The sequence below is a fragment of the Urocitellus parryii genome, chromosome 3, assembly GCF_045843805.1.
Source record: "Urocitellus parryii isolate mUroPar1 chromosome 3, mUroPar1.hap1, whole genome shotgun sequence".
Lineage (NCBI taxonomy): Eukaryota > Metazoa > Chordata > Mammalia > Rodentia > Sciuridae > Urocitellus > Urocitellus parryii.
The window spans coordinates 143420298-143542193 of record NC_135533.1 but is presented as its reverse complement, the minus strand read 5'-3'; the positions used below and the strand labels follow the sequence as shown (position 1 = coordinate 143542193).

The window sequence follows — 121896 nt, the reverse complement described above, 5'->3', positions numbered from 1 at the left end:
AGCCCTGGCTGCAAGCCCACCTTATGGTGCAGAAGATGAGACATGAGCAGCCCCAGACCCCTGGAGGTCAGGCAGTGGGGGAGCCAAATGCTACAGAGTACACTACATACTGGCCAGACACCCAGGTAGAATAAGTGGACTTGGGCAAGCAGTGTCACCAGCAGCCTAGGGAGTCCCTGGCTGCGTGGTTTTTGTTATTGTAGGATCTAGGGGTGGACAGCATGGTCTGTTGTCCAGAGGAGATGGAGCACCTGGCATCCATCACCACCCACCCTTCCCAGAGACAGCCATCGCAGAACAATTGCAGGCCTGGAAATGGAATCGCTCCCCAATAGACTGGATTTATGCAGCTGTGCGAGCTGTGTGGACTGAGGCCAGTAAGTAAGTGGCAGTCCTGTGCCGATTTGGTGCAGATTCTATAAGAGCGTGGCATGGGTCAGGTGATATTTAATCTGAATACACAGGGACCAGATGGTGAAAGGTTTACTGGTGGCATTAGAGACTGGGATTTGCAGAATGCTCCACCCTCTACTTTGATGGTTACTTTAGCCCCATATGTTGGGTGTCCCATTAATGAAGTTGGTACTATGATGGCTAGCTTGGGGGAAGCCAAGGGGGCAGAGGGCAGTAAAAAAAATGCACAGAGTAGCCTGGCATGGTGGCGCACGCCTGTAATCTCAGTGGCTCGGGAGGCTGCGGCAGGAGGATTGTGAGTTCAAAGTCAGCCCCAGCAATGGCAAGGCCCTAAGCAACTTGGTGAGACTCTGTCTCTAAATAAAATACTAAATAGGGCTGGGATGTGGCTCAGTGGTTGAGTGCCCCTGAGTTCAATTCCCAGTACCAAAAAAAAAAAAAAGGGGGGGGGTACAATGAGAGGGGTCTGGAAACAAGATAAACAAAGGAAAAAAGGGCCTGCTAGGTCACTTGTATGCATATGTGGGCAGGTCTCCTGACAGCAGGGGTAGATCACCTGAAGACAGACAATCAGCCCAATGCAGTCCTCCCTGAGCAACTGTGCCCAAAGCAGCAAAATCTGCGAACAGCAGAGGTGAATAAGCCACCTATATAACTGAAAGACTACTTGGCTGCTTCTAAGAGGGACAAAGGGACTTTGGTCCAGTACATCTAGAAATCCAGCTAAGGTGCCTGCCCTGCGGGGATAGGTGGGGGCTGATAGCCACATGTGGAGCTTGCTATCCATGGTCTCCAAACTATATGCAGAGGGAATTGGCCTTGTTGGGGGGCGGGTCCTGGAGCTGAGTGCAGCTTGGTGTTTGGCAACCTGGTTCATATGCTCATATTGATGGCTATGGGGGACAGACCATCAAGGTAAAGCCAGTGTCCTTACCATGGGGGATAGGTCATTTGCCCCTGTGAGCATATACGGTACAAGTGTCTGGTATCCCAGAGTACATCTTGGGTAGAGATGTGTTCCAAGGACCACTGCTGCAGACCCTGGTGGCAATTCTGCCTCCATGTGTGAGATGTGAAGGCGGTTATGACAGGATATGCAAAACACCTGCCCCAGGTCTTGCCACAACCCTGGAGGACTGTGACAGTGAAACAGTATTGCCTCATGGGGGACATGCAGAAATTGGAGCTACTGTGCTGGGCATGGTGGCGCATGTCTGAAATCCCAGCGATTCAGGAGACTGAGGCAGGAGGAGCACGAGTTCAAAGCCAGCCTCAGCAATGTCAAGGCACTAAGCAACTCAGTGAGATCCTGTCTCTCAATAAAATGCAATAAAAGGGCTGGGGATGTGGTTCAGTGGTGGAGTGCCCCTGAGTTAAAAAAAAAAAAAATTGGTGCTACTGTCTTGGAAGTGGAGGAAGTAGGCAAAATATGGTCCCCAGCCCACCCCTTTAACTCTCCAGTGTGACCACTGAAGAAGCCTGAGGGCACGTGGAGAATGCCTGTGGATTACCAAGAATGGAACAGAGCGGTGCCTTCCCTGTATGCAGCCATTCCCGCAGTGCATGATCTCATGGACCAGCCAACTCTGGGCCCTAATCACTCTGTGCTGGACCTGGCTAATGCTTTCTCTTCTATTGCTCTGGCCCCAGGGAGCCAGGAGCAGTTTGCTTTCACATGGAAAGGCTGAGAGGACATTTCAAGTGTTGCCACAAGGTTATTTGCATAGCCTGACCACATGCCATGGTTTGGTGGCCAGTGACCTGATCCAGTGGACTCAGCCTCCTACTGCACGTTTCATTATGCTGATGATGCTTTGTTGACTTCTGACTCTCTTATACGAATTTAGAGCTTGCATCCCCGACCTTAGTGGCCCATTTGAAGACATGTGGCTGGTAGTAAATGCTGCCAAGGTGCAGGGGCCTGGCTTCTTGTTAGGTTCTTGGGTGTTTTTTGGTTGGGTAAGATGAAAGCTGTGCCAGAAGTCAGGCACGGTGGCGCATGCCTGTAATCCCGGCAGCTCTAGAGGCTGAGGCAGGAGGATAGCGAGTTTAAAGCCAGCCTCAGCAACTGCAAGGCACTAAGCAACTCAGTGAGACCCTGTCTCTAAATAAAATAAAAATAGGGCTGGGGATGTGCCTCAGTGGTTAGCACCCATGGGTTTGATCCTCAGTACCAAAAAAAAAAAAAGAGTTGTGCCAGAAGCTTTTGAGAAAATCCAGGCATATGACCAACAACAGTTGCACAATTGCAAACCTCTGTGGGCTCATTGGGATACTGGCGGGCTTTCAGTCCCATGTAGCCCTGTTGTGTCATCCCCTGTATGCTCTAGTGAAGAAAGGGGCACTGGGGGACTGGAGTGAAGTGCTGAGTTGGCCTTTCAGGCCACGAAGAGGGCCACTCAGCAAGCTCAGGTCCTGCAGTGGTAGACCCTGCTCACCCCTTTGAGCTGGATATTCATGTAACCCGGGAGGGTTTGGGGTGGGGCCTGTGGCAGTGGCAGGAGCAGCTGTGAAGACCAGTAGGTTTCCGTCACAGTAGTGAAGAGTGCAGAGGATCTCTGCACCCTGATGAAGAAGCAGCTTGCAGCCCTGTGTGTAGCCTGGTGGCCACGGAGGCCATTACTGGTGCTGCTGAGGGTTTGGTGCCTACCACGAATCCTTTGAGAGGAGAGGTGTGGAACTGGGCAGTCACCCCAAGGACAGGCATAGTCCTGATGCCTGCTCTAGTAAAACAGGGGGCATATTTAGAACATAGGAGAGCTTTGTCCACTAGTCCTCTGTCCCATGAACTTCAACAGGTTCCAGGGCTGCTGCAGTATGCAACTGAGGAAGCACCAGACCGTGTTGATGAACTTGAGCTGATAGAGTCATGCCCTTTAAGGAAGGGCCAGCCCTGTGGGCCACAGTGCTTGGAGCACTGAGGGGTCCAGTACAGGGCCCTCTGCCCATGGGACAGCTGTTGCTTCACAGCCCTCTACTGACACCTTGTGGCATGATGCGGGAATGAACAGAGCTGCTAGAGGGCTGAGTTTTGTGGCACTGCAGGAACCAGGACCCCTGATTATCTGTCCAGTCAGCTGGTCTGTTTGAGGGGTTAACTCTGTGGGTGACTACCTGGGAAGTAGAGAATTGGATGGTAGGGCATTGGCCTTTGTGGGGTCAAGCCATGGGGCAGGACCTTGGGGCCACAGGCCATGAGAAGGAGATAACTGTAGGACATGGCCCTGGCCACACCCCCTGACTAGCCCAGGGAATGATGGAGCAGAGGCTTGGGTCAGGGTGTGGTGGCAGCTGCATCATGTCTACAGCATGCAGGTGGCTTATAGTCAAACAGCAGGCTTTGCCTCTAACATGGGATGCCCTGGTAGGGGCCTGCCAGGCACTTGTGGTTTGTGCTCAGCAATGCCCACTCCACCAATGACTTGGAGCCAGAGGTGGTCAGGTAATGTGTGGATGCATCCCTTTGACATGATGGCAGGTTGACTACATTGGCCCTTCACCTTTCTGAAGGGGCCACATTTGCCTTGACAGTAGTGGACAAGCTGCAGCCTTGTTGTTTGCCTGGCCCAGTGGTCAAGTGACCAGAGTACTACTATTTGCACCCTGGCTGGGTTGACAGTCTTGTATGGCTGGCCCATTACAATAGAGAGTGATCAAGGGACCCATTTCCCAGGTCACGATGTGCAGCAATGGGCAACTCAGTTACAGATTCAATGGAAGCTGTGAGTCCCAGGCCACCCACAATCTGCTGGACTCAGAACAGCAGTCAACCCACCTGCCAGGAACAGGTGGGCACAGCGTCTGGGCAGTTGTGAGAGCTCTGAATATGTGTCTCCAGCAAGGGGGACCAGCTCCTATGAAGGCTTTGCTGCACTGCACAGGGCCCAATACAGGTCCAGGTGACAGCAGAGGATGTGGACTTAAGCCTGGGTTTGAGAAGCAAGGGGATGTTCTCTACCTGTTCCCACTGGATTGAGCAGGGCAAACTGTGGTGTGGGAGAGACCCTCGACAATAAAGAGCCCCCCTCCTTTGATGGGTAGCCCTGTTAGCCCTAAGGGGAAGAGGCTTGGCATGTGATCTCCTTGTGACACCATAGGTGACTAGTGAATTGCTCTCCCCAACACATGACTTGGCCAGGTCCTGCAGAAGGGACATATAATAATAATAATAATAATAATAATAATAATAATAATAATAATAATAAAATAGTTATTATTTGGTACTGGGGATTGAACCCAGGAGTGCTTAACCACTGAGCCACATCCCCAGCCCTTTTCTTATATTTTATTTAGAGACCTACATAAGTCCTTGCTAAGTTGTTGAGGTTGACTTTCTTTTTTTTTTTTTTTTTTTTTTTAAAGAGAGAGTGAGAGAGGAGAGAGAGAGAGAATTTTTAATATTTATTTTTTAGTTCTCGGCGGACACAACATCTTTGTTGGTATGTGGTGCTGAGGATCGAACCCGGGCCGCATGCATGCCAGGCGAGCGCGCTACCGCTTGAGCCACATCCCCAGCCCATTGAGGCTGACTTTCAACTTGCGATCCTCCTACCTCAGGCTCCCAAGCCACTGGAATCATTACAGGCGTGTGCCACTGTGCCTGGCTGGGACACAGATTTTAGAGGGCACATTTGCTATTTCCACTTGGCCAATTATGAGTTCCCGGTAGTGGTGCACATAGAGCCTGCTGAAGTTCAGGACCAAGTTGTGTGAGTATGGGACCACTATACAGCAGGGAAGCTGCCACAAACAGCCACTGTGCTTTCCTGGGATTCAGAGCTGGCGTGCATCCTCCCTGATGGACATGACTGGCCTGTGCTAGTGCCCGGAACTGCTTTGTGTTTTTGTCTATAGGTGTGTCCTTGTTAACACCACTGTGGACTGGGCACATGCCTACACCAGAGCAGCAAACACCTTTGCCTGCTGGGTATGCACCGAAGTGCCTGGGAGTTCTGCTGCTGGACTACCTGGCAAATCCAGACTATCACTGGACAGATAGATGTGACGGGGAAAGACTTTTATTGCCACTCAATATGGGATGGCAATGGCTTTTATTAATCCTAGGTGATGGGACTTGTTTTTGTTTGTATGTTGTTACAATGTGTATTTCTGTTGTGGCCTATGGGTGCAGGGCTCTGTCCTCCTCACTAAGGGGTCATTGCAGAAGATTTCAGATACATAGATTGTTCGGTGAGGAATCTTAAAGGGGTGGTGTTGGGGCAGGACCAGAGTGGTTATAGTTAGGCTCCCTTGCCAAGGCTTCTGGAGCTATGGTATGCTATTAGTGTGTGGCCAAGGCCATGAATCAGCTATATCATGGTCAGTGTGCAGTCAGGTCAGAAATACTCTGATTCAGCCTATGTACTCAAGTTCATGAACATTCACTTGTTAGCATGCACCCACTTCTGTAACCCATTAGCTATGTGCCTTCTTTGTTTGGCCTGTGTATAAAAAAAAGGCCTATGGAAATGGCTCAGGGGCTGGGTAGAGGCTACTGCTACTTCCAAATAAAGAATGGCCAATATACCTACCATGCCTCTCATCTTCTTTGAATTGCTAGATCTCTGAACCTGGCTTCCTTGGCCTGGGTCTTGCCCTCTGCATGACAGGTGCCGTACAGCTCAGCAGTAGAGCACTTGCCTATCAGGCCCTAGGTTCCACAACACCTCAAAAGATGGGCTGAGGAGGTGGCTCAAGTGGTAACATGCTCGCCTGGCATGCGCGGGACACTGGGTTCAATCCTCAGCACCACATAAAAAATAAAATAAAGATGTTGTGACCACCAAAAACTAAAAAATAAATATTAAAAAATTCTCTCTCTCTTTAAAAAAAACAAAACAAAAACAAAAAACAAACAAGACAAAAAACAAAGCAGATTAACATTTCACCATGAGGAATGAATAAATGAATGAAGCAATAATTTCCAAGCGAATCTTTCCCATGAAAGGCTAGTTGAGACATAGGTATTTTCTCCACAGTTGGCTTAATACTTACATCCCCTTATCACACTATAGACTATGCTCAATGGCAGAGCATCAGAAAAAGGTAGGAATTAAAATGCTTAAAATATATTCCTGCTCTGAAATAATACACAATCAAGGGAAAAGCAAAAAAAAATTATAAGTTATTTCTCCTATTTTACCTGGGATATTTAGGAAAGATTTCTGGGAGAGTTGGTTTTTGTTTTGGATTTGGGAGAGTAAATGAGAAATTTGGCAGATGAAAGTGACAAGTTGGCCTGAGGTGGTGCATGCCTGTAATCCCAGCCACATGAGAGGCTGAGGCAGGAGGACTGCAAGTTGGAGGCTTGGGCAATTTAGTGAGACCATATCTCAGAATAAAAAATAAAAGAGCTGGGATATAGCTCAAGGCTACAATTCACTTTGGGTTCAAGGTGAAAAAATTATAAGAATAGAAAAATAGTACTTACCCCTTAGGGTTGGTTGTTGGGATGATGAAATAAATTAATGTATACAAAAGCACTAAGAACCATTTTTGTGTGTGTGGTGCTGGGGATCAAACCCAGGGCCTCATGCATGCTAGGCAAGCACTCACCACTGTACTACATCCACAGTCCAATAATAATAATAATAATAATAGCAACAAGTGGTACTGGGAACCGAACCCAGGGACTTTTACCAGTGAGCTACATTCCCAATCCTTTTTATTTTGAGAGAGGGTATCACTAAGTCATTGAGGGACTTGCTGAATTGCTGAGGCTGGCTTTGAACTTGCTACCCTCCTGTCTCAACCTCCCAAGTCACAAGGCTTATAGGTGTGTGCCACTGTCCCAAGTCCAAGAACCATATTTGATGCATGTAAAATAATATATAAATGTCAGACCTTTGCTGGGCATGGTGGCACATGTCTGTGATCCTAGCAATTTGACCACAAGTTCAAGGCCAGTCTCAGCAATTTAGAGAGCTTTCCTCAAAAAAATTTTTTTTTTAATATTTATTTTTTAGTTCTCGGCGGACACAACATCTTTGTTGGTATGTGGTGCTGAGGATCGAACCCGGGCCGCACGCATGCCAGGCGAGCGCGCTACCGCTTGAGCCACATCCCCAGCCCCCTTTCCTCAAAATTTTAAAAAATTTAAAAAATAAAAAAAGGACCGAGGTCAGAGTTGTGGCACACATCTGTAATTCCAGCGACTCTGGAAGCTGAGGCAAGAGGATTTCAAGAGGAGTCTCAGGTTGCCTAGCTTGGCAGCACATTTCTGCAATCTCAGAAGCTAAGGAAGTAGAATCCCAAGTTCAAAGCCAGCCTCAGCAATTTAGTGGGGGCCTAAGCAATTTACTGAGATCCTGTCTCTAAATAAAATATAAAAAATGGCTGGGGATGTGACTCAAGGATTAAGTGCCCCTCGGTTCAATCCTCATTATCAAAAACAGCCCCCAACAAACAAAAATAAAAATTTGAAACCACACACACACAAACAAAACAAAACAAAACAAAACAAAAAAACCAACCTCAGCAATTTAGTAAGGCCCTAAGCAATTTAGTGAGACCCTGTTTCAATTAATAAATAAAATTAAATAAAACAAAAATGACTGGTAAGATAGCTAGTGGTAGAGTGACCCTGGGTTCAATTCCCAGCATCCAAAATAAATAAATAAGTAAATAAATAAAAGTAGAGTTGCTCACTTGAGCACTTCAGATATTCTAACAAAAGCCAGATGTGGTGGTACACACATGTAACCCCAGCAACTAGGGAGTCTGAGACCAGTTAAGCAATTTAGAACAGCCCTAAGCAACCTAATGGAGACTTTGTCCATCTGCCCCTGCCCCTCTTTTTTAAAGTGCTGGGGATGTAACTTAGTGGTGAAATGCCCCTGAGTTCAATCCTTATTTCTGTTGTGGCCTGTGGGTGTATCCAAAAAATAAGGTAAATATTCTGACAAAATAGTTGGTGTAGCTCAGGGGTAGAGTGCTTACCTACCCAAGTATGAGGCCTGGGTTTCAATCTCAGCACTGGAAAAAGAAAAAAGAAAAAAAGAAAAAAGAAGGAGGAGGAGGAGGAGGAGGAGGAGGAGGAGGAGGAGGAGGAGGAGGAGGAGGAGGGAGAAGAGAGAAGAGAAAATTGTGGTAATCTTAGGGATTTTCACCTGGTAAGTGTCCCAGAGTATTTGTTAAATGACCTGCTACTGAGAAAAAAAAAAAAAAAAAAAAGCATAACTGAACCCCCTCTTGTGACTTGTTGTGGTATTGCAAAGCTTATGATTTATCAATGTCGGTTATAAAATAAAAATTATTATTAAGCGCCTGGTTTTGTCACATATAAAGTGTTCATAAGGGGCTGGGCATGTAGCTCAGTGGTAGAGACCTTGCTTAGCATACACAAGGCCCTAGGTTTGATCCCCAGCACTGCCAAAAGGAAGAAAAGAAAAGCTCTGAACTTCACACAGCAATTTTATCACAAAGCAGACATTTTGGCAGACACTAAATCATTTTAAATCTCAATGAGATTTTCTTGTGAGATTTTCATTTAAGATGAAAGAACTGTGTGCCACCTGGAGGCTGAGGCAGGAGGCTTGCAAGTTCAAAGCCAGACTCAGCAACTTAGTGAGGCCCCCAAAACCTCAATAAGAATCTGTCTTAAAAAACAGACAAACAAAAGGCTGTAGATGTGGCTTAGTGGCCCCTGGGTTCAATCTCTGGTGCATAAATAAATAAATAGAACTGGGGTTGTGGCTCAGTGGTTAAGCACCCCTGAGTTCAATCTCTGGTATTATAAAAAAAAAAAGAGGAAAAAAACTGAGACTTGATTGATTATAATGAATGACCTATCCAAGCTCCCACATGTACCTAAGTTGAGTCATGTATTTCATAAATTTGTGCCAAAGAAGGACAGAAAACCTGTAGGCAGTTGCACTACACAAATGGCAATGTTGGACTGGTGTTGTAGCTCAGTGGTAGAGTGCTTGCCTAGCGTGTGTGAGGCATGGGTTCAGTCCTTAGCACCACATAAATTCAAATAAGTATATTGTGTCCATCTACAACCAAAAATATTTTTTAAAAACGGCAATATCGTTGTAGTCTGTGAACTACTTGCTGTAAATAAGTCTCCATATTTCTGCTTTCTTAATTATGAAATGGGAATGGAGCTGGGTGCAATGCACCACACCTGTAATCCTAGCTATTCAAGAGACTGAGACAGGAGGATCACAAGTTCAAAGTCAGCCTGGGGAATTTAGCAAGACCTTATCTCAAAAATAAACTAGAGCTCAGTGCGGTGGTGCATACCTATAATCTCAGTGGCTCAGGAGGCTGAGGAAGGAGGATTGTGAGTTCAAAGCCAGCCTCAACAAAAGTGAGGTGCTAAGCAACTCACTGATACCCTGTCTCTAAATAAAATACCAAAAAAAAGGGGGGGGGGCTGGGGATGTGGCTCAGTGGTTAGTGCCTCTGAGTTCAATCTCTGGTACCCCCCAAATAAAACAATACAAAAAACTAAAAAAAGGGACTGGGATGTAGTTCAGTGGTACAGCACTCCTGGGTTCCATTGCCAGTACCATAAAATAAATAAATAAATAAAATGAAATAAAATGGAGATGGTATTGAGTGTTGACCGTACACAATGATTCAGCTACCCATTCAGTTTCCTCATAAGGAAGTTTGTGGAAGCACTATTTTTGGAGCAAAACCAAAATAGAAAACAAACTCCCCAACACTCAAAATCCTGGAAATTAATTCATTTTATATATATATATATATATATATATATATATATATACACACACACACACACACACACACACACATATATACCAATGTAAAGTATACACATATATACATATGATATTATGAACCCATAAATATACACATATTATGAACCCATTTAAAAATTAGAACCCCCCCCCAAAAAAAAAAATGTTTGAAGCCAGCTAGGGTGTATACCTGTAATCGAAGTGATTTGGGAGGCTGAGGCAGAAGGATCCCAAGTTGGAGGCCAGCCTGGGAAATTTAGCAAGACTGTCTCAAAATAAAATATAGAGAGGTAGGGATGTAGCTCAGTAAGAGTATTCTTGGATTCAATCCCTCCTGACTATTCAAAATTCCAATGACTCTCCATTTCACTGAGCAAAAGCCAAAACTATTTATGTAATCCTTAAAAAAATTTTTTTTAGTTGTTAATGGATCTTTATTTTATTTATTTATATGTGGTCTGAGACTGGAACCCAGAGCCTCACACATGCTAGGCAAGTGCTCTACCACTGAGCCACAACCCAGCCCTGCTATTTATGTAATCTATAATACTAACATCTCTACCCTTTTCTAATTTCAACTCACGTACTATTCTCTCTCCAACCCCCCCCAGAGACCTTTCTCTAGTTGTTCTAACACTGGAGGCAGCCCTCTGTCTCAGACCTTTTGCAAAATCTCACACTTTGCTGGAGATGCTATTCTGCTAAATTATTCCTACTCCTTCATCTGATTTTTACTCAAATGCCATCTCAGTGAAGCCTTTCCTAACTACCCTATTTAAAATGGTAATACAGCCATCCCTTCTTTTTTAGGCCTTGCTTACCCTGCTTGATCTGCAGCCTGTCAAGATTAATTGGAAAATTCCAGAAATAAACAATTGACATATATAAAAATTAATATTATATATAAAAACCAGGGATTGAACCCAGGGACTCTTTGCCATGAGCCACATACCTAACCCTTTTATTTTTAACTTTGGGACAGGATCTCATCAAATTTCTTAGGGTTTGCTAAATTGCTGGGACTGGCCTTGAACTTGCCATCCTCCGGCCTCTGCCTCCGGAGCCGCTGGGATTACAAGCGTGCGCCACCGCGCCCGGCCATTTTACATATTGAATCTTAATGACAACACTATAAAGAAAATACGCTTACTATCTTTATTTTACGAGAATGAAGAAATGGAGGTCACGGAAATTAACATTCCTCCTAAGCGGCCCTGCGATGTGGGGAATGAAATGAATGAAACTCGATGTGGCAGTGGGCGCGGGATGGTCACTGACCGCGGGGGAGGGACGCGGCGGCAGGGGGCGCGGAGGGCTGAGGGAGGAGGCCGGGGAGCTCTGGGAGCTGCGTGGCGGCGGCTCACAGAGCCTTAGAACTCGGAGCTCCGGCCGCCGCTGGGCCGGGGCGCTCGGGAACCAGGAAGTAGCGGCGGGCGTCGCGCGCGGTGACGTCACTCTGGAGCCAGCGGCGAGGGGCGGGGGCGGAGGAGGAGCGAGCCGGACTCGGGGGGCGGCTGCACAGTCTCTGGGATCCCCAGGCCTGGAGGGGGGTCTGCGCGCGGCCGGCTGGCTCTGCCCCCCGTCCGGTCCCGAGCGGGCCTCCCTCGGGCAGCCCGATGTGACCGGGCCCAGCGGAGCCTGACCAAGGAGCGGGTCCGTCGCGGAGCCGGAGGGCGGGAGGAACATGACATCGCGGAGGTGAGAAGCCCGGAGGGGCCCGGTCGGGGCCTCGGCTCGGCCCCCGCTGCCTCGGCGCAGCCCCGCCCGGGAGGGGGCGCCCCGCCGGGCGCACTCTCGGGTCCCGGGTGCGGGGCGGGCTCCCTGCAGCCCCCTCGGCCGCCCGGGCCCGGGGCCCGGCCCGCCGCGCCCCCACCCCTCGGGTCCCCATTCATTTCCTGCCTCCCCGAGTTCCGGCTCCGCAGCCCCGGGGATGCCGGTCTGTCCCGGGCAGGTAGAGCCGCCCGGGGAACCGCGGACGCCAGTGGCCCGGCTCGGCGCCGCATTCCTGACCCATTGCCTCATGAGAATTGCCTCATGGTGATTCCGAAATAGCCCCGCTCGCTCGCGGAGGCTCCTTGGCCCGGGACGGGGGGGGGGGGGACAGTTGCGCGGGGCTGCGCCCCGATACCCCAGCAGCTCTGAGGTCGCTCGGCCGCCCGAGTGCACCTGGGGACTTCACTCGGGACCCCTGAGTCTTTTGTGTGCCCCTTTGCATCTCCTTCCCCTCACCCCTCACGTGCCAGAAATGGAAAAACTGACGATGTCTACAGCCACTAAAAGTATTTCCTTCCTCCGCGATCTTCGCTTTGGGAGGTGGGAGGGAAGGGAGCTTTATCTAATTATTTAATCCTTCAGTACAACCTTAAAAGTCAGGTAACTGTAGTGGTTCCCGTTTTCCGGGTGTGGAAACTGAGGCTCAGAAGTAACCTTCGAGTGAGTGACAGGATGCGAAGGACGATTGAAAAGTCAAGGTGAAAATGGGACTCTTAGCTAACATTTACTTAGCGCTCACTGGAAGGCAAACACGTTTAATCCTCACGACCGATCCTCTGAGGCCCATACTATTATCCCGTTCTAAAGATGAGTAAACTGAGTTTCAAAAGTGAAGCAATTTACCCTGCCACTCAGCTAATAAGTGGTGGAGTCAGAATCCCCAGTTGCTGTTGTTACTTTGTAATTATTTCTACTCATTTGTAAGCAGTAATTTTGTTGTTAAACACTAGTGTGACCTCTGGTTTTCGAATAATGATACTGCTACTTTGTATCACCACTCTTCACAGATGGCTCACACATAAGACCCATTGTCTAGCCTTTGCTACGATTCTCCAGTTAATGGCCTCTACCTTAGACATATGACAAATGATTTTAAGCTGTGGGGCTATTTGAATGAGGGACTTTTCAAAATGTTAGGAATGTCTCCTCAAAACGCACCTGTGTGTTATTCATTCATGGATCTGAAATAAAAAGGAAGGGGAAAAAAAAAAAAAAGCCTGAAAACTTAGGAAGTGAGTGACTTGGACAGGTCTCTTGGCAAGTGCTTGCAGAGCTGGGTAATATATAACTGCATTTCATCAGAGCCCTGTATAGCCTCAAATGTTCTAATTCTTTAGGGAGCTTTTAAATAAAACAGTTGTCTATTCTTTAATCTGTCAAATAGTCATTGAGCCTTTTGTTCCTTGTGTCTGCTCTTCCAGACAAGTAAGGATCTGCTGCTCTAGGAGACAAAAAGACTGGGGCTGGGGGTGGGGAAAGGGGCTGGGGAGTAATAGACCCTACATTGTCCAGCTTCTTAGTTTAGAAGCAGGGACGTGTGGGCATAGTCAAAGCAGCAAGTGGTCAAGATGACAGTTAGAAATGGAGTCATTCCTTCTCCCCTGCAGCCCTCCTATTTCATACTCACCTATATTATAGGAAGAACTGTGTCCCACCTAAAAAAATCAGGTTATGAGCATAGCATACATAATTGGTGATTGCAATTTTTGTTTATTTTTTCTTCTTCTTGGTGATTCTTTTTTGACTAGCTTTATTGAAATATAAATAACATGTAACCAATTGTATATATTCAAGCATATTATTTGATAAGTTTTGACATATGTGTACCTTGGGAAACCATCACCTCAGTGAAGATAATGAACATATTCCTCACCCTCCTGACGTTTCCTTCTGCTGTTTATATTCCCTCCCTTGTTCTTAAGCAATTACTGTTCTGCTGTTAGTGTATATTAGTTTGCATTTCCTAGAATTTTATGTAGAGGGAATTAGTATTGTGTCTGGTTTTTTGTGCTCAACATAAATTAGACTGAGATTCATAAACATTGTAGTATGTATCAGATTCATGCAGTATTCCACAGTACCATACAATCCTGCAGTGTGCTTAGCCACCCACCTGTTGGTGGATAATTGATGTTTCCAGAGTTTGACTGTCACAAGTAGGTGCTGCAGATGCTTGTGTAGAAGAGTTTGTATGGGCACATAATATAATTTCTCATGCCTACAAGTGGAATGACTGGCTCATACAGAAGATGTATATATTGTCAGAAATTGCTAATCTGTCACATGCTATAATACCAGTGATGTGGGAGGCTGAGACAGGAGGATCCCAAGTTTGAGGTCAGCCTGGGCAATTTATTGAGACCCTGTCTCAAAATAAGTTAAAAGGGCTGGGTGTAGAGTTCAGTGGTAGAGCCCCCTGGGTTTACTCCAGTATCTCTCTCTCTCTCTCTCTCTCACACACATACACACACACACACACACACACACACACACACACACGCACACAAAGAAAAAGAAAAACAAAAAAAAAAAAAAAAAGGAAAAGAAATTGCTAAATTGCTAATCTGTTTTTACTGGCCAGGTAGGAATGGTGGCACATGCATGTAATCCCAGAGGCTGAGGCAGAAGGATTGGGAGTTCAAAGCCAACCTCAGTAATGGCAAGGTGCTAAGCAACTGAGTGAGACTCTGTCTCTAAATAAAATACATAAAGGGGCTGGGGATGTGGCTCAGTGGTCAGGTACCCCTGAGTTTAATCCCTGCTACCAAACACACACACACACACACACACACACACACACACACACACCCCAAAGTGATTATACTGCTTTCAACCACCACTGCCACTCTTGCACCCGCACTGGGGATTGAACACAGGGGTGCTCTACCAGTAAACTACATCCCCAGCCACCACCACCCCAAATATGTTTATTTATTTTAATATTTATTTTTTTAGTTGTAGTTGGACACAGTACCTTTATTTGATTTACTTATTTTTATGTGGTGTTGAGGATCAAATGCAGGGCCTCCACGTGCTAGGCAAGCACTCTCCTGCTGAGCTACAATGCCAGCCCCTGTCCCCAGCCCCTGTCCCCAGCCCCTTCAGACTGGCCTTGAACTCATGATCCTCCTGCCTCAGCCTCACTAGTAGCTGAGATTACAGGCCTGCGCCAGCACACAAAGTTTATAGTTTATGCTCCTACCAGCAGGCTGTGACAGTTGCATGTGACTCCTCTGCATCCCTCCCAACACTTAGTATGGTCAGTCTTTTTAATTTTAGCCATTATAATAGATGTGTCATTTCACTGTAGTTTTAGTTTGTTTTTCTCTAATGACTAATCATGTTGATTTTCTTTCTTTCTTTTTTTTTTTTTTTTTTTAGAGAGAGAGAGAGAGAGAGAATTTTTTTTTAATATTTATTATTTTTTAGTTCTCAGCAGACACAACATCTTTGTTGGTATGTGGTGCTGAGGATCGAACCTGGGCCGCACGCATGCCAGGCGAGCGCGCTACCACTTGAGCCACATCCCCAGCCCTCATGTTGATTTTCTTTTCATGTGCTTATTTTCCATCTGTATATTTTCTTTGATGATGTGTCTGTTCAATCTATTTTAGTTTGTATATGTGTGTGTGTGGTTCTGGGGTCTGAACCCAGGGGTGCTCTACCACTGGGCCACATCCCTGGCCTTTTTAAAGATTTTTTCTCTTGCAACAAAAAACAACAACAAAAAAGCTTTATTTTTATAAAATAAAGTTGCTGAAACTGGCAACTCAAACTTGTGATCCTCTTGCCTCAGCCTGGAGTAGGTGGGATTACAGGGGTGGCCATTATCCTGGAATTATTTTTTTTCTTATTAGTGAGGTTTGAGAGTTCTTTATGTAACTTGAGTACAAGCCCCTTATCAGAGTTGCAGATTTTTTTTCCTCCTAGTTTGTGACTTGTCTTCACTTTAAAAACAAAACAAACCCCCCCCCCCAAAAAAAAAAAAACAGTGTTTTGAAGAACAGAGGTTTTTAATTTTAATGAAGTCCTGTTTATCAATTTGTTTTTGTATGGATCATGCTTTTGGTATTATTTCTGAGAAATCCTAGCTTAACCCAAGGGCATTTTTTTTTTTTTTTTTGTCTTTTACAAGTTTAATGGTTTCAGGCTTATGACTCACTTTTTTAACCCCCGGTACAGAGACTTGAATGTAGGGCCTTCTGTATTCTAGGCAGTGTCCACCACTGAACTATATCACCAGCACTTTATATTTTATTTTGGTCAGTGTTTCACTGAGTTGCCAAGGCTGAAGGCTGGCCTCTAAGTGTTGCTTTTCCTGCCTCTGCCTCCTAAACTGCTGGGAATGCAGGAGTGCACCACCAGCCTAGCCCCACCTCTTTCTTGCATGTAGATATCATGTCTTTGCAGCACTATTTGTTGAAGAGACTACCTCCAGTGAGTTTGTACCTTGGTTGAAAATCAGCTGTCCCGTTGTGCACAGTGGTGCACACCCATAATCCCAGTGACTAAGAGGCAGAGGCAGGAGCATTGCCAGTTTGAAGCCAGCCTGGGTAATTTAGTGAGACTATCTCAAAATAGAGTAAAAAGGACAGGAGATAGAACTTGGTGGTAAAACAAAACAAAACAAAAAGGAAGAAAGAAAAATCAGTTGTCCTTTTATGTGTGGGTCTGTTTTTGGAATCTATTCTGTTCCATTGACCTATTTGTCTATCCTTATGCCAGAACCACATGGTCTTGATGATTATTTAGCTTATTCATTTATTTATCATTTATGGGGGTTTAACCCAGGGGCACTCTACCACTGAGTTACAACTCATGCCCTTTTCTTTTTTCTTTTCTTTTTTAAAAATATTTTTAAAGGTGTGATGGACATTCATTCATTCATTCATGTATAGTGCTGAGAATTGAACCCAGTGCCTCACACATGTTCGGCAAATGCTCTACCACTGAGCCACAACTCCAGACCCCTTTTCTTATTTTTTTTATTTTTTATTTTGAGACAGGATCGCTGTCACTATGTTGCTGAGGTTGGCCTCAGATTTGCAGTACTCCTGCCTCAGTCTCCAGAGTTGCTGGAACTACAGGCGTGCTCCATCATGTGTGGCCTTGTTGTAACTTTATAGTAAAGTTGAATTCAGATTCTGTTAGTTCTCCAACTTTGTTCTTTTTCAAATTATTTTGAATCTAGTATTAATTCATTCAACAAGCAGTTATTGAGCTACTCAGGTTTAGCAGTAAGATAGGCAAAAATTTCCCTTTTCATGACCGAGAAAGGAGAAATAATCATGAATAAATACAGTAGTTTTAGGTAGTAATAAATGCCTGGGGTAGAGGAACCCACAGAAATGTGAGGAAATGCATTTTTTTTTGATATTTTTTAGTTGTAGATGGACACAATAGCTTTATTTATTTATTTTTATGTGGTGCTGAGGATCTAACCCAGTGCCTCACCTGTGCTAGGCCAGTGCTCTACCACTGAGCCACAACCCCAGCCCCTGCATTTAGTTTTGATGGGGAATTTAGGGCAGGTTTTTCTTGGGAGTTTATCAAGTGAGCTGATACTTGAATGACAAACATTATATTTAATTTTATTTTTCTTAATTAGCAAAACATCTCCTTTTGATTAGTGTCAATAGGGTTTAGATTTTTGTATGCATTCAGTAATTAAAATACTTGCATATTCTGTTTACTGATATCTTTTAACATCATAGGTAGGGAAACTTAACACATTGAGTAATTAAATAACTCCTAGGTAATTTAGTAGTATTTTTATGAAATTTAGATTTTTTTTTTTTTTTTGTGTGTGTGTGTGTATGGTGATGTGATAGGCAAGTTTTCTACCACTGAACTCACTCCAACCTCTGAATTTAGGATTTGAGATTGCTTACATGCCTCACTCTGCACTTGTTCAGCTGCCAAAACTACCTGTAGTTTGAGTCTCCCCTTAGCATGTGTTACATCATTTACATTTGCTTTTGTTGCTCTGCGAGATATGTACTTGAACTTGAACTGAGAGGGGCAGAAAATTGAGCTTGTTCTCAGACTCCAGGCTTTTCGTTTATCTACTGCAGGTCAAGTACATTTTGTCCCAGGCTCTCCCTGGTGGTCATGTTTGTTTATCTCCTGTGGGAGTAAATAAACTTGCCTTGCTGAAAAATAAAAGTTATGTGCCTTTCCAGTTGCAACTGGGTTGTCTTTATTAATGTCATGTCCTGATATGAGACCAGGGTTTTGGCCAGAGTTGCTCAAGTGCCAAGGCTGCTGCTAGGATGACTTGCCCTTCTTGTGTGCGGTCAATGTGGAGACTGTTAGGAGTCGCACATGACCCTGGGAAGCTCAGCCAAATCATGTTTGTAACTGTTGCTAGCAGGCCTTGATGTACTTTGTTAGGCAGCTACAGAACAATAGGGACACAGCTTATTCCTCTTTCCTTTGGAAAACACAGGCAGGACTTGCCATCTAATCTTGATATTTTTAAGGAAAAGAAAGGCAAATCCTGGTGTTGGGTAGGTTCTGTGGGAGTTACGGATTGCACCAGGGTTCAAGATCCCTGAAATGTATTCAGATTCCCTAATATGCAGCCCAGTTCATTACTACGGCTTTGGAGGTTGTGTGCATTTAGCAGACATGTATGTGCTCTGGTCTTTAGCAATACTGATATATGACAGAGATTATCCAGGTTTGCAAGGAGCATTGAATTTAGAGAGGAGACAGATTTTTATGCCAGCATTAAATAAGTTTAATAAAGTTATTGTCAAATTGATATAAAAATATATCAGTATATAATATACTGTGTTGAATGTATTTATATACTTGTATATTGATAACACATACACACACTGTGTATGATTACATATACATAAATATTTATGTGCCTATAAATGCCTACTTACAAACATATGCACATACATACAAAGTCTGTTTTCTTTTTCTTTCTTCTTCTTTTTTTTGGTACCTCTGATTGAACCCAGGGGCTTCAAACTTGTGATCATCCTGTCTCAGCCTCCCTCCTGAGCTACTGAGAGAAGCCTAAGGTTCTTTTCTTTTTTGTGGTCCTGGGGATAGAACCCAGGGCCTTATATGTGCTACTGAACTATATCCCGAGCCCTATGAAGTCTATTTTTTGTTGTCGTTATTGTTTTTGGTGGTGCTGGGGATTGGACCCAGGGCGTTGTACATGCTAGACAAGCACTGTACCAACTGAGCTATATCCTCAGCCCATGAAGTCTATTTTAATGATAGTGGAATATAGATGATACAGATGTAAGTCTTTATCATCCCATTGACCACAGTAATGAAACATCTATCCATTCATTGGAGAAGTCTTTGTGGTGGGGTTACTATATGCCAAGCCCTGTATAAGGTGTTGGGTGTTCCAGGTTTTAGGAACAGCACATGTGAATGTGCTGGGTGGGAAGTTCTTGGGGTTTTGAAGAGCAGGAGGTAGCAAGTGCAGGAGCTGTGAGATTGGGGAGGGAGTCAGGGAGGGGACTAGACCATGCAGGGATTCTTATTTATTGATTTATTTTGGATGGAACCCAGGGCCTTGTGCATGCCAAGCACATGCTCTACCACTAAGCTATCCCCCAGCCCTGTGCAAGGATTCTTAAGGTCTTCAGTGTCATGTGCACCATGGACTGGAGTTCGGATTGTATTTTAAGAGCAGTGCAAAGCCATAGAAGGATGTGATCAAGGGAGCAGCATGCACTGATCTATTTAAAAATATCCTTCTGACTACTGGGAAGACAAGGTTATAGAAGGCTTTGAAGTAGGTAGAAGCAATTTGTGGAAAGACATTTTCAGAAGCAGTTTTGTTTTATTGCCTTGTCATCAGAGCATAGATGGTGACCAGTGAGCCTGCCTGAGAAGACAGTGATCTGCACAGGCACATCTGTCTGCTACCCTGGAAAGCTGCCTTTACAGCATTTTTGTAGCTTCTTACTTAAAATGCATGCCTCTATTGACTGCTTCTCTTCGTGATTTATCCTTTTCCTATAGAATTTAATTTTTTTTGTTTTTTAATTTTTTTCTTTTCCTATAGAATATTAAAAAATTAACTAAGAAAGATGTGTTCTTTCATTTATATATGTGTGTGTATATATATGTGCGTGTGTGTATGGTATATATATATATATATATATATGCACACACATATATGTGTATATTCTTTCTCATATACATAGAATATATTCATATACAAGAATGTATATGGCTGGGGCTGGGTCTCAGTGGTAGAGTGCTTGCCTAGCATGTGTGAGGCAATGAGTTCGATCCTCATCACCACATATAAAGAAAACAAAGGTAATGTGTCCATTTAGAACTAAAAAAGAAATCTTAAAAAAAAAGAATATATATGTGTGCACGTGCATACACACACACACACACACACACACACCCCACATATAGTTTGTGTATGTGTGTGTGTGAGAAAGAGAGATTGGGGATTGAACCCAGGGCCTTGAGCATGCTAGACAAGCACTCTATCACTAAGCTACATGCTCAGCCTGAAGAATATTCTTGCAATCTGTAAAGTACCAAAGTAGAATGCTCTCCTCAAGAACAAAGATAATAATTTTTCCAGAGCAAGAGGTAATAAAGATATTCCCCAAGCTGGGGCTGTAGTTCAGTGGTGGAGCACTTGCCTAGCATATGTGAGGCACTGGGTTCAATCCAAAGCACCACATAAAAATAAATAAATAAAATGAAGTGACCATTTACATCTAAAAATATTAAAAAAAAGATATATACCCAGGATCACTTTCTATATAGGCAAGAAACAGGTATTAGACTTTGGACTCCTAGCTTTTTGTTGTTGTTGTTGTCTGTTGGTTTTTGGTGCTAGGGACTGAACCCAGGGGAGATTTCCCTCTAAGCTATATCCCCAGCCCTTCTAATTTTTTTATTTTCAGCAGCTTCTTAGTATAGCAGCTTTAAGTTCCTGAAATTATTGGCCTGCTTGACGGTTTCCCCACATCACTGGGGGAGGGAGATGCATAGATAAAACAAAATATTCAGCATCATTGGATTTTCCTTTTGTTTCATCAGCATTTAAAAAATCTCACTCAGGCTGGGGTTACAGCTCAGTGGTAGAGCACTTGCATAGCGTGCGTGAGGCACTGGGTTCGATCCTCAGCACCACATTTAAAAAAATAAGATAGAGGTATTGTGTCAACCTCCAACTAAAAATAAATGTTAAAAAAAAAAAAAACCTCACATAAGTTCTTAGCCTCAAAAAGCAAAGTCTTTGCAAAATCTATGTTGGCTAATCAGGGATTTATGTATTTTTATTTATTTTATTGCTATTTTGCAGGGCCTTGGGCATCTAGGCAGATATTCTACCGCTGATTTATTTCCCCCACTCCCACCCAGGGACTTAGGTTTTTGGTGTGACTTCCTTATAGGTAGTTTGGGTTTGTAAACCCCCCTTTTTTTTTTTGGTACTGGGGATTGAATCTAGAGGTACTTTATCACTGAACTACATCCCCAGAACTATCTCTTTTTCTTTTTTCTTTTCTTTCTTTTTTTTTTCCCAGGGCTGAGGCCCAAACTCAGGCCCTTGCACGTGCTAGGCAAGTGTTCTTCCACTCAGCTAAATCCCCAACCCCTTTAGTTTTCGTTTTGCTAAGTTGCTGAGGCTAGTCTCAAGCTTGTGCTCTTCCTGCCTCAGCCTCCTGAGTTGCTGGGATTACAGGTGTGTGCCACCACACCAGCTGCAACTCATGCTTTCACTTCATCAAACCTACTCAACACAGAGGTTGTGTGTAGTAGGTCCTGAAGCCCACTTTAGACCTTGACCTGAGGCTCTTCTTCACAAGTCTTAATTTTTTGGTGACACTGAGAAATGAACCTAAGGCCTCACACATGCCAAGCACATGCTCTACCACTGAGCTACACCCGCTGCATGCCTCTGTGTCCTCAAGTTGATTCAGTCAACAGCCATTTGTTAAGTACCCACCGTGTATGTGGTGAGGACTGGAATTTGTATCTTTTCATCCTGTCTGGGCTCATTGTATTAATGGCCTTGTTGATAAATGGAGTCATTTTGATTTGTCTTTCCCCCCTCCCTGCAGGTAATACAGATACAGATGTATTACAAAATGTCACAAAACATGACAGTTTTTGCTCATTTGTTTGATTTTTAGTCTAATCCTTATTGTATCAAATTTCTTTTTATTTATTTATTTATTTATTTTAGTTTTCGGTGGACACAATTTTTATTTTATTTTTATGTGGTGCTGAGGATCAAACCTAGCGTCCCGTGCATGCCAGGCGAGCGCGCCACCGCTTGAGCCACATCCCCAGCCCTTGTATCAAATTTCTGCTAGGTGGGAGACAGAGGTGGGGATTTTTTTTTTTTTTTTCCTTTGTAGCTAATATCCTAAATGCTCATAATCCTAGAGGCCAGCCCTATAGATGCAGATTTCCAATAACTCCATGTTCTTCTCTACTTTCCCTAACTAAAATTTCAGGGTTTGAATTAATTCTGACTACTCTTTGTAGTGATAAGCCTGCTGCCAATTACAAAATTGTCAGTGGTTGAACACAAATATTAGACATTTAGTTGGGAAGAAGATTTTGGTAATTTCAAATGCCTTTTGGAAAAATAGCTGAGGAAGGAGAGTTTAAAATATGTTCAAGCTCATGGAGAGGGGTTACGGCATGGAAACTCCAATTTCTAATTATATGTCCTTTGACATAATGGAGAGAGAGAGAGCCCCAGAGCCATGAGGAAGTTAACTATGAACAGGCAGTGTAACTTAAATGACACGTACATTAAGATGGCCTGTGTGAAACCAACATAATTAGGCATGGGAACTATCCACCCCACATGACATGCACCAGCAACGATAACCATAACAACTGTGAAACTAATGCTTATTAAGCCCTCGCTGTGTCCAGCCTGTGTGCTAAATGCTAGTTACTCTCTCCCTTGAAGATATCATTCTCATCTGTTTTGCTCTTAATAACAGGATTGGTGTAATTATAAGCTGTAAATGAAATAATGCTGTTCCTTTAATAAAAGGGTAAGGAGACGACCACCCCTTATCTCCCGCTGCTGATCCTGCTGATGGGTGAGGTGGCGCCTGCCTGGCCTCACCTACAGCCCTGCAAGTTGCCTTTCAGCAGCTTCTACATTCTTGGTATCATCAGGTTACTCTAGGAGTGTTATTCTATCAAATATGCCTGAGTGAGAACCGGCTGAATTTCAAGTCCCACTTCAAAAACAAATAGCAGTGGGCTGGGGATGTGGCTCAAGTGGTAGCGCGCTCGCCTGGCATGCGTGTGGCCCGGGTTTGATCCTCAGCACCACGTACAAACAAAGATGTGGTGTCTGCCGAAAACTAAAAAATAAATATTAAAAAACTCTGAAAAAAATAAAAAAAAAAACAAATAGCAGAATTTCATGGTTAAAAGTTGGATTTCTTTATTTGATCATTATATTTTTTCCTTAGTGTTGGGACTGAACCCAGGGCCTTGTGCACTCCCTAGCAAGAGCTTCAGCACTTATTACCATCACTCTCCAGGCAAGTTCACCCTGCCTGCTGGCACCAGGCAAAACATTAATTAGATGTAGATGTGATTTTAACCAGGCATCATGTGTAATTTTTTCTTATTATCCTAGCCAGTTAATAAACACTGAAAAAAGAGTTTGGAGTAATATAAGGATAGAGAAATCTTATTTTTTATAATTATAAGGCTTTAAAATTTTATAATTTGTTATGTAATTTACAAGGTTTTAAAAAAATTTTATTTATTTTTGGTGGTATTAGGTATTGAACCCAGGGGTACTCTACCACTGAGCCAGAACCCCAACCCTTTTTTATTTTTTATTTTGAGACAGGGTCTCACTCAGTTGCATAAGGTCCTGCTAAATTGCTGAGGCAGGCCTTGAATTTTCCATCCTTCTGCCTCAGCCTTCTGAGCTGCTGAGATTATATGTCTGTGCCACTGCAGCAGGCCCAGCTCTTTTTAATTTTTATTTTGAGATAGGGTCTTGCAAAATTGCTCAGCCTGTCCTGAAACGTGCACTCCTCCTGCTTTAGCCTCCCAAGTAGGTGGGATTATGGCAAAATACCTGGTTTATTTGGAATTAATTCCAAACCTAGACAAAAGATACAAGAATAAGGACAGTATATGGAGCTAGGTGTGGTGGCACAGATTTGTAATTCCAGTGACTCAAGAAACTAAGGCAGGAGATCGCAAGTTGGAGGCCAGCTTCAGCAACTTAATGAGGGCCTAAGCAACTTAGTGAGACCCTGTCTCAAAATAAAAAATAAAAAGGGCTGGCGATGTGGCTCAGTGCTAAAGTACTCCTAGGTTCAATCCCCAGTATAAAAAAAAAAAAAAGAATAGTTTTATTTATTTTTTTTAGTTTTCAGTGGACACAACATTTTTATTCTTATGTGGTGCTGAGGATCGAACCCAGCGCCCCACGCATGTCAGGCGAGCGCGCTACCGCTTGAGCCACATCCCCAGCCCAGTTATTTTGTATTTAGAGACAGAGTCTTGCTAAGTTGCTTAAGACTTTGATAAGTTGATGAGGATGGCCTTGAACTTAAAATCCTGCTGCCTCAGCCTTCCAAGTCACTATGATTACAGGAGTGTGCCACCAAGCCAAGCCTCACCAGTGTTAACATCTTATCCCATTTGTTTTGATCATTTTTTCTTTCTTTCTTACTCTATATGTGTATACAGATATATAATATTTTTTCTGAACATATGAACATTTTCTGAACCCTTTACCCCTAAATACTTCAGTGTATATTTTCTAATAATATAGTTATTCTCTTTATTTTTTTGACTTCAGTAAATTTATTAATGATAACAATAGTTTTGTCTAATCTTGAGTATTCTATCTGTGTCAATGGACCCAAAAATATCCTTCATAGCATTTCCCCTTCTTCAGTATTAAATCCGGTTATATTTAGTTGTTGTTTTCTTTAATCTAGAATATTTCTGCAGTCTTTTATGGCAGTGATTTTAAAAATATAAACCATTTACTCTTAAAATATAGACAATCTCCCCTTTTTCTCCTGGGGTAGATCTTACTATGTTGTTCAGGTTGGCCTCAAACTTCTGCACCTACGTGATCCTCCTACCATGGCCTCCTTGCCCAGTATCTGGGACTATAATGTGTGTACCAGGCCCTGCTTGAGCTCTCGTTTTGGGTTTGTCTGATGTTTCATCATTGTTAGATTCAGCATTCTCAACCAGAGTACTGTGTAGGTGATGTGTCGTTCTCCGAGTATCAGGTCCTGATGTACATGAAGTCTGTTGATGATTTTAATTTTAATCATGTGCTTAAGAGTTTATCCATTTTTTCCATTATAGAAGTACAATGTATAATAATATTCCTTGCAGTGTTTTCCCAATGTATAATTGCATTATATAATTTTGTCTATTTTCTCCCTTGCAAGCAATGGACAGGGAGATAGTTTAAGTCTGTATAAATACTCTGGTCCTTCATTTTTTCTTTCTCCTTCAGTTCAGCTTCTATTGATGATTTTTGCCTCATCTAATCTTTATTATGTTTGCTAATTGCGTATTGGAACTTCTATAGTTTTTAAGGCTATAGCAGTAGCTATTTGTTTAATTTTTATAATTCTGGGGATTAAACCCAGGGGTGCTCTATCACATCCCCAGCACCCTCCCTCTTTTTTTTCTTTTGCACCAGGAATTGAACCCATGGGCATTTAACCACTGAACTACATCCCCAGGTCATATAATATATATGTATGTATGTGTGTATATATGTATATATATATTTTCTACATACCATGGAGTCACAAAGGGCAGGAGCAGCTTGAGAGCTGCTTTTCTACACACCACATAGTGACTCAGGATTGGAAAGCTTGAGAATTGCTGTCCTAATACCCTGGAGTCACTCACTGCAGGCATAGCCTGACAACTGCTGTGTGTATACCATGGAGTCACTCAGGACGGGACAGCCTGAGAACTGCTGTCCTTTACACCATAGAGTCCCTCATGTCAGGCACCACTTGGAAATTGCTGTTGTGTACACCATGATGTCACTAGTGCAGGCACAGCCTGAGAACTGCTGTTCTACACATCATGGACTCACTGAAGGCATGCAGAGCCTGAGAGCTGCTGTTCTACACAGAGTCACTCAGGTCAGGAGCCGCCTGAGGACAGTTGTTCTACACATCCTGGAGTCATACACATACACACACACACACACACACATATATATATATATATATGTATGTATGTATGTATGTATGTATATATATATATATTTTAGTTGTTGGTGGACCTTTATTTTAATTATTTATTTAAATGAGTGCTGAGAATCAAATCCAGTGCCTCACATATACTAGGCAGGCAAGTGCTCTACCACTGAGCCACAACCCCAGACCATCCCACCCTTTTAAATTTTTATTTTGAGACAGGGTCTCACAAAATCTGGCCTGGACCCTGCCTCAGCCTTCCAAGTAGCTGGGATTACAGGTATGTGTCATTGAGTCTGACTGGTAGTAGGTTTTTAAAAACAGATACTGGGGAGTGGTGTGCGGGAGTGGGGTGAGGGGAAGTATACTAAAGCCAGGCACATGCTTGTAATCCCAGCTACTCAGGAGGTTGAGGCAGGGTGGCAAGTTTGAGGCCAGCCTCAACAACTGAGTGAGACCTTGTTTGAAAATAAAACAAAAAGACATATAGATGTGATTCATTGGTAGAGTACTCTTGGGTTCAATCCCTCATAGCACCTGTCTCCCCTGGGGAAAAAAAATTAGGAAGGGATGGGTAACCCAATATTTTATGTTTTCCGTGCTGTGATAGCTGGATTTACTCAGTGTTTATAAAATGCAACTCATGTTATTAAATAAAAAGGCATATATTTATTTAAAATGTGCATGCTTATTGACTTTATTGAATTGAACAACCTTCAGAATGCATGTGTGATTTTTTTGTTGTAGTTGCTGTAAAGGCACTTAATAGAAATATTTTTTTCTTTGTATAAATTGAAGTTTACAACCAAACGGTTTATAGTCACCCGGTAGAATAGTTGCTGACTTATGTAGAGGTGTTTATGACTTTGGTTCTTTTCCTCTACCATTCAGCATGATAGAACTTTCCAGTTACTTCAGAATAAATATAAAATTCCATTGCTTTAAGCGGGATCTGCTATACTGTCATCTACCTCAGCCATTTGTCCTGTGAAAGAACCTCAGCCCTTGTTATTTGGTGCCTACATTGGTGACTGTGCTTGCCAACATGCACCTTTACAGCAAGGGGCCGAGGATGAAGCTGGATCAAGTGCAGCCAGGGCACCAGCCTGGTTTTGGAGGTGAAGAGAAGTGGCCAAAGAGTTCTTTCCCCCACTTGTGTTAATTTAGTTAAAACATAAAAATTTGATGTTCCCAAATGTATGGGGAGGTTTGGGGCAAGCTATTGCCTCATGCACAGGGGCCCAAGATCTTTACTTGCCAAATTCTTACAATTCCCGCAGTGGTGTACAAGTGGGGAAACGATTCCTCCTTAGCACCATAAATCCAGTAAGAAGCGACTATATAACAGTAACCATTTTATTTTGTCAAAGAACTACTGGGGACCTAGCTGAGGAGAGCCTTTGCCTGGGGTGTCGGCAGCTGGCTGCCTCTTCCTGAGCGGGTGCCTCTATGGGAGGAGGAGGCATCTTTGACAGCCCTGTTGACGCCACGGGTTGGAGATGTGAAACTGTGTGGACGTGGGAGAGCAGTGACAGCGTGCCCGCAGGCTGCTCTTCCTTCCCTTCTAGCGACAGATAATTATTAAGGAACTTACTCTGTAGCTAGGGGGGTGGGGTATACTGAGAAGAACTAGGTGTGTCCTCTGTCCTCATGGAACTGCCAGTCCAGCCTTTAACCTGGCACTTGTAGGAATCGATCACACACGGTGCTGTGGGAGCAGGGGTTCACTGAGAAGGTGGGGTAGGGAATTGAATGTGGGGCCCCCAGAGGGAAAAGCACAAGCAAAGGCCACATGTGGCATGTTTGAGGAAATCAGAGAGGTCATCAGAGCGTGAGACTCAGTAGGGACCACATGTTGGAAGGCCCAGCTAAAACCTGTGACTTTAAATATTTTCTCATGCCTGAAAACAAACTTCTTAGTTCCAAAGGTGAAATTGAAGATTTGGTTCATGCTAAGCATTTTACATATATTAATGTATTTCCCTTGCGCAACAATGCAGTGAGCTAAGTTAGTTTCTAATCATGGCAGGAAACCCAGAAGCCATCATGGAAAACTCTGATAATTTAACGATGCCAGATGAACTACTGTCGGGGAAAAAAATAGCCTAGACAGTAAGAAGGGGAAAAAGCTAAGACAAATACTTGCCACACTTATAATAAAGGGGAATTTTCTGATTCTCTCAAGAGTTCCTACAAGTCAACAAGGAAAATATTAATAGGAAATGAACAGTGATAAACTGACAAGTCAGAAAAGGAAAAATAAGTGATGTGAAAACATGAAAAAGAGTTCATTCTTAAAAAGAAATATGCAGTGAGGGCTGCATATGGTAGAGCACTTGCCTAGCAGGCACGAGGCCTTGAGTTCTGTTATCAGCATTGCCAAAACCAAAAATAAAGAAATAAAGAGGCTAAATTTAAAAAAATAATAAAATGGTATCATTTTTTCATTAATCGACACAGATAAAAATTTTTGATAATAAATAGCACTGGCAAAAGTGAGAGAAAAGGTGGTTTAACATGCAAATTCTTTCTTTCAAGGGCAGTTTGGCATTATTTGTCAAAATGGAAAATTATGCATCTAAGTAAAGCATTTCTAACACAGTAACCTATGGGGTGTATCTTGTGGTAGAGCGCTTGCCTGGCACATGTGAGGCACTGGGTCTGGTACATTACAATAAATAATCAAAATAAAGACATTGTGTCCATCTACAACTAAAATTTAATGTATGTAAATGTGTGTAAAGATGATTGTACAGGATATGTTCTGCACATGTACTGCATATTTGTACTAACAAGCATCTGGGACTCACAAGCGCTCTCTAATAGGGATGATTATGGATGGTACATTTGTACAATGGAAGGTTGTGTAGCCATTACAAAGTGGGTACTGATACAGAAAGACTGCTGGGGGCCATAGAAGAGCTGGGTGTGAACTGAGCGATGTTCGAGCCATCAGGCAGGGAAATCACTGTTTTGGGAACTCTCAGGTTGTACCCACTGGTTTGAGAATGCCCCGACTCACGTTGGCACCCTGACATAGCTCACAGGTCAAGTTCAAACACAGCCCCAGAGATGAGGGTAACTCACCAAGAACCAAACGCCAGATACCTGTTTACTGCAAGACCCCTGCCATACTGAGAAACAAACACGGAAACAAGACTCCCGTCAGACTGAAACCTTATACCTGCTGATCCCCTTTGATTTGTACCATTATAAATAAAGAAAGCAAGCGGCAGGCTTCTTCTTTGTTATAGCCAGATCCTTCTAGTCTGCCTATGCTTTAAAAAGATTCTTGCCTTTTGTCTATATTTCTTCTTCTTTGAAGTTTCTGATATGTTACTTTCACAGCTTTTATTTCGCAGCCACCCATCCCTCTGACAGGCCCATTCCTTCACCCATGCCAGATGTGAGGGAAAGAAAGACCTTCAAAGCTTTGCAAGTGAAGAAACTAGGGTGTGTATCGGGAGAATCCCATTTGTGTGCATTTTTGTGTGTGTGGTTGTGTTTCACTCAGGTGGGTGTGGAGGGAGTAGTGTATATGCACACATGCACACATACATAGGCATATGTTTATATATACATGACTTTTTTTGGGGGGGGTAGTAGGGATTGAATCAGGGGCGCTCTATTCCACTGAGCTGCACCCCCAGTCCTTTTTATTTTTTATTTTGAGACAGGGTCTTGCTAAGTTGCCCAGGCTGACCTTGCACTTGTGATTCTCCTGGCTGAGCCACCTGAGTTGCTGTGATCATAGGGGTGCCCCACTGTACCTGATAGCATAGGACATTTCTTAAAGATTAAGAGACAGCTGTGGTTGGGTGTGGTGGCACCTACCTGTAATCCAGTGGCTCAGGAGGAGTGAGAGTTCAAAGCCAGCCTCAGCAATGGTGAGATACTAAGCAACTCCACGAGACCCTGTCTCAAAACACAAAATAAGCAGGGTTGGGGTGGTGGCTCAGTGGTAGAGCGCTTGCCTAGTATGTGTCAAACCCTGAATTGGATCCTCAGCACCACACATATATAAACAAAATAAAGGTATTGTGTCCACCTACAATTAAAAAAAAAAAAAGATAGGGGCTGGGGATGTGGCTCAAGCGGTAGCGCGCTCGCCTGGCATGCGTGCGGCCCGGGTTCGATCCTCAGCACCACATACCAACAAAGATGTTGTGTCTGCCGAGAACTAAAAAATAAATATTAAAAATTCTCTCTCTCTCTCTCTCTCTCTCTCTCCTCTCACTCTCTCTTAAAAAAAAAAGATTATGTAGTTACTTCTGACAAGAAGTGCAACTGAATATCTTTTTTTTTTAAGGCATTTCATTGATTTTTTTTCATATTTATTTTTCAGTTTTTGGTGGACACAACACCTTTGTTGGTATGTGGTGCTGAGGATCGAACCCGGGCCGCACACATGCCAGGCGAGCGCTCTACCGCCCGAGCCACATCCCCAGCCCCATGCAACTGAATATCTGAAAGGAAGTTTGTTTTTTCTTGACTTTCTTACCTTTCTGAACCATTATAATAAATGAATCAAAATGATTTTAGAAAGGGCTAAATAAGGTAAAAAGGGCTCTAAAAGGGGGGGCTATTTGAGAAATGAATAAATAAATGAGGCTGGGGGCATAGCTCCATGGTAGAGCATCCCTAGATTCAGTCCCCGGTACTAGGTGGGGAGACAGCAATAGCTGGGCTTATGGTATTTCATTTGATGAAGGCTAATAATGAGGCGGGCTGGTGAGAGAGAGAGCAGCAGTAGGGAGATTTCACTTTCCCTAGAGAGGAGGAAACATTTTATCTCCTTCATTAATGGGTAGTTATAAGCTTACTTTAGGATATGTTTGCAGTGCTACAAAATATCCATCTTCATAATTTAAAAAGAATTAAAATCATGTTAGAATTAGAAACCGGGTTTCTGCCTGCAAGTCAATGAAGTAGCAAAATAGCAAAAGGCAGAATGTTGAAAGTTGAAAACAGTTGGCAGTTATGAGACCAACCTAAGCTGTCAGTGATCTCAGATTAAGTCCCCCAATTAATGGCCGAGTCAGGTGGAATTAAAAAGAAAAATCCAATTGTGTTCTGCTCAGAAAAGACAAGCAGACCCAGAATAATGACAAAGAATAAATCAAACATAGGCAAAGGAGGATTTTGGGATGGTACCAATAATATCAGGCTAAGGAAAGATTCAAGATAAAGAATATTACATAATCATCTAATAGAGTCATTTCATATTGATGAAAGTTTATTTTTGACAGGGTGTAGTATGGTGGCACAGGCTGATCTTGAACTTGGTGAACATTGTGTCTTAGCCTTTTGAGTAGCTGAGATTTATAGGTGTGCTCATATCTGCTTTTAAAATGTGTTCTTCGGAAGCATTTTCCTGATGTTTCTCTCTGTAGGTGGGTTTTTATCTTGCAGATTGAAAAATATGAGTAAGGGTTGGGGATGTAGACAGAACATGTGCTGAGTATGCTTGAGGCTCTGGTTCAAACTCCAGAACAAAACAAAACACAGAAACTCCGAGTAAATGATGGAAGAGTGAAATACTGCATCCAGATTTAATGATATGGCTGTTTTTCTGAGTCTTGGGATGTCATTATTTTTATAGATGAAGGATTTTTAGGCCGAGATGAGAACTGAACTTTGGGAGGGACAGTGGGCTGTAAATTGTCTACCTTAGAATGAAGTTGGATCTGTTTCTTGGTTCCCAGAGAATGAACACTTTTGAAAGACCCTCAAATTGGAGGTTAGAACTGACTTCAGTCCTTGAGATTTTACCATTCAGTGACTTTTTCTTCAATTGAGTTGAAGGCAATGTTAAAATTGGCATCCTAGATTTATCAATTTTTTTATTGCCCTTAAATTTTGAGTTGTAGAAAGCCTTTTCTTGCTCCAAGGTTAAGTAGCGATTCACCCCCCTCCCCTTTTTTTTTGCACTAGGTATTGAACCCAGGGATACCTAGCCACAGAGCCATTTTCCCAACCCTTTTATATATAAAGTTATAGGTAGACACAATATATTTTATTTTCACGTGGTGCTGAGGATTGAACTCGGTACCTCAAACATATTAGGCAAGCAGCAAGTGCTCTACCTCTGATCCACAACCCCAGCCCCCTCCCCAACCCCCTTTTTTTTTTTTCTCTTGAGACAGGGTCTCACTGAGTTGCTTAGGGTCTCACTAAATTGCTGAGACTGACTCTGAATTTGTAATTCTCCTGCCTCAGCCACTCAAGCTGCTGGGATACAGGCGTACACCACCACTCCCAGCCTGTGGGATAATTCTAAAATTATTTTTCTGTAGAAATTGTTCTAAGTTTTTTCTCTCTAAATGAGGTCAGTTTTGGTAATCCGCATTTACCTAGAAAAATTACTCATTTCTTGTTGGCTTTGTAATTTATTTGTAGAGCTTTTTATTCTTTCCCCCTAAAATCGTGCCCCTTCTCTAGAAACAGGGCTCTGAGCTACTAGAAGCTTTTTCAGTATTCTTGCCCTTTGGGTAGATTTTGTCCTGCTGGAGGAAATTTTGGAGCAATTTTAGGCCTCATATGAGCTCCCCGTTCTCTCCTGGGCAGTTTTTCTCAGAATGTCCTTGCTTGGTGCCAAGGATTGCAGAGGGAAGATGAAAAATCTCTCACTGAGATTTGGGATATTTTTTTATACTTAGGAATATTTTGGAAATTTGGGCATTCTCTGCATACTACTTACATTGTGGTTTTTAAATATTTTTTTAAAAAATCTGGTGCTATGTATTTAGCTCAGGGTCACTCTACCATTGAGTTATATATCCCCAGGCAGGGCCTTATTAAGTTGCTTAAGGCCTGGCTAAATTGCCGGGGCTGACTTTGAACTTTTGATTCTCCTGCCTCAGCCTCCAAACTGCTGGGATTACAGGCATACACAACTGTACCTGTCCAGCGTTTTAAAAAATGTTTATTTTGAGAGAGTCTTGCTATGTTGCCCAGGCTGGCCTCAAACTTGTGATCCTCCTATCTCAGCCTCTGAAGTCACTGGAATTATAGTCCTGTGGCCCCGCACCGAGCTAGGGCCTGGTTTTTGTGTAGTTTTATTTTTAAATTTGGGTTCTGGAGATTGAACCAGGGCTTCCCTCGTGCTAATCATGTGCTCTACCACTGCTCCCCACCCCCTACCACCCTGTGTTGTTTTTGAAGGTTATGTGGGGAGAGGGAAACTTAGGCAGTTACCATTGTCCTGTGCACTGTTCCAGTCCTTATTGCACCATAACGTATAATATGCACACACATACACACACACACACACACACACACACACACAAACAATTACACGCAGTACTAACTCATTATTTTTCTCTTTTGGTAAAATGATATAGGTACTTTTATGGTCCCCATTCTGTAGATGACTTAGTAGAGAGCTTAAATAACTAGCCTGGGGTCACACATCTGGGATTTGAACTGAAATAGCCTGGGGCCAGAGTTGTGTTCCCCTTCACCCAGTGAAGGGTTGTCTTTTTATTTATTTATTTATTTTTAAAGTCAAACTCTGTTTTCTGAAAGAGCTGGTCCTCAAACTTAGATTATACCAATATTATTTTTTCCATTTTTTTTTCTCCTAGTAGAAGGCATATATGCCACTCAGCTTCAGACTGTCACACGAGGTTAACATGGATGTTTTGAAGCCAAAAGGGAAAGAGATTTGACATTTTAATTGGTTCATGTGGGTAGACTAATTAGCTTATGTGGGTAGCCTGGAGTTCCATTATACTTTTGGGAAAATTGTAAATACCTGGAGGCCCTCGGTTGCCACTGTTTATTCCCTGGAGCTGTGAGGACATTAGCGGGGACAGCAGATGAAGAAGCCGGGGCAGGACTGGCTGAGGTGGCCACAACTTGTGCTGCATGCACAAGACCTGGGGGCTGGATTAAGAGCTGTCAGATAGATTGAGGTCACGGCTTCCCTGTGGGAAATCTGTCTGGATCTTCTGACTAGCTCTCACGGGTTGTACAAGGCAAACTAATATTTTATTCTTTTGACTTGAGCCTTGTGATCTTTCTTAAAGACAATCAGTTCATCAGAATGATGTTTGAAAACCTCCCAAAGCTCTATTAAGATGCCACAGGAAAAGTGAAAAATAAATTTTAGTTAATATAAACTTCACGGATGTCAAAATCAGACTGAGTGTGGATTCCTGCATTTTCTGATGACTTGTTGTATTTATTATGATGCACATTAACAGTGCCCAACACTTTCTGCTTATTGTGTCCTAAACTCCTGGAGGGCTCTGGGCAGCACATATTTCACACATACAGGGCCTGACATTGGGCTTTCCAGATCTCCCCGCATGGCACCTTCCACCTTGCAGTTGCCTGACCCCAAGCCTAGGAGTTCTTTGTGCCCCCGTGTTTCTTTTTCCATCCGTGTATGAAATCTGTCACCAGTCCTGTGGGTGGGGGTGGCGCAGTCCCATGTGCGCTCCTTCCCCCCCTGCTATGCGGCTCCTGGTCCTTAGCATCTCTGCCTTCCGCCTGGATTACCATGGATGGTGGCTTTCCCACTGCTCGGTGTGTTTCTCTCCTTGCTCTCACACAGGAGCCTGAAGGGTCATTTAAAAGTGAAGTCAGATCCTGGTGCTGCTCTGCCTTAGACCCTGTAGTTCTTTTCCATTTCACAAAAAATAAAGGCTGGGTTTTGGCAGTGCCCTCTCGGGCCTTTTGTAGCCTCCCTGGCTTCTCCTGTCCCTGTGCTTGTCTGCCCTGCTCCAGTGTTACTGCCTCCTGCTTGAGTGGTCAGGCCTGGTCTGCCCGTGCTCTGCTTGTGCCCTGCCTGTTCCCTGTCTTGCTTCCCCCTCTGCCTGGGTGGTCCTCTCCTAGTGTCTGCAGGAGCTGCCACTCCTTCCACATCTCTGATATATGGTGTTGCCTTCCGGGGTGGAGTGCCTGCTAGCCTGTGGGAGGCCCCCAGTGCTGGAGAAAGCTGCTGCCTTACCATACAGGCCCCCTGGCCACCTGCCTAAGGAGCTTCCACTTCCTCTCCCCACTTCTGACCCTCACCTGGTCTCATTCCTGTTAGAGCATCATCTGACATTTCATCTGCTTATCTGTCCTTTTTTAAATTTTCTCTTTCCTCCCATTATAAAGAAAGCTCCCTGAGGGCAGAGACTTTGCTAACTGGACGTCCTCAGTGCCTAGATGCCCCAGTAGTTGTTCTGTGTTTGCTTCAGGAATAAATTTAGTAGGCCCTTCTCTTCTATTATCTCAAATAATTCTTTTCTTAGATTGCATGAGTATAATTTACATACAATATAGTTCACCCATTTAAAGTTTACAGTCAGTGGTTTTTAGTATATTCACGTATCGATCACCACAATTTGAGAACATTTTTTCATTTCATGAAGAGACCTCCAATCCCTTAGCCATTACCCCTCTCATCCTCTCTCACCCCTCAGCCCTAAGCAAGCGTTGTCCTACTTCTGTCTCTGTGGCTTTGCCTATTTGGATATTTCATATCAGTGGATTTATACAATGTATGTCCTCTTGTGTCTGCCTTCTTTCACTTGACATGTTTTCAAGGTTCATCCAGATTATAACATTTATCAGTATTTCATTCCTTTTTATGACTGAGTAATAGTCCACTGTATGAATTTTTCTTATCTCATGTAGCAGTGTAAACATGCTTTTTTCCCCCATTGTGTTGGGGAATTGCATCCAGGACCTCACACATGCTAGGCATGTGCTCTATTACTGGGGTATATCTTATGCCCTGGATTCTCAGCTCACTCTTTTTTGGAGTGTGTATACTGGGCATTGAACCCAGGGGCATGTTACCACTGAGCCACATCCCCAGATCTTTTTTTTTTTTTTTTCTTTCAGAGACATGGTCTCACTAAGTTGCTGAGGCTGGCCTTGAACTTGAGTTTCTCCTGCCTCAGCTGGGATGATAGGTGTGCGTCAGTATGCCTCAGCTCTCAGCTTACTCTTTTTAAAAAAATTATATATTTTTTAGATGTTGGTGGGTCTTTGTTTTATTCATTTATTTATATGTGGTGCTGAGAATTGAACTCAGTGCCTTGCACATGCTAGGCAAATGCTCTGCTGCTGAGCTACAACCCCAGCCTTCTGCTTCCTCTTAAAAAGAACTGTCATTTTGCAGAGGAGAAATGTGAGGTAGAAAGAGCTAAAGAACTTGCCCAGGTCATGGGGTTAGTAAGCATGGAGCTTTGGTGTGTTGTTTCTAGGGAGTCCCCATGGCTCTCTGCATCCTCCCTGCAGGTTGTGGGACAGCTCTTCCCACTCGTACCCTCTCCTCCACTGTCGGGAAGCAGTCTAATTGGGCCAGTGTTTGTTGAGAGTTTCTTGAAAGTCCATTTGCTTGTGAGTGCTGGGACTCTACATTTAATATTGACTTAGGTTCCTGGGAGTATTGAGAAGCATTGAATTAGCCTGGAAAAATTTAGAATAATTTGACATTAGAAATTACTCTCTTACTCCAATTCTTGGTGACTTTTGAAATCATTGAAGGAATCTTGCTGCAAATGCCACCCAGGATAGATGTGTGTTTTTAAAAACATTGTATTTGAAATAATTTCAAAGCTACACAAAAGATGCAGAGAATTCTGTTTATTTCTCACCCAGATACACCAGTCGCCAATGTAGCATGTTGCCAAGCCTCCCACTTTCTATATATATGTGTGTGTGTGTGTGTGTGTGTGTGTGTGTGTGTGTGTACTATGTATATATTTTTTTTCCCTGAACCATTTGAGATAAGTTGCAGACATGATCTTTCATTGCCCAAATGCTTCAGTGTGTATTTCCTAAAAACTAGGATACTTGGTCGCATAATCACAGTGCATCATCAGAATTGTCATTAGAATAGTCCTGCTGTCAAATCCTTAGACCCCTTTTAGACTGTTCCAGTAATGTCCTGTATCACAAAAGACAAAACAAACAAATGTTCTTCCCTTTTACCCCTTTCTTTCTGATACATGTTATTGTCCAGGATCATGCCTGCGTTACATTTGGTATCTTGTGACTGACTTTTAATCTGGATACTTCCCCCCGTCAATCCCAGGCATTCATGGTTATGACATTTGTGAAGAGTACACACCAATAGTTTGTAGACTCACCTATTTGGGGTTTGCCTGGTGTTCCTCATCATTAGATTCAGGTAGTACAGTTCTGGCAGGAATATCACAGAGACAACACTTGTATTCTCATTGTATTGTATCAGGAGACATAATGTCATTTTAATTCATAACTTTTACTAATTCTTTAAGATAAATATCTGCGAAATTTTCCCACTGCATTTTTTTTTCCTGGTAGAGATTGAACCCAGGGGTGCTTTATCACTGAGTCATATTCGCAGCCCTTTTTTAAAATTTTGAGACAGTCTCACTAAATTGCTTAGGCTTTGCTAAGCCTGGCCTCAAACTTGGGATCCTTGTGCCTCAGCCTCCTGAGTCACTGGGATTATAGACGTGCACCACCATGCCTGGTAGTATTTTTAAAAAATAAGCATTTTGGCCAGAAGTGGTGGTGCACACCTGTAATCCCAGGGCCTCAGGAGGCTGAGGCAGGAGGATCATGAGTTCAAAGCCAGCTTCAGCAACTTAGTGAGGCCCTAAGCAGCTTAGCAAGATTCAGTCTCAAAAAAGTGCTGGGGATGTGGTTCAGTGGTTAAGTACCCCTAGGATCAACGCCTGGTATCCCTCCCTTCAAAAAAAAAAAAAAAAAAAGCATTTTGTGGGGAGGTTCTCCTAGTAAATTGCTGTCAATATCATGTTCCTCCTTTTTTAGTTTCATTTTTTTGTGTTGGCAATTGAATGTCCTGTTCTTTCTGAGATATTCACCCACTAGTTTTAGTAGTGATTCCTGAAGTATTAATATGACTTCCAGATGGTGATGTTCCAATTCTTCCACCCTTTCCACACTTATTGTTTGTGATTCTGCTGCAAAGTTTTCCCGTGTGTCATTTTTTGTTGTGGCAGAATATCCATAACCTGAAGTGGACCATTTTCGCCATTTCTGGGGATCAGCACATTCATCTGCTGTGCTCCCTCCGTGCCCCCATCCATCTCTGGACTGCATTCATCTTCTCTAACTGACACGCGAACCCCCAGGTGGTACCGGGAACTCCTGCAGCCATCATTCTGCTCCTCTCTGGTGTGACTTCTCCAGGGCACCTTTTTCTTCATGGGTTATAATTTGTTTTTACTGCCCCTACTTTGGCCAGTGGGAGGCCTTTCAAGTTGTCCGCCATACTCTTTTTCTTTTCTGGTATCAGAAATTGAACCCAGGGGCATTTTAGCATTGAGCCACCACCCACCTCAGCCCTTTTTACTTTTTATTTTGAGACAGGGTCTCTTGCCAAGTTACTTAGGCTCTCACTAAGTTGCTGAGGTTGGCCTCCAACTTGGGATCCTCCTTCCTCAGCCTCCCAGGCTGCTGAGATTACAGGCGTGCACACTGTTCCTGGCTGGAGTGCTTTTGCACTGTCACACAATAAATTTTCTATACTTATCTTCTTCCTTTCACTGCCTCAGCCCTAGAATCAGCCTTGAGCCCTTCCTTTTATGGGAGAATGGTGTGAGAAAACTCAGATGAGGGTGTTAGGTATGCTGATTGCTACTGGGGTGTTATTGCTTCCTAGGCTTTTCAGAGAGCTGGGAGAGTGTGTTGGGGGGTGTGTGTGTGTGTGTGTGTGTGTGTGTACATACCTGCATATATACACAGAAGCATATATACTTTTTCTTTCCTTTTTGTGTGCTGAGGTTGAACCCTGGGGTCTTGACTATGCTAAGCACATGCCCTGCTGCTGAGCTAGCCCCCCATTTTGTTTTTTTTACATACATTTAGAATGTACGCTGATAGCTCCAGTCGCCGTCTTGCGCTCAGTGTTTATTCTGGCTTTCTCGTAACATTTGTATTTCTTCCTCAGTGGTGAGAAACTGGCTCCCATTACCCTCAATGTGTTTACTTATTTATTAAATAATCTGTTTATTTACTAACTTGTTTGCCCAATCTCATTCTGTCTACCAATTTTCTGACCCTGTGGACTTTCTTTTGGGGCCTGGTCCCATTAGTGTGCCGTCTGAATAGCCCCAGGCCCAGTCCCACTGACCATGCCCCTTGTCCTACCTACCACTGTGCCAGAAGGATCTCTGGCTCCTGTGATTGCAAAGGTGGGCAGGGCAGCCGAGGGGCAGGGGCAGGGGGCGCCGTGCCTGTTTCTCTTGGCCACCCACGTGCAGCTCAGCTGCAATGGCGTGGAGAGCAGAGCTGATACAGGCCTTTGTTTTTTACTGTTTTTTTTTTTTTTTTCCCTTCAAGATGGTTTCACCCAAATATCACTGGTGTGGAGGCCGAAAATCTACTGTTGACAAGAGGCGTCGATGGCAGCTTTTTGGCAAGGCCCAGTAAAAGTAACCCTGGAGACTTCACACTTTCTGTTCGGTAAGTTGCAAGTCCAGGTAGGCACTGCTGAAGCCACTTGCTGTTCTCATTAGAGCTTGAAGGCCACCTTCTGCCAGCTGTGGGACCTTGTGGGACCCTGGCCTGCTCCTGGGGCTCTGCTGGAGCATCCTGGAGTGAGGTGGTGGCATTCCTCCTTCCCAGGGACCACCGAGCCTAGGTGGGGCAGACGGTGCACATCCTGCAGCCCTCCCCTGCTGGCTCCTGGCTCCTGTGTCTTGGACCTGGCCCTGCAGGTTCCCTTTCCTTACTGTTGAGTCCTTCATGAGAAAAAGACTGTGAAGTTTCTTCAGATGGCTTTCCTTCGTTAAATAAAACATTTCTGAGGAAGTTGTGGTCCCCTTTGTTCCCCTGCCCAGTCCCGTTTCCCTCCCTCTCTCTCCAGAGGAAACCACCATCCAGAGGTTGGCATAGATCCTTCCTGAAGAACATGTTTTTGTACTTGACTGTGTTTGTACCATGTATGAACCATCTGAAGTTGGCTTGTGTGTTTTCAGCGCTCATTGTAGAAATAGTTCTGTAATGTATGTACCATTTTGCAACTTTTAAGAGCGTTTTGTTTTAGTTCTATGCTGGTGCCCTTAAATCTAACTATTCACCTTAATGGCGATTTTGTACTCAAATGGTCGAGCATACCAGTTTATCCAGGCTCCTGGTGATGGACAGTAGGTTGTTTTCAGTTTTTTAAAAAATAGTTTATAAAACTATATTGAGCATCCTTTTACACATCTCCTTGAGCAGGTGTTGGGAGATATTTTTTCTAGCAGTTGACTTTCACTTATGTGCTTGTTCTCCTTACATTAGCTCCTTCTAGAAACTAGAACTGAACTGCTTTATGAATTTGATTTTGTAATCAATATTATTTAAATATATATAGTTTAATTTGTGGATGAACCTTTCTTTTTATTTATTTACTTATATGTGGTACTGAGGATTGAACCCAGTACCTCACACATGCTAGGCAAGCACTTTGCTACTGAGCTATAGCCACAGCCCTATCTATCAATATTATTTTTAAATACAGAGGAAAATAAGATCTGTTCTTGAGAATTTATTTAGGATCTCTTTGAGAGTCAGGAAGTGCCTTTTTGGCATAGATTAATTTCTTGAGGAGTCCCTGCCACTAGCTTTTACTTCCGTTTTACTATAAGGAGTGGGTAGAAGCCTTTGTGAGTTTCCTGGGCTTGTCTCAGCACAGAATTTTTTTTTTTTTTTTTTTTTTTTAATGTGCAGGGAATTGAACCCAATGCCTTCAGCATTCTAAGCACATGTCCTCCCACTGAACCCCTCCCCTGTTGGTTTCTATGCATGTGTGTGTAGAATTTAAACTATAGTTTGCTTTACTATTTAGTTATACCCCTAACCTTTAAAATTTTTTTCAAAATTCTAGTTATTTTTAAATTTCTCAATAAGTTGCCAATAAGTGGCCTTGAACCTCCTGCTTCAGCCTTCTGAGTAGCTGGGATTACAGGTGTGCACCACAGCACCTGGCCTCAGCACAGGTTTGTAACCTGACATTATGTGACATTTAAGCTGTAATGGTTTGGGTGCAATTAGAGTAACAGCAGTGATGGCAGTGAGGAGGCTCACAGCGAACAGTGTTGAGGAGTGATATACACCATATACTTGTGCCAAGTACACTACACATTTTATTTAATTTTCACAACGACCTGTGAATAAGAACCACTATTATCTTTTTTTTTTAAAAACCTTGGGCTGGGTTAGTGAGACCTCAGTAGTTACACTGAAGTGTGATGCAGCTTTATTTCACTTTTTGCAGTGCTGGAGATTGAACCCAGGGCCCAGCGTGTGTTAGGCAAGCACCCCAGCACTGAGCTAGGCCCCCATGGCCCCACTGTTATCTCCATTTTACAGGAAGCTGAGGCACAGGGGTTAAGTGAGTAAACTAGTCTCACCGCTGGTGAGCAGAGGCACACCGTGGAACCAGCTTTTGTTTGTTAGTTTTTTTCTTTCTTTCCCCTGAAATTTTATTTTGAGAAATTTTAGATCTATAGAAAAGTTCAAAGATGAATACAATAAATACCCATACTCCTTTCACCTGTTAACATTTTGCCATATTTTCTCTTTCCTTTTTTAAAATATTTATTTTTTAGTTGTAGTTGGACACAATACCTTTATTTTGTTTATTTATTTTTATGTGATGCTGAGGATCGAACCCAGGGCCTTGTACATGCTAGGTGAGTGCTCTACTGCTGAGCCACAACCCCCACCCCCAGCTCTTTCTCTTTTTAAATGTATATAATATGCATTTTTTCCCCCTGAACTTCTTTTTTTTGGGGGGTGGGGCAGAATTTGGGACTGAACCTAGGGCCTCATGCATGCTAGGCAAGGTTACCACAGAGCTAACCTTCCAGCCCTGAATTTTTGAATTTTGAATTAACATATAGTTATTGTACATACTTATGGAGAATAATAGGTTTTATTTATTTATTTGGGTACCAGGGATTGAACACCACTGAGCCACATCCCCAGCCCTATTTTGTATTTTATTTATTCTCACTGAGTTGCTTAGCGTCTCACCATTGCTGAGGCTGGCTTTGAACTCACGATCCTCCTGCCTCAGCCTCCTGAGCTGCTGGGATTACAGGTTTGTGCCACCGTACCAGTGAATAATAGGTTTTAAAACAGTTCAAAATCCTTAAAGGCCTCAGATAGCTAACTGAGAATCATTCACTCCATGTGACTGGTTTCCTTTAATCTAGAAGAACTCCCTCTCCTGGCCTTTTTAATTTAGTTTTTGACCTTTTGATTTTACAGATTGTCCCCCAGTCTGGATTTTCTGATTTTTTCCTCAGTTTTAGACTTAGATTAAACATTTTTAGTAAGCAAATAATAGGTGAAGTTGGGTCCATCCCATTATTTCACATCAGAGGGCACATAATATATGTTTGTCCTATCTTTTGGAGGAATTCAGTTTAGTCACCTAGGTAATAGTGTTGCTAGATTTTTCCATTATAAAAGTTACCTTTTTCCACTGGACACGGTGGTGCAGGCCTATTAATCTCAGCTACATGGGAGGTTGAGGCAGAAGGATCACAAGTTCAAGGCCAGCCTACACAATTTAGTGAGACCCTGTGTCAAAATAAAATAAAAAATAAAAGGGTTGAGGATGTAGCTCAGTGGTAAAGCACCCCTGGGTTTAATCCCCAGTATTGAAAAAAAAATCACCTTTTTCTATTCATAATAATTGAACCCAGGGTTCTCTTACATGTAAGTGGTCTACTACTGAGCTATACTCCTAGCCTGTTTTTAAAAAATTTGAGACAGGGTCTTGCTAAGTTGCCCAGGCTGCCCTTAAACTTGTCATTCTCCTACCTCAGCCTCTTGAGTTGCTAGGATTGCAGGTATATGTTACCAGGCCTGGCTCCTAGCACATTTTTGTGTAGTAAGTTTTATTATTGATGAATTTTATCTGTGTAAATTATATTGGCAATTGAAAATTCACTATTTTTAAATTTGTTATTTCTTCAATATTTACTCATTGGTATTCTTCTGTAAAGAGGTACTCAAGTCAGTCCCTAGGTCTCCCTAGTGTTTTCAGTGCTGAGGATCTAACCCAGGGCCTTTTGCATGCTAGGAAAGCATTCTACCACTGAGTTGCACTCCAGCTCTAGCCCCTTTTTATTTTTGAGTATAACCATAATGATACCTAAGGATGTTTTCTTTTTAGCCAATGTGTTTTAAATTCAGTGGTATCCTTCCTTCCTTCCTTCCTTCCTTCCTTCCTTCCTTCCTTCCTTCCTTCCTTCCTTCCTTCCTTCCTTTCGTACCAGGAATTGAACCCAGATGCATTTAACCACTGAGCCACATCTGCAGCCCTTTTAAATATTTTATTTAGAGACAGGCTCTCACTGGGTTGCTAGAGCTGGTCCTGAACTTAGAATCCTCCTGCCTCAGCCTCCCTAGTTGCTGGGATTGCAGGTGTGCACCAACGTGCCTGGCTCTCATTCTTTTTTTTTTTTTTTTTTTAAAGAGAGAGTGAGAGAGAGAGAAGGAGAGAGAGAATTTTTTTTTTAAGAGAGTGAGAGAGAGAGGGGGAGAGAGAGAGAGAGAGAATTTTTTTTTTAATATTTATTTTTTAGTTATCAGCGGACACAATATCTTTGTATGTAGTGCTGAGGATCGAACCTGGGCCGCACGCATGCCAGGCGAGCGTGCTACCGCTTGAGCCACATCCCCAGCCCGAGAATTTTTTTTTTTTAATGTTTATTTTTTTTAGTTTTTGGTGGACACAACACCTTTGTTTGTATGTGGTGCTGAGGATCGAACCTGGGCCGCACGCATGCCAGGCGAGCGTGCTACTGCTTGAGCCACATCCCCAGCCCTCTCATTCTTTTTAAATGTTCCAAATGCCCCAGTTTTGGCCAGTATTGCTCCTATAACTTTTGACATTTCCCCAGTAGTCTCAATTACTTCCTTGCTTTCTGGTTCTATTTGACGCTAGGATCACCTATTTTATAAACCTTGATTCTTTTAGTGGGGTATTTAGAAACTATAGTGTTAGGGGTGTCTTTATTCCTGATGTCTTACTCTAGGCTCCTACAGTGAATGGACCCAACTGGGAAGTAAGTATTTATATATTTGAAACCAGGTGTTCTTATGGTTAGTTCCAGTTCAGCCCAACTTCCTCATGTGTTCCCATTCTGCATTTGTATTTCCCTTCTGCAGCAACAACTGTAGTTTTCAATAGTATTAATATGTGTCCTCATTTGCCCAGTTCTATAATATAAAATAGTTTTCAGAATTACTATACCACTGTCATTTTTGGGGGGGGATTGAACCCAGGGGTGCTTAACCACTGAGCCACATCCCCAGTCCCTTTTATTTTTTGAGACAGGGCTCATTAAGTTGCTTAGGGCCTTGCTAAGTTGCTGAGGCTGGTCTTAAACATGTGATCCTCCAGCCCCAGCCTCCCAAGTCGCCGGGATTGTAGGTGTTCGCCACTGTGCCCAGCTCCACTGTTGTTTCTTTACAAGCCTTTTAAGTAAGCTCAAGATTACTTTGGACTCATTTTGTTCTTAGACTAAGGGTACAAGTACTGTGTTCAAAACTTACTGGAATTCATTTTCGTGGTTGTCATGAACTTACTACACAGGTTGGCTCATTTCTTTCTGTTGGTATTCAGCCTTTTGGCCCTTGTTGATTTTATTTTTTGAGTTTGTGAAATGTATAGAATTCAGAAATCAAAACTATATAGAAAGATTTATTCTGAGAAATTTCACTTTTCTCTCTGTGACCCCTTGCATACTATCTCCATGCATCCCTGTAGATAAATTTCCACTAATTGCTGGTTTATCCATTTGTGTTTATTTTCATAAAAACAAGCAAATATACTTATTATTTTCAGCTTATACCATGATCTTAATTAAATTTATTTTAAATTGATACATAAAAACATGAAAATTACATAGTAATAGGGTAACATGATGTTCATTTTTATAGTTGAAGTATAATACTAAATATATTTCCCTCGGTTTTTTATTTTCACTTATATATTCGTAATTTTTCTTGTCTTTTTAACAGCTGCACAGTACTTATTGTGTGGATATTCCTTAATTTCTTTGTATAATCTCCAACAGATGGCAATGTAGTTGTCTCCAATATTTCAGTTGTCTCTCATATTTTGAAATATGTATATAAAGCCTTGATGAAATATACATAATAACCTGGCACATATGTTGTTTTGTGCTTTTGGAAATAACACATTCAGGTGAATTCCTAGGAATGAGATGAGGAGGGTGTATGAAATAGTTTTTCCGAATTGTCCTCCATAGGGCTTGGACATTTCCACCAGCAGTGTATGAAAATGCCTGATTTTTCCACAGCTTGACCAGTTGAATGTGGCAAGTTTTTTTTTTTTTTTTTTTTTTTTTTGCCCGTCAGGTGAGAAATGGTATCTCAGTGAGTATTTATCTTCAAAATGTCAAGTTTTAGAAAAATTTGGGGATGACAAATTAGCTATCTCAGACTGGAAACTCTCTTAATTATATGGGTCTTTAATGTGGGTTTGTGTGTGTGTGTATGTATGTGGTACTGGGGGTCAGAGCCAAGGCCTCTTTCATTCTAAGCATATGCTGTATCACTGAGCTATACCCCCAGCCCTTATGTAATTAAAAAAATTTTTTTTTAGTTGTAGATGGACACAATATCTTTGTTTATTAATTGTTTTATGTTGTGCTGAGAATTGAACCCAGTGCCTCACACATGCAAGGCAAGTGCTCTACTACTGAGCTACAGCCCCAGCCCCTAAAGTAATTTTTAAAGATATAATTACATATAGTATCATAAATTTATAGTGAGTTTTGACAAGTATATTTGTTTGTGCATCCAATACTCCTCCACAATCAAATAGGAGACATTTCCAACCTAGAAAACTCCTTTGTGCCCCTTTCCAGTTGCCTTCCCGCAAGAGAAAACTACTATTCTCATTTATATCCTCATAGGCCAATTTGTTTGTGTAATTTCATAAAAATGAAACCATACAGTATATGTCTGGCTTCTCTCTCTCTCTCTTTTTGCAGTGCTGGGTATTGAAGCCAGGGCCTTGGGTGTGCTAGCAAATGCTCTGCCATTGAGCTATACTCTCAGCCTAAAATAATGTTTGTTTTATTTATTTATTCATTTTTTTTTAGTTGTGAATGAACCTTGATTTTTATTCGTTGATTTTTATGTGGTGCTGAGAATTGAACCCAGTACCTCATACATACTTGGCAAGTACTCTACCACCGAGCCACAGCCCCAGCGCCCCCCAATTTTTTTTTTTTTTAGTATTTTTTAAGTTGTCAATGGGCCTTTTATTTATTTATTTATATGCAGTTCTGAGAATCAACTTAGTGCCTCACACTTGCTAGATAAGTGTTCCACCACGGAGCTACAACCCCAGCTCCCAAAATGTTTTTGAGATTCCTTCACATTGTATGTCTTGGAAGTTCTTTCTTTCTTTCTTTTTTTTTTTTTTTTCATTGCTGTGTGCAATTCCATTGTATGAGTGAGCCACTACTTTTTTTTTATGTAATTTTGCAGTGAATATTTAAGTCTTGAAATTTTTCTATTATGAATAAGGCTGCAGTGAATATTCTTAATCAAGTCTTTTGTGCCTATTCAACTTCATTTCTTTGGGGATAAAATACTTAGGAGTGGATTTGCAGGATTATAAGGGAGGTGTGTGTTTAATTTTAACTTTAATTATATGTGTACTTGATTAATGATGATAATAATCATTGTCACTTAATATTTACAATTAAATGGGTCAAGTCATTCAAAGTAGAAGGTATACAATGTACAGAAACTAATAAACAAAGCCCTTGGGGTTGAGATGGTCAACTGAGTTTTTTCACTCCCTTTTATGGGTGGGGTTTGTTTCAATGTTTAGGTGAAATCTAATATTGAACATGAGATTCTTTTTTACTAGTACAGATCGTTATTTGTTTTTTCTTCCCCCTTTCCAATGGACTATTTTAGAAGAAATGGAGCTGTCACCCACATCAAGATTCAGAACACTGGTGACTACTATGACCTGTACGGAGGGGAGAAGTTTGCCACCCTGGCTGAACTGGTCCAGTATTACATGGAGCACCATGGGCAATTAAAAGAGAAAAACGGAGATGTTATTGAGCTCAAGTATCCACTGAACTGTGCAGACCCTACCTCTGAAAGGTCAGTGGCATCTTGGTGACCACAAAGCCTGCAGCCCTCCTGTGCCTGTGTTACACGAATATGTTGTTGGGGTCTGCGGGGTCTGTATGATACCAAAGGCTGGTTGGTACCTGTTCCTCTGGCTGTAATCCTAACATATTATTAAAGTAAGAAAAAAAGGACTAAAATTGCTGTCAGCGCCCTTTCCTTGCAAAAGCTTCCATCCTGTTCCACTCCTTCGCCAGGGTCATATGTTCCTCTGGACACTTGGGATATGCAGTAGTTTTAAGATGTATCAAACTTCAGCTGATGATCTTTGAAAGTGATTAAAGGAAAACAAACGATAGTAGGAATGTCAAAATAGTAGCATTTCTTTGTGGTGGCTCCCGACCAGTTATTCAGCAATGCCACCAACAGATGTCAGTTTAAACCCAGAAGTGGAGAAACAGAGAGCTCAGAGACTTGGCTTTTCATCCATTCTTTCCATGTTGTATCCACTAACATGTGAGCTTAGAGGGAACCAAATGCTGATGGGGGAGGGGTGGTGGCAGGGGCTTGACTTATTTGTATTGATTGTATTGTTTTTGGACACCCCAGCCTCCCAGCCTCCTCTCTGACTCAGTGCAAATTTTGGGTCTCTTAATTAGTCTTCTAGATTGTGTATCTTCAGATCTGTCTTTTCAACTTACATCTTTATGTAAATGCTACTAATGCTGATAATTTCTTTCTCCAGCTACCACTGTAGCTTCAAGCCAAAAGCTGTCAGCCAACTCTATAAGATTTATTTCTATATTTTGTTCTTTTCATTTGAAATGTGGATAAAAAAGAACTCAGCGCATTGCTTTAGTGATGAGCTGCTAACTTGACCTGCTATCATAGCACTTGCTTTCTTATTAAATAAGACCCTGAGGGGAGAGCCACATCATTAATGTGACTTTGTTAAGGTGTTCTCCATAATAACTTAGGCAGTATTGTCTCAGAGTCTGTTCTTGGATGACCTTGGATGCTCTATTTCAGGCATGCTAGTTAAAATGCAGGCTCCTGAACCCTATTCAAACTTAATGAAACATTTGTTGCTATCTCTGGTTGTAGGGCACTGGAATTCATATGTTTAGGAAATTCTTTCATCCCTACTCCAAGTCCGATATGCATTAAAATTTGACATGATAACCTAGTATCTTGACAGCAAATTTGGAAGCCGTTGAAGTATAGCTGGAAAATATGGAAAAATTTGGAATGCTTGAATTAATTGATGATGAAGAACCCTTTTTATCTAATGATCACATGTCAACACAACACAAGACCAAACACTCACAATGGTCTCCTGTGTCCATCAAAGCTTGTTACTAATGTTTTTAAATGGCTGTGATTAAACAGCTGTCAATGACAAAATGGTGAATTTTATTTTTAAAAGATAGGAGACTTTAAAAAAAAAAAAAAAAAAAAAGCAAACATTGAGGACATGTGTCTCCAAATGATTGTGGCCTGTTCAAGGCATTTGGAAGTCATTTTTTTTTTTTTTTTTTTTTTTTTTTTTTACTGGTGCTGGGGATTGAATCCAGGGCCTTGTGCATGTGAGGCAAGCACTCTACCAACTGAGCTATATCCCCAGCCCTGGAAGTCATTCTTAACACCTTTGTCCCTTTTCCTGTCTTCTTGGGTCGCAGATTCTACCCAGCAGGATCTGTCGGTTCCTGGGAGGAATGTGTCTGTTTGTCAGTTGTACTTAGAAGACCTGACTATTCACAGTAGTTTTTGTGAAAGAATATTGTGAGCCCATGGCTGACCTCAATTCTTTCATTTTCATTGTTTAAAATTTAGGTGGTTTCATGGTCACCTCTCTGGGAAAGAAGCAGAGAAATTGCTAACTGAGAAGGGGAAACATGGGAGCTTTCTTGTGCGAGAGAGCCAGAGCCACCCTGGAGATTTTGTTCTCTCCGTCCGCACTGGCGATGACAAAGGGGAGAGCAATGACGGCAAGTCTAAAGTGACCCACGTCATGATTCGCTGCCAGGTAACACTCCAGTCCTGCTCTGAGTCTGCTACGGGTCTGGGGAAATGTCATCCTTGGGTGATTTTTCTGCTGGGAGAAGACAGACGCCATTACATCCCAAATCAGATTTCCTTTGCTCACTTGGTCAAGGCCTTCCACTGTTGTGGTATACTGTTTATTAGAGTGCTCTCGTTGTTTCATAACTGTTTATTTTCGCCTGTGTCTGGGGTACATCGCCTTTTGCAGTGTCTGATCTGCTCTGTGAAGGGCAGCTGGAGTCTGTCTCCAAGGCCCAGTTTCTAAAGAGCTGGGCCCAGCTCCTGCTTAGGCTCCTCAGCCCAGCCTGACACTGACACTTGACCCTCTGTATCTGTGGGTTCTGCATCTGTGAATTCAACCAACTAGGAGTCAAAAGATAGCATCGTACTAAACACATACAGACTTTTCCTTTTATTATTTCCTAAGCGATACGGTACTACAGCTGTGTACCTAACATTTATGTGTATTAGGTATCCAAGTCACGTCGAGATGGTTTAAAGTATACAGAGGATGTGTGTAGGTTATTTACAAGTACTGTGTCGTTTTATTTGTCTTTTTGGTGCCAGGGCCTTGCGAATACTGAGCATGTGTCTTCCAGTGAGCCACACTGTGTCCCCATCCCATGTTTGCTTTGCTGAGCCTGTCCCTTCCAGTCCTCTTGTTGCTTCCTACCCTTCCTACTGCCACAGCTGTTTGACTTTCCATTTCTGGGGGAAGAGTCCATTTCTGGGCTTTGATTGATAATAACAGCTATCTTAGTTTTTTTATTTCAGGCTGATTAGTGTATCCATCACCTTACACATTGGCCTTTTGCCTTTTTTTTTTTTTTTTGTAGTGAAAACACTTGAGATCTACTCTCTAAAAAATTTCAAGTATATAAGGCATGATTATTGGGCTGGGGCTGGGGCTCAGTGGCAGGGCACTTGCCTAACACCTGTGAGGCCCTGGGTTTGATTCAAAGCACTGCATATAAATAAATGAATAAAATAAAGGTTCATCAGCAACTGAAAAAATAAAAATTGAAAAAAGACATAGTTATTAACTGTAGTCGCCATGCTGTTAGATCTCTAGGATTTATTTTCCTGGAGGTATATACCCTGATCAGTAGCCCCCTTCTTCTCCCACCCCAAGTCCTTGATAGCCACCATTCTACTGTCAGTTACTATGAGCTTGGCCTTCCACATGGGAGTGAGGACACGTAGTCTTTGTGTTTTTGTGCCTGGCTTATTTCATTTAACTGGGTCCTTCAGGTTCATCCAGGTTTCTGCAAATGATAAGATTTCATTTTTTTTTAAAAATAAAGGCTGAGTAATATTTCACTGTGATGTGAAATATATCCCCCCCCCCATATATAAAATCCTTCCTCTGTATGGACAACTTCGCTTGTTTCCATATGCCGGTTGCTGTGGATTATGTTGCAGCGATGATGAGAGTGTGAGAAAAACAGCAATTTAACATGAAGGTAGTAAGAATTGTGTTTTTACTTTGAAAGGAACTGAAATATGATGTAGGTGGAGGAGAGCGGTTTGACTCTTTGACGGATCTGGTGGAGCATTACAAGAAGAATCCTATGGTGGAAACACTGGGCACAGTGCTACAACTCAAGCAGGTGAGCATATTGGAAAACTCCTTTTCCTTAAAGAATTTGAAAAAATTCTAAATTAGAATTTCCCACACATGCAGAATGTCAGTCAGCTTTCTGTCACTGTGATAAAATACGTAAAAGAAACAATAAGAAAAGGGTTATTTGAGCTTATGGTTGCAGCCCATGGATTCTTTTTTTTTTTTTTTAATTTTTATTTATTCTTTTAGTTATACATGTCAGTAGAATGTATTTTGACATATTATACATAAATGGAGTATAACTTCCCATTCTTGTGGCTGTGCATGATGTGGAGTTACACTGTTGGTGTATTCATATCTGAACATAGGCAGGTTCTGTCCAATTCACTCTACTGTCTTTCCTATTCCCTCCCCCTCCCTTCCTCCATTCCCCTGTGTCTAATCCAATGAACGTCTACCCTACCCCCACCTCCCAGTGTGCATTAGCATCCTCATGTCAGAGAGAACATTCAGTCCACGAGCTCTTGACTCTGTTACTTTGGGTGTGACAGCATGGTACAGCATACAGGGGTGTGTGGAGGAGGAGGCCTGTTCTTAGGGGGCCTGGGAAGCAAAGAGAAGGACAGTAAGGGGCTGGGATCCCCATATGCTCTTCAGGGACACGTCCCCAGTGACCCAACTTCCTTCCACTAGGCCCCTCTCTCTAAAGGTTCTACTACCTCCTCATGTGCCATGAACTGGGGACCAGGGCTCCAAAACATGGCCCCCTGGGGGACATTAAAAATCCATAGTCTAACACAGAAGTGGACAGAGTGGTCTCAGCAGCTTCCACTTAACCTACCTCCCATCTTCAGTCTTGATCAATTCATCAGGTCTTCATTTGTTACTCATGGCTACTTTTTGTAGGATTTGGAAACAGATTCCAGATGTTATATCTTATGTTTCCATATGTATCTGTAAAGGCCTCATGAAGTTTTTTGAATTTTTTTTTTCCTCTTTTGTGCTGGGGATTGAACACAGGGCCCCAAGCATGAGCTCTACCATGAGCTCTACCACTGAGCTACACCCCAGCCGCCTTATAGTTTTATTTCTGTTTTTGCAGTTCTGGGGATTGAACCCAGGGCCTTGCACATGCTAGGCAAGCGCTCTGTTACTGAGCTACACCCCAGCCCTCTCATAGAATTTTTAAAGCAAGTTTTCCCGGGGAATCCTCCTTTGGTTATCTTTAGGTGATCACGCTTACTTTGGAGTTGTTAACATGATTTCATCTGTAAATAGTTTTCTATTCACAAAGGAAAGTAAGTTTGCAAAGAAAAATAAGTTTGCGTTTGAAGAAAGATGCACTTTCTGACAGAACAGAACCAAAAGTGAAAGCGCATTAAGAATGTTGTGTCCTGTGACCCCCCCCACCCCCCTGGGCCTTTGTGAATACCACCACAGGAGTCTTTTTATTTTGCATTATCATCTTTTTAAAATACATTTTCTTCTTTTTCCACCAACTACCAAACTTGGTCAGCCTCTCAACACCACTCGGATTAATGCCGCTGAAATAGAGAGCCGGGTTCGAGAACTAAGCAAATTAGCTGAGACTACAGATAAAGTTAAACAAGGCTTTTGGGAAGAGTTTGAGGTAAGGTATTAAGAAACTGTTTTTATGTGCATGATTCAATTCTATTTTTAATAGAAAAGAAGTTTGCCTCATGTTTGGAGTTGGATCTGAAAGACTTCAGCGTCCTTCTGTAACTCAGCCATTGATTGACGTGGAACAAGTTGCTGAGGGGGCTTCTTTGAAATAGAAGGGCATTGTGTTCTCAGAAAAGGGAGTTGGCAGCTAGTGTTATGGGGTTGAGCCAGCAGCTCCATTTGGCTCTTTTGGTGTGGATTGCTGGCCAAACCCCAGAAAAACAAAGGGATCTGATTCCTTTGGAGATTTCTAGCACTCACTGGGGTCTTTGAAAAGACTGTGTGGCCTGATGTGAATGAGTCCAAGAGAAAAAGTTCAAGTTTGCTTTAATTTGGAGTTTCAAATTGATAACTCTAGGAAGTCAAGTGGACTGATTCCTCTCCTGAAACCCACCTAGGTAGAATGTTCCCAGTGAACATGTCCTGTGGTTCCTTTTGCACTCTTACATGTCACTTGCCCATTGATACTCTGATCTCTTTCTTTTTCTCCTTGTCTATTTGACAGAAGACTTCTTCACAGCCTCGTGCAGTGGCACACACCTATTAATCCTAGAGACTGAGACCAAGGGAGGAGGTTTGCAAATTTGGGGCCAGCCTAGGCAGTTTAGTGAGACCTTGTCGCAAAATAAAAAATTAAAAGGGTGGGGATGTAGCTCAGTGATAGAGTGCCCCTGGGTTCAATCTCTATTACAAAAAAAAAAAAAAAAGAAAAAAGAAAAGAAAAACAGAAAAACAATCGCAGCCTTTTGGCTAAGATCAAGTGTAATATGTATTCTTGACAATTTAATATCTGATGCATCCTCTATCTTAAGACAATATATTAAGTGGATTTTTGGAAACAGGAGATGGAATAGGATCTGGCTCCACTCACTCCATGTAGCTACCTGGTATTACAGCACCTCCAGAACAGTGCACCAAATCAAATAAAACAAAACCAAACTACCACCAACAACAACCAAAACCAAACCAAAACAACAACAAGAACCCAAAAACAACAACCAAAGTAAACACCAAACCCAGAAAAATTCTTCCCAAAGATTTTGGTGTGTTCACTCTATTTATTTATTTATTTTTAGTTTGTGATGAACCTTTATTTTCTTCTTTTATTTATATGCAGTGCTGAGAATCAAACCCAGTGCCTCACACATGTGAGGCAAGCGCTCTACCACTGAGCCCCAGCCCTAGCCTCTTGACATGTTGTCTCTTGCAGTTATCCCCAGTATGAAGCACGGTGCCTGGCACCTAGCCGAAATGCCATAAATATTTGTTGCATGAATATTTACATTTAGCTGATGTTTACATCATTTTATTATTACGTTCTGTTTTGTAGGAGTGATTATTCCATATTTCTTATAGGTCTTTAGAATTTACGAACATTTGTGGAATGAATGAATCAATAATGAACAGGCAGATCCTGTCCTTTTAACCACAGTGGGCCAGAGCAGCTTGGTGAGCTGTTTCCATCCTACAGATCCGAAGCCTAAGGCCCAGGGAGGCTAAGTAGATTGCTCCATCTCCATAGCACAGAGATGGGTGCAGACTGGCACATGTACCCTGCTTGCTCCACAGCGCTGACCAGGGACTTGAATCTAGGTTTATTCTCACACCAGGCTTTGGGTTAAAGCCGTGAACCCTGTGGTGAACAAAACAACCTGGGGTCGGCCTTTAAAGGAGCTTCCAGTTGAGAGGAAAAACAATGAAATGCATCAAGGAGAAAGTGATGATGAGCACAAAGAGTCAAAGTTTTTAGTTTTAGAGGTTTTTTTTTTTTTTTTTTTTTTTTTTGGTGCTGGGGATTTAACCCAGGGTCTAAGTGTGGGCCCTCCCACTAACTACTCCAAGGACTTTTTTAATCCTTTAGAGATGTTTAGTCGGATAGATTACTACTCTGCCTTCCACTCATTGGTTAGTCCTCTGGGTGGTTATTTGCTAACTGGACATATGATTAGCTTATTTAATTTATGTTTGAATTTTAGAAATTTCTTTCTGTTAAGATTTATAATTTTGTAAAATACTCAGTTTGATTCTAAAATCAAATATAAAAAAACAATGTTTTAAAAGACATCTACCTTCTTTTTTTTCGTACTAGGGATTAAACCCAGGATTGCTTAACAACTGAGCCACATCATCAGCCCATTTTATTTTGAGACAGTTTTGCTAATTTGCTTAGGGCCTTCTTTAATTGTTGAGGCTCACTTTGGAACTTGCAATTCTCCTGCCTCAGCCTCCTGAGCTGCTGGGATTAAAGGAGTGTGCCACCGCTCCTGACTCAGATATCTGTCTTCTATTTTGTTCTTTCCTTCATATATTTTAGCCACAGTTTGAAAAGTTATGGTTTATCATTACACATCAAAAATGTAAGCAAATATATATATATCTCTGTGTATATATATATAAATATAAATAATGTGTGTGTGTGTGTGTGTGTGTACACATATACATATTTCTACTTTTTTGAGATATGCAACCTAACTTTATGTACTTTTTTTTTCTTTTGGTACCAAGGATTGAACCCAGGGATGCTTAAATACTGAGCCACATCCCTAACCCTTTTCCTAATATATATTTTTTAATTAGAGACAGGGTCTCACTGAGTTGCTTAGTGCCTCACTGAATTGCTGAGGCTGGCTTTGAAATCAATTCTCCTGAGTCACTGGGATTATAAGCATGTGCTACCATGCCTGGCTTACCTACTTTAAAAAAAAATTTTTTTTTAGTTATAGATGGACACAATACCATTATTTATTTTTATGCTGTGCTGAGGATTGAACCCATGTACACATGGTAGGCAAGTGCTCTGCCACTGAACCACAAACCCAGCCAACATACTTTTGTTTTTAATCTTGTTTTTACAGCATCTTGGACACCACTCCATAGTAGTATATAGAGATAGTTTCATTCATTTATGTTTTTACTGCATAGTACTCTATTGTGTGGTTGTGCTATATGGTTTATTCAGCCCATTAATGGGCATTTGTGTAATTTCCAAATGTATTACAAGGAGGGTTACAATATATAGCCTTGTACATGCATCTTTTCCTATTTTTTTGCTGATCAGTTTTTTTAAAAATTTTTTTTTAAAGAGAGAGTGAGAGAGGAGAGAGAGAATTTTTAATATTTTTTCATTTTTTAGTTCTCGGCGGTCACAACATCCTTGTTGGTATGTGGTGCTGAGGATCGAACCTGGGCCGCACGCATGCTAGGCGAGCGCGCTACCGCTTGAGCCACATCCCCAGCCCCTGCTGATCAGTTTTAATGTTAATTTTTTATGTTCTATCTTAAGAAATTGGTGGATGCTACTCATTATTAAGTTTTATTATGTATTAATATACATTTTATCATTTATGATTTTAGTCAGTATATTCATCATCTGAAAAGTATTGTTTTCAAGTAAAATTTTGGATAAAAAAAGAATTAGTGAACTCCTTTGTAACCTAGACCTATTTTAATCTCATACTTTCCTTAAAAACAATAGCTGGGCTGGGAATGTAGCTCAGAGGTAGAGCACTTAATCTAGCATGTACAAAGCCCTGGGTTCCATTCCCAGCAGAGTCCAAAAAAAAAAAAATTATATATATATATGGAAAAAAGGTATTTTAAAACCCACCTTAGCTAAGGTCTAGGGATGTGGCTCTGGGTTCAATCTCCAGCACACAAAAGTAAATACATAAATAGAAAACAGCTGAGTCAGGTGTGGTGGTGCATGTGTATAGTTCTAGCTATTCAGGAGGCTGAGGCAGGAGGATTGCAAGTTGGAGGCCAGCCTGTGCAAATATGCAAGACCCTGTCTTAAAAATAAAAAGGGCCAGAATGAGGCTTAGTGGCAAAGCGGTTGCTTAGCATGTGTAAGGCCCTGGGTTCTACCAGTACGGGGGTGGGGGTGGGGGGGTGGGGGTGGGGGGGGCAGTGTGAGCTTGAAAGGAAGTCCTCGCCTACTCTTCTAGCCGTGGAAAAAGACCTTTGATTGTAAATGCTGACCTGATGGATTCACTCTGTGACTTGTTGGGTTCTGCCCATCTTCTATATATCATTAACAACAAAAAATGGAAAAATTGAGTTGGCTTTGGGGGAAATGGAAAACAAATGAGATCGCATCTATGCTCTACAAGTTCTCTGCAGAGGTCAAACTGTGTCAGTAAAATTGTCACACATTAAATGAGGGCATTAGTGTTTCATGGCAGCTGAAACTATATCTAAACAGCTGATGACCTGCTTTCTAGATCTCATAAGTGTCTGCTTTTCAAATTCAATTTTTAAAAATTGTCCTTTAAGGCTACAGCCAGGGGAATCAGGCTGAGGACAGGACAGACCATCACAGAAAAATGTTGATACTTGGAAGTGGATACTCATCATAATTTAAATCCCTAAACAAAGCAGGACATTGTTATGTTAGTGATTGTACCTTATTGATTCTAGGAAGATGATAAATATGGGATCACGTCCTTTTTACAGTGTGCTCTGATGGTCTTTGAAATGAACCAGAGATCTAAAGTTCAATGTCATGGTAATTTAACTCAGGCAGCCATATTTTATTTGTCTCTATGCCCCAGCTTCTCGTTTTCTGCAAAATTTTACATGTCATTTTAAGTATATTTACAAAGAAGACACTTATAAATTATTTTTGCTTTGGATACATCTTAAAATTTGTAGCCCCTTGGGCTTAGTCCTAAAGCACTTGTCTAATATGTGTGAAGCTCTGGCTTCCATCTCTAATACCACAACCAAACTGAACCAATTCAAACCATACCTACCACTCCTATCATAGCTACTGTGCCTACTATACCACACTGCACCACACCATGCATACCATACCATACCATACCATCCACACTGCCCCACATCGTACCATCCCACACCATACTGTTCCTACCACACCAAACATACCATACTGTACCAAATTGTACCATACTATACCATACTTTCCCACACCATCCCATACCATACTATACCACACCGTGTGCCTCTTATGAAGCTCTTTGGTTCTCTTCTCCTTTGCTGCAAAATAAAATTCAGGCTGCTGGTCTGCTTTTAGGATACGCTGTCTGATCAGGACACTGAGCATAAGCCTTTGATCTTTCCTAGCGATCGCCCACTCCTGAGCTGTGTGAACATCCTTTGTCCCCAGCATACCTCTGCTTGGGAATATAAAGAGGTGGAAATTTTTTCTAGATTTGTTGAAATAAAGTTTGACTCAAATAAGACTGGCAGTGAATCAGTGAGAAGACAGGTTACAATTCTGTCATTTTGTGCCTGCAAGGCACAAAATGACAGAATTGTAACCTGTGTGTTGTAACCATTGTGTGTTGCTTGAAGCTTGAGTCAACCATGTGCGTCATGATGGGGTGCGTGTTATGTGACTGCGTTTGTAAGATACTCACCCTGCCTGGTGCCTTCTCCTCCCCCCTGCAACTTCCATGCTCTCATTTTTGTAAAAATTATTTTTTAGTTGTTGATGGACTTTTATTTATTTATTTATTTATTTATGCATGGTGCTGAGAATCGAACCCAGTGCCTCACACATGCTAGGCAAGCACTCTGCCCCTGGGCCCCAGCCCCAGCCCTCCCTGCACTCTTCATTCTCCTTTTCCCTCTGCAGAATTTTCTTCTTCTTCTCCTTCTCCTTCTCCTCCTCCTCCTCCTCCTCCTCCTCCTCCTCCTCCTTCTTCACAATATCTTTATTTTACATTTATGTGATGCTGAGGATCAAACCCAGTGCCTCGTGCATGCTAGGCATGCACAGAGCTCTACCACAGAGCCAAGCCCCAGCCCTCTGCTTCTTGATCTATAACCCTCACTAGAGTCCCTTTTGGATCTTCACACTAGTAACTTTCAGTCTTTGTGCCAAAGTCTCAGAGATTCTCACTGGCTCAGATGCCATCCATCTCAGTCCAAGGATACAATCATATAGAACAAATATGTCTACCTGGAGCACCCTGTTTGGGGAAGAATAGTTCTCAAGGACAAGAGTTGTAACAAGCTGGGCGGATATGCCCAAAATATCTAACAAAAACTATAGACACTGGTAGTGGCAGTGACTTATCGCTTCATTCATTCAATATTTATCTATCTATTTATTTATTTATTTATTTAAAATATTTATTTATTTATTAGTTATTGGCGGACACATCTTTGTTTGTATGTGGTGCTGGAAGATCGAACCCGGGCCGCACGCATGCCAGGCGAGCACGCTACCGCTTGAGCCACATCCCCAGCCCTCATTCAATATTTATTAAACAGACTCCACGTGTGCTCAGGTTCTGGGGATGGACATATGGCAGATAACAAATCTTTTTTTTTTTTTTAATGGAGCTTATGGTCAGTTGGGAGAGACAGTAAATTAAAGAAATGGTTAATTTTCAGGGAGATGATGGAGAAAATAGAGTAAATAAAAAAGGTGTGTTGCTGGGGATTACTGTTTTACATAGGTCTCTCTGATAAGGTGGCACTTGAACAGGGATCTGAAGGAAATAAAAGAGCAAATCAGACATATAACCCCAGGAAGAACCTTTCAGGCAAAGGGAGCAGCATGTGCAAAGGCCCTGGTGTGCAAGCATGCTTCACATGTCCCACATCAGCAGAGGCCACGGCATTTGAGTAGATGGGGAAGAGGGAAATGTAGGTGGAACAATGGCAGAGGGATCAAATCATGAAAGGCATTGTGGGTCAGGGGCAGACCTTTGAGTTTTACTTGGAGGAAGATGGAAAGTCTGTGAATTTTGACACTGGAAAATTCTGACACAGAAGTTTTGACCTTCTGGCTGCCTCTTGAAGGAAGGTTACAAGGGGACCAGGAAAGAGGCTGATTTAGTGATCTGAGCTGGGAGGTGATGGGGGTCTGGACCAGGGCCACAGCCATGGAGGTGGGTGGCTCCTGGAGCTATTCTAAGGCAGACTTGTCAATATTTGAAGGTAGCATTGATAGACTGTGATATTATGGAACCGAGGCAAGGATAAGATGAAAGTGTTTGGCTTGAGCAGTTGGTAGGATGCACTTGCCGTTTACGCAGGAGGCTGGAAGGAGCAGGTCTCAGGGAGGCCATCAGCTTTTATTTTGGACATGTTCAAGTTGGAACTGATTGTTTCACATCTCACTGGAGTAGAATCCTTCAATGCATTCTTGCCGTTACAATCAAGATTGGGCGAGGGTGTTCTTCCTAGTTTGTCTTCACCTGGCCAGCATCGCCTCACTCTTGAGGCCCCAGCCTCTGGAGCATTTTCTCAGGAAGGCCCTCCCTGTTCCCTGCTCCATTCCTGCGTAGCTCTTCCTGTTATATGAGCGCATAGCTGCAAATTCTTTCCTTTATAGTACTTATCATGCTGGAGTTCATGAATAATTTGTGTGGTTATTGATTTAATGTACTACAAATTCTTAGAAGCAGATAACATTAGTGAGTCTGCTGGAATAAAGAGACGCAGCTGACAGGGCACAAAGAGGCACATTTGATCCTGTGTGTTGGTTATCATATGCATATTATCCAGGGAAATGGCTCAGCTCCGTCAGCTCCACAAGGACAGATAATCTCTTTTACTCTTTGTAGCCCCAGAATGCAGCAGCGAGCCTGGCACACAGTAGGCCTCCCAGTAGGTATTAGTGGATGTGTTGACTATGAGCCGTTCTCAATAGCGAGAGGAAGCTGTGGTTGGGTTCAGGCTGTTTGTGTTTATTCAGTGGAGAACAGTTACGGATGCTTGAGGAGTCTGGAGGAATGTTCTGGGCTTGGCCTGAGGTGTTCTGCTTTTCTACCAGTCTGTTTCCATTTAGAGCCCCTATTCAAGCCTCAGTGGGTGCATTTTAGCCTCTGAGCCCTAGAAGCTCTACTTCAGGTTTGCAGTGCTGAATTTCAGAAAGATCTTAGTTTTTGAACTTTCTGTTTGATTAAAAACAAAACCCAAACCAAAAAACCATCAAAATAAAATAAAGGAAAAAACTTCAAATCCAGAACAAGTCCCATACACCTTATTCCCTAGGGTCTTTTTTTTCCGATGCTTCAAACTCATTTTCCTCAGTAATTTCATTTTTTAAGGCTCCTTCTGTTCTTGAGCCTCTTTTCTGAAGTGGTCTGAGCAGATTTCGGTGTGCATGAGCATCGCAGGCGTTTCACTGAGGGCCATTTGGATGTCGTGGGTTCTGCTCGCAGCTCCGCGGGCCCCCGTGGCTCCAGGAGGAAGGCGGCCTGCAGCCTGCAGTCCATTTGATTTCCTCAAAGTGATTGGTCCTGCTTAGGGGAGCTGTAAATTCTACTTCGAGATGGTTAGGTTTGTGGAAACAAGACTTGAATTGCACCCCAGAGCTGTGTCTAGAATAATCACTCTTGCTGGGGACGTCTAGCAGAAATCTTCCCCTTGGTGACTAAACCACACCGCGGTGAGCAGCAACCCTGGCCAGGGCTCCACAGTGCTCCAGGAGACAGGCCAGTGCTGTAACCAGAATTTTCCATCTAGGCCTGAGCTCCCAGTTGCTTTGTAGAGCCGCTGCCTTCCTGGGGGCAGAACATTTCAGTGGTGAGAGATTTTATCCTGAAGGTTGAAAGCTTCGTTCTGGAGAGATTTCTTTGTTTCTGGGGGTTATTTCCTTTCTCACCTGTGCATCGCCCCATCCCCAGCTGTTTTTCTCCAGGGTGGTTCTGCTGCTGGCTGCCACATCTTTTCAGTGTCAAGTGCCTTCTTGGATCCTCTCCCACCTCCACCTGGTTTCTCCCCTTGACCTCTGATGACCTTGCTGCTTTCTGTCCATGACGTCTGTCCTGCTCTTTGACTGGCCTGTGGTGCAGCCTCCATCTCCTCTCAGCTCTTTCTTCCTTACCCTATAACACGCCTCTTCCCAGACTTTGCAGCGACGCTTTGGAAGGACACAGTGGCTTTCTGATTGGAATTCCAGTAGTCGTTTCTTAGCCTGGAGGAAGTTTCTGGGAAGAACTGAGGCTGGAGCACAGGGCTCCGTGGGTCCAGGTGAGACTGGAAGGCGCCTGCCCGTGGGGAGCTGTGCCAGGACTGCCTGGCGATGGAGGTGCATTTCCTCAGCCGGCCCCTCACTCCGCTGGCCCTCTGCACCCAGCTGGCTCCTCTGGCTTTAAACTCCTGGCTCTTTGGGCAGCACGTCATCGTCCTCCCAGATGACCCTGAGTGTGTGGCACTGTGGAGCTCTGGTTTCACCCTTTGGGTTGTGTATTCCACGATTTTCCTTGTCTGTCATCTTTCTTCAAACTCAAGTATTCAAAATAGGACCTATTATTTTCTCCTTCAAACCAAATGTCCCTTTTACTTGTTTCTGTTGGTGACACATTTATTCTGGCCTGGAAGTCTGGGATCCTTGCCTCCTTCTTCTCCTCTTTCTCTTGGATCTTACCATTTGGGAGGTCCTGTTGATTTTTCTCTCCTAATGTCCTCAGGTCCTAGGTGAAGGAAGGGCGTTGCTTTGCTCTCTGTTGGGCTGCATATGGGGGGCATCCTGTTGCACCCCAAATATCATGAGGTGGGTTGTGTAACCCCAGACACTCAGAGAGATCAAGCCCTGTCCAGGACTGCCCCGATGGACCCTGGTGGCAACAGGATTGCAGCCTCCTGCCAGGGCTATGCCCTCCCACCTCCGAGATGCCACCTGCTCTTGCCCTACCTCCATTTTTCATTCTTGAAGTTCTAGTCAAGAGTCAGATCCAGTGGTTTGCAGTGAGTGTTCTGAAAGCCTGTGGGGTCTGTGGGGAGCAGGGATGCCGCAACCCCCCACCCTCCATACATAAGGATATTTCTGTGCAATGAAAACTTGACCCTTCCAAAATTGGTAAAGCCTCTGCCACTCAGAAGTGCATCGGTGGCCAGGGCAGTGGCTTTTTGATGCTTTTTAGGGTTTAAAGGTGTGGTTCAGTCTCTGGCTCGTGCTCTGCCTGGGCTTGGGTAGTCAGATGATAATAATCAACTTCTGGTCCTTTCTGAGGGTTCACCGTTTGGGTGAAAACCTTTTGGATGTCTTTCTTAGGAAAACAGGGTGCCTTGCAGCCTGGGTCCCACTTTACCTCATCTTTTTTGCTTCCTTTCTGGAATCTTACCCCAGCATCCCTGCAAGAACCAGTGGGGAGTGGGGGTGGAGAGAGTGACCTGCGGTTCGACAGGTCATCACAGCCTTCTGGGCCCCAGTGGCTGCTGGGGAGAGGGAGGTGGTGGAAGGTGAGCCCTGGCGGGATGTGTCCTTGAGGGCAGGGCTTGGGATGCCAGGGGCACTGGGCCTGTGCTTTGTGGGAGTCTCAGGGGCCCAGAGGCCTGCCTCGACTCTGTCTTTGTTCAAACCCTGCGTCTGTCTGGAAGAGGCAGTTGGGAACTTAGTGCAGGATAAGGACCACCTCTGGGGGCCCTGGTGGGTGGTCCAGCCAGAATGCCATGAGCCTCCATGAGGACTTCTCTGGCCCGGAACTCAGGATTTAGCCTGGCTAAGTGTTTCCTTATGTGCAAGATGGTGGTACCCCACATAGTAGCTAAGATCGAATTAGCACATGAGAAACATTTTCTCTCTTTAATTTTTTTCAGTCCTCTTAAGGCACCTAAAAGGTCTTAGTAAGGTACTAACGAGTCTACCTCTAACACTTGCCTGTGTCCCTTTTTGTTACCAAGCCTCAGGCGTGCCCTGGTATCTATGTAGAATTTGATTACATTTTGCTCTTATATTCCTTTTCCTGGTCACCTTCTGTGTGCAGGAGGTGATATGATTTTCCTATATGCAATTTTTATATGAAATTTCCTTTAGAAATACATTTTATGAAGGCCAATTAAAGAAAACAAGTGGCATTACAGGCAGCGTGTGGAGAAGGCAAAGCATCTCAAAGGTGCTTTTCAAATGACTTCAGACTGAGAAATGCCTCTCTGGCATTTTGCCTGTGATGATTTTCCTTTCATATTGATGTCTCAGGTCACAGCATTTGAAAGGGATTTTTTTTTTTGTGGGTACCAGGGATTGAACCCAGGGGTGCTCGGCCACTGAGCCCCAGCCCCAGCCCCAGCCCTATTTTGTATTTTATTTAGAGACAGGGTTTCACTGAGTTGCTTAGCATCTCATCATTGCCAAGGCTGGCTTTGAACTCACGATCCTCCTTCCTTAGCCTCCCAAGCTGCTGGGATCACAGGCATGTGCCACTGCACCCAGCTTCAAAAAGGACTTTAAGTGAGGGGCCTGTGGTGCCAGACCTCACCTGGCAGGTCTGTGGTGTGTCCTCTCTGCCCTCTTTCTTCCTTCCTCTGTCTCTCCTTCTGTCCCCCCTCTCCCTCCATTCATTCATTTAGCAAATACTTTCAAAATGCCTATGGGGTGCTGGGTGTGGTGCTGGTTGTTGGCAGGGCAAGGCGGTCTGTGATTCTCTCAGAGGGCAGCCAGACTTGTAAAGACAGAGCTGGGACATTCTCACTTATTTGGATGCTAAAGCTGATCTCGGAGAAGGAGAGAGTAGAATAGTGATTCCCAGAACCTGGAAGGGTGTGTGGGAGGGAGGATGGAGACAGAATGGTTGATGGGTGTACAGGGTGCAGCTAGACAGGAGGGATAACTTCTGATGTCTGTGGTACAGTTCGCACTAGGGTAGCTATGGTTCACACCAACTAATTGGACGTGTCAAAATAGCTCAGAGGATTCTGAATGTACCCAGCCCTCAGAATGTTGTGTTCGAATGATATACCAGTTGCCCAGGTCTGGTCATTATACATTGTACACACACATTCAAGTGCCACACGGTCCCCATAAATACATTTACTCTCTGTCAATTAAAAGAAAAAGCCAGACCTGGGGGTCCAGGGTGATAAGCATACTTGTGGAGGGTGGTCCTGCAGAGTGCTTGGCACCGAGGACCACGCTCCCCACTGCTAAGGGGGCCAGGGCTCTCCAGAAGAGGAAATACTTGAGGTGTCTTAAATAATAACTACCTGGGCTCTTCATGGTTGCTTAAGACAGGGAAAGGGAATCCTGGGTGGAGGGACCAGCCCGTCCAAGAGCAGGAAGGCCTGAAGGAGTCCGTGTGGCTGAGACCCTGTCCTGTCTGTTGGTATGGCTGGGAGATCAACAGTCCTTCTCAAACTTCAGTGTGCATTTCAACTGCTTGGAAATGTTGTTAAAATGTGGGTTTTCAATGAGTAAATCTGGGGTCTAGGCCAAGTCTGTGTTTCTTTTATTAATTAATTAATTAATTAATATATAAATTTTTTTGTGCCAGGGATTGAACCCAGGGGTGCTCTTAACCACTGAGCCACATCCCCAGCCCGTTTTTGAATTTTTTATTTAGAGGCAGGGTCTCACTGAGTTGCTTGGGCCTCTCTTAAGTTGCTGAGGCTGGCTGTGAGCTCACGATTCTCCTGCCTGCACCTCCCCAGTTGCTGGGATTATAGGTATGCACCACCGTGCCTGGCTCTTTTTCTTTTTTCTTAAGGCTTCCAGAATGGGCTAATTATTTGCTCCCTAAAAACTGATCAGTGGTGATTGAGAAATCAGTATGGCCTGGGATGTCTGAGCCTCTGTTAGCTCCCATGCGATGCTGATGTGGCTGCTCCACGGGCCGCGCTGAGCAGCTGGGTGTGTCGTTCCTATAGTGATAATAATTTTGTGGCAACAGCCAGACCTGCTCATGTCCTCGATTGCAGTCCAGGCTCTGCTTTGTGATTTACAAGCATCTCATTTAACCCTTCCACCAACTCTGTGGGGTGGGTAATTAGGATTATCTCCATTTTCCACTTGAGGAAACTGGGGCACGGACAGGTTCAGTAGCATGGCGGAGCAGAGGGGGTTGAGGCTAGAGGCAGAACTGTTTGGTAGAGCAATGAGAAAGCCTCTAGTGTCATTCTGGAAAACTCTGACTTGATCTTGAAGAGGAGGGAGAGGTGGAATGTGATTAGCCTGGGCGGGCTGGAGGAATCGACCTTTTATGGCAATGCCCTGACCTGTGCCTTCTGGGATTGAGTGTTGTGTGTAGTCTGGTCACGGGTGAAGGCCATGGAGGCCACAGTGCCTCCTGCCAGGCTCACTTTCAGCCAAGCTGCTAGTCCTTCCCATCCCTCACTCTGTTGCAGTTTTTTGTTGAAGTTCTTCTGCTTCGTCAACTTGATTGATTTTTAAATGACTGATTCAGTTCAGTGTTTGAACGTCTGTTTGAACCTTACCTTAATGACCTGTCTAAAAGTCAAGATTGAGCCTCCCTCCTAACGCTGCAGTGTGGGGCGGTGAGGCTGGCCCACTGCTGAAGGCTATACCAGCTCACAGAAGGCAAACGGCTTTGATTACTCAATCCGAGCTCATTTAAAGCATTTGAACGATCCTTTCACCGTCAGAGTGCTCCATACATCCTGCTTGATTTCTTTCCAGATTCCAGGCAGCTGAACTCTTTTGTTATGAGCTGTGTGTCAAGACTGAATATTGCGTTTTGAAACCAGGAGTCAAGTACCAATTTAGATTCCTGACTTTTATACCTGTTTTTGGAATACAGATAAATGAAATGCAAGCCACACAGTCTGCCTTGGTGTGGACTGTTGACTCTGAATTCCTTGTAGAAATCTTTTTTTTTTTTTTTCTTTTTTTGTGCCAGGGATGGAACCCAGTGGTGTTTAACCAGTGAGCCCCACCCCCAGCCCTTTTTATATTTCAGGGTCCCACTAAGTTGCTCAGGGCCTTGCCAAGTTGCTGAGGCTGGCTTTGAACTTGTGATCCTGCCCCAGCCTCCCAAGCTGCCTGGATTATAGGCGTGAGCCACCACACCCAGCCCTTGTAGAAATCTTTAAGGGGAAGTCATTTTGGCATTTTATTTTTTTTTTTTTTTTTTATATTTATTTTTTAGTTCTTGGCGGACACAACATCTTTGTTTGTATGTGGTGCTGAGGATCGAACCCGGGCCGCACGCATGCCAGGCGAGCGCGCTACCGCTTGAGCCACATCCCCAGCCCCATTTTGGCATTTTCTGTAGAAAAATTGTTTCTCATTTTAGTCCGCCTTTTACTTTCTTGATTTGCATATTTGTGATTTTCCATTGAAAACTAGACTTGGGTGATTGGAGCACAGCCCAGGGATGAGGCCCTGCCTAGAGTGCATGTGAGGTCCCGGGTACAGTCCCCAGCACTGCAAGAACACATGAACCAGCCTTCTTGGAAACCAATGGCCCCTTGAAGAGGCGCTTTTTGTAATTTTGAAAATGAAACCTACCCTGGAATACCCTGGCCTGTCCCCTTCAGGCTTCAGTTGTCCTCTTCACCTCCTCAAGTCCCCTCTCTCTCAGGGCCAGTCCTGTCCTGACTGCCTGGCTAGTCTCTTCTTTTTGTGTTTCCTGCCTCCTTTTCCTGCACAGGTTCCAGACACTTGCTTAAAGAGTCCAGATGTGCTCACCCTCACGCCCTGGCTCTCTGCTCCAGGGCTGCTTCCATCTGGGTGGGGAGATCATAGGGCAGTGATTTCTTTCCAGGTTCCAGGCTGGCTGCTTGTGGCATTGACTTGGGTTTTTGGCATAGGACAAAATAGGATGGCAGTATCCTATTTTGCCAACAGAGCTGTTTGTGTGCCCACCATCCAGTGGCACCAAAACCACTTCTATCAACCTCAGGTTTCCAAATTCAAGAATTGTCACACCACTAGGTGGCGCCAGAAGGGTTTTCTTCTTATAAATATTCTGTCATTGACTATATAGAGGAAAAAAGCAGTCTAAAAGCAAAAACAGAAAACCCAAAAAACAGAAAGAGAAGGACTTCATGACCCCACCACCCTGATAGCATGTCACATGGCCTTTTTGGTGTGTTTCCTTTTGCTGTTTCTTGTGAACAAAAGTGAATGCAAACATATAGCTTCCGTCGTGCATTGCTGTGGGAGTTTGATCTTTTCACTCAGCTCTCATCATCTTTCCAAGGCATTAAATGTTCTCCTAGAACACTTTAAAAAAAAAGAAAAAAAAAATTTTTTTTTTTTTGAAACAGGGTCTTACTAAATGGCTCAGGATGGCCTCCAAATTGCAGTTCTCCTGCCTTAGCCTCCCAAAGTACTGGGATTACAGGTGTGCCCCACCATGCCTGGCTTAGGACATTTAAAAAAATTGTTCCAGAACATTCTTTTGTATGAATAGACAGTAGTTAGGGAGCCCTTTCCTGTGGTACATTGATATTGTTCCCAGTGTTCTTGCTCCTGTTGATGTGGTATGAGGATGGGCATTCTTGTAGCTATCAATACAACTCTGAACATTTCTTAGGATAAATTCCTCAAAGCAGAACACAGAGCTGGGCTTCTATTCCTCCTTCTTCTTTTGTGTGTGTGCTTTTGATGAAGATAACATTTACTTTTCTTTCTTTCTAGACACTACAACAACAGGAATGCAAACTTCTCTACAGTCGAAAAGAGGGTCAAAGGCAAGAAAATAAAAACAAAAATAGATATAAAAACATTCTGCCTTGTAAGTATCAGTATCCTTTCTCAGTAACAGTCACTGTGTCCTGGGGGCCATGCACTCTTGTTAACCAGGCCTAGGCCTTAGCCTCTTCAATTGGGAACAGTTTCGAAACTAATCAGCCGTAGTGGGGATTGACAGCCTCATTCACTGTGTTTCTATGATGGTGATGACCAAGTGCAGTTGCCACTGGGACGCCTCTTCTGTGGTCATTTCCTCCAGTTGGTGAACGTTCCAATGCCTCCGGTACTCCTCTCGAGGCTGTGATTGCTCGGGGTTAGGCCCTGCCAGGATCCCTGGGCTCTGAGATTTGCACCTTTCTTCCCTGTTGACTGGCTCACGAGTGTTGGGTTAGGTATACTTCCTTCCTGGGATTCTGTCCTCATTTGGGAAACAGTCCCTCCTGTTGTTCTGCTCATAGACTCTCAGAGCTGAGTCGCTAGAGGTAAAAGTGGGGACCTCCCTCTGCTCAGATGAGGACCTTGTGATATTCACAAAGCCATACCTCTTTCAGCAGGCAGATGCCACAACGCAGAGCCAAAGTTGACCCATTAGGGAGAAAAGCCCTGAAAGGATGTAGGCCCAGGACAAGGACTCCAGAGATGGTGCAGCACAAGTTGTAGCTGGCCTCTTCATCAGGCTAATTCTGTGCCAAACTCTGTATCTTGGTGCCACTTAATCCATACCACATGCACCCCAAGCAGGCATTCTCATTTCCCCACTGTGTAGACTGTTCAGGCAAGGCTGCAAGTAGGAGTGAGCGGCGGAAACTGGCCCAGAGCCCCTAGGCACCACCTCAACTCTCCGGGGGCTCCAGAGCAGGGTCTCCAGGGGGAGCTCTGCAAGGCCATGTGTGGCAGGGGTGGGGGCAAGCGGAACTTCTGTTTATTTATATCCCCATGTACAAGGAGAGAAATTTAAATCTGATGCATAGATTGATGGCAACATATGCCTAATATGTTTGGCCAACTTAAAAGGAAGGATTGTTTATAGATAATGTGTGTGTGTGTGTGTGTGTGTGTCAGTGTTCAAGATGGTTTGTTATTGGGGCACATGGTCACATTTGAAGAGCACTACTTCATATCTGATCAGGTCAGAGCCATTTTGTCAGTTAATACAAACTCACTGTGTGTGTATGTGTGAACATAGGCATTCTCTGTCTGCGTGTATATGTATGTAAATGTGGTATGTATGTTTGTCACGTCCCTGAGGCTATTTGTGATGTGTGGGTGAGGACAGGGGAGGGAGGAGGTCCGTTTCTAGTATTGATGAAAGGGGATAAGGAATTTGTAGAGAAGCAGTTTGAGCCACAGCGTGATCCCAGTGGGTTTGGGGAGCCTCATTCTTTTTCAATTTTCACTCCTACTCATGGGGTCAGCTGGTACTCAACAGTAAGAAAGGAGTTAAGAAAAGATGAAGGGAATAATTATTTGCAGTTTCTAAATATAATATTGCCCCTTCCTCCCTTAAAAATTCCCAATCAAATGTTTTCTCTGACTCACATCTTCCTTCTTTCTTCCTTCCTTCCTTCCTTTCTTTTCATGGTGCTGGAAGTTGAACCCAGAGCCTCCTATATGCCAGGCAGGTGCTGTACCACCAAGCTATGTTCCCAGCTCACATCTTATGTCTTTAAAGATGGGGTGCAATCCCAGCAACTCAGGAGGCTGAGGCAGGAAGATTTCAACTTTCAAGTTGAAGGCCAGCTTCAGTAACTTAGCAAGATCCTGTCTCAAAATAAAAAAGGGCCTGGGATATAGTTCAGTGGTAAAGTGCTCCTGGGTTAACTCTCCAGTATAAACAAACAAACAAACAAACAAACTTTTTAGTTTGAACAAATTTGGACAAAATTATTACAAAAATAGTATTGATGGTTCTCATGTGTCCACCGTTTGGTTTTCATCATGATAGCATCCTGTCTATCCATAGTGCATTCTTAAAATAAGGAAATTTTTTTTTTCTTTTTGAGACTGAGGATTGAACCCAGTGGCAATCTACAGCTGACCTACACCCCAGCCCTTTTCTAAGTTGCCCAGGTTGGCCTTGAGCCTGCAATCCTCCTGCCTCAGCCTCCTGAGTTGCTGTGATTACAGACATGTGCCACCATGCCTGGTTAAGACAAGGACTCTTTTTTTTTTTAATTGATTTTATGTTTTAAATACATGACAGCGGAATGCATTATAATTCTTATTACACATATAGAGCACAATTTTTCATATCTCTGTTTGTATATAAAGTATATTCACATTAATTCATGTCTTCATATGTGGACTTTGGATAATGATGTCCATCACATTCCACCATCATGCTAACCCCCTGCCCCTTCTCTTCCCCTCCCACCCCTCTGCCCTATCTAGAGTTTGTCTATTCCTCCCATGCTTCCCTTCCCTACCCCACTATGAATCAGCCTCCTTATATCAGAGAAAACATTCAGCATTTAAGACAAGGAAATTTTAAAGAAAGCATCGTATGGCATTCAGATCGTTGTTGTGCTTATTTGAGGTTTAATGTTTTTTGTGGTTTTATCATTAAATGAGCAGAGCTTGGGCTGGTTGAGACAAAGTGGTTTGTGCAGAAGCTGTCTGAGTACTTACCTGGCTGGGTCCTTTTCTCTTTGCAGTTGATCATACCCGGGTTGTCCTCCACGATGGTGATCCCAACGAGCCTGTCTCTGATTACATTAACGCAAACATCATCATGGTAAGTTGCTTGTCGTGGTGTTTTTTTCTGGTCACACATTCTTAGACTGTTCTTGAATTTTACATTTTTCCTTGTGTCTTGAAAGCAACTTTCAAATGTGTAAGGAATTTTCTTCCTCGATTTCTAGCCTGAATTTGAAACCAAGTGCAACAATTCAAAGCCCAAAAAGAGTTACATTGCCACCCAAGGCTGCCTGCAAAACACAGTGAACGACTTTTGGCGGATGGTGTTCCAAGAGAACTCCCGAGTGATCGTTATGACAACAAAAGAAGTAGAGAGAGGAAAGGTATGTTTCATCATCTTCTCTTCTGATGATTTTTTTTTTTGGGGTGCTGGGGATTGAAATCAGCGGCACTCAACCACTGAGCCACATCCTCAGCCCTATTTTGTATTTTATTTAGAGACAGGGTCTCACTGAGTTGCTTAGCACCTCGCTTTTGCTGAGGCTGGCTTTGAACTCACGATCCTCCTGCTCAGCCTCCCAAGCTGCTGGGATTAGAGGTGTGCGCCACCATGCCTGGATTTTCTGATTACTTTTTAATCCTGTGGTGTTGGGGATGGAACTCAGGGTCTTATCCGTGCTAGGAAAGTGCTCTACCTCTGAGCTATGCCTCCAGCCCTGAAAAAGTCTTTTTGAAGTGTGGATGAGTCAGGTGAGCTGTTTTATTAATTGAATAAACAAATTAAACTCACTCTAACCCTCTGGAGAAAAGGGAGTAAAGAAATTGGCTTAAGATGAGCTTGGTGTGGTTTTCTTTCTTTTTTCCATATTGTTTTATGAATGCATTGTAGGTGCTCGTGCTGGTGGGATTCACTGTTACGTGTTTGTACATGCACACAGGGTAACAATGTGTTTTGGGCAGTACTACTCCCCGGTATTTCCCCCGTGTGGTTTTCTGAATGTCTTCCACTTGGGCTTTTGGACCGTCTTGGATTTCTTAGGATCTGGTTATTGTTCACCTGTAGTTCCTCAAGTCCTTCCCTGCCCCAGCCTGTCCCAGGACATGGGTTTGTTAAATATACCCTTGGGCAGCTTGAAGTTGACAGGGCCACCAAGGCTTGGTTGGCTGGATCCAGTTCTCTTTTCCTGATGTTTCACTGGGACGGTTTCTTTTGCTGCGTCCTCAGTTGGTCTTTTCTCGGCAGTGTGTGGTCTGCTCTTCGTCCTCTCCAGGGAATTTTTACAGCAGACATTGTGGGTTTCATCTCTAGATGTTGTATGGGGTCTTTTAACATCTTCTGTGTCTCTCCCTATCATGGTAGGGTTTGACTGTTGTGCTTGTAGCTGGTGCACTGTGGACACCTTTGAGGCCAGATTTGACTGTGAAACAGAGATTTCCTCTAGCAGTGACATTAAGTATTCTTGAATCCACGGACCAGTTACCTCAGCTTCATAGTTTGTTTCAGGTGGGAGTTATCTGCCCTGAGTGTGGAAAGAAGACGCAGGCCCTCTGTCCTGCTTCTTTTTTTGGTACTGGGGATTGAACTTGGGCACTTGACCACTGAGCCACACCCCCAGCCTTATTTTGTATTTTATTTAGAGACAGGGTCTCACTGAGTTGCTTAGTACCTCGCTATTGCTGAGGCTGGCTTTGAACTCGCAATCCTCCTGCCTCAGCCTCCTGAGCCACTGGGGTGACAGGTATGTCCCACCTTGTCCAGTTGTCCTGCTTCTTGAGTGACTGGAGTTATAGGAGTCTTCTCTTCTCAGAGGATCTGGGGGCTATGAAGGGGCCTTGTGTTGTTTCAAAGGAATCAGTATCAGTCTGTCAGAAGGTAAGCTCTGAGAGCAGACAGACATTGGGCCAAATCACTGCCCAGTCCTCGCCACCTGATCTCTTCTGTCTTTTCCTGCTTTTCCATTCTTTCTTTTCTCTTTGGGGGTGCAGAGAGAGTGGCACGGTGGCTTTTATCCTTGCCACAGCCTTTGTGACAGCCTTCTGTTGGTGTTCATTAGTACACAGAAGGAAAATCGGACTGTGGACTCTGACTTTAAGAGATAATGTATTAGCATTCACATTTCTGCATTTGTTTGCCAAGGTTTGCACGACCGTTTGGAAAACTAGGAGGAGGGCTGTAGCAATTTGCGGATGTTTTAAGTCAGTTCTTTTCAGAGCCATGGTTTAATTTTGTGTCCTCTGTCGAGGTCTCTGTAATGATTGGAACAGTTGCCAAATTGATTGGCTGGTCACAGCATCAAGTTCAATTCACATTAGAAGGGTTTATTTAGGGAAATTAAAAATTGTTTCAAATCTGTCAAAAGGTGTTTGGATCTACCAAATATTGGAGGCAAAGGTAAATTCAGATTAATAATAAGAAATCACATTCTTCTGTTATTTTATTTCACAGTGCTGGGTATCAAACCTAGGGCATCATGCTTGCTGGGCAAGCACTTCACAACTGAACTACACCCAGTCCCACAACCTTTTATCGAACTTTCCACCTGCCATATTTATTTTCGTTTGATTCACCATTGACTGTGGGGCCTGTAGCTGAGCTCTTCTTTTTAGTTTTATAACTGTAAATTTCTCTCTTTTCTTAATACACACAGTGAGTTTCTCTTGCTGATATTCATGTCTTGGTGGTTGGGAAGGTGAGTGGAGTAGGTGACAGCATTCTTCGCTCCGACTACCTCCCCAGGTAGATAGACTCATCTCCATTGAGCAAAACAGCCTCCTTTTTGGCAACAGGAGTGCTTTCTTTGGTGCTATATTTTTCAGTCCTCCTGCTCTGAAGCCGGCAGCTAGCGCAGGCTTGGAGTTCCCAGCTCAGGGAAGGTGACGGGAGGAGTGGCTCTCAGCTGGGGCTGGATATAGAAAGAGCAGCTGGTTCGGAACCCAGAGGCCACCTGTCTGTGATAGAGTTATTCACGCGTGGGTTGATAAGGCATGGAGTCCTCCTACACTGGTGCGGAAATGAACCAGACAGCCCGGCTTGCCGGGCAGCCCATCCACCTCCGGAGTCCTTGCTTACCTTCCCTCCAGAGCAGAGCAGAGCGCTGGGATTCAAAATCTAGTGATTGCCAGTTGGTACTCTCAGTTCCATGGGGCCCTCCCTCTTTGCCTCTGTTTTCTTTGAAGATAGCGAGCAAGCCTGGACTTTGTTTCACCTTGGCCTGGATAGGTCCATTCTGCCTTGACCCCTTTTCACGTCCCACTCTGCCCAGTCCTCTAAGCACCTACTTTCCTTATTCCAACTCTTCTTTCCTTTTGGAAAACCTAACAGGTGCTGAACAGGCCTTTCCCGTGTCTGCGGTCATTAAGCATGGTGGGAACACGTGCTTGCTGCTGGTTTAGGTTTTGTTGTTTTTCAGGTTCACAGAAATGAACACTCTCTCCTCTGCTCCCTTTTAGAGCAAATGTGTCAAGTACTGGCCTGATGAGTATGCACTAAAAGAATATGGGGTCATGCGCGTACGGAACGTCAAAGAAAGTGCTGCTCACGACTACACGCTAAGAGAGCTGAAACTTTCCAAGGTTGGACAAGTAAGTATATTGTCGTTTTTAGAGACTTTGGTAACTATCGTATGCAGTCATCCAGGGTCTTGCAGTTACTTGTGTTCGATGCATGCATGCATTTCTTCACCCATAGGTGCAGTAGCCGTTTATTAGAAACCTTCCATATACCACGTGTAGTTCAGGCACTGATGGCACATTGTGAACAAAACAAAGTCCCTGCCCACACAGAGTCCAGAGAGGGGGCAGATTTAAAAGCCATGACCAGCTAAATTTTTTGATTATAGGTCTGTGAAGACTGCAGGTGGTACTTTCGAGAGTGAATGGGGAGCGCCTCTCTAAGCAAGTGATACTTGAGCTGAGACCCCAAGAGCAAAGGCTGTGAGGCCCAGTTTGTAGTCGGTTCCACACAGAAGATCTTCTGTATTGCTTGTGGGTTGGGATTGGGCCCAGTGACTGACTACAAAACAAAGTAGGATTTGGTTTGAATTCATTTTAATTCTCTGTCTAGAAGGACTTATTTACTCAGGCCCTTTTGGGGACACAAAGAAGGAAACCACTTTTGTCCTCATGGAGTTGTGATTACAGAGCAGTGAGAAGCCGCATATATGGGTAGTTGTACCCCAGAGCAGACACAGGCTGTAGCACACATCTAAAGTGCCATGTTACCCCAGAGACGGCTTCCTTCTGGCTGGAGTTTCAGGGAGACCGTCCTAGAAGAGCCCCCTTTAAGGGCTTGGTTTCTGAGGAAGAAGGTGGCAAGCAGAGGGCCTCCTAGGCTAGAGCAGTGTTTGAGCCACAACACTGAAGCGCACACTGTAGGGAATGGGACTCGGGGAATGAAAGTGACGGGGAGCCGGGCGTTGGGGAGATGAACTTGGGCAGACAGAGGTTGGGACCAAGTTGGGAAGTCTGGACTATTATGTTAGGAGATTGAACTTTACCAGTCAGTCCTCATAGAACTGTGCCATTTCTTGTGCCAGGTGAGCTGTGTGTCAGGAAGGTCTGACAGCCCTGGGGTGGGGGTCGGGACTGACCTCATGGCTGGGAGGCCTCTGGTGGTCTGGGTTCCTTCTGTGACGTGGGTGTTGTGTAAATACCAGGGTAAGCGAGAGGAGGAGCAGCGCATGTGAGCTACTCCCGGGGGGGTGGGGGTGGGGTGCCTGCAGGTCGAAGGGTGGTGTGGCTCTTGCAGGGAGGAGAGGGATCAAAGACATCCTAGAGGTCTGTGTGAAGGGACCATGGCTCTGTGGCAGAGATGCTGGAGGAACTGTTGTGTTTTGGACACATTGAGCTGAGCACCTGAGCAGAGATGGCCATCAGCCATTTGGACATTCGTTGATTCATTAATTCAGAGAAATTTGTCGAATGACCTCTTGGTTCCTAGTACTCTGTTGCTTGCAAGAGACAGAGTTGGGGAACAAAACAGATAATGTCCCTGCTCTCCTGAGCTTACACTCTCCTGGCTGGAAATCTACTACCCAGTGATTGCACACACAAATATATCACTATAAACTGTAATCAGGCTAGAAAGGAGAGCTGTAGGGTTTGGGTGGGGAGGGCGCAGAGGTGCTGTCAATCACAGAGATCTGAGAGGAGCTGGACAAGTAGCTGTTGAATAGAGATGAGAGGCTTCAAGGACACTGGATCAAGGTTCCAACTGATAAACTGCCCACCTCTCATTGTCAGGTGTTTCCAAGTTGCAGGTGGTTTTTTCCTCGTGTTGGTGGCAAACCATTTGTCTAGTTACCAGACGCTGTTGAGAAGCAGGAATGGGAAATATTGATGTGGGTTTGTGTTTTGTACCCTGACTGGGATGTTGACATGGGACTGGTTGTGTCTCCTGCATTGCTGATAGCATATTGCCCCTCCCCACCTCCTTGAACCCAGGGATGCTCTACCTCTGAGCTCCCTCCCAGCCCTTTTAAAATTTTATTTTGAGATAGGGTCTTGCTAAGTTGCTGAAGCTGGCCTTGAACTTGTGATCCTCCTGCCTCAGCCTCCTGAGTAGCTGGGATTATAGGCATGCACCCAGGCCAGGCTGTGTATCATCTGCTTCTTGTATAGCATTTTGTGTGCTGCAATGTGATCTCCTTTAAGCTAACTGCCCAGGAAGGAGGAAGACAGGCAGGGACCCTCTGACTGCGTACTAAGGGGCTGTGTGGATGCTCGAAGGGGCTTGGGCAGGTCTCCTCTTTCTTGACTGGCCTCTCTGTGACCTGTGTAGCCACTTGATTTTTAGGCTGCTCGGTAGCATCAAGGCACATTCCCCCCATGGCATCAGCAAGTTGAATGTGTACAATTCAAGGGACGATCTTAACTGTGGCTCAGATCCCATGGATGTACTCAAGTTCCCTGGTGGGGTCTAGTTGCAGCTCTCTCTCTCTCTTTAAATACCTTTAAAAAATGTCACTTTGCTTCTTCAATTGTGTCCAGAAGCCATGGCAGTGAATGGTTCCACTTCAGTTCCCTAATCGGGATAGAGTCTGCAACATGGTACTTTTTGTAATCTAGATGCCATTTTTGTTGTTGTTGTTGTTTTTAATTATTTAGTTGTAAATAGACTGATGTCTTTATTTTATTTATTTTTATGCGGTGCAGAGGGTTGAACCCAGTGCCTCACATGTGCTGGGCAAACGCTCTACCACTGAGCCCCAGCCCCAGCCCCTAGATGTCATTGTTGATCCTTATGAATTACCACTGTCTTCAAAATAGCCACAGGTGCCGAGCTGTTTGCTGTTTGTGGGGCAGAGGATGCGTGTTTCAGCTCGTTTCATCCTCACTGTTGTTTTGTCAAGAGGGAGATTATTATTTCCATTTTGCAAATTAAAGTGAGGCTTCGAGATGCTCAAGGCCTCAGTGAGCCTGATTGCCTGGGACCTGCGCCTGCATCTAGGCACTGGACTTGCAAGCCTGACTTCTTTCTCCTTGGCACTAAACAAAGTTTAAAGTATCACAGTGATGCTGTAACGCAAGCGTATGTGTGTGCCTGGCGGGAGGTTGGGTATAAAAGACCACAGTGTCTTGAGGGAGCACCTGTTTTCCTCAGTTGCTGAGAGGAGGGACCTTGGTCCTTGGAAACCTCGGTTGCCTCTGGAGGTAAGTGCCACATAGATGAGGAGGAGTGGGGACATTTCCTGTGTGGATGGAGAAAGAGTTGGGACTGGAGTTGCCCTCTGCCGCCCAGCTCAGTCCTCCCGACGGGCGTGAGTGGCCCCATCGCTGCCCAGTCGACCCCCGCCAAAGCCCCTGGAGCTGACACAGAGCCCTGGGAAGTGGTGCCACTGGCACGCCGAGGACTAGGGAAGCCGGCATCTGACGCCTCCTCAATCCCTTGATTTATTTAATTCTTTTCTGGTTTTTCTTGGCTCTACTCCAGGGCAATACGGAGAGAACCGTCTGGCAGTACCACTTTCGGACCTGGCCGGACCATGGTGTGCCCAGCGACCCCGGCGGTGTGCTGGACTTCCTGGAGGAGGTCCACCACAAGCAGGAGAGCATCATGGACGCCGGCCCCGTGGTGGTTCACTGCAGGTGATGGCCACAGCCTGTCGGGCTCCTCTAGGGCTGGCTTTTACTAACCCACGCTGGTGCTTTAACCGTACGAAGCCTTTAATATCTAGATGTGGTAACGTGAGGCGTGGGCAAACTGCTGCGGGTGCCTTTTTACCCCCAAATCTGTTTCTCACAGGCCTTGCAGGTCTGCTGGATGGGGGTGGGTAGACACAGCCTGATTCTTAAGGATCCCTCAATCTATTTGTTTTTGCTTAGTTTTCCTTTTAACATAATAATTTAGGATTCATGTGTTTGATTGTGTTTCCATTCTCTTTTACTATGTAAAGGAGATCTAGTTTCCCCTGACAATATGCTTATTTGCTTCATGAGAGTCTGACCTCTTCCCACCTGGGCCCGTGGTCCCAGCTGTGCCGTGGCCTCTGTAGCACTTTGTGGGCTGCTGGTGCCCCTTTTCAGGCTTCATGATTATACTGGGGAGAGTTGGTTTCCTAAATCTTATTCATATGTTGGGCAAGTAGGTGTGTATGAAACTTTATTCATTTTTTTTAAAAACTATTATTTATTGAGCACTTACTCAGTGCCAGCCTCAGAGATCAGTGTTTCTCATACGTCATTCATGTTTGAATCTCACAGCAGCCTTATAAGGAGTGTGCTTCTGTCCCCATTTCATGGATGAGAAACAGGAGCAGAGAGGTGAAGGGACTTACCTCAGGTGCGCTGAACTGGGGAAGCTGGACTCTGAGTGCAGGTCGCGCTGACTCCAAAGCCCTGTGCTCCTGGCTGACATATTCACAGATATAAATAGACCGTCTTATAAATATTCCCAAGAGCACACTTTCTTTCCGTTAGTATAAGCAGCTTGGTTTTGAGTGTAAAACCCCCAGGAGTGACTGTCTGTCCCTGCTTTTGTCCTTCTGCCTACAGTGCTGGAATCGGCCGGACAGGGACGTTCATTGTGATTGATATCCTTATCGACATCATCAGAGAGAAAGGTAGGTCACCTGGAGGGCAGGAAGCCACACTTCCTGTTTGTAGGTTATGGAAAGGAAGCATCAGGGAATACAGCCTGAGGAAGACAATTCAAATGTGAAAATTTTTTCATTAAAAATCTGGGCCAAAGACTTCCCCTTTGGGTATGTTTGCCTGGGAACCAAGTGATGCTGTTGGACCCTTTACACAAAATGAAGCCCAGGAGCTGTGGCCTCCGTTGCTGACCCTCTATTGCACACGCAATGGGGTCTCTCCCAGCCACCCAGTGCTTGGGAGGTCCACTGGGAGGGGAGGGAATTGTGACCTCCAGCACTCTGTCATGTCATCTGCTGGCATTGCTGGCACTGCTTAGAAGTCCAAGTCTTTACTGCTCCAGCTGAATCTGTCCCAGGGCCACAGATTCAGTTGGAGCAGTAAAGCCCAAATCTGCTTTCCCCCCAGGTCTGCCGTAAGCTGTGCATTGAGCAGTGCATCCTGGCTCTGTGTTTCCCCTGCCTCCTCATGGTATCTACTTTGTAGGTGTCGACTGTGACATTGACGTTCCCAAAACCATACAGATGGTGCGATCTCAGAGGTCAGGGATGGTTCAGACAGAAGCACAGTACCGGTTTATCTATATGGCCGTCCAGCATTATATTGAAACACTACAGCGCAGGATCGAGGAAGAGCAGGTACTGGGCCTGGCAGGGCCCGCGTGCGGGTTTCTTTTCCTTTCTGGGTGTCTCGCACACGCTATCCTTTTCAGCAAGAAATTGTAACTATTCTCCAGTTCATAGGACTGGGTTTTCAATCCAGAAGAGCGTAGGGAGGGTACCGGTGCCATCATCCTGTCTGATGGGTTGAGGCTCTGCCATGAGGAAAGGTCACGATTGTCCCAGGGACACTTCACAAGCTGAGAACTCAGAGCCTGGAAGTTTTCAGCCTGTTCCAGTATTGAATTGGGTCACGTTTATCCTGCTTCCATTTCTTAAAATGAATACCTCACTCTTAATAGCACATGGCGGTCTGAACCACTCATTTAGTTGAGTTGGAAACAGTGAAATTTTGATTTTAATAAGCTGGGCATAATGAAGAATGTTGGATTGGAGCCCTTCCATCTGAAGCTATTCACAACAGACACAAAGACGAGTTAATTAGGAATATACTGAGCTGAGGGAGATGGGAAGACTGCTCTTTTGGGGAGCTGTGCTTATTTCCCCACCCCCAACCTCTTCCATGGCTGCCGGTGGGGCAGCGTCTGGATGGCAGCAGTGCTTGCCCATCTCACCCTGCCTTTTTGGGACACCAGGGATTGAGCTCAGGGGCACTCGACCACTGAGCCACGTATGCAGCCTAATTTTGTATTTTATTTAGAGACAGGGTCTCACTGAGCTGCTTAGTGCCTAGCTGTTGCTGAGGCTGCCTTTGAACTCATGATCCTCCCATCTCAGCCTCCAGAGCAGCTGCTGGGATTACGGGCGTGTGCCACTGTGCCTGGCAACATGCTCTTTAATGATTTCAGTGTTATAGAATTTAGAAAGCAAATGTCCCTGGTCCCACCCAGAGCATGCTTGCATTCATTTTTCATTCATTCATCCAGCCAGTACTTTTTGGTGCCAATATGTGTCAGCACTGTGTTTATAAGTGTATTGACAACTATTTGGTATGTGGGCCTTTGGATTTAAAAAAAACGAGTAGGCTTAGATTATTTATTTTTAAGAATAGGGTCCTAGAATACATAGTTTTCTGCACTGTGCAGTTTGGATCAGTCCAGAAACTCACTCCCTGGTTGCTTGGGGTAAAGTGAGAAAAAAGTACTTCCATTTAGTTTTAGGAAAATTAAAAACATGAAACCCATCTAACTTCTAAATTAAGCAAAGGGACAAAACTCATTCCGGATAATTGATTATTCTGAAATATAGTCATTTTCCACGTTAGGATTGATCATGATCCTTCATGACCTAGATATTTTTGAAGAGTTCAGGCCATTTGTTGGGTAGAATGGCCCTCAGTTTGGGTTTGTCTGTTTCCTCTTATGAGATTCAGGTGGTGCCCTTTTGGCCGAACTGTCACAGAAGTCATGTGTCCTTGGTATAGTACCTCAGGAGCACACTGTGGACTTGATTGGTTTTTGGTGGGGTTAACTTTGATTGCCTGAGTAAGGTGATTTTGTCAGGTTTCTCCACCATGAAGTGACTCATTATTCCTTTTTAATTAACATCTTAGGTAGGTACTTGAGATCGTGGGAGTTACCTGTTTCATTTACTTTTTGCTTACTGATTTTACATTCATTGATAATTGCCAGAAAAGATTATCATTGCATTTGCCAAAGTCTGGTTTTGTATTTCCATCATTTTTTTTTAGCTTTACTGAACTATAAATGACAAGTAAAAATTATTTGTTCAGGCTGCACAATATATTTAGAATTGCATGTACATCGTGAAACGATCCATTACTGCACGTTGTTAACTTCTTTTTGTGTGTGGTGAGAATACTTAAGATCTGCTTGCTTAGTGCATTTCACTGTAGACACTGTAGACATTCACTGTGTTCACTGTAGACACCAGGCCATATGTTAGGTCAGAACTTACTTATTGTATGACTGAGGATTTGTATCGTTAGCCCAGTGTCTCCCTATGGCCTCCCTCCATCCCCTAGTAACCACCGTTTTAATCACTGTTTCCATGTGTCCAACTTTAGATTCCACATGTAGGTGAGGTCGTATGTGTCTTCCTCTGGCTGATTTCACTTAGTATAAAGCTCTCCCATCCATCCATGTTGTTGCGAATGGATTTCCTTCTTTTTTAAGCTGAATAATATTTCACTGTCTGTATAAACCACATTTTCTTGGTCCATTCATCCATTGATGGACCCTTAGATTGTTTCCAAATCTTGGTGATGGTGAAGAATGCTGCAGAGAACATGGGACTGCAGATATCTGTGATTATTTCTTTTGAATATAAACCTTAGTAGTGGGGTTGCTGGATCATAGGATAGCTTGTACTTTAATTTTTTGAGGAACCTCTATACTTTCTCTCAAAATAGTATAATAATTTACAATACTACCAATAACATGTAAGGGTCCCTTTTCTCCTCATTTGCCAACACTTGTTAACTTTTGACTTTCTATTAATAACCTCCTGGTAGGTATGAAGTGATATCTCATTATTGTGATTTTAGTTTTCATTTTCCTGATGATCATTGATGTTGAGGGCCTTTTCATATAACTTTTGGTCATTTGTATGCTTTTTTTGGAATAATGTCTTTTCAAGCTCTGTCTTGGTCTCTCTCTGTATTGCCTCATTCATTTACACACACACAAAAGTAATTCCTAGCTGGATGTAGTGGCACACGCCTGTAATCCCAGCAGCTCAGGAGGTTGAAGAAGGAGGATCTCGAGTTCAAAGCCAACCTCAGCAATGGTGAGGCACTAAGCAACTCAGTGAGACCCTGTCTCCAAATGAAATTCAAAATAGGGCTGGGGATGTGGCTCAGTGGTTGAGAGCCCCTGAGTTCAATCCCCAGTACCCCCTACCCCCCCCCCCAAAAAAAGGTAGTTCCTATAGACCTTTCACTAGTTTTCTCTGAAGTTAACTTTTTACATAACCATGGTACATTTATCAAAATTGAATAAGTAACATTGATGCATTATCATTAACTGAGCTCTAGAATTTGTTTTGCTTTGCTTCTCTTTATGGTGCTGAGGATCAACCCAGGCCCTTGCTCATGTGGTAGACAAGCCTTCTACCTCAGAGCTACATCCCCAGCTCTAGAATTTACTTGGATCCACCAGTTTTCCCACATATATTTTTCTGTTCTGGGATTCAGTTCAGGATCCAAGTTGAGTTTACTGTTCTGATTCCTTAGTCTCCTCTGATCTGTGATACTTTCTTCCCCCCTGCCCACATTTTTTAATTGGTGCATTATAGTTTTACATAGTGATGGGATTTGTTATAACATATTTGTAGATGCACACAATATAACAATATAATTTTGGCTAATATCACTCCCCAGCTCTTCCTCCCCAGTGTTACTTTATTTGTTGTTCTTTATTTTTTTATGAACTTGACAGTTCTTTTTTGTATTAGGGATAGAATGCAGGGGTGCTTTACCTCTGAGCTATATCCCCAGTCCCCCTCCCCACCCTTTTTGTTTTTAATCTTGAGACAGGGTCTTGCTGAGTTGCTGAGGCAAACCTCCAATTTTCAGTCCTCCTGCCTCAGCCTCCTGAGTTGCTGGGAAACAAGTGTGTACCACTGCACTCAGAGACCTGCATAATTTTGAAGAGTACTGATCAGACACTTTGTAGGATTTTCTCAAGTTGGGTTAGCCTTGGTTTTCTGGTGATTAGACTGGCTAACAGATTTGGAAGAAGAATTACCACTGCGGTGTATTGTGGTTATAGTCGACTGTCCTTCTCCTGACTTAGGGAGTAGATTCTATCAGCACAGCCTGCTTGGGATTAATCTCGGTCACTTGGTTAGGTTCTCCCTGCCACATTTCTTACTGTTCAGTTAACTCTTGTACCTGTTCCCTGTTCTATTCTCAAGCCTTGAGTCATGTAGTCCACCATGCAGAAGCAAGTTGTATCTCCTGGAATGCGTGGTGACTACATAAATTATTTAGAATCTTTTTAAAAGGAAGACTTGTCCCTTTCTGTACTTACTTACTTTTTATTGATTTATATAAGTTCAGAGCTGTGTATGTTGTTTTATGCTTGGTTTATAATTTAATACTATGCTGTTTATTTTGTTGCTAAAACTACTACAACTTTGGCCACTGGGGGGGGACTTTTCAGTTGCCCCCGAGTCCTTTGACGTGCACAGATCCTTTTGTTTTTGAGCACTTCCTTACTTGCTGGCACTACAGGATGTTCCAGGCTCGTTTAAATTTTCCCCGCTCTAGCCCTGGAATTGGCCAGTTCTCTATGGAGCCCCCTCTTCCCTTTATTGGAAACTAGCGTCTAGAAACCGAACCTGGGTGCTGGTTGTGCTCCTGGTTACTGGGCATTGCTCCTTCTAGGCCTTCCCAGCAGATAGCTAGAAAATTTGTCAGTGTATCAACCCGTGATACATCCACTTCTGTGTTTGTTTCTGGTGCCATCTGTGCAGATAGTGCCAACCTTGAGTTCACCCGATGTTTCGGACAAACCCAGTGCCCCAGGGTACACTCTGGCCTCCCCCGGCTCGTGTGTCACTTTTTCCCCTAGAAGGGAGAAGCCTCAGATCTGTTATCTACAACTCAGTTACCAATTTACCCAACTATTATAAAAACAGTTTGAGAACTGCTTCCTGTAGCCTGTGGGGAGCACGTTTTAAGATGCAGTGTAGAGAGGCCTTAGCGTCTCCTCTGGAGAGAACCCTACAGTCAGACACAGGTCACTTTTACAAATTTTGGAGTGACAAGGCCAGGATAGAGATGCGGTGGTGCAGGCTAAATTTAAATTGTTGCAATTAAATTAAGAAAGACTTGAACTGGCCTGGTGTGGTACTGACCATTTGTTCTTTGGTGTTATTCCTTTGTGGAATATTTGGATACCTTTTGCGTTGCAGACATCTTTTAGGTGCTGCCTCACGGGGCTGGAAATCTGAGTTCACAGAGACCACACCCCATGTGCCCTGTTTTTTTTGTTTCCCTGGATTTGTGCTTTTTTGTGTATCTTCTACAGTTTCCTTGATCCATTGAAAAAGCCTCTTCCCATATGTTCATTCTTAGCCAGTGCAGAGGCGCACGCTTGTGATCCCACTGGCTCGGGCGGCTCAGGCGGGAGGATCACAAGTTCAAAGCCATTCTCAGCAACTGAGTGCAGTCCTAAGCAACTTAGGGAGACCGGATCTCCCTAAGGGGATGAGGCTCTGTGGTAAGGCCTCCCTGGGTTCAACCCCCAGTACCCCTGCCCCCAAATATTCATTCTTCTGTGCATTAATTAAAGCAGGCTGGACTGGTCAGGCAGGTGCCAAATCCTGGGGACTTAAGTGGAGGTGAAGTCAATTGGGCTGGACAGGAGGGAGTCGGGGGAATGCAGGGGGCCATGGGCAAGGTTGGAAAAGAAAGCAGAGACCAGAGTGGGGGCCTGTGGGGACTTGTGAGTCGTGTTAGAGTTGAGACTTTCTTCTGAGGGAGATGGGAAGTCACTGAGGAGCTTCAGGTAGAGGAGTGCTAGAGAAAGATCCCACTGGAACTTAGGACTCTGGCTTGAGGGAGATGAAGGGGCGGGACAGGCTGCCGTGGTGGAGAGGGCGTGCGGTTTGCACGGGGTGGAGGCTGCTCGTGGGTTTGGAGAGAAGTATAGGGCCCGTGAGCTTTGGATTTGATGTGAAAGGAGGGAAGGTCTTTGCAGTCCTGACCCCAAAGCACCCAGGGAGGTCATTGCTGCCGTCACCCAGAGCGGAGAGTTTCCATTGTACCCTTCCCTCCTGCTCTTGGCTTTTGGACGTTTTCTGGTTCAGAGTTTGAGAGGGCGATCAGAGTCCCTTCACATGGGAAGACAGTTCATCCCAGTGACCATGGGGCCTCATGGTGGCTCCTTCCTCTCGACCTTGACTGTGTGCAAATTGGCAAAGCCTTCAGAGTCATAGACACGCGAAGGCTTGGGGACCATGCTGTGTCAGTGACTGTGAGGGAGGGTAGGTCAATTTTACATTATTTTCTAGGCCTCAGAAGCTCATTACCCTCTACCCTCCAAAGATAAATTAAAGCAGAGCAGAACAGCTTCTGTCCCTTGAGACTACTTCTTGATCTGTAAGACACCTGGGCTGTCACAGAAACAGCTAAGAGACAAGCTCATCTGATTTGTGAATCAGTTTTACTTAAGTAAGCTAAAAGACTCCAACATCCTTATGCTTTTTCTTGGGCTACTTTGATTCATTGAAATAATTCCTATGCTGTTTGCATTAATCACTCCTCTTTAGAAAATTGTCATCACTTCATGTAGAAATGTTGATTTTGAATTTTAAGAAGGTAGTAAGGAGGGGGGAGGGAAGCTGCTGTGAGTGGGTCTAGATGTTCTGTAATGCAGATGAGAAAGTTCTAGCAATCTGCTGTACCGCAGTGTATGTTATATAGTTCACAGTACTGTACTGTATATTTAAAAATTTGCTCACAGGGTAGATCTTACGTTACATCTTTTTTTAAACTACAACTTAAAGAAGTATTGTATAACAAAGCAACTTAATGCTTTAGTTTACATTTATTATATATGTAAGATTTTTGTTTGAAAGGAATTAAGATTTTTAAACTTTAGAATAATTTTTAAATTCTCTGCTACTTCTTCCATTTAATACTTAATTAAATTTATTGATGACTGATTTTTAAAAAAATTTTCTGGGGAGCAAACCCAGAGCTTTGTGAATGCTAGGCATGTGCTCTACTGTTGAGCTCATCCCTAGTCCCTTAATATTTCATTTTGAATTATGCCATATCTTTCTTTTTTCCACACCCCCCTCCAGTATCGGGAATTGAGCCCAGGGGTCTTCTATCATTAAGCTGCATCCCCAGTTCTTTTTATTTTTTATTTTGAGACAAGGTTTTACCCAGTTGCTCAGGCTGGCCTTGAACTTGTATCCTCTTGTCTCAGTCTCCCATCGAGTTGCTGGGATTATAGGTATGTGCCACTGTGCCGGGCTATATTGTATCTTTCTAAAGATTATTTCTTATGTAAGTAATCATTTGAGTGCAAAAAGTCTGTGGTATCTTTTCAGAGGCTGTTATTCACAGTCTTTCCTTTTTTTTTTTTTTTTTGGTACTTGGGGATTGAACTCAGGGGCACTCAACCACTGAGCCACATCCCCAGCCCTATTTTGTATTTTTTATTTAGAGACAGGGTCACTATGTAAACTAAACAAAACATTTTCACCTTGGATGAGGAACTTCAAGTAGAGGAGTGCTAGAGAAAGATCCCACTGGAATTTAGGACTCTGGCTTGAGGGAGATGAAGGGGCGGACAGGCGCGGGCAGCCAGGGAGAAGCGGCAGCGCCAGGGTGGAGAGGGCGTGCGGTTTGCACGGGGTGGAGGCAATCTTTGGATATCTGTTCTGCAATCTTTCCTAGATTAAAATTCTCTAACGACTGCTTCATCCGTTAATAGAGGCTAAATATTAGTGGCTCGCATAGCTCAGAAGCTTATTTCTCTTCTATGTAAAAGTCTGATCTGACAGGCAATTTGGGAAGGGAGTATAGGGTGGCCTGTTCCCCGAGTCATCAGAGAAGCCAGGCATGTTCTGTCTGGTGGCTCTGTTGTCTTCTAGAATGTTTCCTTTCCACGCGGGTGCAGGGAGCACAAGGAGGCAGGGGGCCGAGACTGCCTGTTACATCCGAGTCAGCAGACTTTCAGTGAAGGGTCAGAGTAGAGGATTGGGCTTTGCAGCCATGTGTGCTGTTCCCCTCTTGTTCTTTTTCCTTGGTTTGTTTAAAACCTTTTGAATGTAAAAGCTCTACTTATCTTGAAGCCCTTACAAAATCTAGGCCCTGCGCTAGATGTGTGTCCCATGCCAGTGTTTTGCCAACTGCTCTTCTAAGGGCTTGGCCTAGAAGTTGTGCTTTTTTTTCATCTGTAAAATAGGATCAAGAAAAGTGTCTATTCAAAAGGTTGCTGTGAAAATTAAAAAGATGATATTCAAATCGTGGCTGGTACAAAGTGAGCATGTTTCACTGTTTCTGTTATTTAATTTGTATTTAATCCCACCTATGAAAGAGAATTACATATTTTTAAAACTATTTTTTAACATGGTTTATGGCTTTTTAAGTATACAATTGCTACAGCTGCTTAGCCTAGCACTGTATTTAAATCAGTGCTTTAGTCTTTAAGATATTTTTATTTTATTTTTTTGATAGGTGATCCTCTTGCCTCACTGGAAGTTGACTCAGGGGTGCTCTACCACTGACCAGACCTTCTTTAATTTTTAATTTGAGAAAGAATTTTACTAAATCACCCAGGTTGGCCTTGAACTTGTGATCCTTCTGGCCACAGTAGATTGAATCGTGGGTGTGTGCTACTGTGCCCAGCTTGAGTCTTTTTTTATAACTTCTATTTTTTTTGAATTCTTTCTTTTGATTTGATCATGATTTTTTCAAGAAGGTATTATATTTCAAGTGTTTGCATGCTTATAAATGTCTGAACAGGTTTTATATCTAAAGGGTAATTCAGCAGGGTATAAAATTCTTGGGTGATCTTTTCCACAGGATTTTAAAAATTATGTGTTTGTATGAAATCTAAAGCCAGTTTGATTATTCCCCCCAATGTTTTCTGCCTGGAGACTCATGATCCTTTCTGTTTCTTTGATGTTTGGGAAATTGCTATGTAGCTTCTCCTACTTTATAGGCTCTTAACATGCAGATTCAGATGTTTTTAAATTTTTATTTTAATCTGAGGGGTGTTTTCTTGCAATTTATTTTAGAAGCTTTCTTCTTGTTTTTTTTCAGGAATTGTGTTGTGCATATTGAATCTCTTATGTGCCTTTCTTTTTTCATTTGAAACATAGTTTTGTAGTACATTTTCTCTGCGTTATCTGCAGTGCCCCCTTCTGAATTTTTAGTTACTTTTGCTGCCTTTAATTGGATTTCAGTCTCTAAATAATTTTTGTCTTTCTTTTTCCATGTCTCCCTGGTGCTGTCCCAGCTCAGCTCTCCTCTCCTCTGTGGTTTTATAATCTCCTAGTTGAGCTCATTTTAAAGAAAGTTCATGGCATAGAGTCTGTGAGGCTAATGTGAGCATTGACTTTTTCCTCTTCTCTCCTTCATTTCTTTTGTGATTTGCTTCTCTGTCTGCCTTTTACTTATTGTTCCTTTCTCATTTTGATTTTTTGTTTATTTTCCCGCAGTGCTAGGGACTGAGCCCAGAGCCTCACACATGGTAGAGCGCTCTACCACTGAGCCACAACCCTAGCCCTTTTTAAATTTTATTTTGAGACAGGGGCTTGCAAAGTTGCCCAGGCTGGCCTTGAACTTGTGAACCTCTTGCTTCCACTTTCTGAATAGCTGGGGATACAGGCGTGTGCCGCTACACTTGGCTCCTTTTTCATCCTGTTCTCTGTTCCCTGCAGTGGGCGTGTGTGCAGTCTTATCCTGGCCCTTTCCAATGCCCACTCATTATTAAGTGGGTTCTTTGGAGAGGTTCTTTGGTGGCTGAGGAGGTCAACAGCTTTGACTTGGATTTGTTGTCTCAAATGCTTTGTCACCTTTGTCCTGGGAGCACATCCATCTGCTGGTGTTCAGGAGGTTATTGTGACTCCTTACGAAGTACACTGATCCCTCAGTATCTGATGGCAAAGAGCTCCAGGGCCCGCATGGATACCAGGATCCACGGAGACTCCCCATCCGTTCTATAAATGGCGTAGTATTTGCATAGAACCTGCACACCTCCTCCCCTGTACTTTGAATCATCTCTAGATTACTGTGATCCATGGAACAGTATAAATGCTCTCTGTTAAATAACTCTTCTACTCACTGTATGGTTCAGAGAATAACAGGAGGAAAGTCTGTGCATGTTTTGGATAGTTTGATCCATGGTTGGTTGAATCTGGAGATGTGGCACCTGTGGATATGGAGGGCAGCTGTGTAGTTTATCAGAGGGCTAATATGCTCCCCGCTTCCGGTTAGCCTCAGCCAGGAGGGTGGCCTGACACCAAGAAAAGCCCCTCAGGACTGTAAATTGGTGAAACCAATCTGGAAAGCAGTATGGAGATTCCTTGGAAAACTGGGAATGGAACCACCATTTGACCCAGTTATCCCAATCCTTGGTCTATACCCAAAGGACTTAAAAAAAGCATACTTCAGGGACATAGCCATATCCATGTTTATAGCAGCACAACTCACAATAGCTAAACTGTGGATCCAACCTAGATGCCCTTCAGTAGATGAATGGATAAAGAAAATGTGGTGTATATACCCAATGGAGTATCATTCAGCAATAAAAGAGAATAAAATCATGGCATTTGCAGGTAAATGGATGGAGTTGGAGAATATAATGAAGTAAGCCAATCCCAAAAAACCAAATGCTGAATGTCTTCTTTGATACAAGGATGTGATTCATAATGGGGCTGGGGGACAGATGAGAGGAATGGAGGAATTTAGATAGGGGAAAGGGGAGGGAGGGGAAGGGGGGAATGGGGGTAGGGAAGACAGTGGAAGGAGACGGACATCATTACCGTGAAAACATGGATGCAAACATGGACTCTACCTAGTGTTCAACAGAGACATGGAAAATTGTGCTCTGTTTGTGTACTACAGGTTGAATTGCATTCTGCTGTCATGTATAACTAATTAGAATAAATAAAAAGAATACAAGAAGAAAAGCCCCTCAGAACATGGGCGTGTCTGCTGTATGGAACTGGCTCTCTTCAGGGCGCCCCCACTGTCTAGCCACCTGTGTCCCCAGGTCTTCTCGCCTCCGTGCTACTGCCTTCCACCTCTGTGACACTGACACACAGGGGTTTCCCTTTCCTGCTGAGGTCTGAGTGCGGATGCTCCTTGTTGGTCCAGGTTCCATGGTGCTAAAGCAGGGCTGCCTTGCAGCTCACCGCCTGGAGTGGTGGCGGTCCCCTCCTCCACCTGTATGAGCTTCCCACGGTTGATCATTTGTTCTTTTGTGGGTTTTGAGTAGAAGAGAAAAAAGGTACTTCCCTGATGGATCTAGATTTCTTTCGTGTTTTACATTTTTATTTTGAAAAAATTTAAAAGTATACAGTATCACAACCCATAATTGTCCTTTTACTTTGTCACATTTCTTTAAAGGTTTTTTTTCCCTCTTCTAAAAACATCTAGTGTGGTGGGTCCAGGTGGGATTCCCTTTGACCCCTACCCCTGCTCCCTCACTCAATTCAACCCCCCAAACCCTAAAGCAGTCAACAGCATCAGGGGCTCATTTTACATTTAAAGTACAAATGTCTTCGCACAGTGTCTCTGAGGCCTGTTTGGAATGGCCTCCCAGCCGGCAGCCTACCATAGTGTTGTCCTGCAGCTGTGGGACTTGTTTTGATGCAGAGATTGTGCCCTGTGTCGGCTCCTCTTCTCTGTTGCCTGTTACTCCACCATGTGGACAGAGGCTTTCCTTTGTTCTGTTTGACTTTCTTAAGAGTAGCCTGTCGCAGGCCACCCTTGTACAACCCTTAGGTGCCAGGTTTTCTCAAAGAGAAATAGGTGTTCAGGATTGCAAGATATATGTCTTTTCATTTTTACTAAACACTAACTAGTTAGTACTGCTTCCATGAACTAATTGTACATCAAGCGAGGGCACCAGTTTACCCCCTGGCAGGGGATGGCGTTCCCAACAGTGTCTGATGCGGCCGCGCTGTGTGCTCTCCGCACTTTCCCGAGCAATTTTAAAATGAAGGCAGCATTATATAATGACGCCCCTTTGATGGGTAGATTTTCAGAATTGGTTGTTTTTAGGTGAATATAGGAATAGAAAAGGGAGCTAAGCCATCTAACCAGGAGTCCTACTGAATATAGTTCACTCCACATGGAGACACGATGACATCCCTCCTGGGTTTGTTGTTTGTTTGTTTGGCCTCCTTCCACCCCCAGGGCATCATTTCAGCCAAAATGAAGTTTCAGAGTTCTGGTATCTTTGTGGGAGAGGGGAGTGGAGGGAGAGGGGAGATGGGGTAAAGTGCACGGTCATTTCTCTCCTCAGAGTGGAACCATCTTCTGTTCTGTGTGCCCTTTGTACTTGGAGTGGGTTTATTTCTGGAGCTCCTTTCTTGGCTGTTTACCTGAAAATCATTAGATGGGGTGCACATGAACTCTGAGATGATTACTGCTGGGGTGGCCCAGGAAGTGGGGATCCTCTCGAAGCCAGAGATAGGCGTGTTAGGCTCAGGGCCTAGTAAGTGGTCCGTGTGTGACCCTGTGTGCTTTCAAATTGTGGGGTTCAAATGGACTTTGATCGGGGTGGTGTATTTACATTGAGGAGGTGAGCTCCCTAACATCACAGTCAGAAAGAACACCCACGTTCTCGACCATCTAACCTGTCGGCTCTCTTTGGTGAATACCTTTTTTGCTCCTTCATTTCTATAAAAAAAGTCACAGTTCTCATCCTCACCTTTTGAACTTTCAGAAAAGCAAGAGGAAAGGACACGAATACACCAACATTAAATATTCCTTAACGGACCAGACAAGTGGAGACCAGAGTCCCCTGCCACCTTGTACCCCAACGCCACCCTGTGCAGAGTAAGTAGCGATGAAGGAACCTCTTTCTGCCTGGACAATATGGTGTTCCATAAAGGCTTGAAAGCATCCGTGACAAACCTAGAGCACAGGCCCTGCATGGCCACCCCATGGCTGCCGGTGCTGTGGATTGTGGCAGTGCCGTCCCAACTCCATCTTTTGCCCCAACTGAAGGCGGCCGCCATGCTCTGTATGGGATTCTGAGCTTATCAAGTGGTGACTCTCCAAGAAGAATCCAGGTTTCGGTTTGCAGTGGCGGGGACTGTTGAGGGAGGCAGCGTCCCTTGTTGATGTGCCAAGACTCTTTCTGAATAAGAGGAAGTGAGTTGGCGTTGGTGTGCGCGCTCACCTTGATATGCTGGTTTCCTGCCGGTCAGTGGGTGTTCACACCAGGGCTCAGCACGCTGTAGCCCGCAGACCACATCTAAAGCAAAAAGAAAGCTCCTGAGAGTAAGTGACAGAGGCGGTGGCCTGCAGAGCCTGCCACACCTGCCTCCTGGCTCTTTCCAGAAAACGTTTGCTGACCCCTGTTTAACCCTAACACAGCAGGAACGTGATAAACTGATCATATTCTAAAGTCACTTTCTGGTTTAGCATTCACTTCTTATTTTCCCGTAAGGATCTTGTCTCTTTGCTTTGATGTGGGTTTTAAAGCCTCCGGACTGTGACGTGCCTCTGGCTGTCTTAGGTGGAGATGGAGGTTCGTGTTCACACTTGCTTGCAGTGGAGCTTCCTCAAACTGCCCCTTCCCGTCCCCTGCAAGGTCTGGGAATGTTGGCATTCTCGGTTGCTGCCTGCAGTAGTTTGCAGTGCTGTCGTGAAGCCGGACGACCTTCCTCTCCTGTGGGGGACAGAATGGGCTCCAGCCACTCCCTTCTTTCTATGGCAGGCCAGCGACTGCAGGGCTGGTTGTCGCCCCATTCCTGATCCCTCCACCCACCCAGGGCATCCCAGGCCCGAAGCCCCTCTAGGCCAGCACCCCCAGCTGCTGGGTCTCTGCTTGGGTCCCACTCTGATCCCCTCTCCTTGCTGAGAGAGAAACCTGAGCTCCTGCATGCTGGCCCCCCTTGGCCCTACACTAGCCCATCCTCCTCAGGGTCCCCGAGCCGAGGCTAAGAGGAGCTCGTCCCTGTCGGCTGTCGCCTCGTTCCCGTCTTGGAGCTTTTCCCTGTTCTGATGCCTCTGTTGGAAGTGACAGTGGCTCCTTGCTGCATGAACCTGTCCTACCTCCTTTACGGTTTGCCCCAAATGCCTTATATCCTATAGGGCTCCATGCTGTGCCACCTGGAGACTCCCCACTTCCTCCTCACCCCAGGGAGCACAGGGACCGGTGGCTCCTGTTGTCCTTGTAGCTGTGTGGTGTTATTGCTGTGTGTCTGTGTCTTTTGTCCCTTCCAAGAACGTCTGCTCTGGTGGCAAGAAGGCGTCTGCAGCATAACGGGTGGTTCCACAGGAAGTGGTGTGTGCTGCGCAGGTTGTGAGTGTCCCCCTTTTCCTTTTCTCTGCAGAATGAGAGAAGACAATGCCAGAGTCTATGAGAACGTGGGCCTGATGCAGCAGCAGAAGAGCTTCAGATGAGAAGAGCCGCGGGAACTGCAGCCCAGAGTAGGTACTGGGCGCCCTCGGGCTCTGGGCGCATGGCTTCTATAATTATGGCGTTTTTAAGCAGGCAAGGAATCGTGACTATTTCAGCAGAGTACACTGTAATTGGGCTTTACACACCAGCCTCCTTGCTCCTCACCCTGCATTTCCTTCTCTAAGCTGGATTGAGTTTATAGTTCATTAAGCAGCAAAATCAAATACAGAATCAGTTGTGCAAGGGCTGAGGCTGCACTCAACACCAGGAGAGCGGCTGACAGCAGTAGCAAGGGAGGGTGGAGGGGTCACTGTCCCTGCGGCATTTATTAGAGCTGCTGGTAACCAGGAGGTGCTGGGCACAATCTGGTGATACCTGGACAGCCGTGGGAAGAGAGGAGTCAGGGTTTTGAGTTTTCATCCGTGACGGCCTCTGACTGGCCGTGAGATATGGGGACCCTCTTGACCTCCGATGGGATCCGTTCTGCTGCTGGGAACCCATCTCCTGATGCATCTCCTCCCTGCCAATCACCTTTCTAAACTGGAACCTAAGTATGTGGTTTATCTTTGTTGCTTGGTACTAGGGATTGAACCTAGGAGTGTTCTACCACTGAGCTACACCAGCCCTTTTTATTTTTTATTTGGAGACAGGATCTTACACAGTTGCCCAGGCTGGCCTCAAACCTGTGATCCTCCTGCTTCAGCCTCCTGAGTTGCTGGGATCATAGGTGTGTGCCACCACACCTAGCTGTATGTTTTAATAATAACTAGAAACTAGTAGTATATTTTATGTTGAAATTCACATCTCAGTGGGTAAGGTATCTAAATGTTTAGATCTGCCTTTTAGTAGTTTGGGACTAGGCGTACAGCTCGGTGCTTCCAACTCCCAAACTGGGATGGGACTGGTTGACGGCCAGCAGAGCTGAGAACTCTCAGGTATCCTGACTCCCACCTGGCGCTGGGCCCTGAGCTGCCCAGGTGCTGATGGGCTGTGCCCTGCCCCTCCTGGACGGCTAACCAACTCTAATGAATGCTGCAGGAACAGGGACCCCCTGCCCTGACCCTGACCCTGACCCTAACTAATTCTGTGAAGAAAGGATAGGTAAGGAGCGGCCGGGAGGCTGGTTGTAAAACCCAACTGCCGAAACCTTCACAGCACCTTTTCCTGACACGGGCAAAGCCTGGCTCCAGCCCCAGCCCCGAAAACCAGACAAAACAGAGCTTAGTGCTTTGCTAAGCTTTTAAACATATTCTCTTTAAATTTTCTACCTTATTTCTTCCCCAGATGTGGACTTTCGCCTTCTCTCTAAAGTTCAAGAACAGACGCAAGGAAGTTTATGTGAAGAATGGATTTGGATCTGGAAAGCTGGCGTCGTGGCTGACTGCCTTTTGATCAGCCACCTTTGCAGCCATTTAAAGACCACTGTATTCTAACTCCGAAGTTCATTTCCTCAGATAAGAAGAAGTCGTCTCTACAATGTAGACAATGTGATATTTTATAGAATTTTGTTTTAAATCAAGAAAGCAGTTAAATTGTGCTCTATATTTTAGAGATCATGGGGCTTCAAGTTCAAGTTATGGGCAGTTTTTTTTTTTTTTTTTGAATAGCCTGATTTTTTTTTTCTCTTTGTGGGGGATGATGGGACACTTGGAAAAAGAAATGGCTTGGGAAAATTAGCAGCACCCTTGAGAAGTGGGAACCGTTTCCTTTTCCCTCGCTGCTGTCTTAGTCTGTTTTGTGTTGCCCGACAGGACGCCTCAGACCAGGCGATTTTTAATGAACAACAATCTGTGTCTCCGGTTCTGGAGGCTGGGAGGCCAGGGTGGGGTGGCATCTGCTGAGGGCCTCAGTGCTGCATCAGGGGATTTGGTGGAAGGCGTCACATGCTGAGGGACAGCCAGAGAGGGCCGAGCCTGGTTTTAAAATGAGTCCACTCCCGTGATGACCTTAATCCATTTGTGGCGGCAAAGCCCTGTGACCTGATGGCCCCTTTAAGGCCCCGCCTCTCAACACGGCTGCGTTGGAGATTGAGTTTCTAATACAGGAACTTTGGGGACATTCACTCATAGCACTTATCCCTAGTGGATAATTCACCTGGGGGCTTCCTCTTTTTTAGCTAAATGGTCTCCCAGCCAGTGACCGAGACTGTCAGAGGTTGACTGTCTTCACATCGCCGTTAAAAATCATGGGAAAAAAAAATCATGGAAATGTATGAACTAGGGTAAGAGGTGTGTTTTCTCAGCTGATGGCCGTTCCTGTTCAGTGTTGACTGGCGTTTGTGATGGGAAAACAGTTGCCATATTTCCTTTGCTTCTGAGTGACTGTCTTGTGTTTTAAACAGGCTTCTGGGCTGACTGGGCTTTGGTTGTCAGGTGTCGCTCACCTGCCCCCTTCCTTAATCTGAGCTGGGTCCGTCGGAGCTGTCCCTCTGCTGCTCTTGCGGGTGGTCCCCCATGTGTTGGCAGGTCGATGAGACCCTGGGACGGCTGGGCTTGGCTCTGCTGGAGTCCTCAGGGTCTGTCCTCCACGGGGTCTCAGCAGGGTAGTGAGGCCTGTCACCTGACTGCTCAGAGCTCCCACCTGCTCAAGGGCAAACTGGCCAGGCCTCAGGCTCAGACCACAACGGCCACAGCCGCCCTTCCATGCCCTTCCTTGATTAAAGAAGTCACAGGCCCAGCCAGGGTGTGAGGGGTAGGAAGTGGAGGTGCAGTGCCTTGGGGGCCATAGTCTGACATCTGGCTCAGCCAGTGCCATGGCAACCAGCTGCCAGTGACCTTGGGAAGCTGCTTCTGCTGTGATAGTGGGAGAAGCTGCAGGTCAGGCTGAGAGGAGCAGGGCCTTCAGGAAGCTCTGAACACGTCTTCAGCCCTGAGCACACGTTCCCAACCTCCCCCAAGGGACAGTGGTCTCGCAAGCACAGAGGTGTTTGGGAGACAGAGCATTCGAAACCGAATCCCCTGTCCTCGTAGACCATGGCCAAAGTGATGCTTTCTAAGTGCCGCTGGCTTTCTGTCCCGCCGTGTGGCACCGCCAGGCCAAGTCGAGGAGGAGCAGCCCAGCCGCTGCCAGGTGAGCCAGCCTCTGTGCAGGCAGCAGCGAGACTTGCTGATGTCCTGCCTTAAGTGCCTTCTCCAGGGACGTCCCCCTTGCCTCAAGTGTTAAACTGTCATTCAGTGAGAGTGTCTGAAGGCAGCATTGCAGGTTGACTCTTGTCACGTGTGAGAGCAACTGCGCTGGGAAGTCACGGTCTCTCCCCAGAGCCCTCCTGCTGTGCTCTGAGTGGCAGGGCTGTCCTGGTGGTCGCTCTTTGAGGAGCCCTTTCACTCCCCGAGGTGGTTGGGGAGCGAAATGGCCGCCATTTTCACAGATGAAATGAACACTGATGCTCCCCCACCCCGCATTCCTGGGAAGCAGAATTGCTCAGAGCGAGGTGTGGCCTGAGTCACCCCCGGGCGGATGCAACGAGCAGGGTCCTCCTGTCCAGCCTGCACAGGGAGCTCCCGGCCCAGCGCTTACACCCTCTTCTCTTTACGGCATTGTCAAGTTGACTCATTTGGATTTTGTGGTGGTGTTTTGACTGTGCGCTTTGGGGACAGAGTCTTGCACCAGCATGCAAGGGTGTGACGGGACGGGGACATCTGCTGAGTTCACATCTCGGCTGGTAGCTCTAGATGGGTTGTTTTGCACTCAGAATGGAAACACCTGATCTCGGCCAGCTTTGTTCCAACACGCTGACTTCATCCAACTATTGTTAAATGAACTGATGCCAACAGAAGATCTGCGGGAAGGCTGCTGATGTCTGTCTTGTGTTTGGTAAAAGGTGGTTGCACGTTCTCAGGGCAGGTCGCTGTGCATATGGTGGAACCAGACAGAGGGCTAGGAAGATGGGGGTAGCTTGAGGTGTGAGGTTAAGAAGGTGGAAATGCAAGTTCAAGAGGTGGTTCACGAGGAAGTCACAGGCCCCGGGCCCGCGCGGTCAGTAACCAGTGAATCAGGCTCCCTGGCTAGGCGAGGTGGGCACAGGTCCGCATCCACTTCTGCACTGTTGCTGGGCATTAAACGCATACAACAGACCATAGCTGGCTGAGTATTTTAAAATTATAAGCATAGGATTTTATATTTGGGGTGAAGAAATTATCTGGCACATGGTATTGGGTTTTTTTAAAAAAAGCCAAATTTCAGAGTCTTTATAGCTTTCTTTCTTAAAAAAATAAAAAGGTGTCTCATGTTCAGTGTGTGGCTCTCCTGACACCTAAGGTTACCTCTCCCACTGAAATCAGTGACTTTTTAAACGTGGCAGAATGGGGTAAGAAACTGTAGGTAGACTTTCTTGGTGTCTATACCTAGTTGCTTTGGAACAGCCAAGAAAATTGTCAAGATTGTTTTAGGGGTTATTTTACTGGGGATTTTAAGAAATAACAACGGGTTGGGGTTGTGGCTCAGTGGCAGAACACTCGCCTGGCATGTGTGAGGCACGGGGTTTGATCCTTAACACCACATACCAATAAATAAATAAAATTAGAAAAAAAAAATTAAAAAGAAGAAACAAACTGGGTCACTTCCAGTTGAGGGACGTGGGAAGGTGTGCGGTTGGTTGCGAAGTGCGGCGTCGTAGGTTAGTGATCCAGAGGGAGGCTCTGTTGGTGGTGGGAATACATTTTTACCTAGAAGCACACGCCCCCTTGGTTTGAAGATGCCTTTCCTAGGATATGCATTAGCTTGTGATTCTGTTGAAGTCTTCTTCCTTCTTCCTCTTGAAAAATGAGTTCCAAACATAGTTTATTGTATGTTCTGTGACTAAAATGTTCACTCCTCCTTCGCCACGGGCAGTTCACACAAGGCAAGGACATTAAGCAGGTGGCTGTAGTGAGCTGGTAACTATGCTGTATGTCAAACTAATTTTTACAAGTTTCCATCCTAAACCTCAAATCATGTAATTAATAATTTGCCTGTTTATTTATGACCTAATTGTGATTCTTTTATTAATAAAAGCTAATTGAAAAGGACCCTTTATTAAGCCGATGACTAGACCTACATTTAATTTTCCTGCATTGTATGAAGAGTATTGCACCAGAGTATTAAAGATATGTAATATTTTATTGATAAATCTATCCTTTAAAAGGAATACGTTTTAGGATGTCATCATTTTGATGTGAATCATGTAAATGTTGATAATATGCTGTTTATTATACATTTAGTGTTTCAAGAGATCCACTTAATTGCCTTTTTGCCCACGTATATTATGTAGTCTATTTGCAATTGTTTTTTAGAAAATGACATTAAAAGAGTAGTCTATGTAGAGAAATAGTAGTGAATGTTAATTGTCTCCCCACCTGTATTTATGGGTGTTAGTTCAACTGCTTTGCTAGTTGCAAAGCCGTATTACAGAGTAAAGTGTATTTGTAAACTGTATGGAACTAAAAATTAGGAATAAAACCATTTTTCTTATATCATGGTATTTGTCATTTACTTCATCAGAAATGTCCAGGGAACAATTGAGATGGTGGGTCTCTTAGCCCCTCTCACTGGCACCATGTTCACGCCAGGTGCTCTGGGATACGGGGTGGGGAGGGAAGGAATGGGTCCTCAAGGTTTCACTGAGTGCCAACTGTAGAAAGAGCTCTAGGAGACAAAGTAAAGCTAAGGTGCGTCAGACACACAGAGGGGTTAGGAAACGCACAGGGCTGGGTGTGGACGCTTTGGGTGGGGTGCAGGTAAGGGGCGCTCAGGGAGGCTTGTCGGAGGAGTGAAGTCCAATGTGGGACAGTGGCACTTTCCTTTAGAGCAGGTTTAGGCCACATTCAAACCAGGCTGTTGTCTTCTGGCAACAGTGTACACAGCATGAGCAGAAAGAAATTGTAAAACAAAACAGTGATTAGTTCTGTGATTTGCATTATTTATACTGTAAGACACTCGTGGCCTCCTCTCCATCTCAACTGAGTTATTTCATGGAGGTCATCGGATCCAGCCAGCTTAGTTGTTTTACTTTATTCAGGAAACAACCCCAGGCACCGCACATGTGCCAGACACTGGGTTGAGCACAGCCCAAAGCCACCGGGTTCAGTGGCTGCCTACTAAGTCAGAAGACAGCCAGGTGTCCTTGTGAGGCACTTCTGAAGGTGCCTGGGGCCAAGACAGAAGTTAGACAACTGTTCCCAGTAAGGGGAGTCTGGAAGAAGGGCGGCAGGGATCTTAACTTGTAACTTCCAACTTCCGGGGGTGGGGGGGCTCGCTTGGGTTGTCACACTGCACTAACGTTTGGTAACCAGCCCCAGGGGCTGTTGGCATGGAGACGCCCTGGTCCGTGCCATCTCCCGAGAGCTTGGGTTGCACACAGAGGCTGGTGGTGATGACCTGTCCTTAGGTCATGAAAGAACCTTCTAGCCATGTAGCTCCTATTCAGAAGTAGATAGGAAATGAAGGGCAAAGCAGGAATTCCCACACAAATCAAATGTGGGCAGAGACCTAAGTGCTTATTCAACTTGGCAATGAAAAAGTTCCTGGTGTAGCCCTGCTCTTGGATCCCATGGCATGTCCATGGCTTTGACCCCAAGGGTGGTGAAGGGGACCATGACCTCAAGCAAATATTGCAGATATTTTTTTTTCATTTCCTAGGAACCAGCTAAGTTTCCAAACACTGAATTTGCAAAACAATGCTGAGCTGGTGGTAGTTGCTCTTTGATGGTGGTAACAGTGTAGTCACCAAGGAGCTAATATTTGTGTCACTTGAGGTCTGACTCTTTAAATCCTCAAATACTATCACAATGTAAAATGTGGCTACTGGGGAGGGTTGGGGGAAAGAACATGGTTAACGCTTACAGAGCTGCGGTTGGACAGGAGAAGAATTGATAATATTCTGTAGCCCATAGGGTGATGATGGTTGACAATTAAGTGGACATTTTAAAATAGCTAGTAGACTTTTGAATGTTCCCAACCCAAAGAAATGATAAATGTTTAAAGTGGTAAGTGTAAATATGCCAATTTCCCTGATCTGATCATTACACATTGGACACACATTTTGAAACACCACACTGTACCCCATAACTATGTACAGTTGCGTGTATATATATTAAATTTTTTAAAATTAAAAAATATAGCTACTAAAATAAGTGTAATAAGAAAGCAATACAGCCAGGCACGTTGGCGCACACCTGTCATCCCAGCAGCTGGGGAGGCTGAGGCAGGAGGATGCCAAGTTCAAAGCCAGCCTCTGCAAAATCGAGGCACTAAGCAACTCAGGGAGACCCTGTCTCTAAATAAAATACAAAATAGGGTGGGGATGTGGCCCAGTGGTCAAGTGCTCCTGAGTTCAATCCCAGGTACCAAAAGAAAAAAAAAAAAAAAGCAATGCCATACTGTAAGACCTGCAGGCAGTTTATGAACAAAGTAATAGTAGGTGATGCTCGGAACTGATGTCATCGGTACCTGGTAAGACCATGGTCATACTGGACCAGAAGGAATTGTTTGGGGTTCACTTCCTCTTCCACGTGGCTCTGGAAGTTAGACGCTGGGCGTGGATGAAGGCGACAGCGCCTCTGGTGGAGAGGCGTGAACCTGCAGGCGTGGTCATTGGGTTGGAGGAGGCGGTAGTCAGGGGGGTCCGCTGGAGCTGATGGTTGCAGGAGTAGTTTGTAGGAGGGTAAGATTCAGAGGAGGGGCCACGGGAGTTATTCTCCACCAGTGAGAGGGTCCTCTGTGTTTGTGTGTGCCCAGAGACGTTGGCTGGAGTGTCCTCCTGCTCTCTGGTTGTAGTCAAGGTCAGCTTCTCTGGATCTCTTTCTAGAAATCTAGACCTTGCACGGCAAATAGTTCAGCTCTTGCTTCCTCACTTATTCTGAACAGAGGAGACCCCATGACCACGCAGAAGGCCTGTCTAGCTAGCCCTCCTGGTTACCCTGGGGACCGTAGCATGAACATATTTTAGGGTCTCCATTCTGGATCTGCGTATCTACCCACTGCTTTAACCAAGTTCAGCTCCATGGTGGATGATCTGGCTCCTTGGGCTGGCGTTCCCTCGTTTACTCTGTAGTTTGGAACGAGTCGTTTCATCTCAATGCCATCGTTACTGAGATCACAGATTTTGTTTGGTTTTGGTGCTGGGGATGGAACCCGGGGCCTCACACTGGGTAGGCAAACGCTCTACCCCGAGACACAGCCTGGCCCCTGTCTTTGTTTTTAAAGTCCTTCTACTGGGCTTAAAGCTCTTCTGAATTTTAAAATTTTGTGTATTTTTAAAAAATAGGTATTATATTCACTTAGGAAAATGTGAAAGGTTGAAAGCAGGATATGGTGGAAAGCCTCTTCGGCGCCCGCCTGCCGTCTGCAGGGCTTCCTAACTGTGCACGAGCCCTGAGCAACGTGGAACACATGTCCGGCTCCAAAAGCACTGTGTGCCAGGGTTTTACATGTGTCACTTGGATACCTAACGCCAAATCGTCACCCAGTGAGGCTGAACAGCCTGTCCTGTTCCACCTTGATCAGCTCCACGTCATACAACTTTTCTCACCCTTGTCGTCCGTCACATGGGTGAGACGCGCAGGTTCTGGGTAATTAAATTCGCATTTCTCTTAGAAGTGAGTCTGAGCATCTTTTCACGTGCGCTGGGTTTCCTTTATGTTGCTTGACATTTTCTTTTTTCCTGTTGAGGTCTGAGTCTTGTTTTGAATTTATGAATAAAGAAATTTATTTCTTTACGACGGATGTGATGGGGCTTACTGAGACCTCAGGATCAATTTCAGTAGCACCCTCTTCTTGGTGCTTTGGCCTTGCCGTGATTATAATTCCCATTCAAAGGCACTGTTTAGGGCACGCACGCACCCACTGAATCACGATTTAATGAGCACGTGAGCCGGGCATGGGGCTAGGTGCTCTAGAAATACAAAATAAGTTCGGGTCTCCCTCCGCGTCTTGAAGGACTTTTGCCATTGAAGGAGAGAAGGCATGCACACAGCTTGGGAGGGGCCTGGATCAAGAACAAGGGAACAGGAGCAAACCCAAATGCCTTTCACTTGCTAAGGAATAATTATGTGCCCAATACTGTCAGCAGGTTTATACTCATTGCTTCTCTTCCCTTTTTTGCAGTTCTGGGGTTGGAACTTGGCCTCACCCACAGGCAAGGGCCCTACCACTGAGCCACACTCCAGCTGTCACACTGATTAGTTCTAACCCTGGAAAGGGGTCCCCTCTGCGGCCAGTCCTGCTCACTGCCCCGTGTGTAGTGCCTGGGCAGTGTGCACAGCAGTTGCAGGATGGACGGCTGATGGCCATTTCCCGGCCCTGGAGGGCAGAGGTCTGAAGGGTGGGGTCAGGGTGCTGGGGGGCTGCGTTCCTCCTGCAGATCCTGGGGACAGTCCTCCTGTCCTCTTGGTTGCTCGGCTTCTTTTTTATGCAGTACTGAGGGTCGAGCCCAGGGGTGCTCCACCACTGAACTACATCCCCAGTCCTTCTTTTATTTTGAAATGGGGTCTTGCTAAGTTGCCCAGGCTGGCCTGGAACTTGTGATCCTCCTGCCTCAGACTCTCAAGTGGCTGGGATTACAGGTGTGTGTCACCGTGCCCAGCTTCTCAAGACCCCTGCACCCTTCCCCTGCTGGCTCTCCCCTCCATCTTCAAAGCCAGTGCCGGCCAGACGAGTCTTCCTCACACAGCCGTTGCTGGCTCTGGACGTCCCTACTTCCTCTGACACATAAAGTCCCCAATGATGCCACAGGCCCACCAGGTAATCCAGAAGAATCTTCCCATCTCAGGGTCACAATTTGCAAAGACCCTTTTGCCATGCAAAGTAATGTGTTCACGGGTCCCACGGATTGCCACGGGGACCTCTTTCCAGGCCCCTTGTCCTGTCTACCACCGCACCCTGGGGCCTCTAGGATGCAAGGATGGGGGAACTGTGCTCCTGTCTCTGGAAAGATCTGGAGCTGCAGAGAAGGACTCCAGGCCTCCACGGGGAAGGAACAGCCGCTCCCAGCTCCAGCGGCTGCTTCCCACTGACCCACCCCGGCGCCGTTGGGCAGGTGCGCCATGGTGGGTACCAGTCTATAGTGGCAGGTGCTGCAGGGAGAGGGCTCAGTCTCCTGGCAGAGAGCAGGGTGGGGTCTGGATCTGGGACACTCGAGGTGTGATCAGGACCCGCCTCAACCTGACTGATCAGTCTGCCTTTTCCACAGGATCCCCAGGGAGCCCTGGGCCCAGCTGGAGGATTTCCCTGTGGAGATCAAGGCCACAGAGGCGGGTCTGAGAATCATCTGATGTCACAGAGCAGCCCCGATGTCCAGGTTGTAGGGCCAGAAGAGGACCAATGTCAGGATCTCAAGAAACAGGGCGAGCGACCCCACCGATGTCTTGAAATTAGCTCCACGCGTTCTTAACAAACCGAGGGGTGAACTCCCCAGCGTGTGTCAAACCCCTCAGACTCTGGGAAGAGAGGGCCGAGATGTCAAGGAAGCCGACTTTACAACTCAAGTCTGCTCAGGAGGTGACAGCTGTCTTGACAGATTTCGAGGTTTGTAGAAAGTAATATTTTTTTTTCGTCTTCATTCATCACGGCAGAGTGGTTGCTCTCCACCTCATCAGCATCTTGCACCCTGTGCCGAAATCAGTTTCCTCCTTGATTCCCCCACACAGGCCCCACTGTAAGCTTTACAGAAACATCTAGCAAAGGTTTGAGGTCCACTAGCGTCCGCAACCCTCCAGGAGCCTTCTTCCCCGGCATGGAAGGATGATTCCAACATCCTTGGGAAGCACAGTGTCTTTTTATTTGCTAATGACCTTTAGTCTTGGGGACAGAGATAGGTTGATCATTACCTCTGCCTTGGATCATGTGGGAAATGCTTTAGTTTTGGAAGAGGGCGATTTTAATAAGCTGGGGACAGGGAAGGCTGACTGAGGGCTTGGTTCCGAGTCCAGCCTCTGTGCCTTCCGGCTTTCAGAGTGAATGAACTGACCGTGAGAACCTCATGCCCCAAACGGTGGGAGGTTAAATGAGCTAATAGACACACACAAGGGGGTCTTTGCTTATTGAAACCAACCATAGACGACACCTCCCCACCTCGCTGTCCCTTTCCAGAAAAATAGGTGTGGAATTAGTGGTGGTATTTTCCATAAAGTTTCATACAACCGTGAGAAGAAATGGAACATGTCAACATGGATTGCTGCAGTCCGGCTGGGGCAAAATAACCGGGGGTGGGGTGGGGGGTGGGTGTGACGAGCAACTTGTGTAGATTGATACAGCAGGAGTGGGAGCCGTTTATTGTAGGACAGGAGGGGTATATATACATTCCACACAGCTTATCTTAATTAACATAAACTAGATACAGCAGTCAACCAATAAGGAATCTCCACACTTAATGGCTCGCTGGCGCCACCTCACAAACCACTCCCCCTGGCAAAATGCCAGGCGCCATCCCGGCTTGTTTACAGACCCTAACAATGGATGAACTGTACGCAGGGCTGAGAGGGATGAGCACATCGTAGAAGACTCTGACAGAGTGGAATCGTTTGGTTTGCATGTTCAGCAAGATGCAAAAACAATACAGTGTTTGGAGAAACAAAGTCATTTATGGTAAAGCCGTCAAGTACAGGAACATCAACGCCCCTTTTTTGGGTAGTTGTCACTTTGAAATAGGATGAATGAGATCAGAGAAGGGAAAATAAGATTTTATTGGCTTCACAAAATGATCATGTGCTGGGCAGGGTGACACACACCTGTCATCCTCGTATCTGTGGAGGCTGAGGCAGGAGGATTGCAAGCTGGAGGCCAGCCTCAGTAACTTAGCAAGACTCTATCTCAAAAAATAAATAAAAAATAAAAAATAATAAAATAAAATAAAAATAGCTAAGGATGTAGCTCAGTGGTAAAGTGTCCTGGGTTTAATCTCCAGTATTAAAAAAAAAGGTTATGTAAGCTACTTTTTCCATGTTATTAATTTTCATATCTTATATTCCATGTAGTCTCTTAAACATTTTAAATATTTTGGGATACATCATTAAAAATTAACTAAGATAATTAACATGGAAGAATAGAAACAGAAAGGATACTGTTCAAGTCCACTTGTGGTGTAGCCTATAAGTGCTGTTTATTGCTGGGCAGACTCTGTGCCGGGTGCTCCCTATGCCTTCTTTTATCAAATCCACACAGCTGTACCAGGTGGGGGCTATTATAATCTTCTCTGTCCCCCTGAGCAAATCGGGGCTGTTCGCCATCACGTTGAGGGAGCACTTACTGATTTTTAGGCACTATACTGTTATATGGCATTATCTACTTCTTTTTATTTTTTATACATGCATTATATTATTTCTTCTTTCTGCAACCTCCAAGACCCAGGCCCAAACCACAGCTTTAGCCCAGGGGTCCTCCACCTTTTTGAAAAGGGCCAGATAGTAAATATGTGGTGCCCTGAGCCACACGATCTGTATTGAGACCGCTGACCTCTGCTGTCGGCCACATGCAGTCAGAGAGAGTTTCTAAGAGACTCAGCAATGGTCCAAAGAAATGCCCTGGATGGACGATGACGTTTGGATTCCATTTAATTTTCACATGTTACAGAATATTTTCCTTTTGTTTTGTTTTCTCCAACCACTTACAGATATCGAGTTGTTTTTGACTCATGGGTTATAAGCAAGGATCGGGCCAGTAGTTGGGTGCCTGGTGCACGTTTGTTGAATGAATGACTGAATACAAGCCGCAGTCTCAGAAGGCAGGGGAAGGAGACTGCTCTCTGCTCGAGCAGCCACCTGGCATACCGGGCACTTTCCAGGGTTCCCGTTAGTGGTGTCACATTATGGGTACCTTCTGGGGTCTGCTCAGGAGATCAGGATGTGCGGCTTGCCCAGGGAGGTGTCTCTTCCCAGAACCACAGCAGGACATCAGCCTCTGGGTGTGTGTGTGTGTGTGTGTGTTTTCACGTGTGCAAGCATTGAACCAAGTGATTGGTTTTTCCCGTGGTGTTTTAATTCAAAAAATTCCAAGTCTGCAGAAAAGGTGCTAGGACTGCGGGGTCACATACAGGAACAGGAACAGGGCCCTGTCGCCCCGCGGCCACCACCCCTAACAGCTGCCAAGCTGCTGGCTCTGTCTCCATCCATCGCTCTGCACACCTGTTCACATCTGTCACCCTCCCGCTCGCTCTCCATTGAGTCTCCTGGGTACCAAGTGCAGCTTGGATGACATTTTGTCCCCACATGCTGTTGTCTAACATGCAGCCGACGTTTGGACCTCTCGCTCGTCCATACTGGACCTAACAGGTTTCAAACAAGGACCGAGCTTGGGGTTGTTCCTGATTTTATTCAGCCCCAGAGTCTAGAACAGTCCCCTTGCCTCTGTGTCTTGCATGACACGGGTGTTAGAAGAGCCCAGGCCGGTCGTTCACACAAAGTCCCTCAAGTGGGACTTGTTGGGCTGAAGTGTCCTGGGGCTGGATTCAAATTAAACATTTCTGGTTAAAAAAAAAAAAAAAAATTCATGAGTGATGCTCTACTGTTCTTGGCGGGTTTCATCAACCAGCAAGGGATGTCATCTGTCCCCTAATGGATGAGGGTGACCTTGATCACTTGCTGAAGGTGATTTGGTATGCTTTCTTCCCTGCAAAGGGATCTCTTCCATTCATAATTAACATCTGTCTCTCTTTTTTTTTTTTTTTTTTCAACTCAAGGGGAAAATCATCCAGGAGAAGAAATCGTTGAAGAGCATAAATGAGAAGAAAGCTGAGCCAGGGCCCCATCTGGCCGACAGGTTCTTAGGAGCTAACGGGTGGCTGAAGGCCACCGAGAATCCACTCCCAGCTTGGTGGCTGTGTGCATGCTAAGCAGCGGCTCCCTAGGGGGTTGTCAATTCAGGGACGTGCTGACGTCTCCTGATTTGTGGTTAGATGGGGGGAGGTCCGGGTGGGCTGCTGGGGGCGGCAGATCTTGCCTGGTCAGCTCCATTTATTTTCCCATCCTGTAGCCAGTTTCCCCTCCTCTGTGCCGTCTCTCCTAGAGCTGCCGTGCGGACTGTTCCAGGCACCATTTCTCTCACCTGATGACTATTATTGGCCCCAAACGGTCCCCCCAATACCCACTCTGCCCACTGGATTCTCCTTGCAGCAGCCTCAGTGAACTTTTAAAAATTCAAATCGGATCATTGACCGGCTCCTTCTTGACACCTCTCCCTTGACCCTTAGACTAAAGATCTAAATCCTTACTGTGGCCCACCCCCACCTGGTCTGCTCCTTGCCTTTCTCTCAGACCTCATTTCCTCCCACTCTTGCCTATCACTGCTCTCTGAAATCCTGCCAGAAGGGCTATTTCTGATTCCCAAAAATCTTTCTGCCTCAGGGCCTTTGCATAGGCTTCATTCTTCCGAGAGGCTCTCCCACTAATTTATTACCAAAGATAGTCCCATTTCAGGGATGACTGGATCATAGGTTCCAATAAAGCAGAATCAGTGTTGGCTTTATTTAGGCCATTTCTGACCCATGCTGGTGAGATGGCTGCCCATCTCTTCAGGATTACGCCCTGCCCTCTTTGCAACTCCTGGGAAAAGAGAGCGCTTCTTTTCTGACAGTTCTTATGAAAATTGTGGGTTGCCTTTAATTGGCTGACCACAGGTCACATGCTCCTTGCAGAACCAATCCTTACGGCCGAGAGGATGGAATACCCTCATTGGCCAGGCCAGGGCCACGTGACTGCGAAGTGGGCGTGGCTGTGGGTTGGCTTTTCCCAAGCCTCCGGGCCTGAGAGGGCTCTCAAGAGAAGTCGGTTGCCAGGGGACAGGGTACCAGGCCCCCAAACGAGATGCGGCTGCGCGGAGCAGAAGCAAAGCATTAAAAGCAGAAGAAACCACAGAGGGGGAGACAGCAGGCTTTGTGTGACCCTGGGATGCGTGTGACCAAAGCAAGAAGCGCTTGGAGGGCGGAGTCTGGGCTGCTGGGAGGATGGACCTGGATGACCTTGGATGAAAGATGTGCGGGGAAGGGCTGGGAGGGAGGAGGGAGAGGGTGGGTGACCGTGGAGCTCAGGGTGTGTGTGCCGGGTGGCCCTGGTGCGCACCGAGAGGCTGTTGCAATTCCATTTTTCCGGGTGAGGAACCCGGGCCCTGAGAGAGGGGGAAACAATTAGCCCCTTCTCCCAGTGGCAGCCCCAAGACCTGATGCTACTCTCCCTGTTCCCAAGTCCGGCATGTATATAGATCAGAGCTGGGGATCGATCCCAGGACCTGTGCATGCTGGACAGTGCTCTAGCATCGAGCTACAGCCCCAGGTCTTTGTGAATTTTTTTATTTTGAGACACCGTTTCCCTAGGTTACTTAGGGCCTTGCTAAATTGGCTGGCTTTGAACTCGAGACCCTCCTGCCTCAGCCTCTTGAGCTGCTGGGATTACAAGTGTGTGCCATCATACCCAGTTTATATTTTTATATCCTTTTTCTTTAGGCAAAATTCACTTGAATTACTTTTGGAAAACCAAAGGAAAATATCACAGAAAGTGTTTTTTTTCTCTTTTGGTACTGGGGATCGAACCCACACCTGCTTAACCACTGAGCCACATCCCCTGCCCTTTTATTTTTTATTTAGAAACAAGGTCTTGCTAAGTTGCTCAGGGTCTTGCTAAATTGCTGAGACTGGCCTTAAACTTTTGATCCCCCTGCCTCAGCCTCCTGAGTTGCTGGGATGACAGGCATGTGCCTGGCTGATATTTCCTTTTAAAATGTATTAAAAAGAAAAAGGGCGGGAAGAGTCTGGATGAGAGACCATTTAAAGAATAAAAAAATAGTTAATTGTGTATGACAGGGATTTAACAAAGTGTGAGGATGGTTTTGAGTAACGGAATGGTGGAGACACGGGGCACTGGAGAAATCTAGAATTCTGTACGCGGCAAGAGTGCCTGCATTGGTCATGGGAAGTCGTCCGACCGGGACTCTTGAGCCTGTCCCCAGTAGCAGCAGAGAGTAGTTAGAATGTGCTGGTCTAAAGGGAGAAGTGCCCTGCTTTCCTGCTTTCCCCATCTTCTAAATCACTCTGAATCTAACCCTGACCCAGGCCCTAATCCCCACCCTGACCCCAACTCTTTCCCTCACCCTAACTCTTTTGCTCTCCCTGAACTTTCCTGTCATCTTACCGGACCCCAAACCTAACCTTCCCATTAACCCCATCCTGAGCCAACCCTGCTCCAAGCCAGGGTCCTGGGCCAAGAGGAGCCTGCACCCGCTTCTCCCCATGTTGGCTGCCATCTGGGGGTGAGTGTAGGTTTGTCGCCAGGGGTTCACTTGTTGAGAGCCACAACCAAGTCGGGATGGTGCCTGGCATTTTGCCAGAAGGAGTGGTTGAGGGGTAATGCCAGCGAGCCATTGGGATGGTGATGATTGGGTTAAGCTGTGTATAATTATTGGAATGATGACTGATTGCTGTGACTGGATGAGGCTGGATTGGAGCAGGCTGTGTATTCGGTTGTGTATGTGGACCTCTGCTGTCCGGCAACAGGGCGGCTCCTGCTACCTCGGGTGCCCACTACTTTTGAGTTCCCGTAGAGTTCTCGCAGAGTTCCCTTTGGTTCTCTCGGAGTTTCGGGGGAGTTCTGGAGAGTTCCCGTGGGGTTCGGGCAATAAAGTAGTTCCTGTTTGAACCTACAAGTGGCTCATGACCTTCCGGTTATTTTGTGCCCAGCCAGACTGCGGCATCCACTAGTTAAAAAAATTGATCTTTTCTGAAGCTCTGTGTGTCACAGACCAGGCAGCCCAGAGCTGTCCAGTAGGATCCACGGGAGGCTTTAGTCTCAATTCCAAATGCCTAGGAGGGAGAGACCCTATGTCACCGTCTCTCCCTATGTGACAGCTCCCCCCAAAGCACCTGGATTAATGCAGGAACCTTGAAGATGAACCATTATGAGAGCTGTGACTAATCAGGGGATGGTAATTGGAATGGAGTCGCTGGGCGGTGACTGCAGGCTGGCAGGGCATGGCTGGCGGGGGTGGGACACTGGGGCTGTGCCTGGGGGTTATATATTGTCCCCAGTTCCTTGCCTTCTCCCAGCTTCCTGGCCGCCGTGAGGTAAGCAGCTTTTCTTCATCCCCCACCCCCCGCCACGGTGCTCTGCTCAGTCTCTGGACTGAGACCTTTGAAACCGTGAGCCCCAAATAAACTTTTCCTCCTCTAAGTTGTTCTTGTCAGGTATTTTGGTCACAGGGACGAAAAGCTGATTAACACCCTCTATGTGAGGCGGGCTTTGTCTGGTTGTTCTTCCTGGCCCAATAAGTTATGGCTGGGGAGGGGTCATGTCCCCCCTGCCCAGCATCTCCCGCAGGATGGCCTCAGAGCTGAGTGAGGTCCCTACAAGGTCAGTTCTTTGCTATTTGACTCCTCCCTTTCTTTTCCTCCTTACCGCTTCTCATCTAACATATTCTGCTTCTTACTCAGTTGATTGTCTACCTTTCCCACTTGAACATCAGGCCTACAAAAGGCGCTTCTCTCCTGCTTTCCCGGAACCCAAAACAATGCCGGGTACTTAGTAGGTGACATAGATGACTAACTATGTGCACCGCACATGCAGTCACTGGGATGATAGGAGTGCGCCACTCTGCCCGGCTCCTGGAATATCTTGAGAAAATGGGAAATGGGTGTTTGTTTTGGGTTGTGATAAGACAAGCAACTCGCATTCAACAAAAGTTAACCGCTGCTCCGCACACAGGTGTGATATTGAGGGATAATTTGCAACCAAGGAAAGGCAGGGTTATTAATAAACGGCTGGGGAGAGGCGTGAAGGGACGGGGAGAGTCTTCAGTGGAGAATGCTTCTGCGGTCCACATCCCACAGGAGACCCCGCGCAGCCTTCTGTTCCACTCATTTGCAAATTAAGGGACGTATTGTTTTAAAAATAATTAAGTCTAATTTTGCATGTTTGGGAGATGGCTCTCCACCGCCTTGGGAATCTGTATCTTTTCGTGTTGTGCAGAATGCAGATTGAGCTCCACGGCTCGGCTTAAGCTGCTTCACGTACCTCTCAAATGCTGGCCATGGTCAAGGCTGCTGTTGCTAGGGGACTGAGACCCGGCTCTCGGTTACCGCGGGAGTTCTCTGTCAATCCCTGGAATTCTGTCCTTCATCCCAGGGAGCTTAGAAAACATCAATCCCAGTTTTCTTCCTTTGACAGTTGCAGAAATGGATGCCCAGAGAGGGGAAGGAACGTGTCTGAAGCCACCCAGCAAGGCGGCGGCAGATTAGAACACACGACTTTTCCCACCTTCGAGGTTGGATTCCCCATCAGACGTGTGTCCCAAGTGACAGTTAGGCTTTGAGCACATCCCCGTACCACCTGACCTATTGTTTCCTGAAGGTTCTTTCCTTTCAATAAACCACTTTTTAAAATGTGAAGACATGAATGTAGAAGAAAATCCCATGGCAAATATAAATGGAAAAAATCCTATCGCTCACCAAAATAGAAAATAAATGAAAATCAACGCAGAGCAAACCAAACCCCACGACTGCTTAGGGGCATCTAGGTCACTAGGGCTCTGGGGGGGCACCTGCAGATGTGCGGGACCCCAAGGCACCGTCCTGAGACTTCCTGCAGCTCCTAAGGGCAAGGAGCTTCTCCCAGGGTGACTGTACCAACTAAAGTCACCTCCAGGTCACCTAGGGCCTCACACCCGGGGACTGAGCCAGGGAGGACGTCTCTCCTTCCTTGTGTCCCTCCCCCTTGCAGGTGCAAGGCTCTGGCTGAGACCCCGACAGGACAGGACGGCCTCCCTGGGTCCTGGAGCCCACAGCCTGCTGAGAAGCGGAGTGTACCCCAGCTCGCCCTCCGCGAGGACTTGACCTTCTGCTGGCGCCCGGGAGGCTGCTGAGGTGCAGCTGTTGAGGGACAGCGGGGAAGTGGGCGAAGCCAACGTTATGGGGTTTGTTTCAGGTCCTTGGGGTTGGGGTCCCAGGCAGGGGCAAGAAGCGGAGGAGGAGGGGGAGGAAGGAGGAGAGGGAAGGTGGGCTGGTAGGTGGCTTTCGGTTTTCACTAGAGAGGGTGGGCTGGGACTGCCAGCTGCCTCTCAGGGTTGGTTCCTCCTTTCTTTCACAGTCATAGGCTCAAATTTTTTAGCTGGCAATTAGAAACCTGAAATTTTTTTAAAAAACCAACAACATTATTTTCTAGCTTCCTTTGTGGCTAAACCCTCGTACATGATATATAAGGGGAAATGTCAGATAGTGGCTACTGGGAATCATCTTTAAAAGATGTTTTTTTGAGCCCTTTCCTTTTATTTCTATCTCTTTCTGGTTGCCTGGAATTTGTACGTGATGGCTGGAAACAGGCAGCTATATTTGACCAGATAACCGTGCGATTGTCTGAAGTCTACTGGGTGGTGGTGCGATGAGAGAGAAGGAGCCGGCTTCCCTAAGCCTGTGCATCTTATTTAATTTTATTTGTAAAAGACAAACTGCCACCTTGTTAAAGCCCCTCAACTCTGGATTGGGAATGAGAGGACCTGGGTTCTAGGCTCCATTTCTCCAACTCGGATTCCACGTGAATTTGAGGATGGAGGAAGATACATAGGCCCCTCAAGGCCATCTGTGGCACCTATTTTAAGTCTGCAGCGCGGCTCCCCTGGAGGATTCTCAGTTCTGCTCTGAGCCTGTGTTTGGATTCCAAGGCAGCCGTGAGGGCAGGGCGTCCAGGGAGGCCGAAGGGTAGGGACTGGGTTCTGCCTGAGCTTCTCCCAGGTGTTACCCCGTCAGAGCAGGCAAGCTGGGTACAAGTGGGACCGGCAGGCGAGAAAGCACTGGGTATCCGAGGGACCGCAGTCTCTGCTAACTGTTAAATAGCATCACACCCGGGAGCAGGTCTGTCCTTAAATTGCCTCATCCTCTCCCTTAACTCTGCCAAGGACGGATTCGTAAAAGACAAACAGCCCCTCCCTCCCCTCCCAACAGCCACCGCAGTTGCACAGTTGTTATGTATTTAAAATAAAGCATTTAAAACCACTCAGAGTGTGGCTCCCATCACCATGGAGACTCATCGCTGAAATCCTTTGTTGCCATGGCAACGTCCCACCCTTCACCGCCCCCCCCCCACTCCATCCAGCCTGTTTACCCTGAAACTGACACGTTGGTTATGGTGAATGATCGGGGAAAAATGGAAGAGGAACTTCCAAGGGCGGAGAAGCATGAAATATCGTGCCAGAAAATAGGTATTTTTCCCATTATTGTAATAAGTACGTTTCACTCTCCTATTTTTATCAGGATAGATGACTATTATTATTACAGACAAGAAAGAGGAAGATCAAGGATGAATTAAAGCAAAAAACGATCCCTTTTGTCACGTCCCGTAGGTGATTTTTTAATAGCTCTCCTTCCTGCATTGAAAACGTGCTTCCATAGCGATTGAGAGCATTAAACCCAGGGTCCTGGCTGACCCATTTTTTTTGCAGTTTTTCAAAAAAACACCGCAAGAAAACCCTATTGGAAGAACAACCATCTGTACAGAGGTGGCCAGAGCAGGATTTTGGGAATGATAAGAAACGCAAACGGCCCTTTGCCAATGTCAGGGAGCTGGGATGTGTGTGTCGGGGGAGCGGGGTGGGATGGGGGGGTGGGGGACATGGGGCGTCCTTCGCTGCCTTGAGGAATGACAAGTTACACGTGTGTGGACATTTACTAGGGGAAAGATATAAGGTCAAGCAGATCACAGCGGATCCCTGGTATTACTGGCACGTGCTCTGAACATGTTTGCACATACCTTAAGCAAGACTTGGGGGGTGGGGAGGATCTGGGGCTGCTGAGCTCCTGGGGGTCAACGAATCTGACCTGAATCTGAGCTCACTTAGACCTCTCCCCCAGAAAAATCCCAAGACATTCAGCATTTTGCATAGGATTCTGGGAGTTTTGTGGCCCATGGTCACTCCAGGGGCGCCCCTCCCCACAGAGGTCCAGCTCCAGGCTGAAAGGGTAGCATTCACTTAGTTCAAGCTCGGGCATCAAGTTTTGGAATTCAATTAAAAAAAAAAACATTCAAACTGAATCAGAATTTCCATCCACAGGTGGGACATCCTCTTGTCCCAAATATTTGGGACCAGAAGTATTTTCAGAGTTTGGATTCTTTTTTTTTTTTTTTTTTTTGCTTTCAGATTTTGGAATATTTGCATATAGATAATGAGACATCTTGAGGCTGGAACCCAAGTCTAAACACAAAATTTATTTACATTTCATGTGCAACTTCGTGTCTTAAGGTGATTTTTTTTTTTTTGATTGCACCCAGGACCTTGTGTGTGCTGGGCAAGCGCTCTGCCACTGAGCTACATCCTCAGCCCTGAGGGTAATTTGGCACAATATTTTAAATGCTTTTGTGCAGGAAGCAGCATTCCCCCCATGAGGTCAGCTGTGGAATTATGTCAGTGCTCAAAAAGCTGCAGATTGGGGGCATTGAATGTCTGAATTTGGTCTCAGATTGCTCAGGCTGTGTCTAACTGGCATGCGGCAAGCGGGTTTTCTTGGTCTTCCTACTGTCCCTATCCCTGAGTCGATAACAGTGTCTGTTCCAACGGTCACTACTGACCATTTTCTGAAGGAAGAGATTGCTCAATAGCTGTCCAAAGGCCAAGCATTCCCAGAAGAACTATGATTTTGTATGTGAAGAGCCACCGATGTTTGTCATGGCCGTGTGCATGAAGTGACGGGTGCTTATTATTAATTGGTAATAATAATAATAGCAATAAAATGATAGTAGCAACATTAAAAAAAAGGCCCCAAACATCTTCATTTCTGCTACTAATATGAAGCGATTCATACCCAGGGTATATGTCCTAAAGACATAACTGGGTCTCTTTGAGACACACAGAGTGAGAAAATGGTATTAATTGTGGCAGCAGAAGTTGGAACACTCTCTGCCCACACAGAAGAAGCTGATAGGTGAAATAAGGGGGCTTGGTGGACTGCTGGGGTGCAGGTAACATCAACTCATCATCACAGTAAAACATTCCTAAGAAGCACATAGATCCTTACACGTTCAGCTGGACAAATCGTCAAGCTGAACATGCCTACGACACCAGAATCCAAGATAAGAAACAGAATATTAACAGCCTCCCCCCCAAATCCTCCTGTGTACCCTTCCGGTCACTCTTTCAACAAGGGTCACCACTCTCTGACATCTAACAACCTAAGGTTAATCTTGGCATCTGATGCATGTATTCTTTTATGACTGACTTTTTTGCTCAGTGCTTTCTTTGTGGAATCCATTCAGGTTGCAACAGGTAGCTGTATACTATTTGCATTGCTGTATAGTATTCCATTTTGAAAATAGATCACAACTTATTCATCTCTTTTGTTGGTGGGCATTTGGGTTTCTAGTTTTTGTTGTTGTTGTTGTTGTTTTGTTTGTTTTTTTCCTATTTTTAACACTACCTTGAACATTTCAGCAGTGTCTTTTGGTGAGTGAATGGATGTTTTCTTTTTGCAATATTCCTAGCCATGGACTTGCTGGATGAGAGTGTCTAGGCAGGTTTAGTTCTACTTTGGATGGAACCGTTTTCCAAAGTGGTTGTACCTGTTTGGGCTCTCTCCCTCTGTCTTGCTACATCATCCCCTGGCCCAGCATTCCCTGTAAAATCACTTGTGAAGTAAGCACTGTTTCTTTCTGGTTTCTGAGTCACTTCGTCTCTGATCTGCCCACATGAATCAGCTTCTCGAGGAAGCCCCTTCCACCCACCAGTTGCCTTGAAAACATTGGATGCTAATATCTGTCAAATACGTAAGTGACTGATTTAGTTCTTCTGGAACAAATCCCAAACATTTGCTCTTCCGTTTTTATTTTTAAGTCATCCTTAAGAGGGACAAAATCTGAGCAATTTAAAAATGCTGAATTAAAAGCAGATGACCAGCGGGGGCGGGGGGAATGACCAGATTCCTCTAATATTCAGTTTATGCCCCCATCACCACAACCAGAAAAAGGGTTCGGCCCTGGGGCAGCGGGTTCGAAGCGGTTTCTGGATGGGGGGGGGCAGGTTGGGATGCCACGTGGGTTGCCTTAATCTCCAAGGGGGCTGTGAGGCCTGTTTCCGGTTTGCATTGTTTCCCAGAGGTTGAATCTTTCAAACTCATCATTTGTAAGAGTCCCTGCAGACCTTGATCTCCGGAGACACCAAAGATCGTGCAAGCGGATAGGAACCACAGACGCACCCTGGAGACCTCGCATAAGCCCGGCCCCTGAGGGGTCTACAAACCCATTTCATTCCCTTGGATGCTAATGCCAGAACTTTAGGCGCTAACCTTGATCGCTTTCTCCCGCCATCCCCACCTCCGATCCACCCCCAGACCTGTGCGCTTCCTGCTCTGAGTCTCCAACCTTCCAGGACTTCTCTCGACCCCGCTGCGCCCAGCTGGACCAGGCCGCTGCTGTCTGCAGGCCGAATTTCTGCCCCCTCTCGTTTGCCTGCAGCCGATCGCCCACCCAGACAGCAGGGTGAGCTTTGGGGGTCACTCCTTCAAATCCCTCCGCGGCTTTCTGCAGAGGTGCCCTGGGCGTCTTGCGCTCACCGCCCTCGCAGACTCCATTTCTGGACCCTGCCGACCTGGTACCTTCCAACAGCACCCTTGGCTTAGTCTGGAGGCTTCTCTGGCCATCTACAGCGCAGGATAGAAGAGCCAGGAGTCCCCTCACCTCCTAGACCCCCATATTTCAACCCATGAGAGGAGGAGGGTCCTACCTCAGGTCCCGTGCCTCTTGCCTGGGGTTCCCCTGAGTGTACCCTATGCCGCCTCCCCAGACCCTCCGCTGGATTCGCAGGCCACGTGCTCCCGTGGTGACCTGCCAGGTCGCACAGACCAGGGTTTACCTCCTCCCTCCCCTTCCTTCTCCCCTTCCTTCCTGAGCTCACCTGCCCAAGAATCAACTTGCACTCACATCTTTTCTCCAGGGCTGATCCTGGAGGACCCCACATGCAGGCCCTGGGCTCTGCATTCAGGTAATATGGGAATATGTCACCATGGTCCTCGAGGTAGGCGTCACTGCTGCCTGGCTGCTGCTCCTCAGCCCCCAGCTGCCCTGGGCTTTCCCTCTTAGAGGTTGACCACGTCTGTCCATTTGCCACTGAATCCCCAGGAGCTTGGTTCACAGCGGTGCTCCATTAATATTTACCGACTGAATGAATGTGGCATTATCATTATCCCCATTTCACAGAGGAATGAGCTAATGCTGAGGGTGTCTAAGTCACCTGCAGAGGTCACATAGCCAGACAAAGCGTCTGAATTTGAACTCAGTGCTGTCCCTTCAGTAAACATCTCAGCTTGGAGTTGCTGGGTCCTTGGGTCAGGGTATCTTTATTTTCATAAGGGGCCATGAGCTGTTTTCCAAACATGTACCATCTGCATTCTCAGAGGGCATCTTGGGAAACGTTCCAGTGGCTCCCTGTGCTCACCAGCGCTTGCTGTGGTCTGCCTTACTGATTTGAATCATTGCGGCGGTTGTGGGGTGATATCTCATTGTGGGTTTAGTTTGCATTTCCCTGATAATCAACCATGTTGAACATTTTTTTTCCATGGGCTTGTTGGCATTTGAAGTGTGTGGGCATGCATATGAATTTATATGTGTGCAACTTTACTTGGTGGGATGGTAAATGGCTCAGTCATGGAATAGGGGAAGAGCAGAGAAGGAGATGGGGGAGAAGAAACCAGACCAACGTGAGGGGGCGGGAATGGGGAGTTGAGAAATGAAAAGATTAAAAGATCACAGAAGAAAAAAAGCAATCTTCTCAGTAGAAAAAGTCATCTGCTGTGGTGTCTGTAGCATTGACCTCGCCTGGTACATGGAACATGCCCACAACCTATTTGTTGAATAAATAGTAGATGACATGATATTTTTTTATTATTTATCCAGACGACCCCCTTCTTTCTTCCTACCTCTTTTTCTCTTGCCTCTTTCTTCTTCTTTCCTCCAATATTAAAGAGAATATCCCAGATCCCGTGGGCTGGAAGGAGGCGCGAGTGGGTGGCACACGTGGATCTGAGGGAGACACTGACATCAGAAGGGACTTGGCGTCCGAGGAACGCACATCCCCTGGGCCTGGGGTAAAAGTGCCCAAGGTCGCGAGGGAGACTAAGGCACAGTTCCTCGCTTCCCGTGAGGCTGCGGGGCTGCCAGGTTCTGGGTGCATCCAGGTGCCATTCTGTGTGCGTGGCGCCCCCTAGGGTCGCGTGCTGAGGCTGGACTCCGCAACCCATCTTGACTTGAAGTGTCAGTGCCTCCTTGAGAGTGTGATTTTCTTTTTTTTTTTCTTTTTTTTATTTTAAAGAGAGTGAGAGAGGAAAGAGAGAGAGAGAGAGAGAGAGAATTTTTAACATTTATTTTTTAGTTCTCGGCGGACACAACATCTTTGTTGGTATGTGGTGCTGAGGATCGAACCCGGGTCGCACGCATGCCAGGCGAGCGCGCTACCGCTGAGCCACATCCCCAGCCCGAGAGTGTGATTTTCTTTCCTCTCCAAAAGGCGCAGGGACCACAGAACACGGCCCCGATGGTCTGACTCCAATTAGGAGCTCGCACTTGGCTGGTGAGAATCCCCAGACAGCCCGAGCTCTGCTGCTCTTGACAGAATCTCCAGCCCCGGCCGGCCGTCGTCGGGCTGGTTCAAGGGGCAGAGCTAGAAGTGCTTGGTAATTGCACCGAGCCGGGGCTGCTTGCTTCCCAATTACTGAGCGGCTGAAGTTATTTGATGTGGGAAAACCCTCTGCTCTGCGGGACCACCGCCATGCCCAAGCGAGCGCAGCCGGCAGCAACCGCGCAGATTCAGCGCTCACGAACAGCGTGGCGGGGACAGATGGATGCCCAGAGGGGCCTCTGCCCTTTTTGGTGTCAGCAATTTTGTCTTGGCCTGGGTGCAGCTGAGCCAAGACAGGCACTTAAAAATAATCACCCTTATTGAAGTTAAGTGTATTAATTTGCATGCAATAATGCTAAAAATAATCAACTTTATGGAGGCATGATTTATGCACAGCGATGCACCCGTGTTAAGTAGACCATTTTGATGAGTTTTGACAGGTGCATAACCTGTATGGCCACCACTGCAATAAAGATATGTGCCATTTCCATCCTCATGCCCTACTGTCTAATTAGTCATCAGTCCCTAAATACCCCAATCATTGATCTGCTTGCTATAAGGAGAGATCCCTAGGATTCCACATACAGGGATTCACACTGTTTTTCGTGTCCATCTCATTTGGCTTTTGAGATTCATCCAGATTGCTTGTGTATCAATAGCTCATGCCTTTTTCAGTACTAAATAATATTTTGCAGTGTGGTTATACCACAATTTTGTTTGTCTATGTGCATGTTGATGGGCATCTGGGTCAGTTACAGTTTGAGCTATTATTAATAAAGATGCTGTGTGTGTGTGTGTGTGTGTGTATATATATATATATATCCCCCTTGGGTAAATGACTAGGAATAGAATTATGTCTGCTTGGGTCTCATGTTAAGAGACCCAATATTGTCCCATTTTGCATTGTCCTCAACAACATATGCAAGTTTTGGCTTCTCTGCATCCCCATAAACACTTCCTATTGTTGGTCATTAATTTAGCCGTTGTGTTGGTGTGTAGTGGTGTCTCATTGAGGTTTCAATTTGCATCTCCTTAGCGATTAATGATGTTGAACACCTTTTAGTGTGCTTATTGATCACTTATGTGTCTCTGCAAAATTTCACCCATATTGTAACTGGGTTACTTGCTTGTCATTAAATTATAAGAGTACATATTCCAGTGGCAGGGAACAGAGTTAATCAAGGTTCTCGGTGTGATGTGAGGCATATAGTTTCTTTTTGGAATCTGGCCAGGGTAATGGGGGAGGGGATTGGGAAACACAACTTAAGATGGAGAGAGAGAGAGAAATGACTTTAACACAAAACGCCCAGGGGTCTAACCTCAAACTTCAGTACTGAAGTTTCTGCCTGGACACCTGGAGGACTTGTTCAAGCACAGCTTCCCTGGGAGACCAGCCCAGAGTCCTCTTCAGCAGGTGTTGAGTGGGGCTGGAGCTCCGCTTCCCTAAGAACCTCCCTGGTGACACTGACGCTGTAGGTCTATAGATATTTCATAACACTTCATGGACTCTCAAGCCTGAAGTTAGACTACAGGCAGGACCTCTTGGTCCCCACTTAGTCTCCATTTTGTAGTCTCTGAAGCCCCTCCCTTTCCTTCTGCCCACCCACCCATCCCATTCTGCAGAGCAATTGGACAGAATCAAATGACTGACAATCCACATTGTCTACCCGGAGAGAGCCAAAGAGGTCGGGGATCAAGGGACCAAGGAACCAAAGAGGAGAGGAACACATAGTCAACCAGGAGAAAGTTCCGAAGGGGTAGATGCGCTGAAAGTCTAGAACAGAGGTCATAAATGGCTTGCATTTGGTCTGGATGTGTTTCTTTTTTGAGGAAAGATGTCTGTGCTGTGTTTCAAATTCTTTCAGATTGGTTGTTGATATTTATGTGTGTATATCTACACTTTGGTGGTGCTGGGGATTGAACCCTGGGCACTGAGCTGCTTGACAAGCGCTCTACCGCTGAGCCGCACCCCCAGCCCTGGCAACATTTAGGGGTTTGGAGATTTTACCAGCAGTCTGTACTTATTCTTGAAAAACTATTAGGAGACGCTGACATACAGGTTCCTGCCATGCCCCTCTGGTGCACTGATTGCTCCCTGGGTTCTGGGCACCCGAGACCCTCATCTGCTGCCTAGTGGTGAGTGTGACTCCTGTCTCTGTGTGTCATCCTGGTTGGTCCCCTCAATCCTGCCCACTTTGTGTAAATAGATAGTTCAGCGTCCCCCTTCCATTCACCCTGGGGTGCGCTCTGCTTCCTTCCAGCACCCTGACTGTCACCGCAGGTCTGCAAGGGTCGAGGGGGTGATACTGGTGTATATCCAGCGCTTCTGGTGCAAAGATGGTTGCCACTGTCCTCCGTCTCCACCTCATTTTTCTGAAAAAAAAAAAAAAAAAAAACAAACTTACAAAAATACTGACCTTAGAAGTAGGATTAACTATGGAAGGTGAAAGCATCTCCATTCACGTTAGCTTCTTTCCATCCCCAAATTTTGTTGGGTGAAATAGCCCCACCAGAAACGTCAACAGGTGGCCCTTGATGGACTTTTTTTTTTCTTTTAAAGCCAGAGTCACATTATGCTCCTCCCTGGTGATGATCTTCATCGCCATCATGGTGGACGCTGTGGCGACAATGTTCCTTTTGGGGGAACAGTAGCAAGAGCCCTGGGGGAAGGCCCAGCACCCAGGTACCTCCCTTGTGTTCCTCACAGATGGTGAAATGGGTGCTGGCGTTAAACTGAGGTTCCCCGAGGGCTGCCCTGGAGGGTCAAGTGGATCTGAACTTAGGTTGCTCGGACCCCAGGGCCTGCCCTTAACTCGCCACACTGAAGGTGCCTGACGACTTATTGCTGCCCAGAGCCATCCATGACCCACACGTGAACTTCGTGGGAACTCAAACGACGGGGAAGCCACTAGGTAGGAAAGCCTGGCGTTGGGAACTCGCAGCAGCAGCCCTGCAGGTTGGGAAAGCTTGGTTCATGTGGCTTCCTCCCCAGCTCTGCCACAAGTTCAGCACAGCATCGGAGAGGGGGTGATCCGATGGAGCCCCCCAGATCCTCGGAGATGGGTGCGACTTGCCAACATGTCAATCAACCTGTTTACTGCAAGACTCCTGCCACTCCACTCAACCAA

The 121896-nt window shown here is 45.1% G+C and overlaps 1 protein-coding gene and 1 non-coding gene across 2 annotated transcripts; both read left to right on the top strand.

Annotated features, from left to right (window-relative positions):
* Positions 1-11523: 11523 nt before the first annotated feature.
* Ptpn11 (protein tyrosine phosphatase non-receptor type 11) lies at positions 11524-98671 on the top strand. Its single transcript, XM_026412047.2, has 16 exons — positions 11524-11822; positions 39386-39508; positions 47009-47203; positions 49004-49196; positions 50707-50823; positions 52294-52407; positions 67756-67852; positions 70464-70543; positions 70671-70829; positions 73897-74028; positions 77378-77532; positions 78439-78506; positions 79024-79175; positions 91538-91650; positions 93156-93252; positions 94508-98671. The coding sequence occupies exons 1-15, from the start codon at positions 11809-11811 to the stop codon at positions 93223-93225; spliced, it is 1782 nt and encodes a 593-aa protein (XP_026267832.1). The 5' UTR covers positions 11524-11808; the 3' UTR covers positions 93226-93252; positions 94508-98671.
* On the top strand, positions 53190-53380 carry LOC113199200 (U2 spliceosomal RNA). The gene has a single exon (XR_003302942.2). It is a non-coding gene; the product is annotated as a U2 spliceosomal RNA (small nuclear RNA).
* Positions 98672-121896: the final 23225 nt, after the last annotated feature.

Coding starts and splice junctions, on each gene's coding strand:
- Ptpn11 (XM_026412047.2), top strand. Junction 50,824..52,293: donor CAGTGCTACAACTCAAGCAG/GTGAGCATATTG, acceptor AAACTTGGTCAG/CCTCTCAACACCACTCGGAT. Junction 70,544..70,670: donor TTAACGCAAACATCATCATG/GTAAGTTGCTTG, acceptor CTCGATTTCTAG/CCTGAATTTGAAACCAAGTG.